Source organism: Hylobates moloch, unplaced genomic scaffold, assembly GCF_009828535.3.
Source record: "Hylobates moloch isolate HMO894 unplaced genomic scaffold, HMol_V3 SCAFFOLD_13, whole genome shotgun sequence".
NCBI lineage: Eukaryota > Metazoa > Chordata > Mammalia > Primates > Hylobatidae > Hylobates > Hylobates moloch.
The window spans coordinates 87,140,986-87,285,164 of record NW_026652288.1 but is presented as its reverse complement, the minus strand read 5'-3'; positions in this window follow the sequence as shown (position 1 = coordinate 87,285,164).

Genomic DNA, 144,179 nt, shown 5'->3' with positions numbered 1-144,179 from the left:
CTCCCAGAATTGAGACTTTGCAGCACTCCTTTTTCAATGAACCTTAGACAATCATTTATTTTCCACTTAATTGGTTTAGTCCGTGGAGACTGCACTTCACTAGAAAACCATTTGGGAGAAGGAGAGGTATTCTTTCAAAATATCTTGGTTCATTGAGCCAATTAAGAATCAGAAAAGAGCCTGGGCACAGTGTCTCACGCCTTTAATCCCAGCACTTTGGGAGGCTGACGTGGGTGGACCACTTGAGGCCAGAAGTTTGAAACCAGCCTGGCCAACAGGGTGTAACCCCATCTCTACTGAATAAAAAACAAATCAGCCGGGCGTGGTAGTGCATGGCTGTAATCCCAGTCACTCAGGAGGCTGAGGCAGAAGACTCACTTGAACATAGGAGGGAGTGATTGCAGTGAACTGAGTCTTGCAACAGAGCAAGACTCCATCTCAAAAAAAAAAATCAGAAAAGATAGCCACCTTCATTCTCACTGTTGCTTTACAATCTTTTTTCTTAGGTTAAGTCAAATTTAAAGCAAGTCTCTGGTACAGGAGTGTGATATTCTTGTCTCTGTTTACTTCAAACATTGTTTAAACTACTCCTGTGGACTAAAATAACCTTAGCCAGCCCTACATTTGACTTCTAGGAGAGTTTATCATATCCTTCATGGAAAATTTCTTCTTTGTTTCAGTATCATGGAAATGATAAGATCATGACAGGAAGACTGAGTACCTGAAATGTAGTCATAATGAGTGGAACTAAACTTCAAGTTTAGGTTAGTTGAACTAAGTTAAGTTTACAGAAGAGAGAAGTTGCTGACAGCCAAGAAAAAAACTATGTAAAATCAACCACTTCCCCACATGCATTTTGAAATGTAAATACATTTAACACCCAGAGAGGTGCAGGGGAATCTAGCTATTTTGGGCTATTCTGAGCAAGGACAGCTGTGTGTTCTGAAACATATGGCTCCACATTTGTAAAAGGGAAAGGGGTGAGGGAAGAAACCACAGAATGGCATATTTGAGTTGGTCATTTTGAGATTCCTTAGAAGTTCTGACATGAAAAAAATGATTCCTTAATACTCAGCATGACAAGTATCGGTCATTGGGGGACATTCTGTCAACTGGTATTTGAACTGGAATATGTGGAGATGAGGTTCTTTCTACACAACAGGCCGGTTCACTTCACCCCAATCAGCAGGACAATTCCTCCTTCTCATTTTGTCCCTGTTTATGTGCTTGGGTGAAGGGGTTATGGAAGGTAATGGATCATCCTCTGTCTATCACATGAGTTCTTTCAAGGTAGCTAGGAGCCAAAAGACTTGCTTTTCTGGTTTTCTCATTGTTTCCAGTGCCAACAAGGCTCCCTGGAACCTCCAAGCTATGACATGATTATGCTCATTTCGAAGGGCGAATAGGACCAGCCCTCCAGACACTCCAACACCAAAACTATTTTTATTAAGGATTTTCTCCACTTAACCTGGGAGTGGTTAGGTTTTGGAGCTTTGTGGAGATATTTCCTCTCACATTCCTACCATCCTGGCATACAATTGTTGGACACCAGCCTATTTCACATCCTCCTTCCTCCTTTTCTTATCGCTCCCTGAGGTGCAATTTACCCTCCCCTGTATCCCCCACCATCTGGACCAGACTTTCTGCCTCTCTGAACCTAATTATTTCTCTTATTCTCTTGAACTATGTCTTCCCTTTTGCCTATGACTCATAACCTTTTATTAACAAACAATTAATTCTTCGCTCTTACAATGTTCCTGGCTCAGTTTTTCTTTTCTGCGTTCTGTTAAGTGCACACTGACAGGTGAATACCAAAGTATTTTATGTTACTACCCACCCCAACACACACACACAAACACACACACACACACACACACACACACACACACACACACACAGACTTAGTAAACCTTTTCTTAACCTCACTGGGGTCACCATGCGAATAATATTTACAATGCCAGAGATTGAAGCCTGAAATACCCAGCTGAAAAATCTTTAAATTTCAGAAGGCAAATGAAAAGAGAAACGTAAATGAGTAACATGACAATCTGACAATGAAGAAAACCAAAGAGGAAGAGAGATCTGAATATAAAATGGCTAATATTAAAGAGTAAGAGTACATACGAATGAGATAATAAGGGAAAGGAAAAATAGTTTCTCAAAAGGGGCAGATGTATTGTCCTGATTTCTAGATCATAACAGGGACCCAACAAAGGAGAGGTTATCAAGAATTCTTCATTTTGAGTTGTCTGTCAACCAAGGCATTCTGGTTGCAAATCACTTAATCTCTCCTTACGCCTCCACTTCAGTATCTATGAAACTATATGTAGTAAATCTAAACTATGGCCCATGTGTAGTCTAAGGAGTACCTGACTCAAGATTATTCAGGCTGATACTAATGCTCCAGGTTATTTCTGCTGATTGATATTGTCAGAAAAGCCCAGAAAGGATTTAGAAATATTTGATGATGAGAGTTGGAGCCAGGGAGGGATTGCAGAGGAGTCTTTGCATCTTTGACTTGGAGACTTCAAAAAAATACACTCAGGCTGGGCACAGTGGCTCACACCTGTAATCCCAACACTTTGGGAGGCAGAGGCAGGCAGATCACTTGAGGTCAGGAGTTTGAGACCAGCCTGGCCAACATGGCAAAACCCCGTCTCTACTAAAAGTACAAAAAAATTAACTGGGCGTGGTGGCGCACGCCTGTAATCCCAGCTACTTGAAAAACTGAGGCATGAGAATTGCTTGGACCCGGGAGGCAGAGGTTGCCGTGAGCTGAGATCATGCCACTGCACTCCAGCCTGGGCAACAGAGCGAGACTCTGTTTAAAAATAATAATAATAATACTCTTAAAGGGACACCACCAGAGGATTGTATCAGCAGGGCTTATTCTCAGAGATGATTGATGGATTCCCCGTCTATCGGGGAGGGGTTAGGTTTTGCAGCTGTGTGGAAGTGTTTCCTCTTACATTCCTATTGTCCAGGCAGGTTCATTCTGAAAAGCAGCTTGCTGACAGGGGTGTGTGCCGGCCGCAATAGAGGAACAATGATTGTTAATTAAGAAGAGGACCCAATAACAAGGAATCACAAGCTCCTAGGTACCAAAAACTTGCCTGACTACTTGTCTTGGCAGTGCCTTTAGGCCCTTCAGCTAGTTCTGCCTGTCAGACCTCAGAGAGCTGTTCTAATTGGTACAGAAAAGTTTGAGAAATGATGCCACAACAAAATGGCTACTATTTCCTAGAGAGAGTTGCAACATGAGGAATTGTCATTTGAAAATTCATTCAAGGTTTTTGAGCAATTCATCTAAAGACATCTCCGGTGAAAAATGTGTCCATGTTTTCATAGGTGATATAATATGAAATACTTTTCATTTGTACAGTACTTTCAGTTTGTGTGTGACCCACATATATTCTCTCATTTGCTCCTCCTCTGCCCTCCTTCCACTCCAACAACACAATGAGGTTGGCACTATTATCCACAGTTTACAGATGATAAATTTGAAGCCCAGATACATTTGTTCATCTGGGTCCATGTCATAAAGTTCTTAAGAAACCTAGCTAGGACTTCATCTCAGATTTTCTGACTCTAACTTCGCTGTTCCTTCTTTTATCTTATTGCTGCTTAAGAAGATACAAATGTATCAACTTAGAAAAAAATAAGAGTTAAGGAAAAAAAATAAAGGCAAGGCAATGCATGTTTGGTGCTTTCATAGAATTCCTGATTTGTGATATTAAAAGTAAGCTGATTGATTTCTCCAAATTATGGTGACTATTTCTAGACATATGCTTGGTTTCTCAAAAGGATTAGCTAATTCCACCAAAAAATTTCCTAAGCAAGTGTTTCATAAACATTTTTAGTCAATTGACGCTCATTGATTGAACCAAACTCTGGTCACACTAGCCAATATATAAAAATATTATGAAAATGAATTGGACGGGGGGAGGAAAACACAACCATAGATTGGCAAGACAAGCACCAAATCTTTACAATACATAACACTGGGAGGTGGGCTGATGGTTGATTTTGCTTCTTAGTTGGACTTTTCTGAATTTTTCAGATGACCTACAATAACTATGCCTGACTTCTATAATTAGGAAGGAAGTTACACATTTTTATTTATTATAAGAATGCCATGTTAGATGAATGAACTATAAAATTGCAATTAAGACCAAGAAATCACAACAAAATACATTAGTAATAGAAGAAACCATCCTGAAACACCTCTCCCTGAATCTCTTGCAAATCATTAAGGAACCCCACCCTCCAGATCATCATTAAAGGTAACTGTTCTAGAGGATTCTGAGGGAATAACACAGTCTATACTTACTCCTTTCCCCAAACCAGTGCAAACAGCCAAATGTAAACATATTTTTAAATCTTGCTTTATTGTGTTGTTTATTCAAACTCAGTATTTTAGAAACGTATTCACTTGAGACAGAAATATAAGCAGCCTGGATGTCGGGGGGTTTGTTACAGGAGCACTGCCTGCCAGGAGGTATGGAATAGTGAAGGGTGGTAGGTAGAGCAGGCATGGGGTGGTATGTAAGTTTGTGCAGAAAGGAAATAACGAAGAGTATAGGCTTTGCCCAAATGTATGGTGTTTCTGAAGCCTTCCTGATGTCTAATCTCTGAGGGCACACCCACGTGGAGCCTCCCTGGACCCCCCAACCCCACCCTTCCTTCCTCTTGCTCCATTCTTTCCTCCACCCTTTCCACTTCTGCCCTTTGCTTGTATCACAGCTTCACCTGTCAAGGTTCTTATATGAAGATCTATTGTGTCATTTTAAAGATTCGTAAGGGCCCACATTGCTAAAACATAAAACGAACAAGAACTGACTCGTGTGCATAGAGTATGTCTCTTTCCTCAGAAAAGGAAGTGGCTTGGGAAAAAAAAAAATCCACAGGGTAGTTTCCAATATCACTACATTCTGGAAGTCGAGCTAGAGGAAGTAAGTTGGATGCTTACTTAATAGCCCTCACCAACAATGGTTTCTGGGACCAAAATGAATAGTGCTTTTTGTTTTATTTTGCTTCTACCTTACTTTATACTAATTATATGAAGTAGATTTTTCAATATACTCTGTGCTTTTACATTCTGTTGTCAGCTCACTTCCTCCCTCCCCTCTGCTTCCACCAGTTGGGGAAAAGTCTCTCATATATGATTATTGACAAAGTGTTCCCACAAGTCATTAATTGAATCCTATTTCCCATAATAGCCATAGTACCAATTATTTTACATATCCAATTGCAAAATAGATAGCCCTGAATTTGTTTTTAAGACACTCATGTTATACAACTCAACTACTATGGATGGAAGAAATCTAGTCTTTAGCATTATATACTGGTGTCCTACTTTGTCAGGATCAAATTGATAAATATGAGAAAATTAAGCTAGGCGCTAAGTTTCGTGAGGGTATGGACCATTTCTTGCCACCCACCCCAATGCCTAACACAGTCCTGGCATGTGGATGGCATCAATAACATTTGAACTAAAATGTAATCAAATTGAATAGAAGTTTAATGATATCACCAAGCTTAATTAGGCTGCAGTACTGTTAAAAAAAAAAAAAAAAAACTGGATCCTAAATAGACTAGTAGGTTCAGAAAACCCTGTCTGATGGGTATCTGTCTGCACAGCACAAACAGACTGCTGCATTGACTGGAGAGAAAATAGGGAGGCAGGAATTTGCCTATGCAAAGCCAAGAAGTTGGCACTTTCCACCACTGGGTATGCAACCTGGTGAAATTTGGCCACCAGGAGAAAGAAGCCACTCTGTCTTCTGGAGAGACAGGCTTTCTGGAGAGACCTGCTTTCAAAAATCTCAAGGCCATGACAAGTCACCACAAATCTGTCCTTTGCTAAACTGACTCTAAAGTGAAGCAACTGACTCCCTTCTGTGTTCCAAAAGCTTTTACATATTCAAGAGTCTTTTTCATACAGCAGCTCCAAAAAGACCTTTTTGAGTTTTTCTTTTCTTTTTTTCCATTTTAAACATCTTTTGTCTGGCAAATAAAGTCATCCTTCATCATTTTAATGTGTAAAACATTTCCAGCCACAATGTGATTGAACTGTGCCAGAACAAAGGTTCTAATGCAATTTTTCCAAGTCAGTAGGAAAATAGAATGTTAAGCACGAGAAACCTTCTGAGAGAGCAGGGGTGAAATGTAGTCCCCGCTCCACTGTGAACAGGGTAAGAGAAGATGAAAACCCAGGAAAAACAATTCAGCAAAAAAGCAAGAACATTCAAAAGCCCAGAAAAGAATTCTGAAGTGCAGAGAAGACCTGTAGAACGTCATATTAACGATGGGTGGCAACCGAAAAAAAAGAAGAAAACCCTTCAGGAAGTAGAGGATATGCGAAGTCAACAGGAAATGAACTGTGGGTTATTTAAGGTTATCTGAGAGCTAAATGTGCCCTAAGTGTGATCCAGTAAAGGAGGAAAGGTCTCTATAGAGATGCTAAGAGGTTGTCTGCTGGATGCATTACAGTGGGTATTAGACTTCTGGTTTTTTTTTTTTTAATCAATATGTGATCCAAGAATCACATCAAAGAAGGCCCCTCCTCCAAGCCCCATACGCCAAACATGGGCTGCCTATGTTTGAAAGACCTGTACATACACAGATCCCATCCCTCAACTGCCTCCGTGTGTTTTTAATGGACTCTTCACAAGCCTAAACTGGCTATGTTCCAGCCATGAAGCATGAGGCTGGAGAACAGCTTTTTTGTCTTCACCAGCCAAACATTCACTTCCTGTGAAGCCAGATAGATAATGAGAGGGAAACAAAACCGCGTTGCAGGGTCATCAGTCCAGCTTTGCCGCTTCTGAACAGAAATATATGTAGTGAATCAAAAAAAAGGCTTGTCTGGATGTGCCTTGGTCGAAGCACTGAGAGTCTACCTAGAGCATTCAGCAATGTCTGGAGCATTTCTGGAAGCCATCCACAGGAAACTGAAGCCACCGCATTGATTTCATAAGGATTCATTCTCCCCAGGCTGCTGGGTTTAAAATGGGCTGAGTGAGCCAGAGTACAAATTCGAATTTGCTTAGGCAATACCGGATCCTGCTAGATTGTAACCCTCTGCTGCCAAACTTCTGGAAAACTGCTTAAATTATGGCCCTAATGTCTCTTGTCAGAAAACAAATGGATAAAGTCTTCTCCCACTTCCTGGGAAGAAACCGGTAAGCTGGGATAGCTTGGAGCACACTGGAACATTGCAAACCACAAATGTCTAAATTACCCAGCCAGGTGAGTCCATCCAGTTCTGGTCTGAAATGTGCCCTGAAGCAATACAGACATGCAGAACAGAGTTGCCCTGGCATAGTTAGCAGAGTGGAAAGCTGTGTGATTAAAACCAAGGGATGTGCATGGGAGTTGTATGAGTGAGCAGAAGGAGGTGTAGCTTTTGATACAATCTTGCTCCTTTGGGATGGAACACTTACACCTCTGGTTTTCATTTGCAAAAAGAAAAAAAAGCAAAAGAATAAACAACAGAAAATATGACTTTGGATGCTTCTGCCAACATCTGAGTAAACCTTTAAGGATATTCCAGGCAATAGAACTTGGCACTGTGCTTCACAAGTTGGTATAAAATAATTGGTGCCAAATGCTAAAAGAGAATATCCTTATGACTCTGCATGAAAACTCTGGCAAAGCCCACTCCCTTGCAAAAGGGTCTTCCATGATGCTTTTGCCACAGAAATCCGGTATAATTCCACAGCACTGGGGTCTGGCACCTTTTCCTGGCATGACTTCTTGCTGTACGTATATGTGTATATCCAAGCATCTATGCTTAATGAGCATGCACTCAAATTCTATCTGGCTCTCCTAGTTAACAAGGTTCGGGCAGTCAGGAATATGTTGGGGCAATCATAGCATGGTTTTAAGATAAAAGGAAGGTGTTCTCTTCCTGGAAAGACTCCAGCAGTCCACAACCTAGACAAAGCCACCCTGATAGGGCCAACGTCTGAGTCAGAGCCTGTGACCTGTGAATGTGACCAGGTCCCCAGAGACTCTGGAGGACTTCACTGTAGTCTCCTTCAGCAAGTGAATTGCTCCCAGTCCCACCTCAAGCAAGTTGACACTGAACAGCAAATCTGCCCTATATTCAGCTGAAAATTCAGGTTGGTTTGAAAGCCAAGAGGAGGGGATAAAACCTCTTGATGAAGCCAATAGGAGGGGTTTACATAAGGACACAAATACAGTTGAGAATGATCTCCAAATTGGAGGTGGGGTTATGATTGGTCCTCATCTCTGGAGATATAGACAAAAATCGTTGCTACTTTAATTATTCATCGACATAACACAGGGATCAGTCACTACTGTTTAATAAGAGAAATTGTATTCTAGCGCCACTGAGCTCAAGGAGCTTACAACAGTCATCATAAGCAATACTTGTAGAGGTGTCTGACATTTTACAAAATGCTGTTGCATGTATCAGTGCAGAGATATGTAAGAGAAACATAACCTAAATGAGAATAAAAGAGTCATTATAAACTGGTGTATAATAATACATCAAATGACTAGTACTAAGAGTCATCACTGGGATATCAGAGGAGAAAATGGCTGCTTCAACCAACCAAAGGATAATTGGGAATGGAAAGTTTATGAGATGGGAGATTTGAAAGAGGGAAAACATTCTTACCAGAGAAGATAAACATCTTTTTTTTCTGGCAGATAACAAACTATATTTTGAACGTTTCTATGTTGTAGGCACTGTGCCAGGTGCTGGATTTATAACCACAAAAACAGAGAGGCAGAATGTCTGCATTTCCAGTGGGCAATACAGACAATGTGTAAACAAACAAGTAAATAAACAAGAGAATCAGATAATGCAATAAGTGCCGTGAAGGAAATAAATGGTGATGTGACAGGCCTTTTTTCTTTTTTTTAGTTCTCTATCGTGCACGTAGCAAGTGCTCAGTTAGTTCAATCTTATTAAACATGTGGTAACACAAAACTGCATAATACTTCAAAATAAAAGCTCCAATGACAATTTCACCAACTCCTCTGCAGTTGGAAATCCACCAAGTGTAAATTAACTTTGGCCTGCTGGTTATCCTCAAAACAGCAATTGCATGCCTCCTTCACTCAGTGTTCTGAGCCAAACACACAATCAAATTAGAACAAAATAATGAGGGTAGAAGAGTCAAATGATGTATGAAAATGAATAAAATATTGTTATAATATTAAGAGGCACATTTATGATTTATATAGAAAATTTCTACTATATTCGCTAGTCATTACTTTGAAAAGGCAGAAAATGATGTGAGGAAGGCAACCAAAGATTGTCTTCCTGAAAACAGAATGCAACTTCTTCAAAGATGAAATCATAGTCATAGAATTGGATACACAGTGTCAAGAAAACAACTTGATTGCTCTCTTGTCACTAACTGGTTAAATAAAACAATTTTATTTCCATTGTATGATTGCAGTCTTAGTCTGAGGCACACTGTTCCATGTTTAGTCTGATGTTTGACCCCTGTGAAAGACGCCGAAATTCGTCAACTGAGGCAAGATGTGTTAACAGGGATAACAGTGTGAAAAATATTAAAGTGCCTTCTCTCCAGGCTTAGTGAGACTTTCTCCTGTGCCAGTGGTGGGGAGAGTGTTACAAAGGGAAAGCAAAGAGAAAAAACAAAATAATATTCAGCTTCTGATATTCAAATAATGTTTTTCAGTAAATAGGCTCGAAAGCAGGCTATGTCAAGAACTAGAGAGAGCATATTCTATAATTTTGCAGAATATCAAAAAGCAAGCCTAAGGAACTCAGATCATATTGTATCTTCTATAGTGAGAAAATATACTCCTTTGATCTATTGATAACTAGGCCCTGAGCCTAGTATGATACAGAAGCAGAAAAATCCTAAAGCCCTTTCCTACTGTCCTTCAACATACCAGGAGGGCTGTCTGCTCTCTTGCTGGCTAAATGAAAGCAATGCAGCAGAGAACTCCAAGGAAGCCCTAAGGTATCACTGTGGAATAAAACTTTCTATGATGATGTGACAAAGATTCTTTGCTGAACAAACTTAGACTCTTGAACCTTCTCCTAGGCCTATCTGTGCATTTCCTTGTAAAATCCAGCTTTCGCAAGAGCGTGGACAAATCAGTTTGGCAAGACCTCCCCACCCTCAATATCTGATCACGTGTCTCATTCTCCATGATGCCACAGGTAATACCTGATAACACTGGCTCTCTTCAGCAAGAATCCTTTTAGTTAGGCTTAGCCAGAATCCCCCTTACCCCTGATGTTGCCTTTTAGTAATTTTCCATCCACTGACCCACACCGTGTTTCTCGGCTATTAATCCCTAATTACTCATGCTGTATTCACAGTTGAACTAAATCTCTCTTTGAGTGCAAGACCCCCTTGCCATGGTCCTTTTACCTGTGACAATGACCCTGCATAATGTCTTCCTTATCATGCTTTTAAAATTGTCATTGAATAATTTTTTTCTTTAACAGATAGACACTTTTTATACCTGTGCTGTTCAATGTAGCAAATTACTAGACACATGTGGCTGACAAGCACTTAAGGTGTGACTAGGAAGTGAAGTTTAATATTTTATTTTAATTAACTTAAATTTCAAAAGCCCCATGTTGCTAGTGACCATATGGGAGAGCACAGCCCTAGGGGATGACAAAGTCCCATGATGAAAGAGATCTAGATTAAATCACTATTTGGAAGGGAGCCACAAAAAAAAAAAAAAAAAAAACCATGATGCCCACCAGACCTTGGTGAGAGCAAGACATAAACATTTACTGTTCTAAGGTTTAGGTGGCTGTAACAGCAGGTAGCTTTAATTAATACTGATAGGTACTCTTACTTTAACCATTTTATCCACACGGAAACTGGGCCACACACAGAAGTTAAGTAACTAGACCAAGCGCGGTGGCTGACGCCTGTAATCCCAGCACTTTGGGAGGCCAACGCAGGCAGATCATCTGAGTTCGGGAGTTCGAGACCAGCCTGACCAACATGGAGAAATCCCGTCTCTACTAAAAATACAAAATTAGCCTAGCATGGTAGCGCATGCCTGTAATCCCAGTTACTCAGGAGGCTGAGGCAAGAGAATCGCTTGAACCCGGGAGGTGGAGGTTGCTGTAAGCCAAGATCGCACCATTGCACTCTACCCTGGGCAACAAGAGCGAAACTCCATCTCAAAAAAAAAAAAAAAAGAAGTTAAGTAACTAGCCCAAAGTCACATGGCTGCTAAGTAGTGGGACAAGAATAGAGCCAGGCAGTCTGGCTAGAAAGTGGTGCCTGTGAGCAAAAGAAAAGGCATAGTTTATGATCCAGACATCATTACTTTACATTAAAATATATATTTGTAAATTTGCTAAATTATATAATCCCTTTCCCACGTGGCTCACAAGGAATCAAATCCTTAGACAGCCTTACCAAGTACAAAAGCGGGCATGCGCATTTCTCACCCACATCAAACATGCTGTCTGGTTTCTCTGGAAATGACAAGACACTCTGCCATAGGAACACAATGAAAAGTGAGTCAGTTGTGCCCAGACTGAAGGAACGAGGAGTTCTGTAAATATGAAACAGATGGGATTTCCGGAGCTGTTCTCATACATTTTGGCAGTTTTCAAATGAGCTAGGTTTTTAAAATCCATTTGAATTTTCACGAGGATCTGAGCTGATTTGAACTGATAACAATTGCCTCCAGCCTTGCTCATCCACACTATCCTTCATATTAGGTTGGTGCAAAAATAATTGCGGTTTTTGCCATTACTTTCAATGGATATACTCATAAAATAATGGATATTCTCATCTCCCCTTTGAGCAGCTGTAATTTAGCCTGATGGCCTCAGCTGATGCACTGACTTATAAATTAGGCTTGCAGAAGATTCTAGGATCTTCTTCTTTCTTTCCCTGAGATCTCTTCAGTACTTACGTACTCAGTTTACAATATGATAATATGCTCCCAAGTAGACAATGTTTGTAAACATTCTTATGTATACAGCTCATAATAAAGCAGGTACTGTTTATTGAGCATCAACTTTGCATGAAGCAATTTATCTATATCCTCTTACATAATCCGTAACAAAATGGGAAATAACATCATTATCCACTATTTAATACTAACAGCAAATGGTTGTATAGTCTTTCAATGAACCAGGTATCTTTCCAAGTTAGTTAAGTCATAGCTCAGTCTTCACGAAAATAAGAAAAGTACTATAATCATTATCGCTATTTCACAGATTGGAAATTGAGGGGAAAAGATGTTAAATAACTTGCCTAATGACACAAGCCTAATAAGAAACAGAGCCAGGATTTCAAACCCAGGCATTCTGGCTCCAGAGCTATACCTTTGAACTCATTACTATACCTCCTCTGTTTTCAGTTCAGAAAACACGTGTTCAAGAGTACAAAGCTAATACAGGATCATGTGGTTCCACATCCCAGGTTCTTTTCTCCCCATCAGTTTCCCCAAACATCCCTTGTCCTAAGAATCTCTCGCATAGCTTATTAATAGAGAAGCCCCAAGGTGGTTAAGTTCTTTTCAGAGGAACCAAGCAACTGCAGAAACTGCACATTGAACAAGAGGCACCAATGATCCTTAAGGTTAGGCAGCCTTGGCAGCCACTGCCCTGCTCCGCAGAGCTCCCTCCTTTAGACTCTGAGCTCTTCAACAGGGTTGTGGACGTCTAAGGCAGTGGAACGTATAGCAGTTTAGTCAACTTCATGGATGCACCAGGGAAGTGACTGGTGTTTGGGAGTAGCACAGTTTTTGTGGGCTCTCACCACCTCCTCCTGTGTGAGACATTGTGGATATGTCTGAACATGTCATGTGTTTGTTTCTCCGTCTTCCTGTCCAGCCACTTCTGCCTATTTCACTTTCCCCCGCATGGGGCTTGTCTGTTCCCTATTTGGCCTCCCACTCTTTGTTCCTCTCCATTACCAGATGTCAGGAACTTGCAACTGATTAGCCGGATCCTGCCATTACAAGTCAGTCCCTGCCAGTGTGGGTAACCCAGGATAGGAAATGTAGGTGGGGTCTTAAAACTAACAAACCCTCTGGCTCCAGGTGCCTATATATAGGAGGAGCAAAGAGAGGAGGGAGCTGGCCCACCACCCTGGGCCATCCCAAGGAAAGACTTAAAATATTAAAGTACCTGACTAGATTGACTTAGGACTGAACCTATGGTTGTGCCAGTGTGAATTCGGTTGCCCCCAGCAACCTCACTCCCATCCCTTTTATTCCCCTGCCCTTCCTTCTTTCCCTGGGGTTTTGCCACATCCTGAGCATTTTTAGATTCCTGTATGTGGATAATGTCCCAGGATGTGTGTATGTGGGGAATAATAGTGCTTATTTGGAACAAACAGATGGATGAAGCCAACTGAGAGCATCAGAAGTGTCCAAGGGCAAACCACACCAACAGGAATTAGCACAGAAAGTCGTCTTGAAAAAACAACAGACTTAGAATCAGGAAACCAGGCCCTTCAGACCTATCTCTTCCACTTAGCAGTTCTGTAGCCCAGGGCAAGTCAAGAAACTTTTCTCCATGTGTATTACCTCTACTCTAAAGGAGTAGGTTGGATTGTTTAATCCTGTGGCTCTCTTTCCAGGCTAATATTCTTTTTTTTTTTTTGAGACAGAGTTTCACTCTCATTGCCCAGGCTGGAGTGCAATGGCACCATCTCGGCTCACCGCAACCTCCGCCTCCCAGGTTCAAGTGATTCTCCTGCCTCAGCCTTCCAAGTAGCTGGGATTACAGGAACCTGCCACCATGCCCAACTAATTTTTGTATTTTTAGTAGAGACGAGGTTTCGCCATGTTGGCCAGGCTGGTCTAGAACTCCTGACCTCAGGTGATTCGCCCTCCTCGGCCTCCCAAAGTGCTCGGATTACAGGCGTGAGCCACCATGCCCAGCCGCTAATATTCTATGCTTTAAGGCAAATTCCATTTAAATATGGAGTAATAATAACAATTGAAAAGATCCAAGAGCCATGCAAATTTAAGTAAAAGACCAGAAAACTTGAACTAAGAGCTCAGGAGGTCCTGTGCCAAAATAGAGATAAGTACCAGGGAATAATGCAGGCAGCCAGGCTTGATCTCATCATCTGCCCTTAAGCATAGCAGCCTCAATCTTGGCCTCTCTACCTTCCCACCCACTCCCAGGACAACATCTGACCCAGATTACAAGGGAGACTTGGAATTTGCAACCTTATTACCTAGTAATGTGGCTAACCATTTCCAGAAATATAAATATCAAACACTGCATGACAGGTCAGAGTTGAGTCATTCAGGGAAAAAAGCACACAATAGCTGGTATGGGTAGGACCACAGGAAACTTTGATTGAGAAACCTGAAACCTTTTGTCTGTTTCTTTCATTCTCTGGGCCACTCATGGATTCAGAACAGAATTGTTCAAGCTTAGCCTTGAAGTAGAAGGGGGCGGGTAGCTAATTCTCCGCAGCTGCACTCAATTAAAGTGAGTCTGAGTAGCCTGGCAAAGAAGACTCAAACCCTCAAAGAAATTGCCCAATAAAAAGCCCTGGCCCTGAAAGTGTCGATTTGAAGAGTTAGAGGGAAGCTTAGAATGATTTAGGACAGTCTTATTTCATAGACGAGAAAGAGCTATGGGTACCCAGAAATATACATTTTACCCCATCTCACTAAGCCTTAAAATATAAACTATCATTTATACTAAATCTGGAATCTTTTTTAATCTATAGCTTTGGTGCATAATTGGTGCTGTCTTTGTCACATATAGAGAAAGAAGAACTCCTTAATCATAGCAGCTAGTATTTCTATCACATTTTTCTCATTATAAAATATTCCCATATAGAAACTTCTTTTGAGCCTCACCAAAAACAAACAAACTCTATGAGGTAGGTAGTATAATTCTTCTTTAGGGATAAGAAAATTGTGGCCAACATTACACAAGTAGGACATTACAGAGCCAGGGTTTGAATGGAAGCCCAAATCTCAGATTATTTCTACTGCTCCACAGACCCTACCACAAAGTGAATAGCTCAGGTAACAAAGTAAAGAGCACAGGAGTGTGTTAAACATGATTTACCGAGGTTAACATACAGCCAGTGCATACTGTCTGGCCAAATCACTTGTTTTCTGTCAGCATCCATTCTGATGAGGAAGAACTGCTTGCTAAATATCCTGAATATCAACCCCACCATTACCAGTCATCATGGTAGACTCATGCAAGGTAAATGAATAGGTAAGCAAGGTAAGTGAATACCCACTCAGTGGGTCTTATCTCACCCCACCCAGCTGCAGATATCTAAAATTCCAGGCATCTGAACATCCGCTACCTGTTAAAATGTTCTTTAATCACCTGCTAGGTATTGACACTTTATGATGAAGGAAGGATCTGAAAGCTGAGCTTTTGACAGGAAGGACAGAAAACACAAGGTTCCCAGGAACCAGAGGTGGGACAAGAAGGAAAAGTTGACAAAGCAAGAAGACACAGGGGCACCTCTGCCCGGCCGCTCCGTCTGGGAAGTGAGGAGCACCTCTGCCCGGCCGCCCCGTCTGGGAAGAAGCGAGGAGCGCCTCTGCCCGGCCGCCCCGTCTGGGAAGAAGTGAGGAGCGCCTCTGCCCGGCCGCCCCGTCTGGGAGGTCTACCACGGAGGCCAGACGCAATGTGGGGGCTGGACGTGGTGGCTCACGCCTGTAGTCCCAGCACTCTGGGAGGCCGAGGCAGGTTGATCACTTGAGGCTAGGAGTTCGAGACCAGCCTAGCCAACATGGCGAAACATATGAAAAATACAACAGACAAACCAACCAACCAACCCAGCGACAACAAAACAGGTCTACCCTGGAGTCATACTCTAATTTTTTCTGTTTTCCTCCCTTTCTGATCCTTTATCCCACTTGCTTTTTCTTCCTCTTCCTTCTCCTTCTTCTTTGTCAAATAGAGGATTGAGTTATTATCATTGATCCATACAAATTCCCTCTCTCATTTATTTTCTTTAATTCCCACCCCCCATTTCTATTCCCCGTCTTCCCATGTGCAACCTTCCTAATATGTTTGATATGCATCTTTTTGTTTGTATGTATTTTTAGAAAATGTTTATTGTTTTGTGTGCAAAAAAAAATTAATAAAATTCCTTCTAATCCTAAAAAAAAAAAAAAAAAAAAAAGACACAGGGAAGACTTAGAGTAAAAAAGTGGAGCTCCCAGATAGGATACTAATGTTCACCGAATTCTTTTTTGGATATCATTGTCAGTGGTTGATGCTTTCTTGTTATGACCTAATTTGTATCCTCATTACAATCCTATAATATTGATATGAATCTCATATTACAGATAAGTAAACAGAGTCTCAAGATCAGTCTTTCTTAGTTTACACTTTTGCCTCAGGTCAGTCCTTCAATTTTCACTTTTGAAATTCTTTTTGAAAGTATTAATTAATCCCACTTACCACCCCTGTGGAATGTGCTGGGTAGATTTAAAGTGTCCTGCTTTATGGGTGGGAAATGAAGCAGTGAGATTATAAGACATAGTCAAGTCTACGTAAAGAGGATTAGGAGGCATCCTAAAAATGATACTTCATCTTGATAACATTTTATCTTTTATCCTAAAGACTATATTTCCTCTTGATAATATTTTAAATTTTTCTGGAAGCTATACTGAAGTGTAATTGCACAATGAAACATTGTACCGTCATTAGAAATAATACTGGATGTGAGTTTTCATTGACATTAAAATTTTTCATGATATGAGATAAAGAGTACAATTGCACTGCAGTTTGAAACATGCAGGCATGTACTGTACAATAAGTGTGTGTGTGTGTGTGTGTGTGATTGTGTGTGTGTGTGTAATAGTCAGAGACAGAAAGAGGGAAGAGAAAGAAAAGCAAAAGAAGCTGACAAAAAAGAAACAAGATGTTGTTAACCTACCAAAAGTTTAACAATAGACATCTCTGGGCAGGGAAATGAAGAGTGATTTTTCTCTCCTTTTGGGGAGTAGGGGGCCACCTTCATTTTTTCATGTTTGATATGGTTTGGATTTGTTTCCCCACCAAGTCTCATGTTGAAATGTAATCCCCAGTGTTGGAGGTGGGACCTGATGGTAGATGTTTGCATCATGGGGCAGATCCATCACAAATGTCTTAGCATCATCCTTTGGTGATAAGTTCAGGTGAGATCTGGTTGTTTAAAAATGTGAGGCACCTCCCCACACCCCCACCTCTCTCTCTTACTCCTGCTTTTGCAATGTGAGACGCCTGCTCCTGCTTCACCTTCGGCCATGAGTAAAAGCTCCTGAGGCCTCCCCAGAAGCCAAGCAGATGCCAGCGCCATGCTTCCTCTACAGCCTGCAGAACCGTGAGCCAATTCAACCTCTTTTCTTTATAAATTCCCCAGCCTCAGGTATTTCTTTATAGCAAGAAAACTGCCTAACACAACATTTATACTATTAAAAGCATATTACTTATGTAATTTAAAAAATGAGTTAAGAAAAAAAGGTAGTCATCACTTCTAAACTGTGTGACTAATCAAACAGAGCAATAGATGGAAAAGTAAGGTATTTTAGTGATGGCAAAGGGCCCTATGGGAGGAGGAATTACAGTTTGATAATATGAGAAATATTAAAAATTACATTTTGGCAATATAATACTGGGTTCCTCTCCTGGACTGATGAGTTAGAGATAGTTCGGGTTTGGTACCAAGGCAAAAGCAGAGAAACAAATTCATGCTTGCTCCAAAAAACAAAACAAACAATAAAAACCTTGAAACCTTCCTAAGAGCATGTGCTTTTTTATGATTTTATTAATTTTTAAAGAATTTCTTAACAAGCTTTAAGATAGAAGCAGCTTCATATGTGAATGTTGGGTATACATTTTCTGAATACCTCTCACTATGTAATCAGTTAAGTACCTATACTCTGCTTAGCACTCTACTTGCCGTGATACGATTTATTTATTTATTTATTTATTTTTGAGACAGGGTCTTGCTCTGTCACCCAGGCTGGAGTTCAGTGGTGCTATCTTGGCTCACTACAACCTTCGCCTCCCAGGTTCAAGTGATTCTCCTGCCTCAGCCTCCCAGGTAGCTGGGACTACAGGCGTGTGCTGCCATGCCCGGCTAATTTTTTTTTTTTTTCTTTAGTAGAAATGAGGTTTCACCGTGTTAGCACCAGGATGGTCTCAATCTCCTGACCTCATGATCCGCCTGCCTCGGCCTCCCAAAGTGCTGGGATTACAAGCGTGAGCCACAGTGCCTGGCCTTATCTGATCATTTCTAAGACATTCTCACCATGACTAACCCTATACGAGGGAGACACGTGCACTTGATACTGAACTCTGTTATCAAGAAACACCACCACACTTTATTTTAAAAACCCTCTAGTGACATGGAAGACTTAGTGGTTTACTCCTTAAACCACGAAGAATATACCCAATCAGCTGTCATGTGCAACACAAAAGACAAATTAAAAAATAAATAAATGAAACGAAACAAAATAGTAGCATTATAATGAAGAGCTATATAGCTTTTGCTCAGTTTCTTTACTTCCTTGTGGTTTGGGGCAACAGAGAGAAATGGATGACTGAATTTAGAGTATCTTACTGAATTACAATTCCTTGGAACGAAAAAGCTTTCTCTTGATTATGGTGTAAGTTACCATAAAAGATAAAGCCTAAGAGCCAGTTTCTAGTCCACAGTTGATTTAGAATCCAGAGAATGCTGAGAAAATAAAAGTTATCACTGAATGATTTTCATTTCCCTATGGTCACATATTTCTAATGAGTTCAGTTTGGGGCTCCATCTATTTTTTTCAGCAATGTACACTTGGGAGTTTGCCACAAAATTATTTATAGTGGAATATCTCAAAATTATTTAGCTGTTCAAATTCTGAGTGGCCGTTTAAATGCATTATTGATGAAACTGCCTTGGCTTGGTAGGTATTTGATAAACATGTGTTGAATTAAGTGGAATTCTTTATTTGGTCAGACCTACTCCCAATTATTTACTCAGAGATATGTCAGGATCTCCGGCATTGAAAGAGAAATTAGAAATATATGTCTTAAATACATAACAAACTGTGGACAGTGTTTGGTATGACAGGAGCCTAACTTGAATTAACTTGATAAATGAGGAAATTACTAGCACAAAAAGTATAAGGAAATGTGGAAAAATGAAAATTAAGGAAAGGTCAGGGCTATCACTGGTTCTCAGGAATAAATGAAACCAGAACCAGAACCTCAAACAATGCCAAACCTCTCTCTCCAGCTGTCATTCCTGCCTCTCTCTGTGTGGTCTTCATTCTCTCTCAGCACACACTAACCTTCTCCAGATGGAAGAAAACATGGAAACCACCAGTCAGAAACTCTTCATCCCATAGCTTCTATCTCCAGCATGATGTAACTCATCACAGTTTTAGTAAGAAAAACCCCAAGAAAGTAATCTGATTGGACAAACTAGGTTCAAAGTGCCCACCCATCAGCCAATCAATTGTGTCTAAAAAAAGCAGGTATTCTCCCGCATCCCCACAATGAGAGCAGGGAGAGGAACAGTTACCATAAGACTGGAGGTGCTTCCTCCAGGGGAAAGGAGGACGGCAGTGCAACACAAGCAAAATAGCAGGTGCTCAAAACAGATAAAACCCAAAACCACTATGATTCATCCACACAGGTTACTTGTGTTGGTAGTTATCTTCATTATTATTATTAAAACAACAAAACTGCCATGTGAACTTAGGCCTGCCATGGGTTATCAATGAAGTTATAACATGTTTATAGCTCTTTAAAAAATGTTTTTATAAGGTATAATTGAAATGCAATAAACTACACATATTTAAAATTTGCGATGTAAAACATTTTGACATACATATACATCCATAAAACCATCACCACAAGCTTGAAAATGAACCCATCCATCACCTCCACAAGTTTCCTCCTGCCCCTTTGCAGTCTCGCCCTCCTACCTTCTCACATCCCCATGCAACCAATGATCCTTTCTGTCACCATAAAGTAGTCTGCAGCTTCTGGAATTTTGTATAAACGGTATCGTAAATTATATACTTTTTCTGGTCTAATTTATTACATTCAGCATCATTATTTTGAGATTCATCCATGTTGTAGCATGTGTCAATAGTTCTTTCCTTTTTACTGCTGAATACTATTCTATTACTTAGTGTTATGGACTAGACTGTGTCCTCCCAAAATTCCTACATTGAAGTCCTACAATCTAATACTTCAGAATGTGACTACATTTGGAGATAGGGGCTTTAAAGGTATAATTGAGTTGAAATGAGGCCATGAGGGTGAGCCCTAATCCTTTCTGACTGCTGTTTTTATAAAAAGAGGAGATTAGATACCTGTAGAAGCATTAGGTACATTTGACTGAAGCACAGAATGCATAAGACCTCAAGGATGCACTGAGAGAACATAATAAGAACACAAGGAGAAGGCAACCATAGAAGAGAGGCCTTAGAAGAAATCAAACCTACTGACATCTTAATCTTGGACTTTTAGCCTCCAAAACCGTGAGAAAATACATTTCTGTTGTTGAAGCCACTCAGGGGTATTTTGTTATGGCAGCCCTAACAAACTAATACATAAAGATTTCCTACAGCTTGTTTATCCATTACCCTATTGACAAACATTTGGGTTGTTTCCAGCTTGGGACTATTACAAATAAAGATGCTAGGAAAATTTATGTCCATATCTTTGTATACAGATAAGCTATCATTTTACTTGGATAAACACCTAGTATTTATGGCCGGGTCATACAGTAAATGTTCCGTTATTTAAAGCAAACAAACAAACACACAAACAAAAAACACTCTGGCTGGGTGTGGTGGCTCATGCCTGTAATCCCAGCACTTTGGGAAGCCGAGGCAGGTGGATCACCTGAGGTCAGGAGTTCGAGGCCAGCCTGGCCAACATGGTGAAACCCCATCTCTACTAAAAATAACAATATTAGCTGGACATGGTGGCGGGAGCGTGTAATCCCAGCTACTCGGGAGGCTGAGGCAGGAGAATCGCTTGAACCTGGGAGGCGGAGGTTGCAGTGAGCCGAGATTGCGCCATTGCACTCCAGCCTGGGCAACAAAGCAAGGCGCTGTCTCAAAAAACCAAACAAACAAAAACACCAGTTTTCAAAAAGTGGTTATACTATTTTACATTCCTACCAGTAGTATATGAGTTCTCTTGCTCCATATTCTCAGCAAAACTTAGAGACAGTCTTTAAATCTGGACACCCTAATAGGCAATGTAGTGACATCTCATTGTGGTTTTAATGTGCATTTCCTTAATGACTAATGAATTGGAATATCTATCACATGCTTATTTACCATCCCTATATCTTCTTTGATAAAGTATCTGCTTAAGTCCTCCAACCATTTCTTATTGAGTATGGTAATTATTTTTTACTTTTTACTTTAAATTTTGGGATACATGTGCAGAATGTGCAGGTTTGTTACATAGGTATACATGTGCCATGGTGGTTTGCTGCACCCATCAACCTGTCATCTAGGTTTTAAGCCCCACATGCATTAGGTATTTGTCCTAATGCTCTCCCTCTCCTTGCTCCCCCATCCTCCGACAGGCCCCAGTATGTGATGTTCCCCTCCATGTCCATGTGTTCTCATTGTTCAACTCCCACTTATGAGTGAGAACATGCGGTGTTTGATTTTCTGTTCCTGTGTTAGTTTGCTGAGAATGATGGCTTCCAGCTTCATCCGTGTCCCTACAAAGGACATGAACTCATTCTTTTTTATGGCTGCATAGTATTCCATAGTGTATATGTGTCACATTTTCTTTTTCCAGTCTATCATTGATGGGTATTTGGGTTGGTTCCAAGTCTTTGTTATTGTAAATAGTGCTGCAATAAACATACATGTGCATGTGTCTTTATAGTAGAATGATTTATAACCCTTTGGGTATATACCCAGTCATGGGATGGCTGGGTCAAACGGTATTTCTGGTTCTAGATCCTTGAGGAATCGTCACACTGTCTTCCACAATGGTTGAACTAATTTACACTCTCACCAACAGTGTAAAAGTGTTCCTATTTCTCCATAGCCTCTCCAGCATCTGTTGTTTACTGACTTTTTAATGATTGCTATTGTAACTGGCATGAGATGGTATCCCATTGTGCTTTTGATTTGCATTTATCTAATGACCAGTGATGATTAGCTTTTTTTCATATGTTTGTTGGACGCATAAACGTCTTCTTTTGAGAAGTAATTTTTTATTGGATGCCTGACATTGTAAATTTTACCTTTCTAGGAATTGGATATTTTTATTTTCCTACAAATATTCTTGAGTTGTGTTTTGGGATGCAGGTGAATTACATGGAAAAAGCTTAATCTTCCTGGATCTTGCTTTTGAGCTCTATTAAGTAAACTAGAACAGCATCTAGTCTAGGGCTATTGCACCCTACTGTTAAGGCAAATCCCTCTAAGTGCTCTACCAGATGTCCCATTTATTATGAGGTTTTCTTTTCTGTTTAGTGGGAATGGAAACTCTTCCCAGTCCTGGCTGCAGGCACTCTAGGGATTGTTTCCTCTACTCTTCTTGGACAGGTTTTCCCCTGGACTCAAGTAATTTTCTCACATGAATATGCTAATCAGTGATCAACAGCATACTTGGGGGACCTCTGCACCTTGCCACAGTTCTTTCTGTATGCAGCTCTCAACCTAGTTCTCTGCCTTGTGAAGGTTAGCCAACTTAGCCTCCTCAGGTGCCCAGCCCTGCCTCCTCCATGCAAAGAGGCAGCTGGGCCACCCCAGGTTACCCCAACTCACACACAGGAGGCCTGGAAGTTCTCTCGGGCAACAGGCAACAGGGTGACTTATCACACAGCTCACTTCATTTGTTTCCTATTTCTTCGGGGTCACTTCTTCATTGACTAATATACAATGTCTTAAAAACCATGTATTTGAGGTTTTAGGTTTTTTAAAACTGTTTCAGGGCCAGGGGCAGTGGCTCACGCCTATAATCCCAACTACTTGGGAAGCTGAGGCAGGAGAGTCGCTCCAACCTGGGATACGGAAGTTGCTGTGAGCTGAGATTGCGCCATTGCACTCTAGCCTGAGCAACAGAGCGAGACTTCGTCTCCAAAAAAAAAAAGGTTTCAAATGAGAAGGTAAAACCAGTCTAGTAAAACCAGTCTGTTGTTCCACTTTTTCTGGAAGTAGAAATCTATCATTCTTTTTTCAATATATTTAAATATATTTGCATATGAAAAGTAACTTGTAATATAACTAGAGGACTTCATATCTGTTGTGAGTTTTTTGAGGTTTTTTGAGACAGAGTCTAACTCTGTTGCCCAGGCTGGAGTGCAGTGGCGCTATCTTGGCTCACTGTAACCTTTGCCTCCCGGGTTCAAGCAATCCTCCTGCCTCAGCCTCCCAAGTAGCTGAGACCGCAGGCGTGCACCACAACACCCAGCTAATTTTTATATTTTTAGTAGAGACAAGGTTTCACCATGTTGACCAGGCTGGTCTCAAACTTCTGACCTCAGGTGAGTCAATGTGCCTTGGCCTCCCAAAGTGTTGGGATTACAGATGTGAGCCACCATGCCAGGCTGAGGACTTCATATCTGTCTGGAACATTTCTGTCATATGAAATTTCTGTACGAGTTAAAATAGAGATTGGCAAACTTTTTCTATAAAAGGCCACATAGTAGGCCTGGTGCAGTGGCTCACACCTGTATTCTCAGCACTTTGGGAGACCAAGGCGAGCAGATCACGAGGTCAGGAGTTCAAGATCAGTCTCAACTAAAAATACAAAAATTAGCCGGTCGTGGTGGCATGCATCTGTAATCCCAGCTACTAGGGAGGCTGAGACAGGAGAATTGCTTGAACCCGGGAGGCAGAGGTTGCAGTGAGCCGAGACTGTACCACTTCACTCCAGCCTGGGTGATGGAGGAAGACTCCGTCTTGAAAAAATAAAAAATACAAGGCCACATAGTAAATATTTTAGACTTTGTGGGCCACATATGGTCTCTGTTGCATTTTTTTCCCCATAACCTCATAAAAATATAAAACAATTTAAAACCATCTCATGGGCTATACAAAAGTAAGCCATGGGCTGAGTTTGACCTATGGGTCACAGTTTGTTGAACCCAGAATCAGGATAATGTAGTCCCTGTGAAAAACCCAAAATCTTAGTGGGTTAATACAATAGATATCTATTTCCCACACATGTGCAAAATAGGTATTCTTGATGAGTAGGTCTCTTTTCTTACTTTCAAAGCCATAATTCAGGGACATAGATTTCTTCCATCTCCTGGCTCCATTTCTACACAATGCTCCCAAGATTGTCATTATAGTAGAAAGAATGTAGATTTCCTGTGAGAGGTTCTTAAGGGTAACTCCTCAAGGTACAATTACTTCTAACCACCTTTCATTGTTCAGAACTCATTCACATCAGCACACCTACCTGGAAGAGAGGCTGGAAAATCTAGTTTTGCTGTGTATCCAAGAGGAAGAGAAAATGGATTGGAGGACAGCTAGCTGATCTTCAGTGCAATGTCCAGGGAATTTAAATAGCTGACTCTGCCAAGCTCAAGCTACTGCCTTTAGTTAATGGCAGGATTTCCTTAAGAATCCAATGATTTTTCAATCCTATCTTCCTGCCTGTTCCCAAAATATTGAGATAGCCCTTAAATGGTCTATCTTCTCTTTGAGAGGAGAATTATTGTCTTATTTTTCATTATTTTGCTGTTATCTGGAACACAGCTAGGTGCTCCAAAAATGTTTCTGTATAAGTTAATTTTGTACCTAATAATAACTGGTCCATTAGATTCTTACCTATAAAAGTTATGTCAATCTTCATTTTGGAAATCAGTCACCATTGGGCCAAAATCCTGAATAATTTTTCCACCATCACCACAGATCTTCCTGTTAATGCACCTTGTTATTTTCTCTGAAGTTTTCAGGTATAAAAATATATTTATTTGTACATTATTAAAACAAGTGTTTCAATTTGACTGGAGCATAGAATGCATAAAAAGAAACAGTAACCATTTCATTTGTTAATTGATTAATTTATTTTATTTTATTTAGAAACAGGGCCTCACTAAGTTGCCAAGGCTGGCCTTGAACTCCTGGGCTCAAGCAATCCTCCCAGCTCAGCCTTTTGATTAGCTGGGACTATAGGCACATGCCACCATGCCTGGCTTATTTGTTAATTTAGTTAAAAGAAAAAAAAACTCTGTAATAGCAAGGGATCTCCTGTCTTGAGAGCCGTAGATAAGATTGACTCAACCTCACAACACACACATACCATGCTGCTCTGGAGGGAGGTCCGAACACCTCTTCAAATCTCTGCTAATTCACCAGAACTTGCATTCTCATTCCAAGCCCTTCTCACAACATATATGTATACTGTCACTGCTTTGCCCCACCTCAACCCAGACACTGCGTTCCATCCCTTCACCATTTCTCACGCCCTCTGAATGCAACTGGATCCTCTCAGAGGTGGATTCATCATAAGGCTGATGAGCTCATGATGCATAACCTTCACAAGTTCTCAAGCAGGTTCCTTCCAAAACTCTATTTCTGTTTGCTTCACTTGTGACTTGATGCCATTTTTCAGAAAGAAGTCCTCTTCAACTGTACAAACTTCAGACCCCACAGAACTTGGCTCCACTCATGGCTATTTGAGCAGACCTTACTTGTAGCTTTGGAGTTAAAAGCCACTGAACTGACTGGTACACTGCCCTAACATCCTTATTGCCCGCACTCTCCTTCTCCTATTTCCTTTTATGCCTACTTTCTCATCTTTTGCTTTGTTGGGGGGCCTTTCCTAATCTAACCAATAGACTCTTCTGTTGAACATGCCCCTGAGATCTTCATCTCCCCTCTAAGCATCTCATAAGCATATTTTTTCCAAACAGATTTTTCACCGCATCTTTGCACAGATACCTACAGCGAAGCTATAGGCTGTGCAATTTAATCCTGCAGCATAAGGAAGAACATGAGCCTGGGAGACTTGGTTCAGTCCTGGTTCTGACCTGACTAGTTAGCTGACCATGAACGAAACACTTCAACTCTTGGAGCCTCAGTGTCTTCACCTAGAAAATGAGGCAGTTGGTCTTAGGTCTACTGAATGTAATTCAACTGTTTATTGAATGTACGTTCTTTAAGGACAAGACTTGGTCTTACTCACTCTCTGGCATGTAGATGTCCAGTTAATATCTGTTGATTGACTGGCTTTAAAATAAAAGTAATATCAACATCAGAGACATGTTGTAATGATTAAATGTAAAATGAGATACATACAAAAAGTATTAAGTTAATGAACCTAGCCCTGAAGCTCAAGCATCTTTCACTTTAAAAGGAACTGAAAAAAGTAGTAGAAACTCTCAAAGAGCTGCTAAGACCGTAGAGACAAAGGCTGAATTTTGCCCTAAAATATCTTTTTGTTTTGTTTTGTTTTGAGACACAATCTCGCTCTGTCACCCAGGCTGGCATCCAGTGGCGCGATCTTGGCTCACTGCAACCTCCGACTCCTGGGTTCAAGCGATTCTCCTGCCTTAGGCTCCCAAGTAGGTGAGATTACAGATATGCATCACCACGCCCAGCTAATTCTTGTATTTTTTAGTGGAGACAGGGTTTCACCATGTTGGCCAGGCTGGTCTCGAACTCCCGACCTCAGGTTACCCACCCACCTCAGCCTCCCAAAGTGCTAAAATATCTTTTATAACAAAACAATGTCTATCTCCAGAGAAACTCTTGGATGGTTTGGCATCATCACCTGAAATATCAATTGAGAGATCCAAACCAAACTGAAACTAGACAATGTAGCATAAAGAATAAGATGACAGTTTTTTAAATAATACTCACTATATAGCTTGGTATCCAAATAATAGTATTCTTTCTTTAGTTTGTCAAAAGTTATATTAATAGAATTTTAAAGTGTAGCAAGACATATGTGTATATGTATGTATATGTTCATATGCATATAAATATCACTTAAGATCTTCCTGAAGCTGTTTCCATCTCCCAGTGGTGGTATATGGTTTATCCTTGGAGGAAATCTGCTATTTTGCTTAGGAAAATCCTTTAAGGAGATTTTTGGCTATGTTTATGAAAGGGCAGAGCCAAGGCCTAGAAGGAGAAGTTGAACCAGGAGAGTGAAATTGCCCAGTAGAGTGGATTTTCTTCCTTGGAGGCAAAGATGGTTATGATGTTAATTTAGGGCTACCCTGAGAACACCAGAGGCAAGGACTTAGACCTCTGAGAATTGAAGGGAAAAATACATGACAAAGGTGACTTTAATTTGAAGAAGCTGTAGGCCCTAGCAACATAGTTTTAGCCTAAGGTTTAAGGAAGATAATAGCCCCTGTCCTGTAAATGCTGTGACAGGCTTAGGGTGCAGAGATGTCTGAGATCCACTTTTTAGTTTTCCTGTGCTGTGTATCGTCCTTGGTCCTTGGATGCCTTTAGTTATGAGTGTTACATACAATAGGGCAAGGGGGACTAAAGGCCCCTTGGTGTCCATGCTGGGGACAATGCCTTTAGGAGAGGCCAAGAGGTGACCAAGAACAGAACTTCTCAAATCTTGATGTGGATCTGAATCCCTGGGGAGCTTGCTAAAATGCAGATTCTCATCAGAAGGTTAAGGTGGGGCCAGGAAATGCCCACCTACTGCTGGGAGGGGGTCAGACAGACTTCGAGTAACTGAAACCTGTGGAATGACTCTGGAGCAGCAGAGGTGGTGTGGGCAAGGGCAGTGGCAAGTGACGATCAGGACCAGCAATCCTCGGGTATTCAACAGGGAATTGAATTTCCTACGGAATGGTACTCAATGGTGGAAACTTGCACTGAGGTTACATCAGTTTTTTTCACAATATTTTTTTGAAATTTCACTGCCCACCACTGTTTGTCTGTGAGCAAATTGGCAGGCATCGAAAAACAAATAGGTAGCAAAGACCCATTAATAGAAAAAAATATGTACTTCGTTTTATAGCTTGGGTGATTTTCATGCTCATGGCCATGGTTTTATAATGCACGCTTATAAGACAGTCATATTTCCTGCCTGTAAAATGGTTCACAGTTTGTCTAATGGAGTCAAATACATCACACATTGGTGTATTCCATAAATAGCATCAAGGCTCCCAGTGGTCTGCTCCTTGGAGGCGTTGTAGTATTTTAGGTCACAGTGGGTGTGGGGACTGTAGAGTTTTTATGTTTTCACCGTTTCCTCTCTGAGAGTTTGGGCAGCATATGTAAACATATTTAATATAAGTTTACTTACATAACATAACTAAGATATTTACAACTTCACCTGCTTACCTAGACCTATCCTTTCAGAAATTTATTACTATCTGCACAGGAGAAAACCTTGACATACCAGCACCACAGAAAATCACTCACATTCTACCCCATCAGCGCTTCTCCTGAAACCATTCCTAAGCCCGCGATTAAGTCAACAACCAATCCTTTGCAGAGTGAAACACACATTAAGAAAGAATACTCATCTCTGAAAGAAAATATGGCCATTCACATCAATATCCTGCAGTATGTACTGCCAAAAAAATTGTAGAGCTAAAAAAATTCAGACATATAATCTGTTGTTTGCTATGCAATTGGCTATTTTCTATACAATTATACACTGGTAGACCAACTGTTCAGCATTAAATTGGTATTTTGTGGATAAGATTAACCAGTTTAAATAAAAACGGAATCTTAGTTGGCAAAACCTTAAAGGTCACCTAATTCAAGAGCTCTGCTGATGTTAGAGTGCTTTTTTCACGAGTAGCATGGAGCCTATGGTCAATTACTTCTAGTAATGGGTGATCTAGTTAAATTTTTTTTTGGCACTTCTGACCATTGGAAAGTTTTCCTTAAGTGAAACCGACATGTATTTTCCAGTGCCTTCTAAGCATTGGTTCTAGTTTTACCCTTCATGGACATTTGAAACAATCTACTCCCTTTTTCACATGACAGCATTTCAGGTATCTCAAAATGCTATTATTTTTTTCCAGCCTGTTAGTTTTCTACATGATAAAAGCTTCCTCCTGAGGTCATTAATTGAGCCTCAAATGGCACTGTGTTACGTCCATTGTAATCCCAAGTATAACCATAGCCTTTACTATAGAATAGGTAAAGCTATTGCAGAGATAGTCCCTGAAAAAAATGAAGAAAAAAACTTCATGGTTTATGGTCAGATAGGTTCTGTATGCAAACTCTGGGCTAAATAAAGTCAAACAGACTTTTTTTTTTTTTTTTTTTTGCAGGAATTCTCAGTCTTTAACATGCCAGTATGCTTTGTGAAACTTTAAAAAGAAACATCATAAAGTGGTCCTCAAAAATACAACTGCATAATTTCTAACATTAATAATTGTTACACTAACAAGGAACACTGACATTCAGATTGGACTGTCCTGAGTCCCATATTCAACTTTTCTACTTTCTGACTATGTAACCTTGAGGAAACTCCTTAAACCCCTCAGAGACTCATTTTTCCTCTCTTGTGAAATTGGGATAGTAATGCCTACCCCATCTGGTTACTGGGAGAACAAAAAATACAGTAGGTAACATATAATACCTTATTTATTGTCTAGCACATTAATGCTCAATAAATGAAGTAATTATTATATTTCCATATGTTCCAAAGAATACAAGCTCTTCCCCAATTATTTCTATCAAATACAACTATGTCCAAATGGATAGAATTAAAGATTTCTATGAGCTTTTGCATTATACTCTTGCTTCATCCTTCCTTAAAGGAAACACACACCCAAAAATCTCTTCCTCCTCAAAGCAATAAAATAAATGTGTGTTGCAAAGCATGCTGGAATTAGTAGGGGAAAAAAGGAGGAAATCTAAGAAGGCTTTGGAAGGCTATATATATTGGAACAGTATTAGAGCTACGTAAGTTGTCTCCCCAGTTGCAGCATCTACCCACCCCTTGGAAACAAGAAGCAACAAGAGAAAGAGTTGTTGAGTTTAATAAGCACAAATATGTACTTCCCAAACTCTTTGCAAATTATTATTATGGGTCCCTGTTGTTCATGGGGAGAGTAAAAATTAGTGTTAGCGGCATGAAAAGCTGGTGGATCAGCTTTAGCAGTGAATAACAGATACCTTGTTGGAATTGTGATGATTAAATGATATGCTATGTGTAAAGTGTCCAGAATCAAAGAAATCGGACATTGTTATGATCATCACCATCAACATCACCACCATCAAGGAAGAGGAAAAGTGCCCCACATCATGGAAGTAAACAGGGGGCTGAAACATTAACCCCATGTTGTGGTAGGGCAGAGCCACCCGAGTTAGAAAAAATCCTTGCTAAATGTTAATTCCAGCACCAGCTCCGCCCCTGCCTAGCTGTGTGACTTTGAACAAGTGATCATTGTGATGTTTTCGGCTTCCTCACTTGTAAAAAGTCCTCTTTGAGTCTTTCTAGCTCTAACATTCTGACCCTAGGATCATCTGCACCAGATACTGATTCTGAAAGGCAGTGACTGGAGTGTTTGCTATCAGGGAGGGAAATACTGATGATAGGGAGGAGAAGGAGAACCAAGATATGGGCAGCTCCTCAGTCAGCAAGCACTGAGTGGGAGAGAGGAGTTGCTGGGAAAGACCAGCCCAGGACAAAACACCCACATGGGATGTCTTCCTGGGCTGCGCTAGTTGGTATTTACATAGCTACCGTGTGTGTGTGTGTGTGTGTGTGTGTGTGTGTGTGTGTGTGCTTCTTTGCAGCCTTAGCCATGGTGGAGCTCAGTGTTAGGCAGAAGAGAAAAGAATATAAGCACATGCTTTACAGTGACAGAACAGTCCCAGATGGGTTGCCACATAAAATGCAGGATGCTCAGTTAAATTTGAATTTCAAATAAACAATAAAAAAATTGAGTATAAGTATGCACCAAATATTGCATAGGGCATCCTTATACTGAAGATGATTTGTTATTTACCTGAAATTTACATTTAACTGGGCATCTTTTAATTTTATTTGCTCAATCTGGCAGCCCTGAGTCCCAGGGTTAGCTGCTCATAAACAAATAGAGTGTATACACAGTTATTTTATACAATGGGCAGAGAGAGATGAATCTCAACACTTAGTATTTCATGTACAATTAGCCCCTTGTATAGACACTTAACTTGTACCTCTGGAAGCATAAGCTTTATGTGATAACTTGTCAAGGTCAGAGCATCCCTGGACCAGCATTTGAAGAAGACGTGTGCCTAAGTAGGACAATTGTTTTTCTTCCCTGCTCATGCAGACAGCATAGTTAGTAACTGAGTAAATGTCTTTGACATTAAGCTGACCTGGATCCATATCCCAGACCTTTGGTGGCTCAATGTGTGGCCTTAACCAGATACATAGATTTTGCAAGCCTCAATTCCCTCAAGTGTAAAATAACAACAATAGCATCTAGTTCATGGGGCATTCCTAGTGAGATAATCCAAGTACTCAGTGCACATCAGGTAGTAAGCACCCAGTGAGGTTCACTAAGATTATTTTGTGCATTTATGTATTAATTCACTTGTTTTACCTAAATGATTAATTTGTCAGAATAGAACACATGCATTTATTCTTACCCCCATTTATTTCCAGAAAGAATGATGCAGATAAGAAATATGTGGCTCAGCCAGGTGCGGTGGCTCACGCCTGTAATCCCAGCACTTTGGGAGGCCGAAGCAGGCAGATCACCTGAGTTGGCGAGCTCAAGACCAGCCTGACCAACGTGGAGAAACCCCATCTCTACTAAAAATACAAAATGAGCCAGGCGAGGTGACACACGCCTGTAATCCCAACTACTCGGGAGGCTGAGGCAGAAGAATCGCTTGAACCCAGGAAGCAGAGGTTGCAGTGAATGGAGATCGTGCCATTGCACTCCAGCCTGGGCAACAAGAGTGAAACTGAGTCTCAAAAAAAAAAAAAAAGAAGAAGAAGAAAGAAAAAGGAAAAAAGAGAAATACGTGGCTCTGTGTAGAATGGAGGCATTGTCTAGTGCAAGTGAGAATGAGGGTGAAGAAGTAAGTGTATAAAGCATTGAGAATTTCCAACTGAGCAACTTATTTCTACAATTGGAGAAGCTGAGGAAAATATCTGGGCTTCTAAACCAATATTAAGATTAGAATATTTCTCAGCTTGTGGAAATAGTAGAAAGAGAAAGGCTAGTATCCTATTCATTTCCCCTTTCATTTCTTTAGGAGCAAACCACTTTCTGCCCTGTGACCTTCACAACAAAAACAGTCTATGAATTCACTAGGTGTCATTTTATTGTCCTCCACTACTTTTGACAACTGCAATATAAACTTCGGTCCATAAATTCAAAATGCAAAAAGGAATTGTTTTATTTTTCCTTTAATCTACCTATTTGTGCTCCCAAGCCCTCATTCAGCTAAGTGCCAGAAATTTTATCTTTGTTACCTCAGAGTTTTGTCCCTATCCCCTCCAGGGGCTGCATCTAAGATGCATACAGGAGACTTAAACTACGAGGAAATTTCATCAGGTTCTGGGTCTTCCTCTGGTACATTTTGGCCCCTTCGTGACACTCCGCACCACACCCCTCTGCAGTCCTTGATCCAATTCAGCTTTTTGAGCATAGCAAAGAAGCAATTGGATGTTCACAGAATATTGATAAAGGAGGAGTGGAAACGTTAATTGCATTAGTTGGTTACTTAGTTGCTGGGGTAGTTTTTCCCCTGGTTGGAAAGAAATTGTCTCAGGACAAGAGCCAGATTTGAGAGAAAGGGGTACATCATCCACATTTCTTTTTCAGTCTTGGAAAAAGTCTGAATAACCAAAGCGAGGTGGGGTGTCGGAGATTGGCACTTGGAGTGAGAGGCAGTTCGGAGCTTCCCAGAGCAGGACGAGATAAGCCCCAAGAAAAAGCAAGGAGCTCTCTCTCCTTCAAGAGAGGGGTGGCAAATTAGCGAGATGCAAGCATGAAAGCTGAGCTAGGAAAGCCATTCGGCTGACAAGCCTGGATGAATTCAAGCAGCAAGAGGAAGAGCTAAAACATTTTTCATATTCAAATTACAAGTGACTCCCAGGAAAGCTAAGAAAAATGCAGAGAAACTTAAGATGTTAGAGAAAGTAGATACTTCAAGAGAACAGAAAGGGAAGTTAAGTTGTATTAGGTTGAAAGAATGCTTGTAAGGTTACAAGAAGTGGTACTTCACCAGCCTTTTCAAAAAGTGTTTATATAAATCTTCTCTGATGCAAAACAAAACAGCAATTAGAGATCATGAATAACTCACCTGTTATTTTAGTGAAATGTTTTATATAAAAATTAAAAATTTGCCAAATCATGTGCCATTTTTGTCTCCTCAGCTTTGTCTGAAATACTCCATTCACTAGGCCTTTGTACCAATTAGCAGGCTTCCCCCAGTCATTTTCTGATGGTAGCTACCAAAATTACAGTTAACATGGTGCTATAGTTTGAATGTGTCCTCTATAAGTTCAAGAGTTGGAAACTTGGTACCCAATGCGGCAGTGTTGAGAGGTAGGACTTTGGGGAGGTAATTGGGTCATAAGGACTCCACCTCATGAGTGGATTAATTCCATCATGGATTAATGGACTCATGGATTAATGGATTACAAGGTTATGGAGGGAGTGGGTTAGTCATCACAAGAGTGGGTCTGTTACAAAAGCCAGTTTGGCCATTTCTCGTAAGTCTTCTAACCACGTGATGCCCTGAACTATCTCAGAACTCTCCGGAGCTGCCACCAGCAAGAAGGTCCTCACCTGATACAGCCTCTTGACCTGAGACTTCTCACCTTCAAGAACTGTAAGCAATAAATTTCTTTCTTTTGTAAATTCCCTAGTCTCAGGTATTCAGTTATAGCAACAGAAAATGGACTAATACATATGGCTAGTAGATAATGATCTGCCTTAGGTTTTGGAACCTGTTTGAAATCTCTAAGGCCCAGGATCCTACCCAACCTCTTTGTTTAGGTTAGCACTAAATTTCAGTTACCAAATAAAGTGTTAGTTTCCTCCAACAGGGCCCTGTATATCTAATGCCTGCTTAATGTCTCCTCTTGAATGTCTTAATGTCAATTCAAATGAAACTACTCTTACCATCTTCCTTCCCCAAAACAGGTGGTCTTCAGGGCTGTCTCCATGAAGTCATCACCAGCCTTCCCAGGCCAGGACTCTCCATGCCATCCTTAGAAAGGTCCTCACTTTATGTAATCAACTCCTAATTTCTATTTTGTTTTATCCTCCAGATAATTTTTGAAACTTTCCTTCTTCAGCTCTACCATCCCAGTCTAGGCATCATCATCTCATACTTGCCAGGTTTCCTAACTGGCCTATGCTCATCCAGTCTGCATTGCCCCCATCTGTCCTCCACTCTCCAGCTAGAGTGATTGATGTGACATGAAAATCATAACTTGTCCTCTTCTTAAACCCTTCAATGCACCCTGCTTTTCTTAGGAGAGGAAAACAAATGCCCAGCATCCATTTCCAGGTCCTGCATGGTGTGACGGTGAGTCTCACAAACATTAGCCATCCTAATCACATGCCTTTGCTCCCTCCACTCTACTCACACAAGTATTTGGTAATTACATCCTTCCTCTCCCTAGGGGCATTTGCATATGTTGATTACTCTGCCTGAACCTGCTTTTCCCTCCCATCTGCACCTAATTAATGCTTACTCAGTCAAGCATTACTTGCCCAGAATCCTGGCCAAGTCTAATGCCCATTATGTGAGTTGTTGGGGCACCCTGTCTCTCTCCTCTATAGACCTTCTCCTTTTGTAAGTTTGTATCTGTTTCCCTAATGATTTGACTAAATGTCTGTCTGGCCCATTAGGGTGAAAACTTAGACTCTGTTATGGGTTGCATTGTGTCCCCACAAACGAGATAATGTTGAAGTCCTAATCCCAAATGCCTGTACATATGTCCTTATTTGGTACTTGGGTCTTTGCAGATTTCAGCAAGTTATGATGAGGTCATTAGGGTCAGCTGAGTTCATATGACTGATGTCCTTATAAGAGGAGAGAAATCCGGACACAAACATTGACCCACAGGGAGAAGGGAGAACACTTGTGAAGACACCAAGACGCACAGAGGGAAGACGGCCATGTGCAGATGGAGGCAGGGACTGGACTTACGCTGCTACAAGGCAAGAAACACCTGGGGCTGCCGGACGCCGGAAAAGGCAGGGAAGAGCCCTTCTCTAGAGTCTTCAGAGAGAATATGACTCTGCAAGCACCTTGATTTCAGACCTCTAGCATCCAGAACTGTGAGAATAAATGTCTATTGTTTTCAGCCACCCAGTTTGTAATACTTTGTTACAGTGGCCCTAGGAAGCTAATACACACCATAACCCATATGAGGGCAAGAACCTTATGTATTTTTACTCAGCATTGACTTCCTAACTTCTATCTCAGAAGAAGTGCCTGGTTATGTAATCATTCCCTGTAACAATAATCTTTAAATAAGGAAGGTGACTTTCACAATTACCTAGGGAACTTTTACCAGGGCCACCCATGAAGTCTACCCCAAGAAGATTCACCCACATATCTATAAAACATTTAATAAAAGAAAGAAATTTTCCTTCCTATACCAGATTTCTGTAGCAAGTATTTCCTGAGTCATTAGGGCAGCACGCCCTTCTTTCCCTGAATTATCTGGGTAATTGCACAACTGTTTCACTTCAGTTGCATAGTTAACTGCGCACATTAGGTGTGGTAATTGGATAGTGGCCAAGGAACACAAAATACATGGCTTCAAAGCAGGTGCTTACAAAAAGGACTCCACTTAAACTGAAATTCAGCCCAAAGAGTTGATTAGAAACAACTCAGAAGGGTCAGTTAGTGAGTCTGAGCACTGGGGGAGAGGAGTAAGTAATACTGTCTTTTTCTTTAAACCTAGTCAGAGAGAGAAGACAGGAATACATTATACATGAACCAGGAGCAATCACAAGAACATAACAGGGTACACAGGTGTCATGTTCATGGCACAGAACAGAAGCCCCATAGAGTTCAGAAGTCAGAATAACTGGAGATATCCTTGACACATTGAGCTAAAAAAAAAAAATTAAAAACAAGGCCAGGCATAGTGGCTCACACCTTTAATCCCAGCACTTTGGGAGGTCAAGGCGGGTGGATCGCCTGAGGTCAGGAGTTCGAGATCAGCCTAGCCAACATGGCGAACTCCCATCTCTACTAAAATACAAAACTTAGCTGGGGGTGGTGGCAAGTGCCTGTAATCCTAGCTACTCGGGAGGCTGAGGCAGGAGAATTGCTTGAACCTGGGAGGTGGAGTTTGCAGTGAGCTGAGATCACGCCACTACACTTGAGCCTTGAGTCTGGGCAACAGAGCAAGACTCTAGCTCAAAAAATAAAAATAAAAAAAAACAACAACAATAAAAAAGCAAGTTATGAGACAGTATGTTTATTGTTTTTACATAGAATAGAAACACAGTTCCCATGCATGTGCCTATATGTTTATATAATCACAAAGAAATAAGGAAAGTTAACAGAGGAATACAGGTGGGAGAAGAGGCAACTGGAAAAAACTTTTAATTTTCTTACATGTATCTGTATCATCTTAATTGTTAAAATGAGAGGGGATTAGTTTTCTAATTCAAGTAACAGAAACTTTAAAATCACACCCCCAAAAAAGGAAAAAGTATTTATCCTCACATTTAGTCTTTCAAAATGAGATTAGCCTATGAATGATACTTTTAGCTCTGTCAATCTTCTATTATTTCTCTCAGGTAAGAATAATTAAGAACACAGGGAAAAACATCCACCTCTCTCTGTGTGCAAGGCCCCATCTGGCCATTTCTCACAAGAAGCACCTCTCTGCAAATGGACACGTTTCACCACATGGGCTGCAGAGAAACCAGTTTTTGGGTTCCCCTTCCTCCACTCTAGAAAATAAATACATACCCAATACATTTGCAGCCAAAAGAAAACTCTATCACCCTGATCCAGGGGCTCACATTCAGCAGGCTGCCATGGTGTGCAATATTTAGGTGGATGGTAAGGCTCACTAAAGTCTTAGTGTATCTGATCATGCCAGGCCTAAGGAATTAGTCAGAGCTGGGTTTGCAAGTGGCGGCATTTTAATGACTTATTGAATTTCTCTTAAGGTCAGTAGTTTATGATTTGCCATTTTTTTTAAAAAAATAAACTATAAGAAAAAAATGTCTATTTTGCTTTACAGGAACTTTCTAAGTGCATGCTTTAAGAGGAGAAAATCAGTACAAATAGCCACTGTAGCATACCTCATGCCTAACCTCATGACATGAACTCTAGCCCAGATAAGCAGCTTTCTGAATGTTATTGGTGGAAATATGATTTTCAGAGGGAAAAGAAACCATCCTTGGGTCAGTAGGTTGGTGTTATCAGCTTGTAACATTATTCCTTGTTGTATAATTTACCTCTGGGACCATTATTTCACTTCAAGTGGACTGGAAACTCAGAGTTAGCCTAATCAGTCATCTCACTCAAGGGCCTTCAAATGCATTTTTTTCATATTCTGAGGTGCCTGTGTGGCATTCACATTTTTTCTTAAAGTAGTTAGGGTCACAGGTAGAAAATATGACAGTTAATTAAAAGGAGCTGATGAGTGCTTCCTCCAGAAGGCCAGCTCTGCCAGGAGCCCCTGACTAAGGACCAGACTCTGTCCCATTAGGGCATGATCATTCATCTCCCATGAAAAAGTAATGCAGAGTCTTACATAAAAATCATTCAAGGAGTAAGAAATGATGAAAAAAATCACACCTCCTAACTGCTGTTGAAAATCCTCTCCCCGATCCTTTGCTGCCTTGTAAGGTTTATTAATATGTTTACTATTTAAATAAATAGGTATTAGGTGTCCACCCTACGCAAGATGCTGTTCTAACCTGTGGAAACATGATAGTGGTTGTGCAGATATGGCTAGTGGCATCATGAGGCTCAGCATTGACTTCCTAACTTCCATTGGTAGGAAATGCTATTTAAAGACAGCGTTGCAGAATGTGACATGGTGGAGGACGTAGAGCAGCAGTCCCCAACCTTTCTGGCACCAGGGACCAGTTTCACGGAAGATAGTTTTCCCATAGAAAGGGCAGGGTGGGGAGGGGTGATGGTTTTGGGATGTAACTGTTCCACCTCAGATCATCAGGTGTTAGATTTTCATAAGGAGTGCACATGCGCAGTTCACAATAGGGTTCACGCTCCTATGAGAATCGAATGTGCAGCTGATCTGACAGAAGGCAGAACTCAGCTTCGCTTGCTCACCTGCTGCTCACCTCCTGCTGTGTGGCCTGGGGCTGGGGACCTCTGCCGTATAGAATGCACAGCAGGGCATGGAAACCAGGCCAGGACATGAGCAATCTGAGTTTAAGTAGGAGCACACGCAACATGGCAAGAGGGGAGTGAGAGAGGGAGGGGATGTTTCCAGAGCACAGGATCTGAATGAGTGCTGGCTCCGGAAGTCAGAGAGAGCCTGGAGCCCCGTGTGAGTATGAGGACTCTGGTATGGGTGGAACAAAGATTATGAAAAAGGAAACAGTGGGAGATAACCCTGGAGAAGTGAGGCAGATGCTGGGCTGCTTCTGGATTTCGGCCTAAAAACAATGAGAAGTCACTGGTAAGTTGTATGTAGACAAGTCATACGATCACATTTGCAGTTTAGTAAATATCCAGACCATAATGTGAACACCAAATCAGAAGGATTCACCGTAAAATTCAGAGGAGACATTAGGGAACTTAGTGGGAATGAGGGTGGAGGGCAGTGGACAGAACCAGTTGATATTGAGGAGGTAGAAATGACAAGACTTGCTAATTGCTTGGATGTGGTAGACAAGTATAAAAGAAGAGCCAAACCTGACTCCCAGGTGTCTTCCTTGGTCACCCAGGTAGAGAGTGATGTCATTCATTAACACTGAACACATCAGGAGGGACAAGCCTGAGGCAGAAATCCAGGTTTACATTTGTGTTAACAGGATGCCCAGGGAGGGAGAATTTTAAAATAATTATGCCAGCCTTTTACCACCTGGAAAGAGAAGGTCTCCTTGGGGAAGATTTTGTTATTCTTGTTGTTCTTGAAAGAGTAGTTTGGCTGTTTTGTAAAAATTAAAGTTAAAAAGCACCTCTTGTCCTAGTGAAAGGTGCATTGAAAAACCTCATCCTTCCAGAGACTTAGGAAAAGTAGTCCTTCCCTTTAGTATATAAGAAGATAAACCAATTTGCTTGATAAACCAGGAGCCCAGGAGCCCAGAGGCCTTCTGAGAGATGGCCTCTGGTTTTACCAAGGTTTTACCTTAACTCAAAGGTATAGACACCACTGGGAAAGAACTGGGGACCATGATGTAGGTCTAGTGTCAAGGTAAGACCTCAAGAATCCCAGAGGAGAACTCACCAGGAATAGGGACTTGTGGTCCTGCAGTCTCATCTATTGGCCCAAAGACTCTTGGAAATGGCCAGCTCCCACACAGTGTTAAGCCGAAGTTGGAAATCACCCCCTCTTGGCTTGAGTGTTGATAAATAGTGTCTGTGCGTGTGAGCTGGAGCCCTGGAGCCCAAGACAAGGCCAGGGTCTTCAGGGGTCTTCAGGGGGTCTGAAGCAGTGGGTCCATCATTGGGACAAGAACAGCTTTCAACAGGGGCACTACCTGGCAGTGAAAGCAATAGCAAGAGAAAATCTCTAAGAGCATCAGGGATTGGCACTCTTTAATCTGAGTAGATTTTGGAACATTTTGGACAAATCAGGGTTGACAGGAGGTCCAAGAGAGACTTATTAGAATTTCTGTTAATAAAAGCAGGTGGGCATTTGAGCTACTGAATGGACAGCTGGGAGATTTTACTCTACATGCACTAAAAACTGGTGAAGTAGGGCACACTGCCTACGTATTTGCTATATTTGTTAACATAATTGCTCCACTTTTAAAATCAATGCTTCAAGTCTATAGCAGAATGAGAAAAGGCAATCAATGTTATACATTTATATATTGTTACACAATTTTTCAAAGCACTTTTCTAAATGTGGGGAAACGTTCACTATTTTTGCCAGCTCATCATCCTGTCTCCTTTATTCTGGCCACAAAACTGCTCTTTTCTGTGAGGGACCCACTCCATGTGGTTTAAATGGGGCTAATCCTGCCCAGAGGGCTGGACTCATTAAGAAGGGGCTGGATATGTAACCTAAGCCAGTAAGATGGGGATATGTGGCTCAGGTCAATAAGAAAATTCTCCATGACTTTCCTAACCTATATATGAGGGAAAAACTCTTTCTCTGGAATCATGACTCAAAAGAATGATAAAAACCTGAAACTGGCCAGGCACGGTGGCTCACGTCTGTAATCCCAGCACTTTGGGAGGCCAAGGCAGGTGGATCACTTGAGGCCAGGAGTTTGAGACCAGCTGGGCCACAAGGTGAAATCTGTGTCTACTAAAAATACAGAAATTCGCCAGGCGTGATGACACATGCCTATAGTACCAGCTACTCAGGAGGCTGAGGAAGGAGAATTGCTTGAACCCGGGAGGCAGAGGTTGCAGTGAGCTGAGATCATGACACTGCACTCCAGCCTGGCCAACAGAGCAAAAAAAAAGAAAAAAGAAAAAAAAAAAACCTGAAACCAGCTATATCGTGTGGGAATCTATGAACATTTTTAGGTTGAATAGTACTATCATTCGTAGCCTGAAAGATTGGAAACTACTGAATTAAAGGAAGAGGATGAGATTTGGAAGGGGAGAGCAGTAGACCGAAAGACTTGCCTGCTTTCCTCTGAGGGGTTTGGCCAGACTGAAAGGAAAGTAGGGGGCGTCAGGGGCAGCACCCTGCCTTTTCCTCTGACCTTCTCTAGGGGTAACACCTTCTCTCCTGAGATTCTGGCCAACTGGGAATTCCTCCTCCTGGAAGTAGAGTTTCTCTTCTCAAATTTGAAAAAGAAAAGTAGAATCTAGAGTAAACGATGCCAGTAAAAATGGCATATTTCTTGGCAAAAGGCTCTCTGCCAATGAGGTATGGCAGAGACAGACAAGGCAGCCATGAGTTCACCCAATTTCTGATGTTATTTTACTATGAGGACTTTATTTTTTCTTTTGTTAAGGTTTTCTGTGTATATTAATGCATTAAATCTCATTAAATAAAAATCTGCTTCCCACAAGTATGTTTTATTGTGCAAGCCACACATTCCACAGAAGGATCACAGACTGGTGGTACTCACCCTGCACCCAAGTCTTGAACAAATAATCTTTTATTGTGGAAATACAGACTGGAGCCTGATTACTGGATTTGCTTTTTCTCTCACTTTAGCGGTAACAGATCATAGACATTATGCATGCATACACACACACGCACACCCCTAAGCGGTGTGGGATATGTATTACACAAATATTCATATATTTGTATATATAAATATCTTTGCACGTATATTGTATGTATAGCAAATGAATACATATATATCATTTATCTGTCAATAAGCATCATACAACAAACAAAAATCATTCAATCCATAACTCCTGTTCTAACGGGTACATTTTCTTGCTTTAAACTATCCAGTTTGCCAGGTTTACTAACAAGCAGTAAATTAGGGTTTTTGTTTTGTTTCCATTCATTTTTTCATCTTTCTAGCTAAGGAGGTGGGAGAAAGCTGCAAAGTCATCGGAGGAAAAGCAGCAACAAAGAGCCTAGATAATCCACACACCAGATAACCCCTTCCTTTGTAATTAACTTAATAATATTTATGTAGCAATCGATAAACAACTGCAATTGGTTTACAGAAGATTATACATTCCCTGGGCACAAACCCTACGTTTACTCACCTTTGAAAAGTAACAATCCCCACATAATGTTCTGCACGTGGTAGGTATTTAGTAATGATTATTTAATTAAATTCCACAAGTGACATAACCAACCTTATTTTACTTGGTCGTAAGTAACTTGAGTATCTCAGTTGGTACTACAGCAAACTAGGTCTTCCCGCTCCCCCTCCCTCCCTCATCTTCTACATCCCCACTGTCAGCAAGAATTGTTTCTGAGGTGGTTCTACTCATTTGTAACCTGAGGCCCACTCGTTTGTAACCTAGTGTCTCAATGATGCTTAAAATAGCATGAATAATACAGCAAGTGTGCCTATGATTGGTCACTGACAGAGAAATTTTTGCATGCTCAATAAGCATCTAATAGAGGGAACTCCTTAGAATTTATATTTATTGTTATAGTGGCTAAGTTTTGTTAAAATCCAGCAAAAACAGAGTTAATTTCAATTAGTAGAAATAGGCTTAAAAATCACCTCCCAAGTTAGCCTAGTTCTGCAATTTTACCATCCCATAGTGATAATGAAAAAATACTGTTCGTGAGTTTTCCTCTTTCATTTGGTTAAAGCCCCCTCCTCCATATAAAATTAGATTCTATACTGATAGTATAATTACTGTATAATAGAGTTTGCTCAACCACTCAACACAAAATGCTTTGCTTTCATAGCATTTTAATATGAGCAGCATAATGGGCACCAGCTTGAAAATCAGCATGCCGGGAAGGAAGCTAGGACCCCAAATGAGCTTGAGTTTGTCAAATTTGGTTCAGCTGTTCAGCAGACTAGTTAATTCTAACCGACTTGACATGTGGCTATCAAGCATTTTCTGTTCCCAATCATGTATTTGGGTTAAAGAGAAAATGGTCTGGCTTCAGACCCACCATAATATCGACACCTGCCCTGCAGCTCTTTCAGGGCACATCAAATGAGTGGCCTCACCGCTTCCCATGCAGTGGGGAAATTGTATCTGTTCCACATTTATGGCTCTGAAGTGCTGATATTGAAAAGCCAGACATTCTCCATGACGCATCAATTTTAAATTAAATTTGACTTTTCTATTTCTCCCACTAAACACTGCTTTTATGGACTTAATGACTCTGTGTTGTACACCATATACCAAAACCATTTACTCCTTTGGGGATAAGAGATTAACACAGCTAATATAGTGAAACCCCCTATTTACGTAATTGCAATTTTCTCTTGGCCGTAACAGAGGCTTTTTTGACTTCTTAAATGTCCAGTATTGCCAGAGTTAGCATAGTTTACTCAGCCTGTCCACTTTATTCTCTAATTCCTCTCAAATAACTGGTAAATCTCCCTATTGTTTGTGGAGAGACTGATTCTAAAAGGCAATCCATTTCTTTTACATACCTCCAATGAGTGCTAGAGAAACAGCCCAACAGAGGGGCTTTTTCACCCATTTTCTCTAGGGATAACAAATTCAGGAGCCTGGACAGATAACATAAAATTAGGAAATGAGGCCAGGTGTGGTGGCTCACCCTTGTAATCCTAGCACTTTGGGAGGCCGAGGCAGGTGGATCACCTGAGGTCAGGAGCTCCAGATAAGCCTGGCCAACATGGTGAAACCCCATCTTAACTAAAAATACAAAAATGAGTCAGACGTGGTGATGGGTACCTGTAATCCCAGCTACTCAGGAGGCTGAGGCAGGAGAATCACTGGAACCCAGGAAGTGGAGGTTGCAATGAGCCGTGATCATGCTACTGCACTCCAGCCTCGGTGACAGAGCAAGACTCCATCTCAAAAAAAAAAAAAAATTAGGAAATGAACTGGGCATAGACAATAGGGCATCACGGGGCCCGTGCCACACTGCAGAGAGCACAACCACCTAAATACAGTCCTTTTATTTTCCCTTTTTTTCTTTTAATATATGTTGATCTGGCCAAAAGAACCACTACTGCTAGGCTAATACAGCACTTCCGAATATCACTTCTCCAAAAGGAGATACCACAGAAAAAGTCATAAGCTTTCACCCTTCAAAACATTGTCCAAAATGTCTCCTTTTCATTAAGTTCAAAGGACATGTAACTCCTGAAAATAGGAGATCTAAATATCCATCGCTTGAGAATTTTTGTATCTGGGGTGAGGAAAATTCATGATAGTTACCCTATCAGGTGTGTAGGGTAAACACACCTGATAGCAATAACTTAAAGCATACCCTTAGAATGGACCCTGCATGGCAGATGCACCCGAATGTCTATTCCAAGCTAGGGATTTGGGAGTGGCTAATCCAGAAATTTGTGCCTGATTATGAGGAACATCTGAGCCCTCAGCTCATCCTGTGGAACATGGGCCAAACAGAGGATTGAGACCCTGAATTTTGGGGTTAAATGAAGGTTGCCAGGTGGGACCTGGAAGAGGAAGGGGTTAAGGGAAAATGCTATATAAACTGCATGCTGTTTGCAAGAAGTTGTGGTTTTCCTGCCCAGCCCACACCACTGGACTCTCTCCCCTGGATATCAACCCCCAGTAAAACCCTATGTCTCATTTGCTGTTTCTGAGGCTTTTCTTTGGCCTCTTAAACCTGATGCCATCCCCATTGGAGTGCACAGAGGTTCGACACTACACTATTTTATTGATGCTTTAAGTATGTTTTATTATTTGTGCTGACTTGAAATTACAAGAAACATCCTGGGTAATTTAAGAATTTCTCTGCTTGTATTCCACATTTGCAACATTTTCTCTTGCCCTTCCTCCCAAAAGAAAATGCAATTGTCCACCCCCATCCAGGGGGGTATGCCTTCCAAGACCCCCCATGGATGCCTGAAACTACCTAGAGAACTGAACCTGCTCCTCCACTTACAATGGAGTTACAATCCAATAAACCCATCCTAAGCTGAGAAACGTATTTAATGCACCTAACTACGAAATATCATAGCTTAGCCAACGTGCTCAGAAGACTTACGCTAGCCTGCGCTTGGGCAAAATTGCCTGACAACATAGTGCACTGCGTGCACTGCCTCTGCCCAGTATCACGAGAGAGGATCATATGAAAAAATGCTCACTGCTAATGATCAGGGAAATGCAAACCAAAACCACAATTTGATACTACCTTACTCTTGCAAGAATGGCCATAATTAATAAATCAAAAAATAATAGATGTCGGTATAGATGTGGTGAAAAGAGAACACTTTTACACTGCTGGTGAAAATGTAAACTAGTGCAACCACTATGAAAAACAGCATGGAGATTCCTTAAATAACTAAAATTAGATCTACCATTTGATCCAGCAATCCCACTACTGGCGATCTACTCAGAGGAAAAGAAGTCATTATATGAAAAAGATACCTGCACACACATGTTTATAGCAGCACAATTTGCAATTGCAAAAATACAGAACCAGCCCAAAAGCCCATCAATCAACAAGTGCATAAAGAAAATGTGGAGTGTGTGTGTGTGTGTGTGTGTGTGTGTGTGTGTGTGTGTGTACGTACACCATGGAATACTACCCAGCCATAAAAAGCAACTAAATAATGGCATTCACAGCAACCTGGATGGAGTTGGAGACCATTATTCTAAGTAAAGAAACTCAGTAATGGAAAACCAAACATCATATGTTTTCACTCCTAAGTGGGAGCTAAGCTATGAGGACGCAAAGGCATAAGAACAATACAACGGACTTTGGGGACTCATGGGGAAAGGCGGGAGGGGGCAAGGGATAAAAGACTACACTTTGGGTACAGTGTACACTGCTCGAGTGATGGGGGCAAGGGATAAAAGACTACACTTTGGGTACAGTGTACACTGCTCGAGTGATGGGTGCACCAAAATCTCAGAAATCACCACTAAAGTACTTATCCATGTAACCAAACACCACCTGTTCCCCAAAAACCTATTGAAAAAAATACAAAAAAATAGTATTGTACCACTTTCTACTGAATGCATATTGCTTTTGCACAGTCCTAAAGTTGAAAAATCATTTAAGTCAAATCATCATAAATTGGGGACTATTTGTACATACCTACGATAAAATTTAATTTATAGGCTGGGTGCAGTGGCTCATGCCTGTAATCCCAGCACTTTGTGAGGCCGAGGCAGGGGGATCACCCTAGATCAGGAGTTCGAGACCAACATGGTGAAACCCCGTCTCTACTAAAAATACAAAAATTAGCTGGACATGGTGGTGGGTGCCTGTGATGCCAGCTACTCAGGAGGCTGAGGCAGGAGAATCCCTTGAGCTCGGGAGGCAGAGGTTGCAGTGAGTTGAGATTATGCCACTGAACTCCAGCCTTGGTGACAGAGCAAGACTCTATCTCAAAAAAAAAAAAGTAATGTGTATAAGTTAGGCCCAATAAGACATTAACAATAACTAAAAACAGAACACCTATAACAAAATGCTGTAATAGAAGTTATGTAAATTTGGTCTCCCTCTCTCAAAATATTTTATGGCACTGTACTCACCTATTTCAGACCTCGGTTAACCACAGGTAACCAATTCAAGGAAAGCAAAACGTTGAATAACAGGTGACTGCTACTGGAGAAGGCAGTATTTATTGATTACATACATATATATAAGTGTAAATGCGGAACCCACAGTAATCCTCATGAAATACCCCACTATGTGTACACTTTTCCCAGCTCCCTATGCCACTAGGTGGGACCACGTAACTGGCTTGGCCAATGAGCTGTGAGAAGAAGTTACAAGGCCACATCTGGAATGAAGCAATGAAAAGCCTTGGTACAGTTCTTTAGTCTCTTTCCCTGCCACGGTAACCAAAGAGGGAAGATTATTCCAGAAATTGCAGGTATAAGATGGAGAAGGCTACATCAGCCAGGTTCTGTGAGTGACTGTGTGAAACAAACTTCTTTCTCTTCCACCGCCTTAATTTGTTTTGTGCTGCAGTAACAGGATGCCTAAGACTGGATGATTTATAATGAACAGAAATGTATTGGCTTGCAGTTCTGGAGGCGGGGAAGTCCAGTATCACGATGACAGCATCTGCTAAGGGCCTTCTTGCTGCATCATCACATGGCAGAACGGCAAAGAGAGGGCACGAGAGAGAGAGAGAGCAAGAAGGGGTAAATCCACTCCCCCAGTAATGGCATTCATCCACTTATGAGGGCAGGGCCCTCATGGCCTAATCACTCTTAAAAGTCCCACATCTTAATACTGTTACAATGGTAATTAAATTTCAACATGAGTTTTGGAGAAGACAATCATTCAAACCATAGCATCCACCTACCAGCAAGAAGAAACAAACATTGTCATTTGGGGGTGGGAGAGCTTGTTACAATATATACCTAGCCTACCCCAATTAAAACAAGAATCATACAGCTTTGCAGTAGTAAAGATTCTCTCCTTCACTAAACTTTAGTCAGGCTCCTCTAAGTCTGACCTTGGTGTCCACCTAATTGGGCCTGCATCACATGCCTTTTTAGCAAAAATCCTGCTAAGTCACTGTATTAGTTAGGGTTCTTTAGAGGGACAGAACTAATAGGATAGATGTATATATGAACAGGAGTTTATTAAAGAGTATTGACCCACATGATCACAAGGTGAAGTCCCACAATAGGCCATCTACAAGCTGAGGAGCAAGGAAGACAGCAGTGGCTCAGTCCAAGTCCCAAACCTCAAAAGTAAGGAAGCTGACAGTGCAACTTTCAGCCTGTGGCCAAAGGCCCAACAGCCCCTGCCAAACCTGGTGTAGGTCCAAGAGTGCAAAAGCTGAGGAACTTGGAGTCTGATGTTCAAGGGCAGGAAGCATCCAGCACAGGAGAAAGATGAAGGCCGGAAAACTCAGCAAGTCTGCCCATTCCACTTTCTTCTTCATTCCACTTTATTCTAGCCACACTGGCAGCTGATTAGATGGTGCCCACCCAGATTGGGGGTGGGTCTGCCTCTCCCAGTCCACTGACTCAAATATTAATCTCCTTTGGCAACACCTTCACAGGAACACCTAGGAACAATACTTTGCATCCTTCGATCCAATCAAGTTGACACTCAATATTAACCATCACGGTCAGTTTAGAGAGAATTCTCTACCTGTGATCTCTGATCATTCTCAGCATCTTTTCACATTCCTTATCCCCCACCCTGATCACCCTAGCCTGCCTTCAGCAAGAATCCTTGTAGGTCTGTTTAACCAAAACCCTCCCTACCGCTGCTGTTTCCTAATAGTATTTTCCATCCACTCACCCCTACCCTGCTCCTTGGCTATAAATCCCCACTTGTCCAAGCTGTATTCAAAATTGAGCCCAGTTCTATGCTGAGATCTCTTTTCTCCTGTTACAATAGTTCCTGAATAAAACCTGTTTGGGCCACTTTATTGTCAAGCTCTAATTTTCCTTTAACAGCAGTAATTCTTTAATTGTGTCTGTCCATCCACTCATTCCACTTGGTTTCCCACATAAATTCTAAGCTAGATCAGTGTACAACCATAACTACCCCAGCAATTTTGTAAAGGGCAATTTTTATGAACCTCTAAGTTATCCCAAATTTTTTTAATTTACATTAAGTCAAATACAGAATCCCAAAATTAATTTTAAAGAAAAATGTTGTTTGAAATTAACTTATAGAAAAGAAAGCTAGTTTTCTATTTTTTTCTCCTTAATATGCTATGTAAAGTTTTGAACTGATGATATTGATATATAATATTGCACCCGCACTGTAATGATTAATTATTACTTTATTAGGAGGATACATATGTTCATCGACACACTGACTACTAAGTGTGAAGGTTTGATTGATTTAAGAGATTAAGGGATAATTTTGTTTTTAAACTCAGTCTTCCATGGAGGTAGTATCTGTGTGCTGTGGACAGTCTATAGGTGTTGCCTATCACTGGATTGTGATGGATGAACACTCTATTCATAATTCAAACTGTCTCCCATTTGTTCATAAAAGCTGGCAATGCAGAGAGAATTCTGCTGAAAGAGCCACAAAAGAGTGAATTACAGAGAAATGTAAAACAATATGACAGAGGAGCATTTGGGCCAAAAATAAAGCAACCAAATCCAACAAATCTAAAAGGAGTGATTTTTCTTTTTAATTTTTTTGGCCAAACAGTACATTCAAATGTAGGTTCAAACAGCAAGCCTGCTGGTTCTCTGTCAGCAAAAATGCTAAATAGGGGCTAAGTTGTCTTCCTGGAGGGTGAGGCGCATAGACAAACTGAAAAGCCACCTGAAGTTTCAACCAAAAGCCAATTTAGATCAAGCTGAGCAAACAGACAGGTCTGCTGCCCAATTCAACACCAAGCTGTTTTTTTGTTTTTTGTTTTTAATGTATACAAGTCAAAAAATACTTTACAAGCCAAGGAAAACCCAGAGAGCAATTTATGGACTAACGACATCGTTCCCATTCAGGTCCGGAGCCTGGAGTGCAGCCTGGGGCAGTTCCCACTGTGCTTCCCAGCCCTCATCTGTGTTTTTCACTGGTAAATTCAGAATAAAAAGAAAGTCAAGTGCAGCAGAGGACTGTGTGGGTTAGGAAGGAAGGGCAGTTCCACCCAGTTGGTCCACGTTAAAATGGAGGCTGTTACTTGCTGAGAGCAGATTTGCATCCTTTTTTTTTTTTTTTTTTTTTAAGTGCCAGCTGAGATTCTGTCTCAATTGCCCTCAACATTGAGTCACTAGCCAGCCACTGGGTGTGAAATTCTAGCAGCAGTAGCGCTTAACTCTGAGACTCCCCACTCCCCACCCACCAGCTCCTTGCTCTCTCTGCAATGGCTTTTTTTAGTAATAGAGGAGAAAAACTTTGAAATCCTGTTAATTCTGAGTATTGTTTGCAAGTGATTATTTCTGAAGGGGCAAGGAGTGTTTGCAAAGACCACTTTGGTTATATGAGATTTAAAAGGTTACTACAATTATTTTTTGGTGTATAAGATGCATTTGCATACTTAATTTCACAGAAGAATGGGGGGCATTTTATGTACTTTTATCATGTGTTTATTGAAAGTGATCAGTTATGCTGTCTGCACGGAAATAACTGGTATTTCTTTAAAATTTATCTTTTCCAGACTAGTACTATATATTAAAATTTCTAATTATCTACTGGAGATGCATTATACTACATTTATAGGAACAAAATAATGTATTTTCTCTTTTGTAGACATGGCTACCCGAAAGCAATTCAGTATTTTGCATCCTCGTTCAGTCAGTAACTATGGCTTATTAGATGCAAGTGAGTTTTTTATCCATTTGGAAGAGGATGTGTCTTGTACACTTGCAAGAGCACTGATGTCTCTGGATCTGAGTGCCCGTATCTGCAAAAAGAGAGAGAGCTGAACTCCAAGTACCTTTAGCACTGAAAGTCTACAGCTGGCAATGGCTGTACCACAAAGATTAAAACAATGCAATTCAGTGGGGTAAACAATAAATAAATAAATCACTGAAATTGAATTAACTTGGTAGACAAAAGCAACCCTTAGGCCACCAACAGTCATTTTGCAAATATTAATTTTTTAACTAAGGAACAATTATGTATGCCTTGTCTCTTTAAATTCGATTGGAAGTTCCTTGAGGTTAAAACCAATGTTTTTAATTAAGAATAAAATTTCCCACAACAAAATTAGGACAGATCATACTGTCAGATAAACGGCCTAGCAATGGAATGTGTTCACAGATACACTAAAAAGAACCCAGGTCTTAGAGCTCTCAGGCCAGAGATTTTTCTTTCCATTACAATTTTCTGTCATCAAGGTTCAATGTAGGAGGCTTCTAGCAGAGACAGTAACAATTGGGAGGAAGAAATCCAACAGCGTTGAAATAGACATGAGCTACACAAGGATACTAAAGTCCTGGCATTGACTCTTTTTCACCAGCAATATTTCTAGAAGAAAATAGCCCCCTCCCTAGAAGTCTCTACAGAACACGTGGACAGCACTTAGTGATGAAGCCTGGGTTGGCAGCCCAGGCTTGGTTGCCTGATGTTTGTATTGAAACCCTTCCCTGGCAGAGCCTGGTGCCCGGTGGTGCCGACTGGGCTGGCTCAGTGCTGAGAGACAGCTTCAGGGCTGGATAGTTGCACTCTCAGGAGGTTGTAGGCATAATCTCAGTTTGCAATTCTATTTTGTGAGAACAAAAGGGAAACAGTGGGGACTGGCGTGGCTGCTTTTCCAGATGCTTTTGACCAGGCAGGGGATGTAAAAAAGAAAATCTAGCTTGATAAATGCAACAAAGAGAGAGAAATATTCTCTATTTTCCCATTATGTTTAGCTAGGATGTGGTCTACTGATTATTTTAAGAAAACTACTAACCGCGCTTTACTGTTTTCCTGTTGTATGCTAGCAGCTTCGTGTAGTCTGAGAGTCTCAGGCTGGCTGTTAGAAACCTTGGGTTTTCATCCCCAGTCACCACCATCTTGGCACTTGATTTCTCAGCGCTTCAGTGTGTCTATCTATAATGTCATTTTTAATTCCTGTCCTTCCCTACCTCAGACGGATGCTGTGAGGACAAATGAGATGGCTCCATATTCCCTCCTTCCCTATCCATCTGGCTCTCTGATTTGCAAGGACCACATTGAGTTCTGGACTAGAAAACAATAGAGTTGTGCCAGGAATAAAGGGAGGCAGAATGGAGCCAGGCGGAAGCCCGACGGGACACAGAGGCAGAGATCCAGGCCAGAATTGGAACGTTGGATTAGCCACAATCTCACATATTAACATTATGCCCAGTTCCCAAAAATACACATTTATGTGGTTATATGAACATCTTTGAGTCATTCAGGATTTGGTTGTATTATCATTATTTGAACCCTCAAGTGCAAAAATATAAGGACTATATACCGAGATTTTCTTCCTTTTTCAATGGAGCATTCTTAACTTGTGTGGGCCAGGCCTTGAGCCCCTTTTTTTTGTCAAAAGTCCTGAAAGTGAGTTAACTGGTCATTTTAATTCATTTGGGTCCAACTGAGGTAATTTTATAGCCCCTCCTGGCTTTGAAAGATCCAACAGACCTTCAGCCTCCAGGCAACAGGAGCGAGCCCTGGAAAGGGTCTAAATGATGCAGGCTCTCCTCCCTGTACATCAACTCCTTCTCTCCCCTTCTTTCCAGTTGAACTAATCCCCTCACAATTTCCCAGAGGCTTCTCCATCATGGACACCCACAGGAAACAAATAAAAGGAACAGGACAGGGTGCAATTCTGCTCTTTGTCAGTGCTAATTGTGAGCCAGTTATCTGATCTGCTGTGACTTGCTCTTTCTGGAAAGGTGTGCATAATTTGGCAATAGAATTCCAAGATTTTCATTTATTGTAAATTGTGCCTTTGCCAATTGCTTTTGTCAGGGCTCCCCATTTCACCTCATGTCTCTGCTCTCCACTTTTGCAAATGCACTGATCTGTGAAAATGAATTAAACAGATTAGAACGCAGCTTTTCTTATTCATTGGAATAAAAATGGCAAATGCAGACATGGTACATCCTTGTACGTAACTCCAAGAATAAAAAGTTACTTCACACAAGAGGGTAGCCTGGCTCTCTGGGGAGAAAACAAACCCACAAAATGCTCTGTGACTCAAGTTAAGCCTCTCCTATAATCTACAGTGAAGTTCTACTTAATGACAACCCACAATGATAATCCAATTATTAGGCTTTCAGCAAACTAATACCATAATGACATCATATATTCTTATAATTAAAGTTGATATTTATACAAAGCTGTTCCTCTTTTTAGAGAGACAGAAACATTTATGATGTTAAATAACTCTCATCTCATAGACATCTCAAGTTCACAAACTTGTACAGCCAAAGCACCCAAAAGAAGAAAGCACACACAGGTGTGTATTATCTGCAGTATGAGAAGGTTCTAGGTGCTGTTTTGACCCCACCTCGCAGACTAGGGCCAAGCTAAAAGCAACCTGCATAGTAAGGCTGGACTATAAGTGCCCCCAAAGCATTATCTTGGTACATCCTAGGGCAGAGTTGGGTCCCTATCATTTTAAGACAAGTGATACAATGGAGGGTTCCTGGAGCTACCACACTGCACTGCTCCAAGGAGCACCAATAGCAAGGTAGTCTTCATGTTTGGTGACCTCTGGAGGTGGGAAGTGCACTGTGTGTGCAAACTAAATTGGTGGCCCTGAATCCCTTTATTAAAGAGGAAACACTTTGGTTTTTCTGTTTATTTGCTTAATGTTGTTTATTTGAGTAGAGGAAGGGCAAGGGGGAGCAAAGAGAACACAGGAAGCACCTCTGTAGAGGTGCAGTACACTACCCACAACACCACCCACAAGCTCTGGTTCTTAGTTCTAAACGAATTTTTTTTTTTTTTTTTGGAGACAGAGTCTCACTCTGTCACCCAGGCTGGAGTGCAGTGGCACGCGATCCCGGCTCGCTGCAACCTCTGCCTCCCGAGTTCAAGCAATTCTCCTGCCTCAGCCTCCTGAGCAGCTGGGATTACAGGCATTCGCCACCATGCCCAGCTAATTTTGTATTTTTAGTAGAGATGAGGTTTCGCCATGTTGGCCAGGCTGGTGTTGAACTCCCGTCCTCAGGTAATCTGCCCGCCTTGGCTTCCCAAAGTGCTGGGATTACAGGCATGAGCCACCGCGCCCGGCCAGGTGTTTTCATCTGTGTGTTGAATTCTCCTACAATCTGCTCCCAGGTTTGTCGTGAGGAATAAGTGAGACAAAGCACAAAAACTTCATGGCTGTCTACCTGGAGAATAGCAAGTGCTCATGAAACAGTAGTTACTGTCATGGTGATTACTAGTATTACTTTCTTAAATAGGCTTGGCTGAATAGAAAATGAACCCGCCAGCCTCATCAGTAGCAAATCAGAGTTTCCCTTTTGCAAATAGGTAAGAGGGGAGATGAAGCAAGTCTTATCATAAGCAGCAACATTTATTTATTTATTTATTTATTTTTATTGTTTTAAAGTAATGTCAGTTTTATACATATATTTTATGATTTTTCTCCTTTCTTAATTGTAAGAGATTTGAATTTAATAAGGGAAAGAAGTTTACAGTGTCTCCTGCCTTTCCCGTGTGATTCAGATTAAATGTTTGTTTTTTGTTGTTTTTTAACAGCTCATGTGTATAACCTGAAGAGTTTGTTTTTCGTTTTTTAATTTTTATTTCAAAAGGTTTTTGGGGAACAGGTGGTGTTTGGTTACATGAATAATTTCTTTAGTGGTGATTTCTGAGATTTTTGTGCAGCCATCACCCAAGCAGTGTACACTGTACCCACTGTATAATCTCTTATCCCTCACCCCCTTCCCAACCCTTCCCCCGAGTCCTCAAAGTCCATTATATCATTCTTATGCCTCTGCATCCTCATAGCTTAGCTCCCACTTATGGGTGAGAACATACAATGTTTGGTTTTCCATTCCTGAGTTACTTCACTTAGAATAATTGTCTCCAATTCCATCTAGGTTACTGCAAATGCCATTATTTCATTCCTTTTTATGGCTGAGTAAAATTCTATAGTGTGTGTGTGTGTGTGTGTGTGTGTGTGTGTATCACTTTTTTTTTTTTCTTTTTTTTGAGATGAAGCCTCACTCTGTCGCCCAGGCTGGAGTGCAGCGGCACAATCTCGGCTCACTGCAACCTCCGCCTCCCGGGTTCAAGCAATTCTCCTGCTTCAGCCTCCTCAGTAGCTGGGATTACAGGCGCACACCACCACGCTTGGCTAATTTTTGTATTTTTAGTAGAGGTGGGGTTTCACCATGTTGGTCAGGCTGTTCTCCAACTCCTGACCTCGTGATCCACCCGCCTTGGCCTCCCAAAGTGCTGAGATTACAGGCGTGAGCCACCATACCCGGCCATCACATTTTCTTTATCCACTCGTTGATTGGCGGACATTTGGGCTGGTTCCATATTTTTGCTATTATGAATACAAGCAGCAACTTTTAAGGAACCACCACAGTACTCTCAGAAATAATGGCACAGAAACATTACTCCTTTGCTTTCATCGCCATTTTAGACTTTTCACTGTGTTTCTCATTTTGGGTGGGACAAATTATCATTGGGTGAGACCATCTCACGCACTGTAGGACATTTAGCACCCCCAGCCCCTCCCACTTATACCAGTACTAAAACCAATAGTACCAGAAATATGACTGGTTATTACTGGGAGTGGCCAGGGGTGTTACATGTCATTAAGCTCAGTTACTGGAACAACCCAAATAACACCTTACACTTCTCCAATTGCTGTCTGGAGATAGAACTGCGCCACTTCAGACTTTTTGGTAAAGAAAGTATCACTATGTCCACTTCACAACTGGGGAAACTGAGGCATAAAGAGTGCCTGACCAAGTTAATTAGAGAACCCAGACAGTAAAAACAAGTAGTAAATGACTTATGTATGTCACAAACGGTGATTATCAAGTGGGGTGGGGGAGGGACGTTACTCTGAAGGCTTTTCTAACTACACAGACACTCCCGTAGAAGAATCACTGTCATAATGAGTTATCATTAATGATGGGGGTGTGTTATACTCCTTAGGGTTTGAAGACGTGAAATGAAAATGATCACAAGTGCTAAAAAGTATGCAGGTTTTCTTTCCGTGTACCTGGCTGTTACACTGGAAAACAAAAAGGAGAGGAAGAAGGCACAGGGATGGAGAAATCACAACTCTAAAACACCCGAATCCCAATCCCTGAAGGCAGTCCAGTCCCTGACCTGACCCCACACCAACTCCATCCTCACAGTTTTAATATCTTGCACCTGTTAGCAATATTTCACAAAACGGCATGTGGATTAGCAACCACAGTATCCATAATTAGTAGTTCTTATTAAATGAATTTAACATCGTGTGTCCTCTCTTTGTCTCATGCTGTCATGTGGTATGATAACATTTAGATGCCACCTTTTTTTTTTTTTTTCGAGATGGATTCTTGCTCTTGTCACCCAGGTTGGAGTGCAGTGGCATGATCTTGGCTCACTGTAACCTCCACTTCCCAGGTTCAAGTGATTTCTCCTGCCTCAGCCTCCCGAGCAGCTGGGATTACAGGCGTGCACCACCACACACAGCTAATTTTTGTATTTTTAGTAGAGATGGGGTTTCACCATGTTGCCCAAGCTGGTCTCAAACTCCTAACTTTGTGATCCGCCCACCGCAGCCTCCCAAAGTGTTGGGATTACAGGCGTGAGCCACCACACCAGGCCCTAGATGCCACCTTTTTGTTGGAAGGTATATTCCTCTGTTTTGTTGAAGTCAGTGAGAAAATATATTTCTCCATATTAAAATGTATTATCCTGCCAACTCTTCAGGAACATGTCTATTTTGAACAGGGAGAGGGACTGGTGTTCAGTTGCCTCCTTCAACTTTGTGTGAAAAGGAGTAAACAGGAGGGTGCAGTGGCTGGACAGAGAGGACAGTTGGTTCCATCCAGTGGCTTTATTTTGAGCCTCTGAATAAATTTCCTAGCTTGAAAAGAGACTGTGGCTTCTGCTGTGCAATAAGCTCAGACTTTCTTTTTTGGAAGTCTTCGGAGCTGAAAGCCAAGTTTGACCTTAAATGCTCTGAGCCTTGACTCTTTCCGGTGTACTTTGTAACTCAAGTATAAAAGAACACCTGAGTTCTTGCTAAAGGAAATAGAGGCTTCTGAATTGCTTTGTGTGCCAGAGAGGGTTCAACTTCCATGCAGGCTCTTCTAATACTTGGCTAACTTTTTCTATCTTTCTCCCCCTGCTAGCTGTCCTTTTCATTGCTTAGGAAAAGAATTTCAAAAGTATCCAAAATTAGAGCTGTAATGCATAGGATCATGGAAAACATTTAGAATGAGTTCAGCAAATCTACAACATACACGCACACACACACACACACACACACACACACACACACACAAAGACCATGGGGGCAGAGGAGCAGAGGAGGTGGTAATGTCTGCATTTAATTCTGAGACAGCAACACAAAGTTTTAAAATCACATGCTTGGCTTTTAAGTCAAGAAATATTTTTGGAACACCAGCCAGCCATGTGCCAACCACTGGGTGAGGTACTGAGGAAGGGAGTTGGAGGGGAAAAGGGAGATAAAAGGCAATTCCCACCAGTCCCTGGAATAGGTAGGTAACTTTGTCCTCCTGGTATGAGAAGGGCCAAGGACATCTCTCACACTCCCCCAGGGTCCAAGAGCTTCTGGCTAGCCAGAAGACGAGAAGTAGAAGAAAATTAAAAAAAAAAAAAAAAAAACTCACAGAAAATAAGGGGTAACAGGAGGTCAGAGGAAGGAAAGCTTTCCTGATAGCCAAGACATTGGATTTTCAGCAGTCCTTTAGGAGTTCCTGATCTCTAATGACAGAGGGACCAAATAACCTTTTTAAAAACTGGGAACACGTACCACTTCATCACAGGAAATTCTATTTTGGAGGCATTCATTCATGCATTCACCAAATAGTTATGGGACACCTACCATGCCAGACACTGGAGAAACACAGATATGTCTGGCTGAGTCCGTACACTCAAGTTACTTACTGACTCCATAGATTATTGTTCACACTCTTCACTCCCTCCACATAGAAGGAATACACATCCATGCGCTTTACCAGATAACCTGGCAACAATACTGCATCAGAGTAAGTGGAGCACATTTCTCCACACCACTGATGTTGGGTCTGGGCACATGACTTGCTTAAGCCAACAGAATGTTAGTGCATTTGACGTGAGCCAAGGCTTTCAGTGTGTTTGTACAATTTGCCTTGGCCTCTCATGCTTGCCATTTCTAGAAGAATAAATTGCCCTAGAAAAAACATGAGTGAGGAATGAAGAAGCATGCAGAGGAGACTTACATTCAATCCTCAAGCTAGAATCCAGCTGAGCCCAGTCTCGATCAGTCAAACCAGAGTAGGCTTGCAGAGCAAAAAGAGAAACGTTTGTGGTTGAAAGCCGCTAAGATTTCGGGGGCTGTTTGTTTTGTAGCTTTATTATAGCAATAGTTTATTAATACATTGACCAACGTCATGACACAACAAACAATGAAGTATGAAAAATTTTTGCTAGTGCCTTTTAGGGTGATCAGTGTTTCTGATTCGCGCAGGCCAGTCTCTGTTTTCAAACTGAAAGTCCTGCATCTCAGAAAATCCAGTATGTTCAGTCATCTTAATGCCTTCCCACCTCCAATTTCAGAATCCTTTTTGCCTGTTGGTGCTAGCCATAGCTCTGCTGTAGACATCCGAGGCCCTCATGCTGTGTCTAACTGTTTCTGCTCCTGTCCGAGACCCTCACCCACCATTTCCACAGCTCCTCACTTACCTCCGCCCCATGAACAATTTGTCCAGCGTCAGACCCATGTATTTTCTGTCTCTCTTCAAAACTTGCCTATCTCCGGTAGTTACTAATTGCTGATAAAATTTATTTACCACAAGCTGTTAATGGTGATATAGTATTCCAAAAGATGTTTCTATTAAAACAAACCAAAACAAAAGTCTCCTGGAGTGGCAGTGCCTTAACCCAGGGCAGCAGACGTGGGTGCTGCTACTCTCCCCAACCTGAATCCATGGCAGACGTCAGTAATCAAGTACGACACTGTTCCCATCAAGCCCAGATGCAGATTCAAAATCCTGCTCAACACAATGCTTTTGGTGACTGCTTCAAACATATTAGAGTTGGAACATAAAATGAATCCCATATGTCAAACGTGCCTTAGGCCAGAAAAAAAATGGTGGGAATCTAACCTCTTTCTTTTTGAGACAGAGTTTCCACTTTTGTTGCCGAGGCTGGAGTGCAATGGCGTGATCTTGGCTCACCACAACCTCTGCCTCCCGGGTTCAAGTGATTCTATTGTTTCAACCTCCCAAATAGCTGGAATTACAGGCATGCGCCACCATGCCTGGCTGATTTTGTATTTTTAGTAGAGACGGGGTTTCTTCATGTTGGAGAGTCTGGTCTCGATCTCCCCACCTCAGGTGATCCGCCCACCTCAGCCTACCCAAGATGCTGGGATTACAGGCGTGAGCCATCACGCCGGGACCTAACCTGACTCTATGTCTGAAGGCAGGTGGAAGCATGGGATGAACAGTACATTGAGAATCAGGCAACCAGGAATCCATTTCTGTGACCGATCAAGTTACCAAAATTTTCCTGGCCTCAGCTTCCTCATTTGTAAAAAAAAGAATTTCATTAGTTCCACGGCCTCTGGGCTAAGAATTTCTCTCTGTAATGTTATGACTTTAAAGAAAAAAATAATTTATCTGGTATCTTCCAATTCTACAGGACTGTGTTTCTATGAACGCATACTAAAGGGTTTCCTTTAGACAGGAAAGAGCAAAAATAGCTATGCTGAGAGGATCAAATGAGGCCACGAATTTAAAAATATTTTGCTAGTTGTAATGTGTTCTAGAAAAAAGAAGGGAAATGATTTTATGGTTATTATTTGTCATGATCATCTCATCTTCTAACCTCTTACTGTAGTCACAGGGCAACTGGATCTCTGTTCAGGGTAGGGGTGGGAAGAGCTCTTGATGAGGATTCTCCTGTTGCTCCATTAAACAAACAAGGCCGGGTGTGGTGGCTCACGCCTATAATCCCCACACTTTGGGAGGCCGAGGCAGGCAGGTCACCTGAGGTCAGGAATATCGAGACCAGCCTGGCCAACATGGCGAAACCCCATCTCTAATAAAAATACAAAAAAATTACCCAGTCATGGTGGCGGGCGCCTCTAGTCCCAGCTACTGTGGAGGCTGAGGTGGGAGGATCGCTTGAACCCAGGAGGCAAAGGTTGCAGTGAGCAAAGATGGCACCACTGCACTCCAGCCTAGGCAACGAGAAAGAGAAACTCCATCTCAAAAAAAGACCAAGCAAACAGGAGAAAATTTAGGAAGTCCAATCACCACACTAGAGTGTTGGTACCAGAAAATAAGTTTAAATTTAAGAAGGATGTAGGAGCTTGGCAAATACCTTAAGCACTTTAAACATCCACTTATGTATCCCCAAATTGTAGAAACACTTACACCTCATTTTTAATAAGGCCTAGCTGAATAAAGAGAATAATTAACTATGTTATTATGGGGATTCTCTACAACTTACCTAAAACATTTAATCTAATGCCTGTCACATTATGAGTAGTATACAAATGGCAATGGCCATGAATGTTATTAAAGTGATGACTTCATCAATTGTCTTGTAAACCATCTGAAGAAAGGCCTAGCATAAGGGAGACGACATCCATGGTCTAGAAAAGGGCAGCCAAAGGGGCTGACCCAGGCCTCCAGGGACTGGGGAGTTGGGTGTCCAGGGTAGAAGGGGCAGCCATTTGGCTTTCCCTGCCTAGATCAGTACCAGTGAATCCATCTCACCCAGCAAATGGATTGTTGTTGCTTTTGCTCCCTTGCAGGGATGCTTTGCCCAGGGTAACTCAGGGATTTGGCTTGGTTGGTACAGCTGCTCCTGGTGAGAGTTTGTAGGTGTCCAGCTCAGCAACCACACTGACTCTGAGGGCACTGACAACTTTGGAGTTTAGCCTTGCCACTTCCATGTAAGTGGTCCTACACCAGGGTGGTGCCTGCACCAGGACGGTGCTACCACCTCCATGTAGCAAGCAGGCATCCCTCAGGAGAGGGCTGTAAGATTTCATTTACATGACAATCTGGAAAAAGCAAAACTATAGGCACAAGAAATAGGTCAGTGTTGCCAGAGGCTGACATCAGAGAAGGGGATGGACTGCGAAGGGGCATGAGAGGACTTGTGGGGGTGATAGAAATTGTTATAGGCTCAATTTTGTCCCCCCCCTGCAACCCCACCTCAATTCATGTGTTGAAGCCCTAACCCCCAGTAGTTCAGAATGGGACTGTATTTGGAGATAGGGACTTTAAAGAGGTAATCGAATTAAAATGAGGTCTGTAGGTGGGCCTGGGGCCAACACAATCTGACTGGTATCCTTATGAGAGGAGGAAACCTGGACAGAGAGACACCATATATGTGCACGCATAGAGGAAACACTAAGTGAAGACACAGCCAAGAAGGGAGGCTGCAGGAGAAACCGAGCCTGCCTGCAACTTGATCTTGGACTCTCCAGCCTCCAGAACTGTGAGAAAATAAATTTCTGTAGTCTAAGTCACACCATTTGGGGTACTTTGTTATGGCAGCCCTAGCAAACTAATACAGGAAAATCCTATACTTTGATTATGATCAATTATGAAATCAATTGTTTACCTTTGTCAAAGCTAAAAATTGTAGGCCTACAGAGGGTGACTTTCACCATATATAAACTATTCCTCATTAAACCTGACTTTTAAAAAGTGTTATCAGTCTTTTTATTTTTTTATTTTTTATTTTTTTGAGACAGAGTCCTGCTCTGTTGCCCAGGCTGAAGTGCAGTGGCCTGATCTTGGCTCATGGCAACCTCCGCCTCCTGGGTTCAAGTGATTCTCCTGCCTCAGCCTCCTGAGTAGCTGGGACTACAGGCGTGCACCCCCACACCAGGCTAATTTTTGTGTTTTTAGTAGAGTTGGGGTTTCACCATGTTGACCAGGCTGGTTTCGAACTCCTGGCCTCAGGTGATCTGCCTGTCTTCCAAAGTGCTGTGCTTAGAGGTATGAGCCACCACATTCAGCCTACCAGTCATATTTTTAAAGTTTGGTGTAATAGTAAATAATAATGATAGTAATAACGATATCTCTGTGAAGAATTTTCTAAATATAATGGAAAATTCACAATTAAGTTAATAAGCAAATATTATTCTTAAAATTTTATTTTGCTTAATTTTTCAAATGCAAACAGTTTTACAAAGATGGCAATTATGATATAATGCAACCTCCATTGTAATGTTCTTCTGTATAAGTAATTTGTGTATAAGCATTTGCTGGCTTAAAAAAGATACAATCATTCCGAAAGCTATGTAGCTAAGGTACTCTCTATTCATATCGATATTAACTGTCAACCTGTAGTCTTATTTACTTGAAGTTTCTTAATTGTTTTGTTTATAAAATTAACTACATTCATAATCCTCATTCATAATTGCAATATTGTACTCTTGCAATAATAAACATACTTTTTATGTATTTTAAATTTTAAATGGACAGAGAATTTCAATATATAAAGCATATTACATATAGAATGTTTTTGCCTGTATTTTAATGTAATTATTCAGATGGGCATGCTTTGTTCCTCTTACTAATTTTTTATGCCAATTATGCATGATGATAAATAATATGATCAGGCTGTCATTGATCATCTCAGGTTCGGAGATACCATCAATAACGCAGAAGTGAGACATTTGTTTACACAGCCTTTAAAGGCTATGGCCAAAACTAAAGCCAAATAGACAGCTTGGCCAAATACTGTACAAAGATTGAAGCAAACTTTCAGTGCATTTCTATATGAAATGAATAGAAACAAAATGAATTGAACTACAGCATAAGTTAATGAGACTAAAGATAAACAGTGAATCTATAAATGCAAGAGGACATACTTCATCATTTTTTTAGATGAGAAAAAGCACTGACACTGTAAGTGTATATTTCTCATTCTTACCAACAGAAGTGTAAATATACATGCTCCAGGAGTGATCGCTGCTGTAATCCTAAACACCTAGTCTTTCAATACAAAAATTCAGCCTCCCATGTGTAACTGACCCTTGCCTTGACAGATTTCTGAAACTACAGTTCAGAAACTATTGCAACCAGAGTTGCTAGGGAGTAACTTTGCCCTTTCCTGCCTAGTGATTTCTTTGGGGAATGACTCATAATTTACAAGATATTTTCAGCAAGGCAGCCCGGCCTGCAGGACTGGGACCCTTCCTGAGCCCACCTGTAACTTCATGACAAATGCTTTAATAATCTGCCTGTTTGCTGCTTCTCGCCCTTCAGTGCTTTGCTCTAAAGACATTTGTTTTTTAAATCTACCTGAGGAAAAAGCCCTGGATAATGCAGCTTTTTCCATGATTCTGTCCACGGCCTGCCCACGGGTCAGTATTTAATGATGCCAGTGCCTCAGAGCCTAATTATTAGATGACATATTTCCTCCCAAGGTGGCACAAGCTGTTTCTTTGTTTCATAAGGTAAAAATGTGTGGACTAATCCATAATCGAACAAGGAGGGAAAATCTCTACTTAGCATAAGCACAGTCCAGAACAAAAGTTCTAACACCAATTAGTAACAATATGAATTTAAATCAGAATAGCCAATTTGCCAGTATGAAAATCCCAGCCAGGAAAATGTTTCTTCCTTTTCTACAATAACAGCCCCCTCATGTACAAACAGTAGAGTGCCAGAGAGTTAGAGATCCTCTGTTGGTATTTTTAAATTCTTCTATGCATAGCCATTGTCTTCATTGCAGCAACCAACCAGGGTGTTGCTGGGCAGGAAAACGTGCAAAATTATCCCAGCAGGTCATCTAATAGTGAATATGACTATGATATGGGGGCTAGCTGGAACAGCCATAAAGCTAAGATAGTACTCAGTAGAAAGAGTGGGGGGATCGGCCAGGCATGGTGGCTCATGCCTGTAATCCCAGCACATTGGGAGCCCGAGGCAGGTGGATCACCTGAGGTCAGGGGTTTGAGACCACCAGCCTGGTCAACATAGTGAAACCCCCTCTCTACTAAAAATACCTAAATTAGCTGGGTGTGGTGGTGTGCATCTCTGGTCCCAGCTACTCAGGAGGCTGAGGCAGGAGAATCGCTTGAACCCAGGAGGTGGAGGTTGCAGTGAGCCGAGTTCGCACCATTGCACTCCAAACTGGGTGAGAAGAGCGAAACTCTGTCTCAAAAAAATGAAAGAAAGAAAGAAAGAGAAAGGAAGGAAGGAGAGAAGAGAAGAGAAGAGAAGAGAAGAGAAGAGAAGAGAAGAGAAGAGAAGAGAAGAGAAGAGGAGAGAAGAGAAGAGAAGGATTAATGAAGTTCTAGTCCACCTCTTCCTCAACACAGCTGTGAGGCAAGGAACAAGTCATTTGCCCTTTCTGAGCCTGGGTTTCCTCATTGTAAAATGGCAAAAGTAATATGTGAAATGTCTTGGGAATTAAAGTGCCACTCAAATGTAGGAGATGATTAGTAACAGAATCATAGGACAGTTTTCCATTGAGCCCAAAGGTACGAGCGGCACAGTCCCTACCTAATTTGGTGCTATGGTGCAGCTATGGCTAAGAGTCGATGCAAATGGAACCCTCATGGGTGTTACCACTGTATCCTCGCAAGAGTAGTTTTCCTCTCCCTGCACCTTAGGCCTTTGGAAATGAGTTTTTCCAAATATTGTTTGAAATCACAGAAAGAATTCACAATCAGAGTATATATACCTGCTTCTTTGAATAGGTGCTTCTTCTCTTACAAGCACTGAATCCAAGATCTGAGGCTAAAGATGGGTGAAACTCTTCCTCTTAATCTCTAGGGATAAAGTAGTGGCATTCTTCATGTAAAATGGACTCTCTCCATTGGCCCCACGTAGTATAATGTTCAGATTTACAAATTCATATTTTATTCCCTCCAATGAATGCATAGCAATATATAATACAGACAGATCCAGTTAAAGATACTTTCAGACCCTGAGAGACTGAGTTTAAAAAGTCAAATACAGAAATTAGACAGATGATATATGTGAAGTAAAGAGAATTTGGAAGCATTGATCAACAAAGAGGAGATATTAGATATAGAGATGAAGAAAAGTAACTTGAACTGAATGAAAGAACAATGAAAATTTTACACAACATTTTAAAAGAGGCACCAATGACAAACATTGGTTGAGCAAATAATTATCTTAGGGAAAAAGTCAGGGGAGCACCTTAATTAAATTATTTAATTTAATTAAAGAGTTTCATTAATTTATTAAAACCTTCAAAACTCCATGGGTTTCCTCTAACAAAGCCTGCCAAAGCCCACTGTGGGCAGAACGCTGTGCCCTCAGTGGAAGGATGATGCCAGGGAAGAAGATGGAGGAGAACTGGGTTTGGGCCCCAGTGTTATCCTTGGCTGCAGGACTTTAAGCAAGGCGCTCAGCTTCTCTGGGTCTGGTTTCTACAACTATAAGATGTGTGATTAGACTAGATTAAAAGTAGCAAACTGGAGATCAGAAGGCTGCTCTCCAAATGAACCAAAACAAAAACATTTTGGAAACTACATAAAAATCGAGACTGCTGGATTTTCCTGAAAAGTTAGAGTAGCCCCTCACTTTGGTTAGCCTTACTGTACGCAATAATAGGCTGGAGCTGACTGTCTTTCTGCCAGGGGAAAGTATAGTTCCCTAGTGGTATGTGGAGTCAGCAAATGTCTACTTACACAATTACACTTTGCCCTGCTTCACTCACTTAAATTACCTGCCTGGGCCTGGGAGCATTTACATTTGTACCACTGGATAGCTGTTCTCCATCATCCCATTTGGCCTTCAGACTCCATAATCCTTTAAAGCTCTGCACATGGAATGAAAAATCCAGCACAATAAATTCTCATCTTACTCTCTAATTTCAATCATCCCATCAGTTGGAGAAAAGCACTTAGAGATTTGGATCTAGAAACTGAAACGTATGTACTGATGGTCTGAAAACTCTTTAAAAAATAAACTAACCACCTTCCACCCCTCACGTGTCACTGTGGTATTTACTTTAGCTTCCTGTTCATCCGCTTTGCTTCCTGTCCAAGTTGATTTCTGCTTTACAGTCAAATGTACAAAGACTTTCCATAGTAATCAATTTCAAAGCATAACATTAATCTGGTTCACTTGAACCAAACACTTCAGAAACCTAAAATGCTAACTTAATGAGAATAATACCTGGATGCCAAAGATGAAACCCTTGAAGCTTTTTAAACAACTAAAGGATTTCCTGCAAATACTAAATCTTGTCTCTTACCCCTTTTTAAACCACTTCCATAAAAGAAAATCTATTCCATTTTGACCAGACGGAGCACAAACACAAGGTTAAAAACGTTTGCCTGACACTTTTCAACACCCCTGCTTTGAATGCAGCAGTTTGTTTTGCTGCTGTATTTCTTTCAAATGATGTGCTTTGTGAGAATGCTAGATTCATCAAAATACCTATAAGCAAAGTTTTTAGTAGAAAGCGTTAGCTAGCTGCTTGCATGCTTTTGAATGTGAGATATTTTCCCATATGTTGCCATATCATTTAGATTATATCTAAGTGATGCCAAAAAACTGGAGGAAAACAGGGAGATTCTATTATCTATGTTTTATCTGCAAGTCACCAAACAGATAGCTGTTTCAGATCACCCAGCTGTGTGGCAACATATAGCTAAAACATCTGGGTGATTAGCTGAATTATTCATTTTCATCAAGACGTTTTGTTCTCCTATAGACAATATCTGAGCTGTACACATGGATGCATACAGTATATGCATGTGTTTACCTATGTACATGTGTCCCTAAGATGACAAATTTAAGCAATTGTTTTAGATACAAAATGCAGGGTAAGATCTCCCTTCAACTCCTGCTGGATGATTCTAACAACCAATGGCTCTTTTCCATCTACGCCTGCCAACCCTGAGTCAGGCCAAGGAGCAAAGCTGGGAGGTCAACCCAGGCAAAGCCAGCAGAAAAGGGCTGTACTTCCCCTCTTTGCAATCCCGAGCCAAGAATTGCTGACCCTGAGTGTGCACACAAATTGCTGGTAGATGAGGCATTGGTGAATGCAGCAGGGGCGGGAAGAATCACAAAATAATACAAAGCTAACATTTAAAATGTGCATATTAGGTACAAGGCTCTAGGCTAAATGTCTTTACCTGCATTGTCCCATTTGATTCTCACAATAACTCTTTAAGGCAAGAACTATTATTCTCACTCTCCTACTTTTTTTCTTTGGTTTTTTGGTGGTGTGTGTTTGTGTTTTTTTTTTTTTTTTTTTACAAATGAGGAGACTCAGAAAAGTTAAGTAACAAGTAAGTGTCTGTATTTGAAGGCAAGTTTGTCTGACTTCCAAACACACCTCTTAGTAATGCAACTACACTGCTTAGTCTGGGTTGCAGGTGGCCACCCTCCTCAAAGTGACACTGGAGCACTTTCAAAGCATGTCATCCCAGGCTGAGATGATAGTCCTGGTTAAGCCCCCTCCCCACAAGATTATAAAGTAGAGTAATGGTGACAACTGCCCCTGTGCTGATCCAAAGCTTCATTACTGAACCCTTAGTTAATTCCCTAAAATCTTTGAGCAGGGTTCGGGAGGAAGAGGGAACCAAAGTTACGCAGTCTTCACAACAAAAATGCAAAAAATACATGCCATTTGAATCACTAAAGTGGGCAAGGTATAATTTATACTGTTATATTTCAAGCTGACTAGTTCCTGTATTTTCTAACAAGTCCAGTCTCAAACATTCTATCTCTCACTGTCAATCTATCTGTTTTGATTTGGGATTTATAAAATTAGACTGCTGAACTCCCATGGTAGACTGTGACCTCATCTACCATCTTGGTATGTTAAAGTTATTTCAGTTATGGATGGCTGCAATTATTTTATTAAATATATGCTCACTATAGTACTTTTAATATATGGCCATTAAATATTGTGCTTAAGGGGACACTTCTCCCAGAAAAACAAAAAAAATGCATGTTTTTTATTCTTGGAATCTGGGCAGGAATGATATATCACACCATGGTACCATGAGGCAAACAATAGAAGATATTGAACACAGAAAACTTTTGAAACTAAACAAGCAAATAATTGTCATCCCAATTATTTCATTATGGCTGACAATAGAATGACACAAAAGACTGTGTGAGTGGCTCCCAGAACGGCATGACAATCATAAAAGACTCAAGACACAAAGAGACAGCAGAATTCATACAATATGCAGTGTACAGTAAAACCTTGTTATTCTGATCACAGATCTTTTTCCCCAAGTAGTATGTAATTCAAAACAATTCCCACTCCTCAACTGCCTAGACAGTCTTATTGTTATTTTGTTAAAATACGAGCTCATTTTAACCTGGCTAATTCAAGTCAAATTTTGCCAGCCCCTTACATGGTAACTAATGAGATTTTACTTCAACTCTGTTTCATCTCCTGGCTTCTAACTACTCCCAAATTAGTTTCACAAATGCAATTGTGCAGAGTAAAAGAAAACCACCATACTGAATGGTAATAACACATGTGGAAAAATATATGTTGAATAGCTGTTCTTTCACGACTTTCTGAGTTCTCTGCCCTTTTTAAAATTTCCCTTATGTTTATATATTAAACTATAATCTGAATGTACTCAAAGCATGTGATTTATAGAAAAAGAGAAGGAATGAGAGGAAGAGAGATTTAAAGTTTTTCACTGCTAACAAAATCCATTAGTATCTAATAATAATATCATAATAATGCAATGTATTGGCACTGACTACATGCAACAAATTTTAAATATTTTATAGAGTCTTCGCAGTAACCACAAATTCAGTATTATAAGCCTTCTTTTGTTGATGAAGACAGGCACAGAAATGTTAAGCAACTTGCCCCAGGCCATGAAGTTGTAAGTGGCCAGCGGTTGGACTCAGGCTGAACAGCAATTTAGGCCTCTGGTTAGGAGGACAAAGATGAGGCTGGCCAAGTCCACATGCTGAGCTCCATCTTTCTTCCTCCCACCTTCACTTGACTCTCCCAGCACTACCACCATCACAGCCCACGGAAAAGCTGAACCTCTAGATGACCTGTTCCATCCTCAATTTCCCCTACCCCAAAACATTAGAGAATTCCCAAATCCCCAAACAATAATGATCCCTTTGGCAGCCAAGCAAACCCTGAGAGAGTTTTCCAGCCAGCACTTCAAGAATAGGAGAGAAGGGGCAAGTCCCCCTGAGTTCTGAGTCCCGCAGGTACCTCGGACCCTCAATGCCAGCAGCCAGGGAATTTGTATTCTATTGGGCTGGTTGTTTCCAGCTGTCACAGTCTGCTCTAAAACCTGTGTTTGTTCTACTGCTAAGAATTTCAATGCCACCCCAGTAACCCTTTTCCTCAGCATAATTTGGATAGGACACAAACTGTCAACACTACATGCCTGGGTTATTTCATGAGCATAGTGGATGCTCTGGTACCTGTTCATATTTCTCTCACCAGGTCAACATGCCCAGCTCCCAGCTTCTGTGGCTGTGGTCTGCAAAAGGCACACAGCTGTGTCCATTGCAGAAGAATTGCATCCTGCCTAATGGGCCGGCCTCACCTCGGAAGTTAGGCCAGTGGCCAATGACTGACTACCTCAGACACAAAGCTGACCCCTTGCATTAAAGGGCCACCAACTCTGTGGTGCAATTTGCTACCCAAAGCTCCCTAAAAGTCCAAGATAATGCTAGGCTCCAGCTGAAAATGCATCCTTCTTACCCTTCTTGCCCTGACCTCTTACTTCCCTCACTCCGCTTCTCCTGTGGGCACCTCCTTAATGAATCATGTATACCAGACTCCTGTCTCAGGCTCTGCTTCTAGAAACTAAGACAATCTGAATGCTCTCCCAAACCCAGGACTGTTCATTTCAGTCCTATCCTCTGACTCCAGAACATCCTTCCTCTAAGAACTTCCACTACACTCAGGATCCTACATCATCTTCCTTCTATCTAGAAACTCCTCAGCTCACTCACTCCAAACTTTATACAGGTGTCATGGGGTATTTTCTTTTTTTTTTTTGAGACGGAGTCTTGCTCTGTTGCCCAGGCTGGAGTGCACTGGTGCTATCTCGGCTCACTGCAAGCTCCGCCTCCTGGGTTCACGCCATTCTCCTGCCTCAGCCTCCTGAGTAGCTGGGACTACAGACGCCCGGCTAATTTTTTGTATTTTTAGTAGAGACGGGGTTTCACCGTCGTCTCGATCTCCTGACCTCCTGATCCGCCCGCCTCGGCCTCCCAAAGTGCTGGGATTACAAGCGTGAGCCACCGCGCCCGGCCTCACGGGGTATTTTCAATCACCATATAATGTTTTTCCTACCTATAGAAGTACAAAATATTTATAACCTGTAATCATTTTCCTGAGCAAGTTATGTCAAAGATTTTGTTCTGTCAAGGTAGCAGATTGTACACGAGGAACAATGAATATGTTTTTGTTTTGGGAGCCTCCTGCATCACTTTATCTTTTTAATGGCATTGAAGAGTAGGCCTTCTCCAGATAAGATTGCCTGGCCCAGGACAATTACCCAGTGAGGATTAAGATCAATCTCTGGGTTAGACTGTGAACAAAATTCTGTCATCAAGTCATAATCTCTGCTTTCTTGGTCTTGAGATCAGGGTACCCTTCCAATTATGGGAACACAGAAACGTGACATTTCTTTGAGCAGTTAACTGTAGATGCTCATACATGTCTGTATGCAAGCCCATACACACACACACACACACACACATACGCACATGTCCTTCTGGCCCAACATAAACAAATAGCTCCAGATTGGAAAGAGATGAGAGCTGGCAAGGGTCGGATGGCTTGGACACTGGGAAATTTTCCAGGTTGAAGTGGAAGGGCTGAAAAGAAATGCATTTCCTATCTAAGTAAGGTTTGAATATTGCACTGATTGGGAATTAAAAGTTTACATGAAGCCCAGCCTCTTGCTGCAGTGAAAACTCCATCCCATTGCCATGAAAAGTCTCATTGTCTAGTGAAAAGAAGGGAAATCAAACTTACGACACAGATCCTAAAATATAAAATTTTTGTTTTAAACATATTTCTTGTTTCACAAATTCCCTTGTACATGCTTCCCATTTATCTCTGAGTGTAGGCACTGTCCTGTTGTCTCCTTGTTAAACAAAAGGCTGATCTGCAATCAGAAAATACAAAAGCTTGTTTGTGACCTTGGGCAAGTCATTCTCTCTCTGAGTCTCATTCGTCCTCATCATAAAAACAAGACACTGGACCAGGTTGATCTAAGGTCTTATTCTTTCTAACATCTCATGAAGTCTATTGGAAGCACAATAGTATAGGCTTAAGAATAGGATACTGAGGTGAATTGCCTGGATTTAAATCACAGATTTACAACTTACAGTTTATGTCTTTGGATACATTGTTTACTAAACCTCAGGTTCATCATTGTTTAAATGGGGATAAAATGAGTACCTCCCTCATTGGGTTGGGGTGAGGATTTAATGACATATATACAGAATATGCTTAGAATTATTCCTGGCACACAGTAAATAGTCAGTAAATGTTAACAGTATTCATCCTCACTAGTATACACCAAAAGAACTTACCAGATTGATTTATCCACTAGAATACATTGAATTTATCTACTAGAATACATCGAATATTGTTGTCCCCAAATATGACAACATTAACTCTTACATTTTAGGAGCCATGGGCTACTCAGTGTTTAAGAAATTATCTAAATTATCTCATTCAAACCTCATCAAAACCATATGGGGTTGAAAAATTATTCCCCCCGCACCATTTTAGAGATGAGGAAACTGAGAGACAAAGAGGCTCAGCAACTTGCTCATGGGCACACAGAATTCATTTTTTAATATTTCACAACTGGCTCTCCAGGAAAACAAAACAAAACAAAAAAGGCCTAATGCATTGGGTGTGCCATTTTCCTTGGTGTAGATACTTTTGCTTGCCATAGCTTCTTTTTTTTTTTCTTTTCTTTTCTTTTTCCCCCAAGACAGGGTCTTGCTCTGTCGCCCAGGCTGGAGTGCAGTGGTGTGATCGTGGCTCACTGCAGCCTCAACCTCCTAGGCTCAAGGGATCCTCCTGTCTTAGCCTACCAAGTAGTTGGAACTACAGGTGCAGGCCACCATGCCTAGCTAATTCTTTGATTTTTTTTTAGAGACAAGGTCTCCCTATGTTGCCCAGGCTGGTGTTGAAATATGGGGCTTCGGGCGATCCTCCAGCCGCCGCCACCCAAAGTGCTGGAGTTACAGACGTGAGCCACCACACCCGGCCCACCATGGCCAATTTTAAGCTCCCAATGTAGCATCACTGAATGCAGAACTGGGGAGAGATGAGCACAACTGACACTCAGAAGCCACACGCTCCAGGACACAGTTAAGATGTTGTGGAATAAGACCAGGAGTGGTGGCTCACGCCTGTAATCCCAGCACTTTGGGAGGCCGAGGCGGGTGGATCTCGAGGTCAGGAGATTGAGACCATCCTGGCTAGCACAGTGAAACCCCATCTCTACTAAAAATACAAAAAATTAGCGGGGCATGGTGGTGGGCACCTGTAGTCCCAGCTACTCAGGAGGCTGGGGCAGGAGAATGGCGTGAACTTAGGGGGCAGAGCTAGCGGTGTGCCCAGATCGTGCCACTGCTCTCCAGCCTGGGCGACAGAGCGAGACTCCGTCTCAAAAAAAAAAAAAAAAAAAAAATGTTGTGGAATAAGCAGTCAACTAAGAGAAACTCACTGTATTTCTTAACAACATGTACGTACATGTCTTTCTCCTCCTCTTGCTCAATACTACTTTAGAATGTAAAGCAAATGGCACACATGTATTAGTTAGGGTTCTCTAGAGGGACAGAACTAATAGGAGATATATATGTATGGGAATATGTGCATGGGAATTTATTAAGTGTTAACTCACACGATCACAAGGTCCCACAATAGGCCGTCTGCAAGCTGAGGAGCAAGGAGCACCAGTCTGAGTCCCAAAACTGAAGAACTTGGAGTCTGATGTTCGAGGGTGGGAAGCATCCAGCATGGGAGAAAGATGTAGGCTGGAAGGCTAGGCCAGTGTCTCTTTTTCACGATTTTCTGCCTGCTTTATATTCGCTGGCAGCCAATTAGATTGTGCCCCCTGGATTAAGGGTGGGTCTGCCTTTCCCAGCCCACTGACTCACATGTTCATCTCCTTTGGCAACACCCTCACAGACACACCCAAGATCAATACTTTGTATCCTTCAATCCAATCAAGTTGACACTCAGTGTTAACCATCACAACACATATTCCTCATAAAGCACCTAATTTAAAAAATTCAAGACTCAGGTTTTGTTGTGTTAGCCTGAACCAAGTTCTGAGCTACATTTTAAACTATACATCCACTTTCTTTTTGTTAGTGGAAAAGAACAATTGTTTCACTTCAAACGGACTTATATTTGACTTATTTCTGTTATCTACTTCTGTGCATACTACCATTAATAGTGTAATTTATTTGTAAGATATAGTAAACATAATGTTTTTTAAAAAAATAGATTTTTCTCTTCATTTGCAAATTTAACCTGGTCTTCAACAATTTATAAATTCACTGGTTGGTTGGTATGCTTAATAATGTTTAGATTGCACAATTGCTATATATGATGAGAAATGTATATTATATATTATTTTTTATTGAGCATCTTATGCAAATTAATGTTTCTCAGTTGAAATTGTTGATTCATTTCTGCTAGCTTATTAATAACACATTACCAGATGTTTCTAAATCTCTCCATACGATCCCAATTCTTGATCGACTCTGACATACAGAATTTCACCCTAAGAGCCTTTCTTTCTATTCTTAATTTAGAATATGCATTGCATTAGCAATTTTAAAGTTTACTGTAAGAATAAATAAATAAGAAGATTCTCAGTTTCTAATCCTTTGTGATGGCCAAAATACCATTTTGTGTACCATAAAGCAGCTATTCTAATGTAGTCACAGGTAACAAGCTGGTAGCAGGCAAGCAGTAAAAGCGGAGCTATGCACTCCCCCAAACCACTAAGAGATCTATTCTGCCTCCAAGAATCTCTGATGCCACTGGGCCTCAGGAGCTGCCATCACATTTTCAGCTGTATGGTATTGGCCAAAGTATGAGCTGAGGAAGCCCTCCCTAAGCAATCTCTGTCAGCATTAAGGAAGGCCAAGTCCAGGGCCTACGAGGCCTGTGGTGCACTAGCCATCTCCTTCTCAGCTCTGCAAGTCCAGGAAAACAAAGGGCAAAATTGAAATAGAAGTAAAGGTTGACTTTGGCACTTCCCTTTTTTGTATTATTTCAGTACTGAATGCCTCTCTCAGAGGCTTCAACCTTCAAGAGCCTTGGGCAAATTAATTCAGGCCTAGTGCTAATATGTTAACTTCCTGATGTTATCCCTGACCCCAACATGAAATGTCTTCCTTTTAAATGAGAACTGCAGAGAAAATGCTGTAATTGGCCCAAAGAGGAGTCTGTCCAAAGGTGGAATTCCAGAAACTGTTACACCAGGGAAGTCCTGAGGGCACATATCTCCCACAGCCCTCTACCCACTTAAAGCGCCAACTCCAACCAATCCCTCCACTCCCTGTGCCTTGGCCCCTCACCTTTACATAATCCCCAAACAGTAATTCCCCATTCACCAGCAGTAACACTGTTACCTTCCTTCAGTAGGGAATAGTGTCAGTTTCAGTCTATAAACACAATATTTTGAGAAGCTATTCCAAATATGTCATATTAAAAGAGCCCTAAAAAATACCTGTACATTGACTCTTTTTTCTCTTCTACCACTAATATTAATAGCTGGTATTTATCAAGTTATCCCCATGGGACAGCCTAAGTTCTAAATAGTTTATAGACCTTAGTGGTTTCATCCTCATTTCCCCCTTATGAGGCAAGTACTCTTACTCCTTTCTTACATTAAAGGAAACTGAGGCACAGATAGGGAAAGTTACTAACTGGGCATCCACAGCTGACATGTGGCAGGGCTCTGGCAGTCTGGCTTCAGCCACACAACACTGCTTTTTGCTGGCAGCAAGTGAGATCAGCTCTGCGACCCCTTCTAGATCCTCCCTATGCCTGTTCCCACTCTGACACTGAGTCCCAGACTCAGGTTCGGACACAAAGCCGTCTCTAATAGCTTGACGCCAGAAACTTTGATTGTAATAATCAGCCTTCTCTTGTGTTCGCAGGACACAGAACCAGATGTTCCCCACTCAATGGTAAAAAATTGTTGAATATTTTTTATAAGGCCAACTTGTTTCTCAAAAAAAAAAAAAAAAAAGAAGCAAATTGGAAGAAGGTGGTTTGGGCTCAGCTTCATTATAAAACTAGGTTGCATCAGGAGGCCTGTGTCTATTTCTGCTTAAGCAGTTATTTCTCTGGGGCTTTGGAAGAGCCTTGTCCTTCCTGAGACTGAGTTCTCTTCCAGTGGAAAATGCAGGCAAAACACTGCTATCAGGTTATCTTTAAAAAAATCTGTGGAGATGTTGGCTGCTTATATACATTTCACAGTCACTACTCAGCATTGCTTTTACTATTAATATCCAAATGCAAGGGGAACATTTGAGAAAGAATATAGTTTGACAGCCTATTTAAAGAAGGTGAAAATGTAGAAATTGAAGATTTTCCAGATAATCCCACTTTCTAAACAATATTTTATAAATAGAGATGAATACAGGAAGATTCATTTTTCCATAAACAGACACTTATTACTGAGCTACTTAAGACACCAATTGCTAATTCAGTTATTTAACAAATATATATTGATGGCCAGAGTCGTATACCAAAAATGAGTTGGTGCTATGCATTTTAACCATGCATGTTGCAAAGTCTACTAAACACTTACTTTCGTGCTAGACACAGTATTAAGCACTGTACATAGATTATCTTATTTAATTCTCACAAGCAAGTTTCTGAGTCCAACTATTAGTCCCATTTTACAGATAAAGAAACTGAGGAGGGTGAGTCACTTGCCTCGGGTTATGTGGCTGATAATTTCGTAGAGCTAAGGTTCAGGTTCAGAGTTATCTGACCACATAGCCCCAAATTCTAAATCACTGTGCTTTATTATCCTCTAGGAGGGAAGAAAAGAAAGATAAGTGAGAGCTACTTTCCACTCTCAAACAGCTTACTGGTTAGTAGAGAGAAAATACATATTCAGAAATGACTATAATGCAAGGCAGAGTGTAGGCTGTCAATCAAGAGAGGAAGACACTGTCATCCAATGAAGCTCAGAAGAAGAAAATGAGTCTGGCTAGAGGGATCACAGCCAGCTTCATGAAGGAAATGGTGTTTAAACTGAGCCGTAAGGAATTTTAACCAAGACCCTTGAAGAGAGTATCCCAGCCAGAAGTCATGGTTGATACCAAGGCTCAGATGTGCAGAAACCCAGAACGAAAGTCCATAAAGTTGACTCATAAGAACCTTAGAGAAGCAGTAAGAAACAAAACTATGCTATGCTCACCACTTTATAATAGGTACTCAAAAACATGTAGAATAAATGAATTAATTCAGGAACAACGAATAGAGAACAGGCTTTGGAAGCCCCTGAATGTTACCATAAGAGAATGGATATTCTTCTGTAAGCAGTGCAAAATGATTCAGTGTAAAACTATCAAGAGAGGGATCCATTCTGATCTTTACATTAACCAGGAAGTTAGTCAAAGGGCAGCTTAGCTTGTAGAGAGCCTGGAGTACAGAAGGCTAATAAGTAACTCAGGAAGAAGATGAAGGCTCAGATAAAGGTGGTGGCTATTGAGGTAGGGCAAGGGTATGGATTGCAAAGAGCTATGCCCAGAGGTAAAACCCCCTGTCCTTAAAACCCCACCTTCTCCACCTCATCTGGAGGCAGTAGAAAAATCTTACAGTGATTCAAATCCCACTGGGTGTAAATAGTACCTTAAAGGGAGAGGAAAAACAATAACCACCCTAACAGTTGGTCTATATGATTAACCACTGAATTATCCCAAACATCTGCCTGGAAGTTCCCAAATATCCACCTGTTTGGCCAAGTTAGAGACCAGACACCTCAACTGTGGACTGGGTTTTTGGTGCTAAGGGCTTTGTGGTCTGATAGACAAAGCCAAGACCTCCATTTTCAAATTGCTTCAAAGTAACTTTTCATAGGGCATTGCCATCAATTCCAACTTTTTGCCCGGATCAGGGTTCTACCTGATCTAGTGTGAGGTTCTACCTCATGCTAGAGTCTAAACCTAAGAGTGTTCAGGATATTCTTAGAATTCTGCAGGGGAAAAAAAAAAAGAAGAAGTATTATCAGGCCTGGCCCTTTATCCTTCAGTTTCATAGTTGGGAATGTCTTCACTGCATCTGATCCCTCATTCTGGTAGCAGTGGCAAATCCATACAGGTCTGCAGCAACTTGATCCTTGCCTCCTAGGAGGAAAGAATTCGGCCAAGGGGCATAAGGCAGAGGGAGAGACCTAGACAAGTTTTTGAACAGGAGTGAACATTTATTAAAAAGTTATAGAGCAGAAACAAAAGGAAGCAAAGTACACTTGGAAGAGGGCCAAGAGGGCGACTGAGAAATCCAAGCGTCTCATCTAGCCCTTGACTTGGGTTCTACACATTGACTGGTTCCGAAGTTTGCGTTTCTTCTCCCCTGATTCTTCTCTTTGAGTGGGCTGTCCACATGCGCAGTGGCCTGCCAGCACTTGGGAGGAGCTGCATGTGCAGTGTGTTTACTGAAGTTGTGTGTATGCTCATTTGAGGCACTTTTCCCTTACCAGTCAAGCGTTCCTAAAGGAAGGTCATACGCCACTTAAACTCTGCCGTTTTGCCTCTTAGCGTGCATGCTTGAGCCCATTTGCTCAACTCCTGAGATCTTATTGGGAAGCTGCTGATCACCAGCTTCAGCTGCTTTCTATCTATTGGGAGCCAGCCTTTCCCTGGCACCAGCTGCAACCATTTACTGTTTTAGAGAGACAGTTTAACAATGGCCTGGCCATCACCTGATGGTCGCCTGACATTCCTGGGGCCAAGCGGGGGCCCTCCGGCCCTGCTCATGCCTGCTTAACTACCTACTCTAAAAATTCCAAGTTGCAGCAAAAGAATCTCAGCAACATATTTCATATTGAGACATTAGCGACAGCAGCACTGTGACCAAGTAATGGGGCTGGAGGGGACCAAAAAATAAGAGCCTCCCTTCTGCCCCATTCTTCCCAGAATAGAGAGAATCTGGAAGACTGTGGACCACATGTCTCCAGTTCCATTTTCCCGAGCTTACACCTTTCAATAAGCCCACTCCACCCTGGGGTAGAGGAAGAAGGCCGGTTAAGTTCCTTCCAAACTTCCCTCTTCTGGAGCGTTAATGGTCTCTCTCTCTCAGATGTAACTTACATGAGCATTTATTGACAGAAATTATGTCCACATGTTTTGTTAAATGAAGATTGTTTCAAAGTGGTGGGTAGTGCTTAACTCTTATAAGTGGGATTAGGAGTGTTTTTAATCTTCTCATTTCCTTACCTGTACTTTCTAATATTTATAATTCAAATAATAAAAAATGGCTTTTATAACAAGAAAAAAGCAAGTTTTAATTTTACAAATTGTAAAAGTAACAATGAAAAATATATTGACACAGCTGAGTAATCTCAAGGCTTTATGGAATAATAATTTTATGGCAACACCATAGTTTGCCAAAAGACGCAGCTGAGACTGTCTGGCACGTTTTCCCAGCCTGAGGCTCCCCACTCCTGATGCCATCCATTCTTCTTTCCTGCCATCAGTGCCCACAAATATGACACGTGGGATCCTCAACAGATACCCAATTTTCCCTTAGCAGGAACAGCTAGCAAAACAGAAATACTGTCTCCATCCTCTTTTCTCCTATGTTTGTCCTCTTCTGCCCAGACAATCTGGAAACCAGACAACACTCACCAACCCCGTCAAAACTGTGCCCAGGCTGCTGACCACAGAGACCACTTCCTCATCGCAGAGATGCCTGAAGTCCAGTAACCTTTTCTTTGGCCAATTACAAGGTTCCTTAGAAGTAAACTTTCCTAACAACATGCTGATCTTTCCTCCAATGATCAGTCTAAATATTACCTTCCTCCTGTAATTTATAAGTGCTCTATAGGAGAACGGGGCACTGAAAAGGGCTTGATCTAACCACACCTCAACCGTCTCCTCCCTGTGTTTACTCTGCCAGTTCAACTGCAAAGAAATAAGCTAACAAACGGAATTTCTTTCAAGGCTCTTGTGTCCTTTGTAAGCAAGTCAGTCACGAATGGAATGCATCTCAAATTTAATTTACTGACGGCATGTATTAGAATGAGGTCAGAATGTGATTTTTCAAAATGTTAAATCATTTTGTCCATTTTCTACACCAAAGCATCTTTTCAACCATTATATTCACTTAAAATTATGTTCTGTAACTATCTCTTTAAATACCAAGAGTAATTATTATAACTTTAAAAAAGGTAGAATATGGACCTATAATTTTTTCTTATAATAGGCCATTTCTAAAAGAAAGCAAAGTTATTTGTGTGTCACACAGATAGAAAGTGTAGAAAAAAAAAAAAAAAAGAAAGTGTACCTTTTAGGATTGAAATGGAGCTGTGAAAAGAAAAAGAAAAACCAGCCTATGTACTACCGCTAATCCTTCTTTTTATTTTCATTCTTGGTTGGGGAAGGGGGTGAAAGAGGAGCAGCTAGGCATCAGTTCAAATTTAGCCCCTGGCTCAGAAATAGGGCAACAGGATTGGGAGACCTAAAGCCACCAAAAGAAGATCCAGGGTGTTCTGAACACAACTTCCTCAGATGCCCACCCCAAACACAGTGCTAAATTTCATCTCCTCATAGCCTACTATGCCTATTTCTGTCTGTGGTTTTGGCTTCACTCTACAGAATAAGGCAACTGCATCATCTTCACATACATTTGTGAACTGTAGGCTCATCTTTATCTTAATCACTTGATAAATAAATAAAAGCAATAAAAGAATATACTCTTCCTGATAATCTTGGCTAGGAGCACAACAGTTGATTATCTCATTTTCAGTGTGGGCACTCTGGGTATAGATAGTATTTAATGAATGGCAGCCACCATCATATGGAAAGCATGATGGTCCTCAAGAACAGGCTTATGGTCAGAGATGGAATGCATGGATGGCTAACGCACATGCCTATGGAGGTCCAGTAGGTGACTTAAAGAGTGAGGCAAACTAAGGCTGGAACACAGGGAGGGATGGGGGAAGGGAGAGACCACACATCCCCACCAGAAGTCAACAGGTGATGGTGATCACACGCAATTGGTTCAGAGCTGGCAAATCTCGTGATTTCTGCAAAACTGAGAGGCCTGTCATCTTTCTTACATGGTTAAAGATAAGAATCAGATTCACAGAGACACTCTCAGAGTAGTTGGGTGTCTTCAGAACAGGGATGCCACTTACCAAAGGAAGGGGCCACAGCCAGAAACCAGGGCTGAGTGCCCAGTAGTGCTGGAAGAGGCAATTCCAAAAACCAGAGCAATATCCAAAACCTTTCGATTCCTATCCTTAAAGAGGAGCATGTTATTGGGAGGAGATGAGTTTCAGGATGTATTTCAGGACAAGAGTATTTTGATATTCCTCGGATTTGATACTGCAAAAGCAACTGCTTATACAGTTGTCCTATGGTCCAACTTGAGATATAGTTCAACTCCTCTCCTCTTAGGGAAGACATCAGCTACAACTGCTTTAAAAAAGAATACCCAGAACAATTGGAGAAGCAGAAGGATCTCCATATAAACAAAATAATAAATTTAATGCAAGTCTCTTTGATCCTGGAAAGGCCCAATTTAAAAAGGCCTCAAACATCTATATTGTATAAATTCAATAATATGCACTATTGACACTAAACTAATGTCAAACTTCTGCTCCATTTTCTGCCATGTACACCCAGCCATCCTGCCACATACACCCAGCCATTCTGCCACTAAACCATTAAGGCAGTTGTTGAGAGAGAAGGATCCAATCAGACCTTTTTCTTCCTGTGCAATGATGATGCAATTCTTAATATTCTAAGAGCTGAAGTCATATAAACAGCCTGCTTTTTCAAAAGTGTCATCTGAGCTCCTTCCATTTGCCAGGGCTTAGACACTAAAAAAACAAAGATGGATAGGGCAAAGTCTGCTGCTTGGCAGTCAAACAGATAAAAAACTAACCATTTGACCATGTGAGAGGAAGCATATGTATGAACAAAATGCTACAGTATATGAGTGTGGGAGTCCCTAATTCTTCCTGGGAGGTAGAGAAAGGGACATTTGAGCTAGGCTTTACATGATTGTGAAATATAGGAAGGGTTGTTCCAGAACACGGCACCTCGTCTGGAATTTCATATTCATAAAACCCAATATCTGGTTACCAGGTGATTACCAAGTAAACTTTTTGTTTGGTGTGGTTTCATCTTGGGTTTTCTTTTTGTTTTGCTTTGTTTTGACTTTGTTTTTATGAAGAGCACCTGAGAAATTTATAAATTCTCTTTTACTAAGTCCTATATTGCCCTTGAGTTTAGGGTCAAATTATAAATGTTTCTCATCTCTTTTCCTAGCTACTGACTTTCTTTAAATACGATCCCATAAAGTGACACAATGACATTTCATAACAAACTCAATGCATAAAACTGCTGAAGTGTTTGAAAAATATAAAAGCTTTATTATAAGACATATCAAATGATACAGAATATGAAAAGTCCTGGAACATTAGTGGGACTGACTAGAAATAAATCTATCATAAATTAACCTCAGTTTTATAGAAGTGGAAACGGCAATTATATAGAGGAAAATTTTCAAAACCAATAGTTTTTATGTTATTACATTGATGTCCCAACACCATGGATGGCTCATTGTCACTTGATGACTGTACCAGCCTATTTCATTCTTGAGACCTTAATTATGGTACTTCCCAGGAGCTGAACTATGGGTGAAAAATCATGAGCTTTTTGTAAAACAACAAACCAGACAAAAAAAAAAAAAAAATTCTGAGACTGTGAAAAATGAGAAAACACATCACGTGTCTTCCAATTTATCATGCCACAGGCCTTCAAGATAATTATCATTTGTCATTTTGGTTTATACATGAAAAAATCTGATAAAAGATAGGCAAAATTAAATCAAATGCTTTTAGCAGGAACTTAATGAATTCCCCCCACTAATGTTTACATTGCTAGGCTATCTGTTTGTAGATCATCTGTCATTAGTTTCCAAAGGGTTCTATTTTCTGATATGATACTTACAGTTTGTTATGAATCAGCTAATTATACAATAACCTTTACCAGCAGCAAAACCAGAATTACATGGATTTCAGGACAGTTATTTCTAATCCCCATTTTAAATTACATCTGTCTCTTAAGTCAGGAGAAAAGAGGCAGTTGGTAAACAAGCCACCTACAGCTAAAGCCAATTGATGGATTTGTTTTGTTGGACAAGTTAATGGGAGCTGCAAACAGGAGATCTGTATTTTCATAAACTAAATGCTATGTATAAACACACTATTATCATTCCTAGTTAATGGTACAACTTGGTGCAGACTCACTATCTTTGCCTGGTGACTTGCTTATGACTTACAGAAATCATCTCCAGTAGGTTCCAAAATAGTCTTAGTGGAAAGGGACAGACAGGTATATGTGAATAAATAACCCACCTGCGGGAGGCCGAGGCGGGTGGATCACGAGGTCAGGAGATCGAGACCACAGTGAAACCCCGTCTCTACTAAAAATACAAAAAATTAGCCGGGCGTGGTGGCGGGCACCTGTAGTCCCAGCTACTCGGAGAGGCTGAGGCAGGAGAATGGCATGAACCCGGCAGGCGGGGCTTGCAGTGAGCCGAGATTGCGCCACTGCACTCCAGCCTGGGTGACAGAGTGAGACTCCGTCTGAAAAAAAAAAAAAAAAAAAAAAACCCACCTGCATGTTTGTCCTTGTTCAAATGGGTTCAAAGGCTTATTTTTTTTTTCTTATTTTTCATTGGGTGTAAGGAGTCTAATAATAGCCTCTGATAAAATTATAATATATTGAATGATAAAATATCCCCCACTCCTTTCCTTTTCCTAGGTCTTCTGTCCCTGTTCTCTACCTGACTACCTTTACAATATTTAGCATATTCCAGATTCCCAGAATACGAGATAAATGCAGGTCAATCGATATTGAAAGGTGGGTGGAGTGGGGAGAACAGCTTCCTTTTTCCCATCACTTGTTAGCATATGGGGAAAAAAGATATACTTTCCAATGTTTGGTGGATGGGCCATGTGGGTTAGCCCACACATCGGTTTGTGAACTGATTGTTCCCATCAGATGAGTCAGTAGAGATGGGAATGTTAATTTCTTCAGGGGACATTTATCAATGTGGTTCTGAAAGAACAGTGCAGCATTCTTTACCAGCAAGCTCCATGACAGGGAGAGCACTCACTGTGATCTTCACCAGGTGATTTTCCACGGCCAATTGGCCTTTCACTCACTATCACTCAACTGCATCATACAGCACAATCAGTCTGTGAATGCTAATAATTGAAAGCAGGCTGGCCAAATACAAACATCTACGTGTTCTGATCTAGAGTTTCAGGACCCACCCTGGAAGGGATCCTATGGAGCTGAGATCACTTTGGAGCACTATCCTAATTTTCTTTACCTGTGATTCCTTCACATTTCCTTCACTCAGTTACCCCTTTTAGCAAAGAGCAGGTAGTGGCAACAAACCACTCAGATAGACTTCACAAACTTCAGAGTCATGGAAAGGAGAAGGACTTTTTATAAATCCCTCCAAGATCCTTCTTTCAATCAGGCTTTTACCTGATTCAAGGAGAAGGGAAAAATCATTTATTTTCTATATATTAATACCTAGCAACCAGATTGCTAAGCAAATTAACTTTCAGATCTACTAAGTGCTGATCCGTTCTGAAGTGATGAAGCAAAGTGTTAGAAAGTGGGAGGCAAGGCCAAATCTCTGGGCTTTTAAGATTCTGAGAATAGCCTGTGAAAACAGAGCTCTCCCCTCCATCACCAGGTAAGCTACCAGATGACACTCCTCACCAACTACCCACCAACACAGAGGGAGAAAAAGCAAACTTTTTGGAGTGAAGATGACTGTCCATTATGTCAAGAACCTCAAGGGAAACCAGTTCTGCAACTCAGGGGTCCCATCCCCCCACCTGTAAGAAACCGGCTGCACAGCACAAGGTGAGCGGCAGTTAAGCGAGCTCTACTGTCTGAGCTCCACTTGCTGTCAGATCAGCAGCATTAGATTCTCATAGGAGCACGCACCTTAGGAATCTAGGCTGCACACTCCTTATGAGAATCTAATGCCTGATGATCTGAGATGGAACAGTTACTTCCCGAAACCATCCCTCCCCCATCCATGGAAAAATTGTCTCCTACAAAGCCAGTCCCTGGTGTCAAAAAGGTTGGTGACTACTGCTCTAACTACCTTTGTATCTCACATTTTTTCCCTTTCTGAGACAAGTTTTTGCAAGGACTTTTTTATTTTATTTTATTTTGAGACAGCTTCTCACTCTGTCACCTAGGCTCGGGTGCAGTGGCACAATCTCAGCTCACTGCAAGCTCCGCCTGCTGGGTTCACGCCATTCTCCTGCCTCAGCCTCCCAAGTATCTGGGACTACAGGTGCCCGCCACCACACCCGGCTAATTTTTTGTATTTTTAGGAGACATGGGGTTTCACCATGTTAGCCAGGATGGTCTCAATCTCCTGACCTCGTGATCCGCCCGCCTCGGCCTCCCAAAATGCTGGGATTACAGGCATGAGCCACCACGCCCCACTGTAAGGACTTTTTAATGTTTACTATCTTCACCTTTATACCTCCCAAGTCAGACCACTTATTGAAATTCTTGTATTCTTGTTGGCTGGGTGCGGTGGCTCACGCTTGTAATCCCAACACTTTGGGAGGCCAAGTTGGGTGGATCACGAGGTCAGGAGATCGAGACCATCCTGGCTAACGGGGTGAAACCCTGTCTCTACTAAAAAAAGTACAGAAAAATTAGTCGGGTGTGGTGGCAGGCGTCTGTAGTCCCAGCTACTCCAGAGGCTGAGGCAGGAGAATGGCGTCCACCTGGAAGGTGGAGCTTGCAGTGAGCCGAGGTTACGCCACTGCACTCCAGCCTGGGTGACAGAGCGAGACTCTGTCTCAAAAAAAAAAAAAGAAAGAAAGAAAGAAAAAGAAATTCTTGTATTCTCATCTTTGCCCCTCACTCCACTACACTCTCTCCAACTCCTACAAAGTCCTTTGAGTCTCTGTTTGGAAGCTGCCCTTTTTTGAGATGCCTTTGCCAATCCCCATTGAAAGAGGAAAAGTTCCCTTGTCCCTCTTGCAGGGCGTGCAATGGGGGTGTGACTCACTTCTTCAGTGCCCCACTGTTCAAACTTCTAGGGTGGCATACAGACCAGAAGGCTGTAGGGCTCTGACTCCACAGCAGTGTCTAGAGGTGAATGTTTACAGCTCCTGAAGCCCCAGTGGGCATGTGTTACAGGGTGCTCTTTAGTTTTGCTCTTTTAGTTTGCCGTCTATAGGCAGCTTGTGTTAACCAGCTCAATTAGACCCTCTATCTTGTCACAACGACGGAGGGCTTTCTGTATCCCGGGCTCTTCCACAGGCGTGCTCTTCCTTCCGCAGGCGTGCTCCTCCGCTCTTCCGCAGGCGTGCTCTTCCGCTCTTCTGCAGGCGTGCTCCTCTGCTCTTCCGCAGGCACGCTCTTCCGCTCTTCCGCAGGCGTGCTCCCCTTGGTGTCCTCTCAATGTCCAGCCGCTTGTGTTCTTCCGCCAATGTGTTCCTCTCGCCGTCCAGCAGCTTCTGTCTCTGCCTTGCTAGGGTCTCGGGTTTTTATAGGCCAGCATGGGGGCATGGCAGGCCAGGGTGGTCTTGGAAAATGCAACATTTGGCCACCACGGCAGAAGTGCCTGTCATCACCTAGGTCCGTGGGGGTAGAGCCCTAGCCAGGGACCACACCCTCCTCTACCCAACACTTCCCTTCCCCTCTTCCATATCATTTAAAGGGACCACGCTCTTCCCTTCCCAGCATTCCCATATCACCATCAGCTTCACAAAAGCAGATTTTGACAACAATCAAGAACAGATTCATCTTTTAATGACAATCACACTTTAACCAAGCTCACAGAGACCAATGTCTAAATCAGAAAGTCAATGTATTACAATAAAACTAAAACTTCCTTTGCACCAGAGCATACTTATTGGTGTGTCCTGCCTATATAAGGAGTCAAATCTCACTCAGAAAGTTGTCTAGAGAGCATGGAACCAGAGGGAGGCAAGAGGAGCTTGTATAATACAATCCACATAATTCATAGCTTCTTCACCAAGGTCCTAGTCCAGCAGTGATATGGTTTGACTCTGTCTCCACCAAATCTCATATCGAATTGTAATCCCCATGTGTCAGGAAAGGGGCCTGGTGAGAGGTGATTGGATCATAGGGGTGAGTTCCCCCTTGCTGTTCTTATGATAGTGAGTTCTCACGAGATCCGATGATTTAAACATATGTGGCACATTCTCTCTTTCTCTCTCTCGCTTTCTCACTCCTCCTCCACCATGGTAAGACATACCTGCTTTCCCTTCAACTTCCACCATGATTGTAAGTTTCCTGAGACCTCCTAGCTATGCTTCCTGTGTAGCCTGCAGAACTGTGAGTCAATTAAACCTCTTTCTTCATAAATTACCCAGTCTCAGGTAGTTCTTTATAGGAGTGTGAAAACAGACCAATACAAGCAGTGAGACCCAGATACTCCAAGTTTATTGATAACATTCACATCCTTTATTCCGGTTAGTGTTTGTACAGGCACTGCCAACATTTGCCTCTAGATTCTGCCTTTCTATTTTTTTATACATTGATGAACAACCATTCTAATTAACAGCTTTTCTTTAAAATTTTTGAGAACCAGGCAAGCCAAGCCTTTCTGAGCTGACCTTGGGCCCATTCTCCTTCACATACCTCCAGTCCCTTCTGTGTTGAATTGTCCAGCTGCTTTTAATTCATCCATTTCCAAATTCTAGGTTCTGCTCCCATCTACCTCCTACGGTTACCAGCCTGACTCCCTGTTCCCTCCTGCTGACTTAAGCCTTACACCAGAACCCATTCATGGTTTGGAAGAAATTAAGGAATCCCAACCTGACAGACTCTGGACTCCACATCTAGTGAGCCCTGTTGTTGATCCAGGTAGAACTCTGTGCCTAGTTCTAAAATTTTGCCTTCTCATAACTCAGCCCTTGGCTCAGCAGCCCATTTCAGTATCTGGGGACGTTCCTCATTCCCCATGGCTGAATCCCTGCCTTGGTCACAAGTCTTTTTGGACTGGAGTCTTGCTTGTTCTCTTCTTGACAGATCCCCGCTCCCTGCTGCCGCTGCCAGACATCAGCACCTGCTCTTTCCCACCTTCACTTAGATGTTATCTCTCTTGCTTCTGCTATAAACCACCTCAGCCCCTAACTTGCTCTGATGGGCCATCTAATCTGCAGACCCAGGCCCTTCTGCTTCCCCATCCCAGCCCATCTTTACTGTCTTCTCATACCTGACAGAGACAAAAACCCAATTAGATAAATTAACTTTTCGTTTTCTAATACAAAAATTAGCCAGGCATGGTGGCGTGTCTGTAATCCCAGCTACTCGGGAAGCTGAGGCAGGACAATCGCTTGAACCCAGGAGGTGGAGGTTGCAGTGAGCTGAAATGTCTCCACTGCACTTCAACCTAGGTGACAGTGAGTAAGACTCCGTCTCAAAAAAAAAACTTTTTGGCCGGGCACGGTGGCTCACGTCTGTAATCCCAGCACTTCGGGAGGCCAAGGCGGGCAGATCACAAGGTCAGGAGATCAAGACCATCCTGGTCAACATGGTGAAACCCTGTCTCTACTAAAATACAAAAAATTAGCCAGGTGTGGTGGCACGCACCTGTAGTCCCAGCTACTCAGGAGGCAGGGGAATCACTTGAACCCGGGAGGCGGAGGTTGCAGTGAGTGGAGATTGTGCCACTGCAGTCCAGCCTGGAGACAGAGCAAGACTCTGGTCTCGAAACAAAAAAAAAAAACTTTTATTTTCTTACTGCTCATGTTGCCTTTAGGTAGTCACCTAATCAAAAAGTAAAAATGAAGCTATCACTTAGAAATTCATCTCTTCTCATTTTACATACACTGGAATGACATGAACTCAGTCCACATTAACAGGCATTCTCAAATTCTACCATGGGAAAAAATACTGGTTGAGGAATCAGAAAATATGGGCTACTTAATAGATTATCTCTCATCGATGGAACATGGGCCTTTACTTCTCTGTCCCTAAATTGAAATGACAGGGCTTAACCTGGTGGTGTCTAAAGTCTTCCAATTCTGAAAATGCCCTGGCCAGAGAAGGTATCAATTTTCTAGTTGGGGGCACTGTGTATTTATTTGTTTGTATGTTTATAACTCTCTGTATTTTCCCTGGCAAGAGAAAGGGTGTTCTACAACCATTTATTCATGATTAATGATGTGGCTTGTGAACTTGAACCAGAGACTGTTCACCAGAAGCTTTTAGTTTGAAAAATTCCTGACTGTGGCCAAAACCAATGCTATGAAACAAAAGAAATGAGACAGTGCCTCGCCTGCAGCCCACTGACCTGCAGCCCCAGGCGGCGCTCAGGCCGAGACCCCGAGAAAAGGGAACAGCTGGGGCCTGCTGGGACAGCACACACCACCTCTCACCAGCTCATGCTGCACCCGAGCTGAGGCTACCCAGCAGCAGTTTGGCTGCCCCCCAACCAGATTATAAATTCCTCAAGGGCAAAGAACACATCCTTTATATTTTTCCTGTATCCATATGGTGCAGAAAAAAAAAAAATAAAAGATTTTTGGGCTGGCATCCCAGCCAGAAGCTGAAGAATGTTATACATCCCCCACCCCCACAAGCCTCCTCCCTTAAAATCACAAGAGGAAGACATTCAGGAATAGCTTTTGAGAAATGCCTCCCTCCTTCCGGCCTAAGAAGATATGTAAGTAGTTCATGTTCTCCCACACTGGTAGGGGAGACTCAAGGCCGTTGATGCATTAAATGAGACATTCCTGAATCAGAAGGATCATAGGTCAGCCCAAGCATTCGGTTGTGTTTGCAGCCCATTTCAGTAAGGCTGATTAACAGAAGAGCCAGACCCTTGTTCTGGCACCAGCTGTGTGGCTGGAACCTCTGTGACTAGAGACACCCCAGCCGGAATCAACAGGCCCGACCTGGACACGTGCATCACGGCAGCAAGGTTAGCCAGTGTCAGCTCAGCCAAAGAATTTCTGGTTGTGCTGACTGAGAGCGTACACTCAGAACTTTGGAAATGAAAGGATTCACTGAGGGATGAAAACACGGTATAGCATACCTAAGTATCCTCAGATTTTAATTTTGTCCCCTCTATAGCACATTTCAATGAGTAACACACAGCTAGGTGAATTATTGGTCGCTCACTAAGCAATTGTTAAATTATTCTAGCTTCCTTTAATGAGAACAGAAACAAAGTTGCCACATACACGCTAGTTCTGCTTTGTGATTTATTGTTGCCCATTGCCATCGTCATCATCATTGTTATCATTACTAAAGTAATATACACTTAGTGTAAAAAGAAAAAATGGCAACGGTGTACAAGGAGATAAAGTTAAAAGTTCTGTTTTCATATTCTCTTCTAATCTTTCCCCCATCTCAACTTGACCCTCTCTGAACTGTTTCCTAGAACTACTAGAAGATTTACAAAAACTTCTAAAAATGTGCCATATAACACATACATCTAAATATGCATAGAAAAATATTATAGACATAAATGCATATAAACACAAACATATTCATGCACATACCTATGTACATATACAAGTTTTTTCCCACAAATTGATCACAGTACACTGTCTGGGACATAATGTTTTCACTTAGTATATATCTGACATTCATATGAAAGCAAATAAATCTATGTATTCTTTTCAATGACTTCATAGTACTCTATTATAAAGCTAAGCCATAATCTATTCTGTGGGGTTTTTTTTGTTTTGTTTTGATTTTGTTTTTTTGGGTTTTTTTGCACCATCTTTTCTCTGGAGTCCATGTTTCTAATAGTTTATTCCTTCCGAATTTATTTAAGCTCAGTTTCTAATGCATGGAGCTGACTGCTCTAGTTGTTCCTGCCACCACTGTTGCTATTTACGGGTTATATTTTTGTATATTCCATCTGTCTTTGTCTCTTTGCCTGTACGGTTCATACATTGCTTTATACTGCTGAAAGAGCCCCTCCTTGCTGTCCTCCGAGGGAAACTCACACCTCCTCTGATTGTCTCTTGCACTTTATACACTGCATCTACCTGTGCTGAGCTCCGGCTCCAGGCAAGCACGTTGTCTCCCAGACCTTGCTGACCCATGGTGCTCCCTTCCTATGGCACTCCCAGTCTGGATTCTCCAGGCTGCATTTCACCTTTGACCGTCCATCCTTAAAGGACAGATCTCAAGCCTTGGTCATTCTCTAGGGAACTATGCCCTGGCTGCATAGCTACAAGGTCAGTGACCTCATGGGTTGCAATGTCCTACTTCAATTGAGCACATCTGCTGGGCCTCAAATGGTCTTACCCTGTCATATTTCTCTCAACATCCCTGCCTCCCAGTTTCCCTAAGTTGCCAAATAAGAATGAGGAATTTCTAGACAAAGCATCACCAAGGAGATTCTCACGCCACCCACCCTCACCCTTCTTTGTGCAGAAATATAGGTCTCTTGTAAAAATGTTATTCTTGTTCCACATTGTGGGGGCAAGGAACAATATAAATCATGCTAAGACAGGAAATGTAGCTCCTCCTCAGACTGTTGTTATTCCACCGGAAATGTCTCCTTAGGATTTTGAATTTCGCTAACACCTTCCTACCGCGTCATATTTGGACTACACCAGCCTGAAACACATGAATGTTCTTTAAACAGCAGATAGCAACATGAATAGACTTTCTTGTTTCATAGGCAATTGGGAAGGGCGGTAGAATTGAATGCAGAGCGCCTCTTCTCAACATACATCGCAGCTGTGTAGCATATCATAATGACTTCACCAAAAAAACACGCAAAGTCTCCAAGAAGAAGCTGTCAATCATGGAGGGGGAAAATCAATCTGTAAAGCTCCTGACTAACCAAGAAATCCTTTCCCTCTTCTTTAAAAGCCCAAGACATTTTTTCTCCTGAATGGGGGTGCCCCTTGTTTAGGCGCAGCTTGATGGCTGCAAGGTTGCAGCTGTTTAAGTGGAGCCAGCCAATATCTATCAGGATGTTAGACGATTGCCAGGAAAATTCTACGACAGGCAGCTCATTTTTCATCTAAGAATTCGATTGAAATTCTATCTCCCTCACTCGTGCAGTTTAATTTAATCGATAGAACATTACACTATGTCACATTTAGTATTAAAAATAAATGATACAGACCAGATATCTGAAAACTGGGCATTTGTTTTTGCAGGCATTTTGACTTTCCAGTGGCAAACATCCCAGCTTGCAGTGCCAAAAATGTCAAACACAGAAAAGTGTCACTTCAAATTAAGCAGCTATTGCTTACATTGGTTGGGGTTTTAGTCCCATACTTTCCTCAGATTTCCAGTCCCTTTCAACTCAACCAAAGTTCTCATTAATGACAAGACCTACAGAGAAATAAGAATGCTTGATGGCGCACCCTTCCACATTTATGGATTGCTGTTACGAGTCAAACATGGCAGATGTCTTGGATAGAAAAGAAATATTTGCAGCTGATTATATCACAACTGTTCATTCAAGTAAACTGAAGCAGTATCACAGTTCAGAATTTTGAAACAGAGTCCTTTTTTCAAATTATTAGTTCTATGCTTCTGCAAGATGATTTGTTGTCAGAAGTAATAATCCCAAAGCATGAATCTAAATATAGGCTAAATCCATGGTTGTGCAATAGAGACCGCCCCCTTCCCACAGTCCAAGAAACAAACCCCTAAGTCCAGTTTGTTTTCATTTAAAATAGAAGCAGAGAATTTCAGGGATGGAAGAAGCCTTACTTAGAGACCCTTTTAATCAAACTGTTGAATTACCTCCCCCCCCCTTTTTTTTTAATGAGGGAGAAACTTGAGACTGCACAGCCTCTGTGCCTTACGCAAGGTCACAGTGTGTGGCAAAGCCAAAACTCTAAACCAGCTTTAACTGATTCTGATGAAAAGGTCATCTCTCCTTTCATGGTCTCCCAAACGACATCAACATTCCACCTGTTCAGGAACCTTGATCAGATGTTTACTTTCAACTCGTGTGGGTTTCTAAAACCTTCTCTCCCAGACACTCTCTCTTTCATACATTCTTAGTCTTTCCTTGACTTCTCAATGCTTGGCATGTCCTGCCTCTTCTCTAGTCCCTGAGTCCTGACCTGAATTGTTCTCTGTTCTGACTGGACACTTTTTCCTTGGGCTCTGAAATAGCATCACCATAGTCACCGCCACTCAGGTGCTGAACTTCCCAGGGGTGTCCTCTGTCTTTCCCTTTGCTCCCTAAACCTCGCAACCCCATCCCCATCCATCCTATTTCCTCATTGCCAGTAGCTATACCTTCAACAGATTTTAAGCTAACCCTTTCCCCCCCACACACAACCATTTTCCAAAAATACTAGGCCTTCATGCATGACTTTAGTGATAGACCATTTTATCACATTGATTTTTATGTGGTTTTTAGACTGTTAGATTGACAATTTTTGACATGTATATTATAACACCTATTCATGGCAAGCACTCAGATAAATGGAAATTGTCATATGTCATTGTAGAGAATATAAATTATTACAACTTTGTAATGTAATCCAAATACCTTAAAAATGCATATGCCCTTTTGCCTGCTATTCCACTACGAGGAATTTATCCTGAGGAAGTCATCAGGGATGCACACAAGGATGGTCATTGTGGCAGTTTTTGTAGATGCAAAATATTGGAAACCACATAAATGTCCAACAATAGAAGAATGATCACATAAATTATGATACATTTTAGAATCATTAAAAGCACTGTCATAGAAGAATATGTGATATGGAAAAACATTCACAGTATAATGGCATTTTTTAAAGCAGCTTATAAGAGAGTGTGTGTCATATAATACCATTTTTCTTTCTCCTGTTTTTAAATCTATACTCACATACTGGAAAATAGCTTGGTAGGATATATATATATCAAGATGTTTGCAGCGGTCATCCTAATAGTGATGTAATAGGTGATTTTATTTTCTTCAGCTCTATTTTCTAAAATTTCTATGACAATTCTATTGCTTTGTAAATAAAATTATAAACTGTATTAAAGGATTACCCTGAAACAATATTATTAAAGCTGTAATCTATTTATTTATTTAAACCAACAATGTCTTAAGCACACTAGACACTACCAAACATTTATAATTTATGCAAAGATAAATAAGAAAAAAGTCCCTGATCTCAAGAAGCTCATAATCCAATAGGAGAGACACAGATAAAAAAAATAGACTGTGGCTATTCAGAGTAGTAAGTGCTTCAGGAGCATAGAGGAGGGCATAACTAACTTGGAAGGCCAAGGTGAATGATAGGAAAAATTCAACAGCCTGGTGAGCAGAGGCGTACAGGGTCACCAAGTGACAGCACCCGGGCAAAGCACGCCCCTCTAACCTCAAAGCTTTTGACATATTTCTATCAGCATGTTAAAGATGACCATTTTATAAATATAAAGGAGAAAAATACTGGTTTTTGTGATGATTAGAAATTTCCCTGGCATCATATTCATAGATGACAATCCTCAGCCCCTTGGGTGTCTGAAAGAAGTACAGAGAAACTCCAGCTCCATTTCCCAAGACTGAATGGACATGTTCAGCCTCCCGACTAACCCTATCTGCTTGGCACTATTTGGAGAAGACCTCAGAGCATTTCACACATCACCACCAGATTCCTTGTCCCTTTCACCTCTGCCTTGGAAGGATTGTAACGCACTGTGGTAATCACCTGAAATTTTCCAATAGCTGCAATTATCTAGCTGTTCTCCTTTCTTTATTTTTGAGGGGGAGGCAATGAAGAGGATTGGCAAAAAAAAAAATCTTTATTATAAATGTTTAAGTTTATTTGGCAACTATTATTTGGCTGAACTAGAAAGTAACCAATACTATAACTCTATCTTAAGTTCAGAGTATTTCTCCTCTGGAAATTACCTTCCTCAAACAACTTTATGTAACAGTTCTAGCTTCTGAGGACCATTTTAAAGCTTTTTGCTCTAAAATTTAAAGAAATCTTTCAATTATTATCATTCATTGCCATCATTTGTAAATATCCATTTGAACAAACATCTATGCATCATGTCACATGAGAAGAAAAGGCACAGAACTGAAAATGCTGTTTTCTTCTCAACTTCATAGAAAGAAACAAACTGAAGCTGGGACTTTCTTCCTACACTAACTCTCCTCAGAAGCACCACCCTCCCTCCAGATGGTTCCAGATGCCATCATGTTATTTTGGAACAACCCTGAGAATAATCTCTGAGCATGCCACTAGAATCTCTGTAGCTTTGTCATGTTGGAGTGTCAAGACACCTCAGGCGCATTTTGGGCATGGCCAAGCTACTATACCCAACCCCAGGAGGCCCTCATTGAGCACACCATGACAAAAACATCACCGCAGTCTGCACACCCTGGAATCGAAGAGCAGCAGATGTGCAGTAGATACTAAGGAACTTGGAAGATTCCCACAGAATACAAAAACAAATCTTGATGTCTATGTCATTTTCATACTGACCAGGTCCAATTGGCTGAACTAGAAAGTAACCAATACCCTAACTCTATTTTAAGTTCAGACTATTTCTCCTCTGGAAATTACCTTCCTCAAACCACTTTACGTAAAAGTTCCAGTCTCTTAGGACCATTTAAACTTTTTGCTCTAATATTTAAAAATAATCTTTCAATTATTATCATTCATTGCCATCGTTTGTAAATATCAACACGTCTAAGAGTAACTTCCTAAGTTCCTTATAGTAAAACAATATTTTCTCAGAGTAGTTTATAGCAGAAAGAAAACTTAGAATTAGGTAATTTTGGTGATTTATCAGTCCCCTGTGTTGCAAATGCTAACAGACATTGAAACTCACAATGTAGTCTTTGAGGATACATGAAAAATACATGATAGAATTGGAAGTCCCAGAATCCTATGTCCCCACAGGACACCATCAGCATTCAGAGGCATCAAATCATTATGCCTTTGGATCATAGGAAAATATGAGGAGTGGTTTTGTTAAATCTTAAAATATATATATAATAAAAAGAGAGCTTGCTAATAATTAACTATAGCCTCTAGACTTCTCTAGAGGAACTTTTAACTCTTTCAGGACTGCCTTACAAAATGGGTATGTGGTGATTTTATAGTACACAAGAGACATATTTAGCATGATATATTTCAAAAGAGGAATTATGGTACCGCCCAGTTGAGTATTCTTTCCAATATGTCAAAAATTTTGCTACAAAATGTATCTATTAACATGTTTTGCAAGATTAGAAAATTTTCATTTACTTTTACTTTTTGTGCTTTCTCTACTTCAATTATCAGTGGGTTTATATGACCTGCTGACATGGTCAAGCATTGACGGAATCCTAGAAGCTCAGTTTATGAGCTGGCATCCTAAGTGTCAGTGCAAAATGAGTATTTTCTATGCCACTGATTGCTGAATTTACATAGTTACCACATTTTGCAACTGCATGTTAAAGGGACCTTGAAGAAACCCTGTAATATTCCATTAAATACTGAGAAGACTTTAACGTTTGATGTCGTTTTTTTTCCTTTCCACCCTTTGGCTTCCAGAATATTAAAAACATATAATTATCTTAGAGTTCATGAAAACTTTGCCTCCAAACAAACCCTTCAGTTTGAACTTACAAATTTTTCAAAATAAATTTTACTGGTAATGAAAATAATTGCCTTCATGTTCTAGAGAATTAACCCCATAACTCAATCAAATTGGTATTCTAAAATAACAAATAAAACACAAATATAAACCCGCATGTGTCTCCAGGTTATTGGAGCCTATAAAAGAGGTAGCTAAAAATTCCTCTAAAAAATAATGTACTGGATTTTTAGATCCTCCAGCCCACTATTAAATTAACACACGTTAGTTTAGCTGGGTTTGATACTAGTGCAACTAGCAATTGATTCATACCTACTCATTCACTCAGTCTCTCAAGGTAAAAAATGTCACTGCTACTGTAACAGGTACATATTAATGAAGGAGCACTTAAAAAATAAACACAATGCTCTGTGATACATAAAGTTTATCACCTCAATAAGTTAAAAGGCTTTTATAAGGTACCCCTTTGCCTACAATGACATGACATGATACTATGCTTTAGGGTCTCAGAATACTAAAAGAAGCCATGACAAGAGCAACAAAGGCACTTTTATTCAGCAATATGTTAAGCAGATCAGATATTAAGCTGTATCACTTTGAGGAAACCCTTCGACTTTTATATATCTGATTACTGCCTGTCTTAGTCCATTTTCTATGGCTATAACAGAATACCACTGCGTAATTTATAAGGGAAAGAAGTTTACTCTGTTCATGGTTCTGGAGACTGGGAAGTCTAAGAGCATGGTGCTGACGTCTGGTGGGGGTCAACACAAGGCAGACGGAAAGAGAAGCTCATTCAGGAAAGCTCACTTTTATAATGAAGCCACTCCCATAACTAACCCACTCCTGAGATCATCATCCACAAGGGGAAAGCCCCCATTACCTAATCACTTCCTAAAGGTCCCACTTCTTAACACTGTTACTCTGGTAATTAAATTTCAACGTGAGTTTTGGAGGGGTAATTAAAAGCATTATTCTACCCTTTGTCCCCCAAAACTCATTTCCTTCTCACATATTCCATCTCAATAGCCCCAAAAGTCTTAACTCGTTCCAGCACCAACTCAAAAGTCCTAAGTCCAAGATCTCATCTAAATTAGGTATGGGTGAGACTAAAGGCATGCATATTCCTTTCCAGCTGTGACCTGTGAAATCAAAACAAGTTATCCACTTCTAGAACATAGTGGTGGAATAGGCATAGGATACACATATCCATTCCAAAAGGGAGAAATCAGCAGTCAAAGAGTGGTAACTGGTCTCAGGTATGTCCAAAACCCAACAAGTCTTAAACCTGAAATCTGCAGAATAATCTCCTTCAACCCCATGTCCCACTTCTTTGATACACTGTGTGGGGATTGGCCCCCTAAGGCCTTTGGCAGCCCCATCCCTGTGGCTTTGCTGGGCTCAGCCCACACGGCTCTCCTAGGCTGTTGTTGCACACTGGTAGTTTTATAATGCTAGGATATCGGTGGTGGCCCCACTCCCATGGGTCCACTAAGCATTACCCTATGGGGGCTCTGTGTGGTAGCTCTGCTCTTGTGGCAAGTTTCTGCCTGGTCCTCCAGGCTGTGATAGCCTTTGAAACCTAGAGGAAGGTAGTCATTCCCCCACAGCTCTTGCATTCTGCATGCCTACAAAATTAGCATCACATGAAGACTCCCAAGGTTTACATTCTTGTACCTTCTGGGGCAGTGGGTCAAGCCACACATAAACCCACTTGAGCCATAGCTTGTACACCTGAGGGGTGCTGTGTCAAAAATTTAGGGAGCAGAAACCTGAGGTGGCTCTGAGCAGTAAGCTCATGAAGGCACCCTGGGCCATTTACCTGAAATTCTTCTGCCCTTCTAGATCTCTGAGACTGCAATGAGAAGGACAGCCTCAAATAGCTCTAAAATGCCTTCAAGGTCATTTTCCCATTTTCTTGATGAATAGCACTTGGCTGCCTTCTATCAATGTTACTCTCTTTAGCAAATGATCATTTGGCCATACTCTTAGTATTCTCTCCCAAACATGCTTTTTAACCCTTTACATAGCCAGACTTCAAATTTTCCACATCGTTCTTCTGTGATTCCCTTTTAATTATAAATTCTATCTGGTCATTTCTTTGCTCTTATATCTTATTGTATGTAGTTAATAGTAACCATGCAGCAGCCTGAATATTTTTCTGCTTAGATATTTCTTCTGCCAGATATCCTAAGTCATCGCTCTTATGTATTTCATAAAGTCCTAGGACATGAACACAATTTATCCAAGGTCTTTGCTACTTCATAACAAGGATGGCCTTTACTCCAGTTTCCAATACTGGAATATTCCAATAAATATTTCTCATTTATATCCGAGGCTTCAGCAGAATGGCCTTTATTACTCATATTTCTACCAGTTTTCTGGTCACGATCACTTAAGTAGTCCCTGAGAAAATTCAGACTTTCTCTAGTTCTGGGGTCTTCTTCTGAGCCCTCACCAGAATCACTATTAATGTTCTGTTTATGATAGTCTAGGCTTTAGCTTGCTTGCTCCTCCAAATCCTTTCAGCCTCTAAACATTACCTAGTTCCAAAGCTGTTTCCACATTTTCAATAATTTGTTATAGCAACAGCTCTACTTGTGTACCAATTTTCTGTCTTAGTCCATTTTCTGTTGCTATAACAGAGTATCAGAGACCAGTCAATGAACAAAGAAAAGAAGTTCATTCAGCACAAAATTCTGGAGGTTGGGAAGTGCAAGAGCATGGTTCTGGCATCTGACAAGGGCCATCCAGTGATGAATAAATGGAAGGCAAGATAAATGCATGTGAGAGAGTACTGGTTCTTGCAACAAAGCCACTCCCATAATAACTAAGTCACTCCCAACATAACCGCATTAATCTACTCATGAAGGTGAAGCTCCCATGACCTAATCACTTCCTAAAGACCTCACCTCCTGATGCTATCACACTGGCAATTAAGTTTCAACACAAGTTTTGGAGGGGACATTCAAGCCATAGCACTGCCCCTCCTTTATGTCAGACCCCAGTAAAATTAATCTTTTATGACTTCTCTCTTCCCCTAACAAACCTCTTTTTACTTATCAGTGCTGTGCCAACTCCACATTTAACAAGGCCACTGAATATAGAGTAAGAAGGCCTCAAATTCTGTATTGCAGCTATCCTTATCTAGCTCTGTGACCTTAAGTAAAGTGGTTATCCTAAGTTTTAATTTTTTCCTTGGTAAAAGGGGTTTTCACCTGCCTTACTTAACTAAAGGCTGTTGTAAAGACAAAATAGGGAATGTTTTGTCTGACTGTTTTATAAGTGAACATTATACTCTGTAAGCTGCTCAAGTAAGTTAAAATTAAGTTCTGCTGATGTGACTGACAACCCAAAGTGATAGTGGCTTAAACAAGTTAGAATTTTATTTCTTTCTCACGTGAAAGAAATTGAGAGAGAAGCTCTTCTGGGCCAGTGTAATGGCTACAGGATGCAGGGACCCAAACTCTTTCTCTTTTGATGCTTTTTTTTTCTTTCTTGATGCTCGACCATTCTTAGCACCTAATTTCCTCGTCAGGATTGAGGTTGGCCACATAAGCTCTGCCATCATTTCTGCGTTCCAGACAGCAAGAAAGAGAAAGAGAGGGGACATTCTCCCTCTCTTTAAAGACACTTACAGGAATTATGCATGACACTCCAGATGACATTTCTTGGTCGGAGCTTAAATAGCTACATCAGACTGCAAGTGAGGTCGAGCAAACATACGCCCGGCTGAAAACCAGGACTTCAAAAAAATAAGAATCATGCAGGTAATGGCTGCTAGGGATGACTATGGTTTGAATGTTTGTGTACCCTCCAAAATTCATGCTGAAACTTAATCATCAGTGCGATGGTATTGAGGTGAAGCCTTTAGGAGGTGATTGAGTCATGAGGGCAAAGCCATCATGGATAGAATTGGAGCCCTTGTAAGATGGTATGAGGGAGTGAGTTTGCTCCCGTCCATCTCTGCTGCCATGTGAAAACACAGCATTCATCCTCAACAACAAGGTGCCCCCTTGGAAGCAGACAGCAGCCCTCACCAGACACTGAACCTGCCAACACCTTGACCTGAACTTTCCTGTCTCCAGAACTATGAGAAATAAATTTCTGTTACTTGTAAATTATCGAGTCTTCGGTATTTTGTTATAGCAGCACAGACCAAGACAGGGATCAACTAGCAATCCGTGACACAGATCATTTTTCTGACATCTGTGAGAATATTCCATATTCTATTTCCAGCTCATTTGAACCTTGTTGAAACATTCCTGTCCTGGGTCACATTTCTTTTCAATTGTATTCTCTAGTTTCTCTAGTTTTTAGGCAACACTAATCACACAATAAATTAACTATATTAAAGTATTTAAAAGTAGATAATGATTTATTGTGGCCAAAATCTCTAAAATATTCTCCCTTTAAAACTTATTCTATCGTAATCAATACAACTCATTGCCACAAGAGTCCCAACTTTATCCCTATAAAGTTATAAGTTTAATTATATAACTTCATTACTTAAAACCTGCAATAATACCCTAAGCTTAGGGAAACCATATATTCCAGTTTGCCCAAGGCCATCTTGGTTTATGCTTCTTGTCCTGGGGTCCCCTCTCATTTAGCACTTGTCCTGGTTTTTATTTCTTAATAAAGTAATAACACCTATATAGGTATTAAAATAAGCCAAGGTATATTTCATGAACCTCTACTTTATATTTATTTCCAGCTTCTGCCATAGTCTCTTCTGGTACTGTGTGAGAAGCACATAGAATAAATAGATTTCTTATTTTGACATTTGATTATAGCTGAAAGATAACAGTGATAAACCAACTCTCTTTCCTCTACCCTTTCAAGATCCAACTTAGTTTACATTTCCCTTCCAAGGACAACATATAGGGTTATTGACTCATAATTCGTTCATAAATTGAAGTGTACTTGGATATAATTGGGTAGGATCAGTAAGCTCCTTCTAGTTCAGTGGCAATGCCTTCCAGGTGCACCTAGTCACCAGGGTGACAGGTGGTTAATAAGGTGGAAACATAAGTAAAATATGTGCAAGGAATAGAGATTGACCAATCCTGTCAAAGAGTCTATACAGAATAGTCTGAATGGTCCTACTCTACAAGTTTATCATCTTTTCAAGCCAGTAACAGTGTGTTTAAAACAAAGTTTCAACTATTGTATAGTGGAAATCTATAAATATGTATATATAATAAAATAAATGTTTTTACATATGAAATATCATACATAAATACAGATTTTATTATACTTATAGATTTACACTATACGTAATTGTTAAGATAAAATAAATATATTTTATTGTCAATGCATTTTTATTTTACAATAAACCATTCAGCAACAATAAGCTTAAAAGAGGAAAGAAAATTCAAGTTTTATAAAAAATTAGGACTGATTTTTCCTTCTTATTTTTTTCCCTTAAGAGAAGGTGTCACTCCGTCATCCAGGCTGGGGTGCAGTGGTGTGTTCACAGCTCACTACAGACTTGAACTCCTGGGCTCAAATGATCCTCCCACCTCAGCCTCCCAAGTAGCTTGGATGACAGGAACATGCCACCACAGCCGGCTAATGTTTATTTGTTTGTTTTTAGAGATTAGGGTCTCCCTATGTTGCCCAGGCTGGTCTCAAACTCTTGGGCTCAAGCAATCCTCTTGCCTCAGCCTCCCAAAGCGCTGGAATTATAGGTGTGAGCCACCGCACCTGGCCTGACTTGCCACTTCTCAAAAATATTGACAATGAAAGAGTAACTCATACCAAATATTTATTGAGAATTACCATCTACCACTTGAGCTACTGATATTATTGGCCCAATGAAAACCAGAAGACACAAATATGAAGAAACATCAGAAACTCCTCTAACAGTCAATAGAAGGCTGTGCCCAAAGATGGTGATTTCACATGTGCAGCTATAGAAAATACACAAGTCACATTGTGAAGCATGACTTTTTATTTAGATCAAATGCATCTTCTAAATTAACTTTACTCATTTTTCATTCCAAGTTTCCTTGTGCGAGTCTGAAAATAAAGTGATCATTATCAGTGTGTTATCTCCATTAGCAGAAGAAAAACTTCTAAAATAGTTAAATGGTGGATGTGAGGGCGATCTATTCACAACATCTGTCACCATATTGATCACCAAGGTTGATGTGGCTGCCAACCTGGCTGGCTATGCGGCTGTGCCCTTCCTCCCTCACTGCCCCATGTACATCCTTGCCAAAGCTCTGTGCTTGGTTGAAGAGAACTATCTTCCCTGATAAAATGGTTAAGTGGTACAAGTTTTACAGCAGTCTTCGGCTTCAAATTGAAAATCACTTAATTATAAAAATACTTCTATTCTTTTCAACGATTTATGAAATAAAAATATAGCCCATTCGGGCATAGTTGAAACATCTGACATTTTCTGAATGCTATTTTAAATTCAGTTAAAACTTTTGTTGTTGTGATAAAACAATTAGAAATTTTGGTGGAGCCCAGCATCATAGTAAAAACAATGATGTTACAAAACTCAAAAACATAGAAACTATGGGCCGGGCGCGGTGGATCACACCTGTAATCCCAGCACTTTGGGAGGCCGAGGCGGGCGGATCACGAGGTAAGGAGATTGAGACCATCCTCGCTAACACGGTGAAACCCCGTCTCTACTAAAAATATAAAAAATTAGCTGGGCGCGGTGGCAGGCGCCTGTAGTCCCAGCTACTCGGGAGGCTGAGGCAGGAAAATGGCGTGAACCTGGGAGGCAGAGCTTGCAGTGAGCCGCGATAGCACCACTGCACTCCAGCCTGGGCAAAAGAGCGAGATTCTGTCTCAAAAAAAAAAAAAAAAAAAAAAAAAAAAATAGAAACTATGGAGCAGAGCTCTACTTGGAATTGGTTGTGGTGTACATGTAATTCACAAGTCGCTTTATACGAGCTGTGCTATTCTACCATTCAAAATAAAAACTGTAATTATCAAACTTTACATGTATAGGTATACTTAAATCACTTCTATATGTAAGTGGTTTAACTACATAAAATTTAGGATGACACATGCTGAAGATAAAAAAAAATTCAATATTGCAATACATACTTCCTTTTTCTTGATGCCTACAATCAATTGAATATTAGAAATGTTTGAGCCTGGGGGCCAGGCGCAGTGGTGCATACCTCTAATCCCAGCACATTGGGAGGCTGAGGCAGACAGATCATCTGAGGTCAGGAGTTCAAGACCAGTCTGGCCAACATGGTGAAACCCCGTCTTTACTAAAAATACAAAAATTAGCCAAGCGTGGTGGCACGTGCCTGTAATCCCAGCTACTCGGGAAGTTGAGGCAGAAGAACCACTTGAACTTGGGAGGCAGAGGTTGCAGTGAGCTGAGATCGCCCAATTGCACTCCAGCCTGGGCAACAAGAGCAAAACTCCATCTCGAAAAAAAAAAAAAAAAATGTTTGAGCCTTTGAAGAATTTTTTATATTAACCCAAGTGTCCTACAATGGAATTGAATTTTTAAATTAAAAAGTCCTCTAAATTATGGTGGCATTTTGTTCAAAATTAGTTGGAACTCTAACAAAAGTACTCAATAAATAAAACAACAAAAAAGTGTTGAAGTTTTTAGTAAATTTTTGGTTACTAAAAATAAGGTTTATAACAATAAAGACATTGAAATTTATTCTTCCTAATACAAGGGAGGAACTGAACATATCAAATGAAAAGGGCTTAAAGGGTAAACAAGTTTCAGTTTTCAAATTTGATAATTGTTCTTCAGAATATATTACTTTTAGGGAGATCATTTGACAGAGCAACTATTTTTAATTCAATAAATTTATATTCTGTTCTGGAGTAGAATGAAAAAAAGCTTATAATTTTATAACATTTATATTTGGCAAAACTTCAAAAACATCATAAATACAGATGACTTATTTGATGAGTTTTTGTCTTATAAAAACATTTGTTGAATAAAAATACACTGAATAGAGGCGGGAAACAACCTGAGATGTTTACACATTTTAATATGAAAAAAAATTTTCATTGCGAATATCCTACATTGAGCAGAATTTATTCTGAATATGCTTCAGTTTCTGAAGGGAAAGTATTTTCTCAATTTAAAAAAAAAGAGAGAAGAATTCACTGGAGTCATCAAACATTCTAATTTATTTACCATAAAATAGAGCTTTGAGGCCGGGAGTGGTGACTCATGCCTGTAACCCCAGCACTTTGGGAGGCTGAGGCAGGCAGATCACGAAGTCAGGAGATTGAGACCATCCTGGCTAACATGGTGAAACCCCATCTCTACTAAAAAAAAATACAAAAAATTAGCCAGGCGTGGTGGCACACACCTGTAGTCCCAGCTACACGGGAGGCCGAACCCAGGAGGCACAGGTTGCAGTGAGCCAAGATTGCACCATTGCATTCCAGCCTGGCAACACAGTGAGACTACCTCTCTCAAAAAAAAAAAAAAAAAAAAAAAAAAAATAATATATATATATATATATAAGTTTTGACTATTACTCAATTTTATTAGAACATTTTAATAAGATTATATTGAAAATACATATATTCTTCAGAAAGATACTAATGGCATGGTATTAAGGATAAATTTAGATAAGAAATAGATTAAAATATGTGCCTATACAATTGCCACAAAAAGAATAAAATATTTAGGAATACAGCTAACTAGGACGGTGAAGGATCTCTACAAGGAGAACTGCAAAACACTTCTCAAAGAAATCAGATTTCATACAAACAAATGCAGAAACATTCCATGCTCATGGATAGGAAGAAGCAGTATCATTAAAATGACCATACTGTCCAAAGCAACTTATAGATTCGATGCTATTCCTATTAAACTACATTGAGATTCTTCACAGAACTAGAAAAAAAAAAAACTATTTTAAAATTCATATGGAACCAAAAAAGAGCCTGAGTAGCCAAGGCAATCCTAAGCAAAAAGAACAAAGCTGGAGGCATCATGCTACCTGACTTCAGATTATACTGCAGGGTTACAATAATCAAAACAGCATGGTAGTGGTACAAAGACACATAGGCCAATGGAACAGAAGAGAGAAATCAGAAATAAGACCACACACCTACAACTATCTGATCTTTGAAAAACCTGACAAAAACAAGTAATGGGGAAAGGATAACTGGCTAGCCATATGCAGAAGATTCAGACTGGACCCCTTCCTTACACCACACACAAAAACCAACTCAAGATGGATAAAACACTTAAACGTAAAACCTAAAACTATAAAAACCCTGAAAGACGACCAAGATAATACCATTCAGGGCATAGGCACAGGCAAAGATTTTATGACAAAGATGCCAAAAGCAATTGCAACAAAAGCAAAAATTAACAAATGAGATATAATTAAACTAAAGAGCTTCTGCACAGCAAAAGAAACTATCAACAGAGTAAACAGACAACCTACAGAATGAGAGAAAATGTTTGTGCACCTGTAATCCTAGCTACTCTGGAGGCTTGAGGCAGAAGAATTGCTTGAACCTGGGAGGTGGAGGTTGCAGTGAGCCAAGATCACACTACTGCACTCCAGCCTGGGTGACAGAGTGAGATTCCGTCTCAAAAAAAAAAGTTTAAAAAAATTGCCTATATATCAAGAATAATTATTTTACTGTTATGTTTATTCTTTGCATAATAAAGAGGAACTTTTAAATTTTCGCCTCAATACACAAGATAATTTTTTGTTTTTCAGATGGAGTTTTTCTGTTCTTGTTGCCCAGGCTGGAGTGCAGTGGCACAATCTCAGCTCACCGCAACACCGCCTCTGGAGTTCAAGTGTTCCTCCTGCCTCAGCCTCCCGAGTAGCTGGGATTACAGGTGCATGCCACCACGCCCGAATAATTTTTTGTATTTTTAGTAGAGATGGGGTTTCACCATGTTGGTCAGGCTGGTCTCAAACTTCTGCCCTCAGGTGATCCACCCTCCTCGGCCTCCCAAAGTGCTGGGATTACAGGCGTGAGCCACTGTGCCCAGGCAATATTTTTATATTTTAAGAATTTTGTTCAGGCTGGGTGTGGTGGCTCATGCCTGTAATCCCAGCACTTTGGGAAGCCAGGGCAAGCAGATCACCTGAGGTCAGGAGTTCGAGACAAGCCTGGCCGACATGGTGAAACCCCATCTTTACTAAAAATACAAAAATTAACTGGGCATGGTGGTGCGCACCTGTAATCTCAGCTACTTGGGAGGCTGAGGCATGAGAATCACTTGAACCCGGGAGGCAGAGGTTGCAGTAAGCCAAGACCATGCCATTGCACTCCAGCCTGGGAGAAAGAAGGAGACTCTATCTCAAAAAAAAGAAAAAAAAAAAGTTGTTTTTTTTTTTTCAAAAAGTTTTTAATAGAGTCAGCTTGATGGTCAATAAATATTCAAAAGATTAAGTTCCATTTATTTTTAGCACCTCCTTTTACTCTCAAAAGTGTCCCAGTTTGGTTGATGTTGGCTAACTATAGCCAACAGGATAAAGCCACATTCCTTGTGATGTGGCCCTCTGCATCTTTCCAGTCTCCATCCCATGACTCTTCAAAGCCTCGCAGGCTCGGCTCTCAAAGCTCTACTCCCACACTTCCCTTTGCCTGCCATGCCCTGTGCCCTCATAACCCTGCTGCATTCTAACTCGGCCATTACATCCAACCTAAATATCTTCTTACAGCTTCTGCTGACTTTCTCCTCTTACCTTGCCATCTTACAGCATTAATTATATGCACATATATATGTCCTCATAGAGCTTCACATGCAACCCTGGTTGTTGTTACAGCGCCACTATTTTGTTTCCTGTCCTCCTTTCCAACTGGATGGCGAAAGCTGAGAAGCCATGGACTTTGACTTCTTTATCTTTGTGCATCCAGAGCCTGACACATTACTGGACACAAACTGGTTATGGCAAATGTTCGTCTAATTAAATGTGTTGTATTGCAAAGATGGCCTTTCAGAACCTCCTAAAACACACTATGAAGGCATCCTTGTGCTCTATGATTGTGTATAAGGCCCTTCCAGGACCTGATCCTCTAGCTGCTGAGCCCCAGCAGGGCCTGTTTTTTTCTGGAGGACTCATAGGTTCATGACCATCTGCTGGCATGCTCTTGAGAAGGCTCTAGGGTGAATAGATAACCTCAGCGGTCTAGTGATTCATTTCGCTATGTAAAATCTGAAATAATGATTATGTATTTTGCATGTGCGTGTGTAAAATTAACACTCACTTATTCCCAAATAAGCCAATAACAATTTCCAGTGCCTACACCAAAAGCTTGACTAATAAAATTATAACTACCAGAAAGGGTAGTGAATATAACCTAACCCTATTTTCTTTTTTTTCTTTTATTTTTCTTTTTTTTATTATACTTTAAGTTCTAGGGTACGTGTGCACAACATGCAGGTTTGTTACATAGGTATACATGTGCCATGTTCGTTTGCTGCACCCATCAACTCGTCATTTACATTAGCTATTTCTCCTAATGCTATCCCTCCCCCAGCCCCCCACCCCTGACAGGCCACAGCGTGTGATGTTCCCCGCCGTGTGTCCATGTGTTCTCACTGTTCAACTCCGACCTGTGAGTGAGAAAATGCTGTTTGGTTCTGTCCTTGTGATAGTTTGTTTAGAATGATGATTTCCGGCTTCATCCATGTCCCTGCAAAGGACACTGAACTCATCTTTTTTTATGGTTGCATAGTATTCCATGGTGTATATGTGCCACATTTTCTTAATCCAGTCTATCATTGATGGACATTTGATAACCTAATCCTATTTTCTAAAGCTGGTCACAGACTCCCCTTCACTAGGCAAGGGGCCGTTAAGTAAGAAGATGTCCAGCAAAGTGAACCTAAGACATACAAAAAGGTGAGGTTCCATATTGGGTTATGTCTCATTCGAACAAAGCCGTCTTTCATTATGGATATAATTTAAAAATGCCTACATAGGTGTGTATATGTGTATATCATATACACTTTGAATAGATAGCATTATCGATTCACATGTCCATTGTCGTCAATAATACTGCGAATTACCTAGGAGACAGCACAGTGGTAACAGAGAGGCCTTGGAGCTAGATAAGTCTGTGATAGAATTTTGACTTCATCTTTTCTTTAGCCTCAGTTTCCTCATCTGTGAAATGTGAACAATCATGCCTGCCATTTAGACCTGTTGAAAGGTTAAAGAAGACAGTACTAGACAGATAAATAGTAAAGTTGTTACATTTATTACTACAGGATTTGTTATTATTTGACTAGCATGTAAACTACTAATATTGCACAACCTTGATTCTTACTCTCTAAGGTGAAGTAGAGCTGGTCACTAAGTCCCCATTGCTGCCAAATTCTGTTTTCAGTGACATTTTAAGAACAGCCTCCCTCCGCATGTCCACAGGGAACTGTCAGGCCCAGGGGCACCTCTGCTGCTTCCCAGTAGGATGCTCCCTCGAGAAAGCAAGAAGTGAGCGGGTTTCTATGATCCCACCAAGATTTGGCTGAGCTCCACTTTCAGCCTAGTGACTCATGCACCTTGAGTTGCTAAGGGAACTGAAAGTGTTGCCACGGAATTTTGCAGTTTGCAGCAGGTGGATGTAGAAATTACAGAACCACTTTCTTCAAATCAGTAACAGTGGATGTTTGTGCCCACAAGGATGAGGGCACTTTGGCAAGCACCCTAACCAACTTCTCCTCATACTTCAGAACAGACCCCAAACCATGTTTTCACCTTCTAGTGGTATATGAATGCACAGATGCAGAAGTAAAACCTGGTCCTGAGCAGAGGGTCTAAATCCGCAGGCATCAACAAATATGCTACAACCTTTTTTAAATGTGAACAGTCAATTGACTTTTATGAAACTGAATATTAACTGGTAAGTGATTACACTGTTCATCAATTATTTCACTTTAGATATAATTTGAAATCTTTCAAAAGATGTTTCTCTCTCCTTATCAATACAACTGATTGCTTTATCTCAGTGCTGCATTTTGGGCAATTTTCTCATATCTAGCTTTCGGTTTATAAATTTTTTTGCTTTAGCTGTCTTTAACCAGCTGATTAAACCATGCACTGCATTTTCATTTCATTGACTATATTTTGCAATTCTAGAAAATTTATTTAACTATTTTTGAATTTTTTTTAGTATTCCACTTAAGTTTATGTGTTGGTGTTTTGGCTATATCTATTTGTATAGTTTTTTTATGATTGCCCTGAGGATAATGAAATACATACCTAACCTCTTACAGTCTATTTAGATGGAATATTTTACCACTACAAGAAAAACATAGAAGTCCTACAACTATACAGGACCCTTTGCCTGCTCCCGTTTGTGTCACAGCTGTCAGATGTTTTGCATATACATACCTAGAAACCCTACAAAAGTTACATTTTTTTTTTTTTTTTTTTTTTTTGAGATGAAGTGTAGCTCTTGTCCCCAAGCTGGAGTGCAATGGCGTGATCTCAGCTCACCACAACCTCCCCCTCCCGGGTTCAAATGATTCTCCTGCCTTGGCCTCCGAGTAGCTAGGATTACGTGTGTGTGCCACCACATCCGGCTAATTTTTGTATTTTTAGTAGAGACGGGGTTTCACCACGTTGGCCAGGGTGGTCTCAAACTCGTGACCTTAGGTGATCCACCCGCCTCGGCCTCCCAAAGTGCTGGAATTTCAGGCGTGAGCCACCGCACCCAGTCACACCGCGCCCAACCAAAAGTTATAACTTTTTGCCTGCAATAATCATACGTATTTTAAGAACTTAAAAGGAGAAAAATAGTCTTTTATATTACCCAGACAGTTACCATTTCTTCCATTTCTGAAGTTTCAAGTTTCTCTAGTATCACTTCCCTTAAGCCTAACTACTTCCTTTAGCATTTCTTTTAGATGGTTCTGCTGGTAATAAATTTTCTTCATTTTATCATCTTGCTGAGCCAATAAGCAGTTTGTTTAATTTCTCCTTCACAAAGGGTGCAACTAATTAATAGAGCAGAACAGAAAAACGCTGAAGATTGGATTTGGAAGAAAACGTGAGTGAGCAACACCATCCCTAATGCAAAGCAGCTTCCAATGAAGCCCCTTTTTCTTTTAAGCAGGTCTCGGGAACTCAGCTTTTTTTAGTATGCTTCTGCATTTGTCACTACCAGCCTATCACCTGGGGTTCTTTTCCCTAAAGCCAGCCATGGGTAAATGTCCTTTTCCATCAGCTGGAAAGAATAAGTACCCATTCTGTTTATTTCACAGAGTCAATGTGAATGATGCTGCTCAGAGTCTCAATGGTAGCCACCAGGTCCCCAAACCAATATAGAAAGAAAACAGACTTGAACTACAGGGAAATTGAATTTTTAGAAAGTTGTCTTTGCTACCCCATTGATGGAGACAATCCTGAAGTGCAGTTAAGAAGAAAAAACATGTAAATCCAAGTTATAGTACACATTTCCTTCTAATTTTCGTGATGCATACAGATGTCGTTGACCCTTCATCACTAGCCTAACAATAATAGTTGGTTTGCAATTTCTTTGGATCCTCTGAAGATTGGGAGTTATTGTTAGCAGACAATCTTCCATGGATCTCTCAATATTTCTGCACATCTTGTAAGCAGAAGTACTGATGGCCTTTTGTTCTGAACTATCTTTTCAAGGATATTTGTATAGCAAACAGCATGGAAATAATAGACAGTGTGTTTCCCTCCAAAGCAAAGAGCAGGTTGCGTATTACAGCCTCGCCACGATTTTAAAGGTGATATTTCCCACTGAAGCAAAAGGCAGGTATGCTTCCTGTCCAGTGTAATAAAGAAAATGTTTCTCTCTGAAAGCAAAGGTCAAGCAAGCTAAATGTATATTACACAAGATTCAGGTTCCCTAACTTCAGGGCTCTTCTGTAACAAACCCATTGAGTGTGCAGTTATTATCTAGCTCCTGTGGGAACTGGAGCTTAGGGATTAGGACAAACATGCTAATTCTCTGGCTACTGTCCTTTACCTCTGACCCAGGAGTCTCAAGTATCCAACTAGCATCCTTGAAACTGTGGCTGGCTAACCTGTCAGCTTGCAAGTAGATAAAATCCTAGACTCTCAGAGGTCTTGGCAGTTACAAAACGACCTTCTGTACCTGCCCAACCCTCTCATAGTATTTATTTCTCCTCCAAGAGTGGGATGGCTGCCATGTATTTGCATAGCATCTGGCCATGTGCCAATTCACCAGGTCCCCATAGGACTCTACCCACAGAATTCTATTTCTCAACATTCTCACATACATGCCAAAAGTAGGCACTAGTTTCTTTGTTTCTTCCCCAGTTGTACATCTTTATCTTTAGTATGCATACACTGTATCACATATTTCAACAGCTGCAAGAAGCAGCAAATACATACCAGATCATTATAGTCTATGACCACTATATGCCAAGCCCACACAAATGCATTAGTAAACTTCACTTGAGATTAAGGATGTAAAAACCTCGTGCAAAACCATCTATAAATATAAAGTTTTACTATTATGAGCTCCTATAATACAAGAGCTCTGGTTGACCACCCCTGAGCTAGCTACTAGAATTTCCTCATTCCTGAACAGGAGAACTTTAGCTAAGAGTAAATTAGTAAGCGCTCAGGTAAAACAATTGTAAGAGACCAGAAACGGCTGGGCACGGTGGCTCACACCTGTAATCCTAGCACTTTGGGAGGCTGCGGCAGGTGGATCACGAGGTCAGGAGTTTGAGACCAGCCTGACCAACATGGTGAAACCCCATCTCTACTGAAAATACAAAAATTATCCAAGTGTGGTGACGGGTGCCTGTTGTCCCAGCTACTCGGGAGGCTGAGGCAGGAGTATGGCATGAACCTGGGAGGCGGAGCTTGCAGTGAGCCGAGATCGCACCACTGCACTCCAGCCTGAGCAACAGAGCGAGACTCTGTCTCAAAAAAAACCAAAAAACAAAAAACAACAACAAAAAAAAAAAACAAGAAAAGAGACCAGGAAAACAAAAGTATCCTTTGTCAAAAGCTGAAAGTGAACCGGTACCATATTTAATCTGTCAATATAAAATATCATTGTCCTTCTAAATTTTGCTTGCATTTTACTGATAATCTGGTTACTAAATTGTTAGATACAGAATTCACTCTTAAGTACTTGGTCTAGCAATGGACCAAATTAAATTAATAGATAAGAAGCAAGTTGCAAAAATTCCCTAGCTATCTTCTTCTTTTTTTGTACCATTTTACATGGTATCAAAATCTGTTCCAGTTACTATGGACACATAGGAATTTACCCCACAATTCGGTGGCATGAAACAGCAATGTGTCATGCTCACTGGTTCTGTGGAGGAAATTGGACAGGACACTGTGGGGGCAGCTTGTCTCTGATCCACGATGGTCTGGGGTCTCAGATGGAAGACTCAAATGCTGGGAGCTGAAATCATCCGGAAGTGTCTTCACTCGTGTCTACTATACAATGGTGGCAGTCAGCTGAAGACCTTAGTTCCTCTCTATATTGGCCTCTCCATGCAAGTTAATTTGTGCTTCCCCAGAGCATAATAGCTGAGTTCCAAAGACAGGTGTCCTGAGAGAGGAATCAGATGGAGGCTGTATCGTTTCTATGGCCTTAGCCTTGGAAGTCACATAGCATCACTTCTGCTGCATCTATTGATCAAAGATGGAAGTTTCTGTCTTGATCCAAACAGAGAAAATATAAATCTCAGCATTAAATAGGAAGGTGACAGTTATGATTTAAGAAATGCAAGTGGGACTCAGATATGTATATTTGTATGGCCATCTTTGGAAAATACAATCTACCACACTCTGTATTTGTGTGACTTCTCTCAATGAACCTACAAAACAGATGCTTTCGTTCTCTTTATTTCACAGATAGAAAATTAAACCCAAACAAGTTTAACAACTTGGCCAAATTAACACTTGATTATAAGAACATCTATTAGTAAACTTACCCATGTTTGAACTTTGTTGAGACAAAGAGGTTCCTCCTCCCATGGCCAGAGATGATTTTTAGTTTCCATGTTGAGCCACTGTTTCCTTTTTTTTTTTTTTCTTTTTTGAGAGAGGGTCTCACTTGGTCACCCAGGCTGGAGTGCAGTGGTGCCATCTTGACTCACTGCAGACTTGACCTCCCAGGTTCAAGCAATCCTGCTTCAGCCTCCCAAGTAGCTGGGACTAGAGGCACGCACCACCACACCTGGCTAATTTTTGTACTTTTTGTGGAGACAGGGTTTCACCATGTTGCCCAGGCTGGTCTTGGACTCCAGAGCTCAAGAAATCCACCCGCCTCAGCCTCCCCAAGTGCTAAAATTATAGGCGTGAGCCACAGCCACCCGGCCTGAGCCACTGTTTTCTATCATCTCTCAAGTTTCACTGTCTAAGATCCGACACATGACTTGAAGACTTACCCCTTTAAAATTTCCTCCTGTTTTAACTGCTTTTGGGATTCTACTGGAAGTGGGAGTATAGGGAAGCTTGTACAGCATAGTGGTACCATGAATAAGCATTGGAGGCAGATAAACATGGCTTTAAATCCTGGCTCTACCACTTTGTGTTTAGATGCAGCAAACACATTACTTACCCTTGGTAAGCCTCCTTCCCAACAGGGATAATAATAAGCTTCTAGAACCTGGTACAGAAGGCGCATATTAATAGAATAAGTAAAATAACACTGACACCTGTCCCCACATTCTTATGCCACTCCCTAGGAACTTTCATCTAATTATAACTAGAAGTTCTCAGATGGTGTTTCATGAGTGCCTACAAATGAATCACCATTGATGCTAACAGTAGGCTTCCTCTTCTGATCCAGACCCCTTCATGGTGGATGGTCTCAGGAAGTCACTGAGGGCAGTACCTCATCACTACCTTGATTACAGATGCTCCCCTAAAACAAGGCTGTCTCCTAATGAGACTACATAGCAGAAATCTCTCAGGATGCTGCAGAGGCACAGTATTCAGTTTATCATTGGGAGTAATGCCCCCTCCACCATTCCACTTGGGTCACAGAGACAAATAGTTTTTTCTGCTTTTGCTAGCAATTTCTCTCTCTAGAGGACTTGCATATTGATCCTTAGAGCCAGGAGATAACACACCTTTCTGCACTCTCAAAGTCTACACAACCATCCCTCTTCCTCCTCCAAACTTGCCTTCCTTTCTTCAGCTAAAAGCAAAAGCACAACACAACTTACACCAGTCCCTTCTTCTGAGATCTGTTCATCGCTTTACAGATTCTCCTACACCTGTTAATAGGCACACTATGCTTTATGTGCTCACTCTCATCTGCACTTCCTCCTTTCTCTCTGATTTTATGTCCCAATCAGCCTCCCTCATCTCTCTCTTTTTTTTTTTTTTCTTGCTTTTATAAATCATGGGGCCAGGCTTGGTGGCTCACGCCTGTAATCCCAGCACTTTGGGAGGCCAAGGCAGGTGGATCACTTGAGGTCAGGAATTCAAGACTAGCCTGGCCAACATGGTGAAACCCCATCTCTACTAAAAATACAAAAATTAGCCAGGCACGGTGGCGAATGCCTGTAATCCCCTCTACTCAGGAGGCTGAGGCAGGAGAATCTCTTGAACCTAGGAGGCAGAGGCTGCAGTGAGCCAAGATCACGCCACTACACTCCAGCCTGGTGACACAGCAAGGCTCCATCTTAAATAAATAAATAAATAAATAAATAAATAAATAAATAAAGGTACCTCCACGTAGGAATGAGCTTCACTCAACTACTTTCTATTAGAATTGCTATAGTCTTGGTTTGCCCAGTCTTGGCACCCAAATTTTATTACTTAGATCCTCCCAATGAAAACAAATATATGTAACATTATCAGGGAGGGTTCTTTAACTGCAGACTTCATTTAAAAAGAGGAAAAAAAGAATGTTTTGAGAATGACTCAAACCCCATTGTGGAACGAGAACTACATACAATTTATATGTCAAGAAGTTAAGCTGAATTGAATATACAGTTAATTGCAAAATGTATTCAATATAGAACTGATAATAGCATACAATCCTACATAGCTAAGAGAATTTTTTTTAATTGGCCAGATGTGGCTGAGGGGAGTGTCTGCCCTGGTCCCCTGCAGCTGTCCTTCCTCTGTCTTTCATATCTGGCTCTTCCATTGCCCTCTGCTGAGTCCCTCTGTGTCTGTGTCTCACACCATCTGGATTGAAGGGGTCACTCTCTTGTGTCAAGACTTTTCATGCCAATTATTTAATGCCATTTCTCCATCTGAAATTATTCAAAGTTCACTTTTAATTCAAATTCCCCATTGAATCCATTTGTCAGGAGGTTGCTTTCTCCAAATATGCTCTGCAAACTGTCATCTCTGGCTGCTTGCTGTCATAAATAGACGTTAGTCTCTATTTCCTGTGCTGTTGCAAAGAGAAGTGTCATATAGCTCCAGGCTTTTTGGTGGGAAGAGAGCTACTTCCAGTGTGGATACTACAAGAAAAGCTTCCCTTGTTGCCCAGCTCTCTGATACTTCCTGTGTTTCCATGGCAAACTTCCCTCTTGGATGCAGCTGCTTAGGAGGGGCGGAGAGAAGGGAACTGTTTAACCATTTTGTTCCCACCATATGCCTCTTATACGTTCAATTTTCCCCTGCACGCTACATGTGACTCCTGTCCTTGTCCCCTTTTTAAGCACCTACCCACCCCCCATACCCCGCCTCTAGACACACACAACAAACATTTCTTTCAACTCGCTCAAATATGTGGAGTTACTCGCTTAACTTGTGGAAAATGCTATCCTTTTGGCAGGAAAATGCTGGATTCATGATAGTGCCACTAGAAAAGCATTTTTTTAACTCCTCCATTTCCAGCACATCTTGGTTCTAGCAGAATGAGTAGGTCCTTGAACCCCAAAGCCAGGGCTGGTGGTCACCCTAGGAAGTCATCTGCAGCGGTAAAAACCAATGCGTGTAATGGGGATAGTATTTTTGGCATTTTGAATGTTTTCATTTCCCCCTTAAATCATGCTCCTTCACAACCTCAGCATCCAAGCTTAGCCAAAAAGCGTACTGCCTCAGGGAATAAGAGGCCATTGATTATCTTTGAGTCATAAATCTGACTTTTGTAAATCCACATCAAAACAATTGTCACGAAAGCCAAGCTTTGGGTAGACAGAAAAGGACATTCTGAGTTCCCTTAGCTTCTATTTAGCATAGTAAAAGCCAGGCCTGGCAGACCAGAGGGCATCACATGCCTTGGGTAGGGACAACGAACTCTGGAGAGAACACAGAAAAAAATAAAAACTGCCTTTTCAGCCCTGCTGCATTGCAGGAAGCAAAGGAGGCAGCAAATGGGACCAAGCATCATGGCTCCTCCCTGCCCCTGTCCCCACACGGGGCTGCAATTCTAGAATGGGGCTTATATTGGTTTAGAGGAAAGCCACACAGAGAGTATTTTGCCTCATTTCCCATTTGAGACTCATAGCAAACTACCATAGAATAGCTGCATCAGAGAAACACTTCGTTTATGCAGCAGGAGGGCCTGAATTTAGCCCCCAGAGGCTCTCTTGGTCCCCAAGTATCCTATCTGACCATTTCCACCTGCCCTGAGATAGGAAGTAGGCTGTATCTGAAGGTACCGGGTGGAGCGCTTACCCTGGGCTTGCTGTTGGGAATCAGAGGGGAGCCTGCTAGACCAGAGGATCAGGTGGGAGTAACAGCCTGTCCTCAAGAATGAAAGTGGCATCAAATCAGCAGAAAGAACAACCAAGTCCAACCAAACCAAGAGATTACAGAGCAGGAGTCTGACAGCTCCCAATTTCAGCTGCCCAGCAGCAGGGCAAGTAGAGCAGGAATGAAAGAGACAGCAGAGCAGAGGACTGAGGTGCCAGGGAAGGACAGACATGGGCCTGGGAACCCTCTTTCCCACTGCCACAAGGTCAGCCAGTCTTCCTCCTGCTATCTACTGAAAAGTCATCTCAGAAAAAGAAGGCGAGAAGAAAATCTAGAATTCTTTTATTTCAAAATCACTTTGTTGTGGTATAATTGACATATAAAAAGCTGTACATATTAATTGCAAAAAGCTCAGTGAGTTTGAGGTTAAATATGTACCTGTGAAACCATCACTACCATCAGGGCCATAAACATATCTGTTGCTATGGTTTGAATGTCACCTCCAAAACTCATGTTGAATCTCAATCCCCAGTATGGCAGTATTGAGAGGTGGGGCCTTTAAGAGGTGATTGGGTCATGGATTAATCTACCCTTAGATTAATGGATTAATTCATTAACGGGTTATCATGGGAATGGCTTTATAAGAAGAGGAAGAGTGATGGAGCTAATACGTGAGCATGCTCAGCCCCCAGCCATGTGATGCCTTGCACCACCTTAGGACCGCAGAGTCCCCACCAGCAAGAAGGCCCTCACGAGATGTAGCCTCTCTACCTTGAACTTTTCAGCCTCCATAACTGTAAGAAATAAATTCCTTTTCTTTATAAATTACCCAATTCCAAGTATTCTATTATATGCAACAGAAAACAGACTAATACACCTATCACCTCCCCCGCAAAGTTTCTTCCAGCCACTTTTATTATTTTGTGTGTGCATGATAAGACTTAATATAAGTTCTATCTTCTTAGCAAATATTGTATATGACACAATACTGTCAACCATAGGCATTATGCTGTATACTAGATCTCCAGAAGTTATTTATCTTGCACAACTGAAGCTTTGCCCTTTAACTATCATTTCCCCACGTCTCTTTCCCCCATTCCACTCTCTGCTCCAACTTTGAGGATTTTAGATTCCGCAGACAAGTAGATCATATTGATAACCCAAAAATTACTGTTAACCACATTTGCAAGTTGTTTTCTCTCCCTGTGGTGAGCAGCTTCTAAGGCTCCCAATGATCTCCACTTCCTGCTACTCTTGCCCTTGTGTGATCCACTCCCCTTGAGTGTGGTTTGGACTTGGTGATTTGCTTCTAACAAATGGAATTTGAAAGACTCTGGCTTCCAGTTTGCTCACTCTCTTTCTCTCTTGCTTGCTCACTCTGATGAAACAAGTACCATATTGGCAAGGAACTGAGGGAAGCTTCTGGCCAACAGCCAGAGAAGAACAGTCTAGCAACCCATGTAGAACAGAGTCCTGCCACATGACAAGGTACGAGCTTAAAAGAGGACTGTCCCTCTGTCTAGGGTTCAGATAAAACCCAGATAAGATAACCAGTTCAGCACAGTTTGGCCAGGATGTCTCCAGTTTTAGCACCAAAAGCCCCACATCCCAAGAAACCACTCAGTCTTGAGCAATCCCAGACAGTTGGTCACCCCAGACTGACCTGTAGATGGCACCTTGAATGTGCCCTTGGGAAAGACCCTGAGCCAGAGAACCTAGTAAGCCACAATCAGATTTCTGACCCACGGAAATTGTGGGATAATAAATGTTTATTCTTTTAAGCTGCTAAACTCTGGGGTAATTTATCATGCAGCATTGCAGATATTGAAAACTAATATCCTTCTTCTTACCCAAAAGATTGAAAGATCAAGAGAAATGTTAAATCAGCTATAGAACAATAAAGAAGCTGGATTTTCTTTGTACATCTGCATGCAGTGTGAGTTAAATTAGCAGCCTCATCACGAGTATACTCCACATCCTGAGTGTGACTCAGGAACACAGTTTTTAGAAAGAATGAAGAATTAGGTACATCCCTTATCTTCAAGGAGTTTAAAATCAAATCACAAAATCCAGACATAGTCACCTGACAGAGATTAGAGACTCAACAGGGGCTCAGAAGTTGCTACCACAAACTTCATCTCCCTTCTGGAGAATCCATACACAGAGCAAATGAATTTTCCTAGTCATGCAGTGAATCCGGAGGTAGACCCAGAACTAAGATTTCTCGCTATCTCAGGAAGCAAGTATATCATCAAGCCAATACAGAATATGGGAGTGAGAACTCATCAACTTTTCTCCTGTCACAGGAAAGTTGGCTTCATCTAACCAATCTACTACATAGCAGTCAGCTCTAAACTATGCAGATGGATACTTAACAAATGCATATGAGAACAACAAGAGAATAAGTTAAGATCCTGAGTGTTTCAGTGATAAGTCTCCAGCTATCATAGGCAGTGGCTGAATGATTAGTTACAGGCATGAAAAAAATGTGCCATAAAGGTCAATACAAATGCTCCAGTCCCAATTGAGATAAAAATAACCATAGCCACAAATATTTAAACAGTATTGTACAGCTCAGAAAGACTTGCCTACTTTTTATGTCAAAAGTTTTTACACTTCAACTCTGAAAAGTAGTTAGGCCTGAAAGAATTCTTTTCATTGCCATTTGATAAAGAAGAAAAATTGAAGCTTTAAAGATTGAAACGATTTTTCCAAGACCTCAGAACTGGAATTCACACCCAGACATCTCCCAATGCAAAGTGCTGCTCACTTTCCTCCCTCTCAGTGGAGAGAAAATGGAAACATTCATGAATTATCAGTTTCCTGCTTTCACTAGGAAATGATCTAGGAAGCGCCGTGGAAGGCAGACAGAGTTTATAACGCATGTTTATGGAAACAGCAGAACTATTATACATTATTGTGGGAATTCTTTTTCTCAAGTCCTGGAGTCCCTGAAACACTGCCTTAGTAATAATGACTGTTTAGCTCCAGACTTATAATAACTTTTTTAGTAAAGTATCAAAAGAATAGAAAATCTAGAATTACTGAGAATAATTTGTGTTCGACATTTGAAAAACATATGGCAAAAGCAGTCAGGTGTGGTGGCTCATGCCTGTAATCCCAGCACTTTGGGAGGCCGAGGCAGGTGGATCACGAGGTCAGGAGATCGAGACCATCCTGGCTAACACGGTGAAACCCCGTCTCTACTAGAAATAAAAAAATTAGCCGGGCATGGTGGTGGGCGCCTGTAGTCCTAGCTACTCAGGAGGCTGAGGCAGGAGAATGGCATGAACCCGGGAGGTGGAGCTTGCAGTGAGCCAAGATCGTGCCACTGCACTCCAGCCTGGGTGACAGAGCAAGACTCCGTCTAAAAAAAAAAAAAAATATATATATATATATATGTGTGTATACACATATATATGTATACATATATATGTGTATACATACACATATATATGTGTATACACATATATATAAAATACATATATATGTGTATACGTACACATATATATGTGTATACATATATATGTGTATACACATATATATATATATATGGCAAAAGCACATCTTTTAATGAGCACCCTGAAGAATGGTAACACTGAAACTCAGCTCAACATATAATGATTGAGTCTGCCTCAGAAAGGTCGTACAGTTGTTTTCTAACCTGTGCTGTTAAAAATGGTAGCCAATAGCCATACATGGCTACTTAAATTCATTAAAATGAAATACATTAAAAATTCGGTTTTCGGGCTGGGCGCAGTGGCTCATGCCTGTAATCCCAGCACTTTGGGAGGACAAGGCTGGTGGGTCACCTGAGGTCAGGAGTTGGAGACCAGCCTGACCAACATGGTGAAACCCCGCCTCTACCAAATACATAAAAGTAGCCAGGCGTGGTAGCGTATGCCTGTAATCCCACCCACTTGGGAGGGCTGAGGCAGGAGAATCACTAGAACCTGGGAGGCAGAGGTTGCAGTGAGCCGAGATCACACCATTTGCACTCCAGCCTGGGCAACAAGAGCAAAACTCCGTCTCAAAAAAAAAAAAATCAGTTTTTATTTGCACTAGGCACATTTTAGGTACAAGCACACTTTGTTTCATTGTGTTTCACTTTATTGTGCTTCACAGATGCTGTATTTTTTTGCAAATTGAAGATTTGTGGCAACCCTCCCTCAAGCAAGTCTATCACCAACATTTTTCCAACAGCATGTGCTCACTTTGTGTCTCGGTGTCACATTTTGGTAATTCTTGCAATATTTCAAATATTTTCAGTATTATTATAACTCTGTGATCAGTGATCTTTGATATTGCTTTTGTTAATTATTTTCAGACACCATGAACTGTGCTCATATAAGATGGTGAATTTAATCAATGCATATTGTATGTGTTCTGGCTGCTCCACCAGCCAGCCATTCCCTATCTCTTTCTTTTTCCTGGGCCTCCCTATTCCCTCAGACACAAAAATATTGAAACTAGGCCAATTAATAACCCTACATTGGCCTCTAAGTGTTTAGGTGAAAAGAAGAGTCTCAAGTCTCTCACTTTAAATAAAACGCTAGAAATGATTAAGCTCAGTGAGGAAGGCATGTCTAAAGCCGAGCTAGGCAGAAAGCTAGGCCTCTTGTACCACGTAGCCAAGTTGTGAATGTAAAGGAAAAGTTCTGGAAAGAAATTAAAAATACTACTCCAGTGAACATGAGTGATAAGAAAGCGAAACAGCTTTATTGTGATACAGAGAAAGTTTTAGAGATCTGGATAGAAGATCAAACCAACCAGAGTATTTCCTTAAAACAAAGCCTAATCCAAAGAAAGGCCCTAACTTTCTTAAATTCTATGAAAACTGAGAGAGGTAAGAAAGCTACAGAAAAAAAGTTTGAAGCTAGGAGACATTGATTTATGAAGTTTAAGGAAAGAAGCCATCCTCATAATGTAAAAGTGCAAGATGAAGCAGCAAGTGCTCATACAGAAGCTGCAGCAAGTTATCCAGAAGACCTAGCTAAGATCATTGATGAAGGTGGCTACACTCAACAACAGATTTTTGGTGTAGGTGAAATAGCCTTATATTGGAAGAAGATGCTATCTAGGACTTTCATAGCTAGAGAGGAGAAGTCAATGCCCAGCTTCAAAGGACAAGCTGACTCTCTTGTTAGGGGCTAATGTAGCCAGTGATTTCAAGTGAAAGCCAATGCTCATTTACAATTCCAAAAAATCTTAGGACCCTTAAGAATGATGCTAAATCTACTCTGCCTGTGGTCTGTAAATGGAACAACAAAACCTGGATGACAGCACATCTGTTAACAGCATGGTTTAATGAATATTTTAAGCCCACTGTTGAGAACTATTGCTCAGGAAAAAAACCAAAAAGATTCCTTTCAAAATATTATTGCTTTCACAATGCACCTGGTCACCAGAGAGCTCTGATGAAGATGTACAAGATTTGGATTGTTTTCATGCCTGCCTACACAACATACATTCTGCAGCCTATGGATCAAGGAGTAATTTTGACTTTCAAGTCTTATTATTAAAGAAATACATTTCATAAAGCTATAGCTGCCATTGAGAGTGATTCCTCTAATGGATCTGGACAAAGTAAATTAAAAACCTTCAAGAAAGGATTCTTCATTCTAAATGCCATTAAGAACATTCATGCGAGGAAGTCAGAATATCAACATGAACAGGAGTTTGAAAGAAGTTGATTTCAACCCTCATGAATCACTTTGAGGGGTTGAGGACTTCAGTGGAGGAAGTGACTGCAGATGTAGTAAACACAGCAAGACAACTAGAATTAGAAGTGGAGCCTGAAGATGTGACTGAATTGCTGAAATCTCATGATCAAACTTGAACAGATGAGAAGTTGCTTCTTATGGATGACCAAATAAACTGGTTTCTTGAGATGGAACCTATCGAAGATGCTGTGAACATTGTTGAAATGACACCAAAGGATTTAGAATATTGCACAAACTTGATAAAGCAACAGCAGGGCTTGAGACGATTAAAAGAAGTTCTACAGTGGGTAAAATGCTATCAAACAGCATCGCATGCTACAGAGAAAACTTTCAGGAAAAAAAAGAGTCAATCCATGTGGTGAACTTTATTTTTGTCTTATTTTAAGAAACTACCAAAGCCACCCCAACCTTCAGCAACCACCAGACTGGTCAGTGGCCATCAACATGGAGGTAAGACCTTCCATCAGCAAAAAAATAAAATAAAAAATAAATAAAACATAAAAAAATAAGACTCGCTGAAGGCCCAGATGATTGTTAGCAACTTTTAGCAAAAAAATATTTTTATTCAGGTATGTACTTTTGTTAAAACAATATGCTATTTCACACAATGGTCTACAGTATAATATAAACATAAATTTTGTATGCACTTGGAAACCAAAACAATTCACGTGACTCATTTTATTGTGGTGGTTTGGAACTGAACCTTCAATATCTCTGAGGTATGCCTGCACTCATTAGCCACATAAGGCTAGTGGCAAGATATAAAACATTTACATTGTCACAGAAAGTTCACTGAATGATACTATACTACTACATTACTGAGAAGAAATAACCAACTGCTTCCAAAATGGCTCTGCTGGAGAAAACACCCTACATTGCAAATACTCCACAAATACAGGCGCATAACTCTAGCTGAGCTCTCTAACAATGCCTTATGAAAGGAAACACATAACATAATTTGCAGAATCATTCCCAATAGGTGGAAGCTACTTGGAGGCTTTTCTCATCTCTTTGAGATATCGTAACACATATTAAAATGTCATGCTTTCCACTTTTCTCATTTCACCCATCCTCCACAGGGACCATCACACACTAGAGTTAACACCAAAAGTGGATAGCCTGTACTGAGAGGTGTATCTCCTGTTCATGCACATTCTAGAGAATTCCCCAATCACCACAGAAGCCAAAGAATGGGCTGTCCTTTAGTCCCTGAGAAAGGTCTGCCGGATATGCAGAGCTCAACTGCTGACCAAGTCATTGGCTGGGTTTGCCTGAGAACAGGAAGAATAGCAGGAGGTGGAGGAGCAAGTGGTAACATGACCTAAGGAACTGGTGATCTGAATTGCTATGTGTCATAGCAATGGGCTCTTCAGACCCACCCTTGAAATGAGCTCTCCAGATCCACCCGAATTCACAGCCCTGGTCTTCAGCAGATTTGTTTGGCCCTAGTTAAATGTTGACAGAGCAACTTGACATACAACTCAAAGAGTTTTCCAGCCACTCCTACTGCCCCACAGAGCCTCATTCTGATTGTCATTGTCCCAGGATTCAATAAGAATCAAAAAGGAAGAAGGAAGGAAACTTAGAAATCATCTATCCCATACCCTGAATCTTATGGATAAGGAAAGTTGAGGCACAGAAAGGGGAAATGAGAGACACAGATTACCCAGGCAAGAGTGTCAGTTTCCATGTCTGTGAACTGGAGATAAGATTCATCTCTAAATACAGATGTCATGGTTGCTCTCTCACTAGCACACCCGTAGTCACCAGCCTTGTGCTCCTGTGCTCTCCTGGCAACCAGTTTCCCACTCTACCCTGCAGTGAGTAGGATCAGCCACCAGCGAGCCTGTGAGTGAGAATAGCCATTTAACCATTTTCCTATGGGCAGGCTTATTCTTTCTACACTGCCTATGTCTTAATCAATAAACAACCCCAACTAGTTGACTCCTGGTCATTCTTTATGGGAAACAGAAGCCTATACCAAGTATAAATCCCTCAAGATCAATTCGATTTGAAGAATAAGGATCAAGACCTGCTGTTCCCAAATTATAACTCTGATAAAATCACTGTTATCCTAAGCCTTGATTTGCCCCATTCATTCTGCCATTATTCTTTCATTCTTCAGGGTCTTAAAACATTTTTCAAGTTTCAGTCATACATACTTCAGATGTAAATAGTTTCATGAGCTACAATGTCTTAATAAGGATTATGATACAGCTATTCAGATTAAGAAAAGGACACTGGATAAACCCCACAGATTTAGCTGGGAAGATTCTGTAGGGGTGGAAAGAGCCCTACAAGGGCCAATTTTAGGTCCGAGGACAAAACTTAGCCTACATTGAAGTTGTGTATAAGAAGGCCTTAGATCCAATGGTAAAAAGATACAGTTTTTTCAATAAGTCTCTGGCTCTTTAAATCACAGTCTTCAAAAGCCAGCCACTGAATTAGGTTATGGATCTGTGGGTACCGCACAGTGAAACATTAAATCAGAGAACAGAAAACTTTCTGGAACAAATAAGCCAAATGAATGCCTACAAGTGGAAATGTTAACTAGCGACATAAGTTCAGAGTACAGCTGTGTCCAAATGAGTCGGCTCTGGCCCAGTAAGCAAAGTCTTTGAAAGATATAGAAGAATTATACTGTTTTTCCTAAAGTCAAACAGTGGACTTTTGCCATGTTAATTCCGATTTTCTCGGGTGAGAGATGAGAAATTAAGAAAGCAAAATGGAATGGTTTTAGAATAAATACGTCCTAGATTATTGTGTTGAGATAGGGCTGTATTTTTTTTTCTTTTGGCAGAGAAATGAGTTGACTATAACGTCTTTCAAGAGAAATGTCTCAGATTTATTTCAATGACCTTATAGTCTGGGTATGATGGCACCAAAAACACACTGAGTTTATTAGTTAGTATCTAATGAATCACATTTTATTTGTGTGTTTCAGGTCAATTCACAAGCTCTTGTGCTTCATTTGAGCCAGAAGACACCACTGAACAGATCATGCTTTCAGTACCTACACTGGCTGTTTTTCATTCAAGGTGCAAGAGTGGTTCCAAAAGCTATGCAAGGAATTACTTTTCGCCAAACTAATTATCACAATTATTGAGAAATATGACAAAGACCTAAAAGTATCAAACATTGTCTACGTTTGATAGGCTTTGAATAAAAGATAAGTTAATTTCAACAGGCTGCGATTAAAACTGTCCATAATAATAATGATAAAACAATTATCACATATTGAGATTAATAAATGTTACACAAAATGTTTCAGATGTATTTTATCTTCTATAGTCTATTAGATGGACACTACAATTTTTCCCATTTTATATTTGAGGTTTAAGCCATTTTTAAAGCTTTCCCAGAGTTATATATCTGACATGGCAGAGCCAGGGCCTTCAGGAGAGATACTGGAATGCCTTTGTTGAAAATTAAGCTAGACTCTAGTAGTTCTCAGTTGAATTAATTGGGAACAATTTACCAAGTGATGAATAATTGGTACAAAACTGTAAGTAATAAAATGCTGAATAGTGAAAAACAGATTCTGAAGTCCTAGAGAGATCAGCAAAAAAGCAAATCCAAAGCAGAAGGCTCGCAGTAGAAGGTGCAGTGTGAGCTGTGCTTTGAAACGGCTCTGATGGTACAAAAAGAGGAACAACGAAGGGACAGCAGGATGGAAGGGATTGGAAGGTTAAGGGGTCACAGAAGAGGCCAGCAGGAGAAGACAATACAGGAGGGAAATAGTTGTCCACTTTCTGGGTTATTCCTCCAATTTTTTTTGAGATGGAGTCTCACTCTGTCGCCCAGGCTGGAGTGCAGTGGCACGATCTCAGCTCACTGCAACCTTCGCCTCCCGGGTTCAAAAGATTCCCCTGCCTCAGCCTCCCAAGTAGCTGGGACTACAGGCACGCACCACCATGCCCGGCTAATTTTTTCTATTTTTAGTAGAGATGGGATTTCACCATGTTGGCCAGGATGGTCTTGATCCCCTGACCTCGTGATCTGCCCGCCTTGGCCTCCCAAAGTGCTGGGATTACATATTCCTCCAATTTTTAAGCTCACAAGGAACTCAAGGGGCATTCAGATCAACTCATATATCATGCAATGGCACACCTGATAGGCATTGGGCAGGAAGCTTCCCATGAACTACCACACAGAAAGCCAGTGCTCTGTAATCCTAATTCAATACAACATTGACTGAGCACCTACAATGTACAGATAGAGGGCCAAATATTGAGCACAGAAGGATGAAGAAGATGCATTTCTGGTCTGTAGGAAGCTCATGTAAAAGTATGTAAGTCCACACTATTTTATTGATTTTAGTAGAAACGGGTTTTCACCATGTTGGCCAGGATGGTCTTGATCTCTTGCCCTCGTGATCTGCCCGCCTCAGCCTCCCAAAGTGCTGGAATTACAGGAGTGAGCCACCGCACCCGGCCGAAGTATTCCATTTCTTGAGGCAGAAAAGACTTCTCAGTGGTGACATTAGATATGAGCCTTCCAAGAGGTGTGTATTATGATGGCAGGAGAAAGAGGAGAATGGAGTCCTAAGCGGGAGCAACTGTGTATTAATATAAACATGGAAGGATTCTACATACGCTGTTAGTAAGGAAAAATCACCAGGCAGAGCTGGAGCTGAGATTATAATCAAGGGTCTTCAGCGGAGCAGCAGAGCCAGGTGGAGTAGTGTTAGAAGACTATGGGGTGAGGAATAACATGATAAGGAATTTGATGACAAGTGGGGAACCATGGAAAAACTTGAACATAGCAATGAGATTATTTGATCTCTGATTTAAGATGAAAATCTGGCAGTAAAGGGAAGAATAGGTGGGGAGTTAAAGGAGGCAAAATGCCCCTTAGCTATTCAAAGAGGATGATGATGTAATAATGCCAGCCTGAATTCAGGTAATGGTAACGCACAAGAAGAAAAGAATAATTCACAAGCCACAATGGCCAAAGATCAGCCAGGGTTAGTAAATTAAAGATAATTACAATTTCTGACTTTAGTGGCTTGCAGATAGTAGTATCATGAAATAGGGCAGGGACAAGGCCAAAAGCAATCAGGAATAAGTGCTACTTAAACCACAAAAATACTCATAATGCTGAACACATGCTGGTGTAGTCTCAAACAAAACTGGGTGATGGCATTTTCTATAATGACTGTGTAGTCTGCCATGGCGGGTGGCCCAAGGAAGTGATAACAGGGGCAGAGGATCTCTAGGTCACCTGTTCAAAGTCATAGTTCTCAGGTGTCTAAAACTTGTTCATATATCTGACAGCTGTTCAATGACTGATGTGAAAAGAATTAGAGGTTTTAGTTTAGGGTCTAGCAAAACAGGTGTTCCTCTTTATAACTGACACCTTTGTTATGATACACGAGAGTTTTTTGAAAGAAATTAAATCAGTTCTAGTCCTTAGATTGCCTGCTGAGATGTTTTTGGACTAATCAGAGTCTGTTTTTTCTTTTTGTTGTTGTCGTTGTTGTTGTTGTTGTTGTGTTTCCCACAAGCACCCAACTATGGCATAATGATTTGTTCAAAATGTTTAAATTTTTTAAAAATCAAGGGTAGGAGTTGTCTAAGAGTAATAAGGCAATCATTTAATATAGCTCTTTCTGCTGCTTCTATCTTTCTTTGTTCTTCTGCAGTCGCTTGCAAAAGGTTATCTGCCACATTACAGGTCTGTGTTCATTTCTTTATCAGCATATGATCTATAAGAAAACATTTAGCCTGGAGTGGTGGCTCTTTTTCCCTTTGAAAATAGTGCAGTGGCACCACAGGGTTTTTTGTTGTTGTTGTTGTTGTTGTTATTGTTTGTCTAGTTTTGTTTTGTTTTGTTTTGTTTTGAGATTGAGTCTCACTGTCACCCAGGCTGGAGTGCAGTGGCGCCATCTCGGCTCACTGCAACCAACCTCCGTCTCCTGGGTTCAACCAATTCTCCTGTCTCAGCCTCCCAGTGCCCGCCACCAGGCCCAGCTAATTTTTGTGTTTTCAGTAGAGTCGGGGCTTCACCATATTGGCCAAGCTGGTATCGAACTCCTGACCTCAGGTGATCCACCCACCTCGGCCTCCCAAAGTGCTGGGATTACAGGTGTGAGTCACTGTGCCTGGCCTGTTTTTGAATTATATAATACTTTAAAATATGTTTCCTCCCTTTTAAACCCAAAGTTCTGAGTGGGAGGATATGTGTCCTGGGTATTAAGTGGGAGACACAGATAGTTCCTGAAGACCTCCACAGCAGTAGACTTCTTGGACTACAAGGGAGCCCATTTTCTCCAGGGACCGTATTTGTTTAACTTGTCCCTGCATGTGGACTGCCCTGTAGCAAACCACTGTAAAAGAATGAAGTCTCCTAAGAATTGTGCTTGAGTTTGTACATTCCTTGGTGTCGGCTAAAGCCACAGGAACTTTGGCAGTATTTTGAAGTTACACCCATTCCCTATTGCAATGCAGGTCTGTGAAATAATGCCTTAGCTCTGCCAAAAACCACAGCGATTATCAACAGTGTAAGTAATCAAGTAAAAGCACTTTTCCACAGCCCAGTGACCAGATTGTCAAGAATGCAAAAAGTAGTAGCAAAAATTGATTGCCATTTGCAAAGATAATTTCTATCTGAATTATATTACTGTATTGCAACAGTGATGCATAATGTGTGTCCAGCATCTTTGTAATAAACATTTTAGGTTTAATTTAGAAATCTCTGAGTCATTAGAAAAGTTCTTTCTCATTATGGTGAAGGGGCCATGGTGAACTCAGCACTATTACAGTCTAAAGAGGGAAAAGAAACAGACAGGCAAGCTACACATGTGAAAAGCAGAACTGCTCCTAGCTGAAACAATAGGAAAAAGTTCAAAATATAGATAGCTGCCTACTATTGAATAATTAATATAAATATGGCTGTTTTACATTATCGAGCAGCCTGAGTATTTTCAATATTCCAATACAATGTGATATGGTCATTGATTTGTTGTTGTTTTAAACTCTTCATTTCTGTGAGGAAAAGAAGACTTCAAATTCTAGCAAACAAAGTCAAACAGATCCACTAAACTAGACCTTCCCACCCTTCACAGATACCCCTTGTGCTGCTGCTTCCACTATTCCTGACATTGGTATTCAATAACTCAGGCTGGCTAGATGGTTTTAGAGCTCTATCCCAACCCAACACTGCTGGAAAATCTTATTTAAATTGAATTTGTCACTCTTCACCTCTTCGTTTCAGAACCAGGAAGATGTCTGCTGAAAAGCATCAGGCTGGCTGGCATGGTGGCTCAAGATTGTAATCTCAGCACTTTTGGAGGCCGAGGCGGGCGGATCACTGGAGGTCAGGAGTTCGAGACCAGCCTGGCCAACATAGTGAAACCCCATCTCTACTAAAAATACAAAAATTAGCCAGGCATGGTGGCCCATGCCTGTAATCCCAGCTACTCAGGAGGCTGAGGCAGGAGAATCGCTTGAACCCAGGAGGTGGAGTTTGCAATGAGCCAAAATTGCACCACTGCACTCCAGCCTGGGTGGCAGAGTGAGACTCTGTCTCAAAAAAAAAAAAGAAAAAAAAAGAAAAGCATCAGGCCTTACTGGAAATTAATGCAATGGAAACATAATTCTCTTGAGCCTTGGGCCTCCTCCCAAGATTAGTAGGTGTGACTCAGTGGTTCAAAACCAGGCTGCTTATTTGCGTGGCCTAAGGGGCTTTTTAAAAATACTGATCGCTAAGCACAGCCTTCTCCAGGGACCATTTAATTAAAAATCTGATGAGGGTGGGGGCCAGGCATCAGTCTGTCTATAAGCCCATCTCCCCGCCCCACTACCCAGTGAGTCTAATGTCCAACCCAATCAGTTTCATGTTCTAGCATGCCTGTGAGGAGAGAGAATTTTGTGAATGTTTGCTTAGGAATGTTTGCACCTGTTTACCCTAAGAGCCAGTGTGCTCAAACTTAGATGTCCATTGGAGACACCTGGAAGATTTTAAGATCAATGATATTTGGGTCTTACCCTGGAGAGATTCTGATTTTCTGTGAGTGGACAATCACCCCCAGGTGATTCCAATGTGTAGCCACGTTTAAGAAACACTGTTCTCCAGCTATGAAATCCATGAGGGCTGTGCTTACTCACTTACCTCAAAGCCTGAGGAAGTGCATTATGAGTATTTACAAAACAGGACTCAGTGTAACCAGTAAACGGCCCACTAAAAAAAAAAAAACAGGATTCCCTCCTGTGTCAGAACTATCAGATGCTGATGACTAGACTGTGCAGAAATAAGCACATAAATGAGTGTCTATTTTGAGTAATAAGATGAGTAGTATCCATAGAAACAACTGACAAATAATCATCGTAGCTAATTAGATAAGTGATTTCCAAAACCTATTTGAATGATAACTAACGTAATAAACTTCAAACTTCATATTCAGCGACATATTTTTCCCTACTCCTCTTAATGATCTGTCAAGAGTTGGCAATCGTGTCAATAAGTCATGTTTTTAATCCTCAACGATGTTGATTTACCCTCTCAGAAAGAATCACTGAGTGAAGACTGAAGTAGCATTGAGCCATGAGCATAGGTTTTGCAGTCAAACAGAGCAGGATCTGAGCCCCTTGCTCTGCTGTTTGTTAAGCAGTCAGCCTCGGGGACATGGCTGAACCACCCTGCCCTGTGTTCTCCTCAGTACAAAGGAGGTGATACTATCTATTCCATGGCACTGCTATAAAGATTAAAGACAATTTCCCTCTTAAAATGCTTTGCACAGAGCTATTACTAGAAAAATCACAGTATTGTTAAAATCATTTCCTAAATTTGGGGGCTGTTCGGAGTTAACATGATATCAGAACTAAATTACTCTGGGCTGGGTGCGGTGGCTCACGTCTGTAATCCCAGCACTTTGGGAGGCCGAGGCAGGTGGATCACCTGAGGTCAGGAGTTCGAGACCAGCCTGGTCAACATGGAGAAACCCCATCTCTGCTAAAAATACAAAATTAGCCGGGTGTGGTGGCGCGTGCCTCTAATCCCAGCTACTCGGGAGGCTGAGACAGGAGAACCACTTGAACTTGGGAGGCAGAGGCTGCAGTAAGCTGAGACTGCACCATTGCACTCCAGCCTGGGTAATGGAGTGAGACTCCATCTCAAAAAATAAAAAACAAAACAAAACAAAACAAAAACAACTAAATCACTCTGTAAAAGATGACCACGTATAGAGGTCACACAACTCCTTATTGCCATCTCACAAGAAAACACAGTAGTGCAATAACTGGGTTTAGCCACTCAATTTTTCAGCACATCTTGGGTTGTGTTTTTTGTTGTTGTTGTTGTTGTTGTTGTTGTTGTTGTTGGTTTTCTTGCCAATGAACAAGATATTTGGTGGTTATCCCTGGTGCTATTACCCTTCCTGGGCCACACTGATTCCCTTCAACTATTCCTCAGGGTGAAGATGACTGGATTATTGTTAATGTTTCTTCATTTCTCTCTCTTCTGTTTCTGCCTCAGTGCAGCTCCCAAATCCATATCTCACAAGTAAGTTTTGAAGCTTAATAGAAACAGAGGACACTGTCATCCATCTTGTTTGCACAGCTAACCAAATATGCCTGTGTGCTGTGCTCAGACCCCTCTGTCCCTCTGCCTGCTCCCCGGAGTCAGTGTCCTAGAGCTTGGAAAAGTCCAAAGTTCACTGCTCTGGCTCCCTTATTTTATATGTAGATGCATCACAGCAACTACCTCAGCAGAAAGGTTCTAACTGACAATGTGCTGTTGCACGCTAGGGGTACATCTCAGCAGTTCTGTAAGAGAGATATCATTATAGATGAGCAAACAGAAGCCCAGAAAAGATGTGACCTTCCTGCAGTCACACAGCTGGCATAGCTGGGATGAGAACCAAGGCCTGCTAATCCCTAGTTGAGTGTTCTGTTCATGAGGCAAGTTTGCTGCTTTCCAGTTTTTCTCAGACTCTGTCTTCAGCGCCACAATTCTGAAAGTGTCATCCATTTACAGCACGGGGTGAAGTAATGTTAACTTTTCCCTGTGACACTTTATATCAGCTAAATGTTTTATGGCCAAATGCACGACTGACAGCATTCAGCCATCCAGCCAGGTCTCACACTGTAAAGCAAAATAAAGTGGTCCTAGGAGGTCCCCAAAGCTGCTCCACAACACTGACGCTGCAAATTATATTACACAGGCGTTCTGTGAGATGCCCGTGGAAGAACCAGCCCCATTGCTCTGGTCTCTCAAGGCCTGATGTGCTTGACCTTTGAGCTGGGGAGCCCCGTGCAGCAGTGCCTGTGCCTGGGAGCAGCACATGTGGGACACTGGGCTTAGAATGGAAAACAGGAGGAAAAGATGACGTTCTTATGAGCAACCATTTGCCTTGGGGTAGATACATCAAAAAGAAGCAACTACAGCCAGTTAGAGTCTACCAAGGGCAGAAAGATATGACCATTGGCAAAGAGAAACTGTTTAATTGCCTGTTACCTCTACCACCATAAGAGGGATGCTACAGAAAAATAAAAACATGGCCGGGCGCAGTGGCTCACGCCTGTAATCCCAGCACTTTGGGAGGCCGAGGCGGGCGGATCACGAGGTCAGGAGATCGAGACCATCCTTGCTAACATGGTGAAACCCCGTCTCTACTAAAAATACAAAAAAATTAGCCGGGCGTGGTGGCGGGCGCCTGTAGTCCCAGCTACTTGGGAGGCTGAGGCAGGAGAATGGTGTGAACCCGGGAGGCAGAGCTTGCAGTGAGCCGAGATCATGCCACTGCACTCCAGCCTGGGTGACAGAGCGAGACTCCGTCTCAAAAAAAAAAAAAAAAAAAAAAAAAAATGAAATCTCTACAGATATCATTGGCATACTAGTAAGAGCATCCAGCAATAATAAGCCCCCAAAATATCAGTTGTTCATGGAGACTATAAAATCATGAAAGAATCTCAGGATTGGCAAGAGTAGAGCATCATTAGATTATTGATGGTATTGTTATCCTAAAGACTGTATAAGTCAGTTCCTCCTCTAACGCAGGAATTGCCATAACAATATTCCCACCAAGAGATAACATAGCCAAAGAGACCACATAACATAGTTTCCCAAAGTGCAGTACACATCGCCTGGTATTGCAAGTATTTTAGAAAATATGGGGATCAAACCTTTTAAATTTTTTCTAGTTTTTTTTTATATTGTACACACTAGAAAAAACACAACCAGTACATTAAACTCATGATTTCACATCAATTATTGTTTAGGATTAGGGTAATTTTTTTAACTGGAAAAAAATAAATTGACTTAAAAATATGTAATATTATTATATTAAATAACATATAATAATATTGTAATGTATTAATAACAATATAATATTAAATATTATGTAGGGTTTAGATGGTACCTGGCTTTGGTGAAAGTAGTGAACACTAAAATGACTAAACTGGGGGAAACATTCGTGTTCTGGTTACAGACATTATGGGCTTTGGAAGTAGAGTGACTTGACTTTGAATCCTGGATCTGCTCTCCCATAATTTGGTGAGATTTAAGTCAGTTTCTCATCTATAAAATGAGGAAAATGAACACCAACCTCAAAACGATATTAGCAAAGATTCAATTAAATGAGATACCGTAGGTGAACGGCCCAGCATATGTACTGAGTGACTATCATTATTATTATAACTGAGACTCCATGGATGAAATAAACTGAGTCCTATCGAGAAAAGAGAGTTTATGTAATTTAGAGAAGCACCACAATTAGACACTAAACTAGGGGAGTGGATCCTGCCTATAGTTGGCTTGTTATCCTGCCTCATCTCCAGGACTATCACAAACCTCCCTAGGGTTTACAGCCTGCTCACTGCTACCCTAGAGTTGGTCAGCTGGTGGACGCCACGGCTGTCACATAGAGATGCTAAAGCCCTCCAGATGTAGGTGCTGATGCTCTGTAAAGTTGTCTTCCTGAACAGCACATTTGTATTCCAAGCACACAGCTGACAGCTCCGCCCCATTGCTAAGCCAGAATGGGGGCAGCCTGCAACCTGACCACAATGGGAAACATGAGATGTCTCAGTCATAGCTTCCTTGCCTTGCCTTGCCCTTCAAATACTGCAATCCCATGGGGATTTCTTCAACAACCTTGTGCTGGCCGAGGACTGCGATGAATTGAAGCAGCCATTGCCTCCTCAAGAGAAAGCTTCTAAACAGGCAGACGTCAAGCTCAGGATTGTCATCCAGCCACAAGGCTCAGCTGCAAGGCTGATGTCTCAGAGAGGCAACAAAGGGCATTCAATGTCACCTGGCAGATTCAGGGGTCATACTTATTATCATTCTTTTTTTCTCATAAACATCACATGTACTCAATAAAGAAAATGTAAAAGGTACAAAAAACTATTTAAAAAAATAAACTTTTCCAAATGCCAAAGCCCTACAAAAACTTACATTTTGATGTTTCCTTCCAGACTTTTCCTATTAAATTTTTTTTTACAGTTGCAATTGCACTATTTATACATTTAACATCATGTTAGAATTGCCCCATATCATTAGGTTTTCAAAATGTTTTTCATAATGACGAGATCATTGTGTCTTATAATATATTAATACTATAATGTGCTTCACCAATCCCCTATTATTAAATGTTTAGATTTTCATGTTTATATTATGATAAATAATTCCGAAATAAATATCTTAGTGCATACATCTTTGTTAACATGTCAGATTATTTCTAAGTGTGGAATTACTGGATTAAATTGTATCAATGTTTTGAGTTTCTTGATATATACCATTAAATTCCTTCCCAGTAAGATTATATTACTTTACAGTCCTACAACAATCTTATGAAATTGCCATCTTACCAAATTCTTGCCATAGATTTATCCTTTTAAAATTCTCTGCTAATTTAACAGACAGAGAGAAAATGATGTCTGCATCATTTTTCTCTGCATTTCTCTATTGCTTTCCATTTTTTACATGCCTTTTGCCATTTGTTTTTCCCTCTTCGGTGAACATTCTGATCATGCCCTTTGCCCCTTTAACTTTTGAGGGGCTTTTTTTTTTTTTTTTGCTAAGATCTATAATTAAAATCATTCTCACTTCACTTTCTCTCAAATCTATTATAACTAATTTTTCTCCCACTGAAAGAACAGTACATGGTATTATCTTTTGTGTCAGGGTTAAAAATGGTTCCTTTGTCATTTTATTCCTTTGTGTAATTGGAATATAAAAACTTCTTTATGGAATGCAACCTGACACTTAAACTTGTTTAGGAAAATATATAATGGGTTATGCTTATTTTAAATTGCCTTGTGTTTATTACTGTTCGGGAATGTTTTACTTCATGAATTTTAATTTCATAGACTAGACAAATTTGGGTTTAAAGTACAAGATTATGGTTTTTATGGAGATATTAAAATAAGAATAGAAACATGGTCAGTTGATTTACTTTCAAAGATTATATTTCTGCATTAGCTTCCTCCATCAACAATGCCTGAGATGACCCAGAACAAAATACACTAAGCTTACCTTAGGTTTAACGAAACAGAAACTAACCACCGCAATGTTTATGAAAGAAACATCTACATACAGGTGACCCAGATAAAACTCTCCTTCTCCAGGGAGCCTTCTTGAATCCCCCAGGCAGAATTCCTCTCTTTCCCCCCAGAATACCCACAACTTACTGTCTGTACCCCAGTGATGTTAACCATTAAAATCTACCTCATGACCGGGTGCAGTGGCTCATGCCTGTAATTGTAGCACTTTGGGAGGCCGAGATGGGCGGATCACCTAAGGTCAGGAGTTCGAGACCAGCCTGGCCAACATGGTGAAACCCCATCTCTGCTAAAAATGCGAAAAATCAGCCAGGCATGGTGCACCCACCTGTAATCCCAGCTACTCTGGAGGCTGAGGCACAAGAATCGCCTGAACCCAGGAGGCAAAGGTTGTAGTGAACCGAGATTGCGCCACTGCACTCCAGCTTGGGTGACAGAGCGAGACAATGTCTTAAAAAACAAACAAACAAACAAAAAACTACCTTAAACTGGCAATGTGCATAGCTGTCTCCCTCCATCAAGGTGATTCATTTCCTGAGGGCAGGAACAATGTTTTCCTCATCTGTGTACCATATATGTACCTCACATATGTATCCATATGTGACACCAATAGGAAGCTTTCGATGTAGTAGATGCTCAGTAAACATAGGTTGAGGTGAACTTCGAGAATTTGAGAAGGGGCCTGTGTGAAGCAGTGAAACCACCATATGATGTGGAGCCAGGAGTCAGCTTGGAATCTGCCTCTGACACTTAGCAGCCATGAGATTCCACACCAGTTAATTTAGCCTCCTGAGCAGTTCTGTCTTCTAATATGGGAATACCAATGCCTATCAAGCAGGCCCTGAGGGTTAGCTACCCTCATACCCATTTCCAATCCATTTCACCCTTGCCTTCCTCAGCTATAAAGAGTAGGAAGCTAAATCCCCAATTTCCCAGCTTCTCTTCCGCTGGGAAATTTATGGGCCATAGCTCTTGCCAATGAGACAAAAACAGAAAGAGTTGAGGGGTTCCAGGAAGGCTTTGTTCATACACTGTAGGTAAAGTGAAACGTCAGCACGATGCCTAGAGGTACAGCACCCACTTTGCAACCATGAGGTCAAAACACGAAGACAATCACCACAGAGCGAAGGAAGATGGAGTGAAAGCCACAGTCGGGGGCCTGTAGGGGCATCAGCGAGAATGAATTCGACAGCTGCCTCCCTCTGGCTTCTTCTTATCTGGGAGAAATTACCCATATTTGTTTAAGCCACTGTGAGTGGGATATTTCTATAATTTATCCCAAATACATTCCTAAGTGGCACCTCTACCTTATAGGATTACCGTAAACACTACACGTAAGTAATTTATGTCAAGTGTTTAGCACAGAACCTAATGCATCATAAGCATTCGATGGGAGGTAGCTTTTAACAGCACGAGACAGAGGGCAGCATTGCTGGTGGACAGCAAGGGGTTCTGGAGCATGGGGTGGGTGAGAATTTCAAACAAGACACTGTAGCCAGCAGCAGGGAGTGGAAAAGGAAGGACCTTACAAGCCACATTAAGGACAGGAATATGTCCTGAGGGCAACAGAAGGGAGTGAGTTGACAAGAGAGAATGAGACTGGATGTGCTTGATGATCTCATTCTCTGAGCTTCTGGAAATGAAATCCCCTTTAGCATCCATCCACACCCTACCCCCACTCCACAGGGCTGGAGACTTTGCAAGAACGCATGAGGTCTCATGCAAACTGTTCCCAAGCCAGTCTCCTTTAAAAAAAATTGTTTTCCATTTCAGGCTTCTCTTAAGAATCTACTCTGACCTTAATGTAACAGTATGCCACTGTCTAGTGCTCTAGGGCTGGGTGCACACCCCCAAAAACCACCCCCTCTGTGGCTGGGTCCCCAGTATTGCTCCCAAGTGCTAAAGACCTGTCTCTACTTCTTCTAGGTATCTGCCTTCGATGTCCTCATTAATCAACAGCCCAGAGCTTCATAGACAGTGGCCTCTTGGGGCCTTAGGTAACAAAATATGAGGCCAACCTGTCTTCTCCCCCTTCCAGATCTACTTTCTGAGTTTACATATCCCTAGAATAACGTTCCCATACGTGAAACGAGGGATGCTAATTCTCTGGGATATTAGTAAGTACCTCATAACACAAAATCAAATCATGGTCAAATAAGTTGGTAAAATACAAGGTTAAACAGAGTTAAACAGATTTTTTTTCCTACATGACTTGTCAGAGCTTTCATAATATTACTGCATATATGTGAATATATAGAGAGATATACATAGCACAGCGTTTCCCATACTTGTTTGTCTGCAAGTCTCTCAGTCCAAGAATATCTCAGGGGCTAGTGCTCCATGGGACATATTTGGGGAAATCCTGTCTTAGAAAAGCAGACTTCTGAATTCTCATCTATAGTGGGACACCCCTCCCCCACCTCTAAATAGTCTCTCCACTCTACAGATTTTCCCACATTTCTAGTCACAGACGGGCCCTTACTTTTCTTCTCACACACACCCCCACCACCACCAGCCTCAAACCTAGATTCCAGCCCCACTGGTTTTTTGCCACTCCGTGAATAAGTCATGGTCCTCCCACCCCCAGGCCTTTGCACAACTGATGCTCCCTACTTGGAAAGTCCTTCCACCTCTACTCCACCAGGGAAGCTCTTGTTCCCATTTCAAGACCTGATTTGAATAGCATACCCACTGTGAAATTCTCCCCGATTATTCAGGGCCAAGTTAATTACTCCCACCTCTATAGTTCAAGAGAACTTTGCAATTACTCCTGCTGCAGCATTTATTACATTGGTTATACCACAGGCTCATCTTCCTTTCTGAGCAAGCTATTAATCCCCCAAGTAGTGTTTTTCCATAAGTCTGCTCCATGTAATCAGCAGATCATGAGTAAGCATAAGTTTTATGAATGAATGAACAAACAGCTACATGGAAGTCCACAGGGACTTGCTTCTCTACATCTTTATCAAGGGTGTTATGGATTAAGGTCAGACTCATTACCACTGCAGATAACAAGGTCCTCCTACAAGCCGAAGAAACAGGATCAGATGCCAAACTCCTGCAGCCCTCAATTACTTTGTTGTTTAAAGTGGAAAAAATAAATAAATTTATATTAATGGCTAACAAAGTAGAAGAAAGCAATTCTAGTCTTAATATGAAACTGTAACATCAATAGTCGATCAGTATTTTACTGATAAGGATTACCTTGTCTCTGGTCACTCTCTACAGTCTGTCTTCCAAAAAGGAATGGGTCTCCTGCAAATATCCATGGAAACCAGCCACTGCTAAGTACGCAAGGCAATCAATTCCAGTTAGTTGTAAGACTTGGCCCCCAGCCTCACCCACACCAATTACACCAGGGAAGGGACAAATGCTTCCCCAGCCATGAACACTGTAGTGGTGAATCATGCCATAAGCTCGCTGTATCACACCAACCACAACCTCAAGGTTGGACCCCAGCCCCCTAATGCTGCCAAGAAAGGCACTAATGCTTCTGCAATCACAAACACTTGGCTGACAGGATAAGCATGGAGGCAAGATCCTGCCAGATCATTTTGCTATCAAATCTCAGCGCTTAGAGACGGATACAGTGGTTCATGCCTGTAATGCCAGTGCTTTGGGAGGCTGAGGCAGGAGGATTGCTTGAGGCCAGGAGTTCAAGACCAGCCTGGGAAACACAGTAAGACCCAATCTCTACAAAAAAAGAAAAAATTAAAAATTAGCTAGGCATGGTGGGATGCACCTATAGTCCCAGCTACCTGGGAGGATGAGGTGGGAGAATTTCTTAAACCCAGGAGGTCAAGGCTGCAGTGAGTTATGGTTGTACCACTGCACTCTAGCCTGGGCAACAGAGCGAGGCCCTCCCTGTCTCAAAAAAGTAAGAAGAAATAAAATAAAATCCCAGCCCCTGATCTTGCTAGAAGATGGGCTGCTGCTCCCAGAATCTAGTTCTCCCCGCAGAGATGGATTCCCAACCCTGCTAGATGGAAGCGTGCTGCCCTGGAATACCATGGGTAATAAGGGGCCAGACACCTGCTGCGGCACCTGGCAATGATCTCTCTGGCCATTTGCCCTGACATAGCCAACAAAATGTGCCAACAATTTATTGTGTATTTGGTGAGGAGGAAAATTAGGTTTGTTTGGTTGGTTGTTCCCCTCTCTTCTTTGGTGAGAGAAGTGCCAGGTACACTAAGGAACTGGTAGCCAACAAAAATGTGAAAGCTGGTGTAGAGGCAATACCACCCAAACAGCTACTGCCACCTTAAGAGCTGGGAACCACATTCACCATCTCCACTTCACACTCAATTTATTCATGCTAGCATTCACTGTCATTAACAAACACCAGCACCGCACATCACAACAGAGCAGAGCTGGACTGGACTCTCCCCGAGAAACTCAGGAGCTCTCTGAGTATATAACAGGGAAGGAGTTGCAGAAGGCCGATCAGACTTCTAGACTTTGTACTCCTTCTGACAAATAGAGGAGTTGATCTTTTACACTCTCAATCACTCTGGCAGTTAATTTGCACCTCACACTAGGAAGTTGGACTCTGAATGTCACATATTGAATCCCCAAGCAATATGATATTGTGGAGGGAATGAAGAATGAAAAATAATAATAATAACAGTTATTTATTCAGCACCTACTATGTTCCAGGTCCTGTACTTAGCATTACTAAATGTTTTTTTATTTTATCCCAAAATAGCACTTGGATATTTCTCTTCCATTCTATGAATGGAGAAATTGAAGCTCAAAGAAGTTAAGTTACTAGCTCTAAGTAAAAACAGCAGTGAGTGACCGGGTGCGGTGGCTCACACCTGTAATCCCACCACTTTGGGAGGCCAAGGTGAGCAGATCAGGAGATCAAGACCATCCTGGCCAACTTGGTGAAACCCTGTATCTAATAAAAATACAAAAAAATTAGCTGGCCGTGGTGGCGCGCACCTGTAGTCCCAGCTACTTGTGAGGCTGAGGCAGGAGAATCACTTGAACCCTTGTGGCGGAGGTTGCAGTGAGCTGAGATGGCACCACTGCACTCCAGCCTGGGTGACACAGAGAGACTCTGTCGCAAAAATAAATAAATAAATAAATAAAACACAACAGTGAGTTAAAACACACACCTCTCTGAATCCAAAATTCTTGAGTCTCCCTAAAATTGTGGCTGCTAGTATTAAAATAGTCACACTCAACTTACTAGAATATGAGTTTGGGGGAGTTTTTGCCACAAAATTCAAATAACTGAATACCAGGGGCAAAGCCTGAACTTTATCATTTTCCAATTGACTTTTCACATGAGAGATTGTTGTACATCATTTCCATGCATTGGATTTACATGAATCTGTGAACGAAACTGCCTCCTTAAGCGTCTTTTTCAAGATGATAATTTAATCAATGTAATCTTTATCTTTTTCCTTGTTGAAATCCAAATGATAGTGCACATCTAAATATGAACAGCAGACATGAAGGAAGGGAACCAGGAAGAGCAACAGCAAAGTCAACCAGAGATCTAAAAATGGGAAAAACTGGTCTTCACAAACATGTAAAATATGTAATTAGAAATGCACGAAAACTTCTACTCTGAGATAGAGAAAATATCTCGCCGATGTTAATTTGGTTGATGACTCATGTTGAAATAACATCTGTTTACAACTCAGTGTTCTTGTCCATGCTGTATTCTTTGCATCTTTCTTTAATTCAAGTCATTCTTAACACATCCTTCAACACATAAGGTATCACTTCCCAGGTTTCTAGGGTGGACTACTTCCATGTTTCTGTCACCACCATGACTGATGAGGTTTCTGGCCCTTCCTCTAACTGTGAGCTCCTTGAGGGCAGGGTCTTTGCTGTATCTTTCTTTCCCAGCATGCAACTAATACATAATGAAAAGCTGGATTACCCACATTGAATTTTTTTCATCTTTATAAATTAATACTCAGACAAGTGAAATTTAAAATTGGAACTCAAGATCATGATTGGTTCATATTAATGTTTTAATCTATCTACAGAAGGCTGTGCAGTTGCTGGTAGCAATACACAGCTACAAAACACCAGAAGGGCCTAACTCAAAACTGTGTAAATTACAGCCACTTACATGGAACCAACTCCATCTTAAATTCCTGCCCAACAGAAAGTTGATTCTGTTACCTTTCTGTATGTCATGAAACAAAACTTTTTAAGTCCCAGAAGTTTCTCAAATTATGTCAGTGGCTTGGTGTCATTCAGCACATGCTGAGCACACTCTCTCCTTAGTTTTAAATGGTCCTAAATAATTCCAACCTCACCATTTTCTACATGGTCTTCCTCTTTGCAGATTCTCCTGAAATGCGTTTTTAAGATCTAGGACTTTCTCCTAGAGCTGTGTGACCTTAAGTAACCATTTAGCATCACTGACTCTCAGCTCTCTCTGTTTGAACATCTATAAACTCTGCTTTCATGTGAAAACACACAGAACTCAAGCGCATGCCAAGACAGAGGTTGGCAGGCCTTGTGCTGGGCTGATCCAGGCAGTAGCAATCCGGCTTTGGAGATTCCAAATATGAGTCCTGTAGACCAGAGAATATTTCATTCTTGAATAACAAGTTAAGTCCTTATGGGGTGGTTGAAAATCTTATACATCAAATGTGAGCCAATCGTACAAGATCCAATTTTTATGAAGAAAAATTGGTAGAGTGGTAAATATAAGGAAGATCAGATCCTATTCTAAATCTTACTTGAGTTGTGGAGAGCACTAACAACTGTGGGTAAACGTAGAAAGCAGAAGGGAGACCAAGCACAAGGAAATTACTCCCAGAACCTTGGGGAGCAAGAAAACGTGCCAGGATCCTTTCCGAAGTCTTGTTTTGCTGAGTCAATATTAGTTACATCTGAGAATGTCCTAGAAGACTTTTTTTTCCCATTAGTTCCATTTATTTCCCCAACGCTACAGAAGAATGTCAAAACACAGGCAATTACTCCAAGGTCTGAAAGTCTCAAGTAACAGATCTTACTGCCATATCCATTCTCTTGAAATATGAATTTCATAATGCCATTCCCTTTTCCAGGACTTATGGTGTCTCCCTCCTACTCTCACATCAATCAATCAATCAGTTCATACTACTCAGCATCCTGTTCAGTGCATAGCCCTCTGCTAACACAGGGAAAACCAAGTCATTCTTTTTTTTATTCATTCAAAAAATGTTTATTGAGCACCTACTAAGTGACAGAAGCCATGCTGGGCACTGGAGGGAGAATAGATGGATAAGGCATGGCCCCTGCCGTAGAGAAACTCAAACTTTCCTGGGGTTGGCAAATGGGTAAACAACAATTACAACACACTGTGATAAGCTGACACTAAAAATATGTTCAGAGAATCCTGCAAAGCCCTAGAGAAGGCATAGCAGAGAAGAAAACACATCAGCTGGGCTTTGAGGGATGAGCAGGCATTCACCAGAGGACAAAGCAGGAAAAGGGCACCCCAGAAGGAGGGAATAGCGATGTGCTGTGTTGACCTAAGTCAAACACGGGAAATAATGAGAGAATCAGGCTATTATTATACATCATTCAGTGATTAATTATGTGATAGGTATTACATATAAGTTTTAGGATAGTAGAAATCAAGAAGTCAGAACCTGGGATAATAAGAGAAAACCTCAGTCTTTTTCCAAGTTATTTCACTGCTCTCCCCAGGTAGAATGGTGAGGGGCAAAGCACACAGATCTGAGAGTGAGATCTGAGTCAGAATCACAGTGCCACTAAAAAGTAGGTCAAGTAGGTTGTAACGAAACTAATAATGCAGGAATTTTCACAGCCTCCCCCAACTCACTCATTAAAACAGCTTCTTCCTAGTCTTCTTTCCCCTTATATCCAAGGAAAGTCTATCTCTTTGAGACCAGTGACTTCAGGCTTTGGAATGCAGAGTCATGATGGGGCCTGGAGATGAAAATAGAGGCCCACGAGCTAGGGCTGGGGCTGATGAGATGCTTGGAGCTCAAGCCAGTGCAGGGCAAGAAAAGTGGGGGAGATCACAAAAAATTGAGGATTCCTCTTTGAGGGGTTCTGGAAACCCAAGGAAAAATTCAATTATTCTCAAACTCTTTTTTGGTTATAGATGAATGTGGTTTTGTTGTTGTTTACTTTGTTCTGTTTTGATTTTTAACCAAAACACTATCTGTGACTGGGCTACACAGTCCATGGCTTTATAAGCCCGCATGCCATTAGCAGTGTAATGACGGACGTTAATTCATCCTCTCCACTTTGCTTATCCGCAAAATGGGAACCTACGTATCAGAGAGGTTTCATGGAGATGAAAAGAAATAATTAATGTAGACTCCTAGCAATCAAGGAAGATACTTTCTTTTCCACTGCTACTCATGCCCTTTCATTCATTTATTTATTCAATTCATAATTTTGATCACCTGCTACTGGTACACCCTCTGCTAAATTCCTTTTTTGCCTATGGAAATCTTGCCCATCTTAAGCATTCGTGTTTTTTTTCTGTCCACCACCCTTTTCTCTCTTCTTAAGGAAATATCCCCGTCCTGGGATCGCCACAAGCTGGCCTATCATGGTTTTCCTCCTTGGCCCAATACCTGTTCCACGTGGTGGGTCCATCACCCCAGACAGACCAACCAGAGTGATGTCTTAGGCTTTTTCAAACTGGAGCTGAGAGAATGACTTTTTTCCCTCTGGACTTAAGGCTTTAAAGATGTAAGCATAAGCAGCTAAGAGCCTTAATTCCAGCCACCAGCTTAGAAAATTCCGAGAGAATGAAGAAAACAGAAGACAAAAAAAAAAAAAGCAAGCAAGCTCCTGCTTCAGTCATGCCCTGCTCCAACCCCTGCCTCCCTAGGGCCTGATTATATGAGTCAATAAATGTAACCCTATTTGCTAAGTTAATTTGAGGTGCTTTTCTCTAGGTGCTAATCAAAGAGTTCCAGCTAACACAGTATCTTCCCAGACCTCATTGAATTCCCCATCTCCTTATTCTATAGGCCAGCCAGACATCCTTGGAGCACGATTGCCGACGCTATACAGCTTGCCTCTGACAATGTACGCTTACCATTGCTGCATAACTCTTCTTCCCAAACATTATGCTTCTTCATGCCACAGGCCTCATTACTAATCATGTAGTAGAAACTCAGTAAGTGTGTTGAGATAAAACAAACACCAACTTAAATTGTAAAAGCTAGAAAGAGTCTGGCCGGGCGCGGTGGCTCACGCCTGCAATCCCAGCACTTTGGGAGGCCGAGGCGGGCGGATCACGAGGTCAGGAGATCGAGACCATCCTGGCTAACACGGTGAAACCCCGTCTCTACTAAAAAAAATACAAAAAATTAGCCGGGCGCCGTGGCAGGCGCCTGTAGTCCCAGCTACTCCAGAGGCTGAGGCAGGAAAATGGCGTGAACCCGGGAGGCGGAGCTTGCAGTGAGCCGAAATCGCGCCACTGCACTCCGGCCTGGGCAAAAGAGCGAGATTCTGTCTCAAAAAAAAAAAAAGCTAGAAAGAGTCTTAGAGAATCGGTTTAAAATTCTCTGCAAACTCAGAAACAT